The sequence below is a fragment of the Saimiri boliviensis genome, chromosome 6 (assembly GCF_048565385.1).
Source record: "Saimiri boliviensis isolate mSaiBol1 chromosome 6, mSaiBol1.pri, whole genome shotgun sequence".
NCBI lineage: Eukaryota > Metazoa > Chordata > Mammalia > Primates > Cebidae > Saimiri > Saimiri boliviensis.
The window spans coordinates 121,056,420-121,191,629 of NC_133454.1; the positions used below are offsets into that span (position 1 = coordinate 121,056,420).

The 135,210-nt window shown below is 53.2% G+C and overlaps 3 protein-coding genes and 1 long non-coding RNA gene across 9 annotated transcripts; 1 reads left to right on the top strand and 3 right to left on the bottom strand.

The window, feature by feature from the left end:
* Nucleotides 1–931: 931 nt before the first annotated feature.
* Nucleotides 932–9,177, bottom strand: LOC104650842 (uncharacterized). The gene is made up of 3 exons (XR_744440.3): nucleotides 8,867–9,177; nucleotides 3,369–3,510; nucleotides 932–1,126 (listed from the first exon to the last, which is right to left on the bottom strand). It is a non-coding gene; the product is annotated as an uncharacterized LOC104650842 (long non-coding RNA).
* Nucleotides 7,768–47,101, top strand: FADS2 (fatty acid desaturase 2). The gene is made up of 12 exons (XM_003920207.4): nucleotides 7,768–8,266; nucleotides 17,734–17,844; nucleotides 20,921–21,118; nucleotides 21,211–21,312; nucleotides 30,089–30,214; nucleotides 36,339–36,399; nucleotides 36,781–36,857; nucleotides 43,995–44,092; nucleotides 44,321–44,417; nucleotides 44,756–44,835; nucleotides 46,149–46,274; nucleotides 46,602–47,101. The coding sequence occupies exons 1-12, from the start codon at nucleotides 8,060–8,062 to the stop codon at nucleotides 46,651–46,653; spliced, it is 1,335 nt and encodes a 444-aa protein (XP_003920256.1). The 5' UTR covers nucleotides 7,768–8,059; the 3' UTR covers nucleotides 46,654–47,101.
* An 8,469-nt stretch (nucleotides 47,102–55,570) lies between these two features.
* On the bottom strand, nucleotides 55,571–76,626 carry FADS3 (fatty acid desaturase 3). Its single transcript, XM_003920214.4, has 12 exons — nucleotides 76,235–76,626; nucleotides 62,932–63,042; nucleotides 62,206–62,403; nucleotides 61,298–61,399; nucleotides 61,051–61,173; nucleotides 60,503–60,563; nucleotides 59,851–59,927; nucleotides 59,239–59,336; nucleotides 58,720–58,816; nucleotides 58,462–58,541; nucleotides 58,214–58,339; nucleotides 55,571–55,909 (listed from the first exon to the last, which is right to left on the bottom strand). The coding sequence occupies exons 1-12, from the start codon at nucleotides 76,445–76,447 to the stop codon at nucleotides 55,858–55,860; spliced, it is 1,338 nt and encodes a 445-aa protein (XP_003920263.1). The 5' UTR covers nucleotides 76,448–76,626; the 3' UTR covers nucleotides 55,571–55,857.
* A 5,398-nt stretch (nucleotides 76,627–82,024) lies between these two features.
* On the bottom strand, nucleotides 82,025–105,518 carry RAB3IL1 (RAB3A interacting protein like 1). 6 transcript variants are annotated; one of them, XM_074401587.1, is made up of 11 exons: nucleotides 105,318–105,518; nucleotides 92,091–92,343; nucleotides 91,607–91,702; nucleotides 91,435–91,512; nucleotides 90,526–90,744; nucleotides 89,440–89,583; nucleotides 88,494–88,622; nucleotides 88,285–88,397; nucleotides 86,225–86,324; nucleotides 84,007–84,073; nucleotides 82,851–82,933 (listed from the first exon to the last, which is right to left on the bottom strand). In XM_074401587.1, exons 1-11 carry the CDS (start codon nucleotides 105,467–105,469, stop codon nucleotides 82,929–82,931), a joined length of 1,356 nt encoding a protein of 451 aa, XP_074257688.1. In that variant the 5' UTR covers nucleotides 105,470–105,518; the 3' UTR covers nucleotides 82,851–82,928. The 6 variants fall into 6 exon arrangements, with proteins under 6 accessions (XP_039326874.1, XP_074257688.1, XP_074257687.1 ...); XM_074401586.1 differs by having other exon boundaries at nucleotides 82,905–83,070; XM_074401585.1 differs by having other exon boundaries at nucleotides 82,905–83,073; nucleotides 105,318–105,517.
* Between the last annotated feature and the right edge of the window lie 29,692 nt (nucleotides 105,519–135,210).

The following is a 135,210-nucleotide window of genomic DNA, read 5'->3' on the forward strand; positions in this document are numbered from 1 at the left end:
CCCTGTCTCTACCAAAAATACAAAAATTAGCCTGGCATGGTGGTGTGTACCTGTAATCCCAGCTGCTTAGGAGGCTGAGGCAGAAGAATTGCTTGAACCCAGGAGGTGGAGGTTGCAGTGAACCGAGGTCACACCACGGCACTGCAGCCTGGGCAACAGAATGAGACTCCATCTCAAAAAAAAAAGTGTTTTGACTTGGCCACAGTGGAGGCCAATCACCAGCTGGATCTTAAGGTGGAGTAGGAGTTGCAGGCAGCCAAGGTGGGGAAGGGCACTCCGGCCAGGAGATGAGCATGGACCAAGAGCCAGGAGGACTGGCAGACCATGGCCATGCGTGGGAAACAGTGAGCCACCCTGCATGGCCGGAGGGAAGGATGACTGGAGGAAAGAAAGAGCCAGGAAAGTGAGGTAGGTGCCAGACCACCAAGGTTCTTCAATTCTGGGTGCAGAACTCTGGCAGGAACATGCAGCTGGTTGGACCTGGGCAGTGCCTAGGGCTGGCGGGGGGAAATACACTTCGAGACAATTAGCGGGAGGAGTTGACCTGGCAGATCTGGGAATCTTTTTGAGGGTGTGAGAGTTGTAGGTTTGACACTGAGGGCTTAGAGCAAAGGCAGAGATGGATAAGGAGGACCCTCCCTGCACCACACCTGGGGTCAGGGCCAGGGACAGGAGGTGAGGAGAGATGAGACCAGAAGCGTCTTTTACTCTGGGACAGAATACTGCAGGCAGGAAGCTCTCTAGTGTTTGCCAGTCTGCCGGTACCCGTCCAGACAGCATTCCCAGATGACTCAGAGACCTCCGGACTGCAGGAGGTTCCTTCCAGAAGCCAGCACTGGAGCGCACACTGACTGCCTAAGCCTTGAGCTTGAAGCAACCTACCACCCTTGGAGAAAGCAGAATCACAGATGAGAGAGGAATTAAGAGGCTATCTACTCAAAACCATTTTATTTACAAGAAAGAAAAGAGCCAAGGGGGCAAACGAGGGCAGTGAACTTGAGCCTACCCCGTCCCCACGCGGCGACCTTCTTACTTCAGTGTGCTGTCATCTGGGTGCCCCTGCTCCATTTGGCCTTCAGATGGAGATGACATTAAGTGGTGGTGTTAGGGTAGGGTGTCATCGCCCCTGGGGACAAGACCCAAAGGTGAGGGATACTGCTCATTAGCACAGGGACAGGTCAACCAAATCTGATAAACCTTTGCACAGATGAAGCAATTCATGACTGCTGCATTTCAGTGATGCTTTATATATTTTATTGAGGATTTTTATGTGTTTTCGGTGAGAGGGTGGATCCAGATGCTTAGATCATCCTAGTCTTAGAAATCGGAAACCTCTCAGATTTCCCACTGTGTGACTTTGGATAAGCCAATCTCTGGGCTTCAGTTTCCTTGACTTAAGGTCAAGTCAGAGAGTTTCCAGGCTGCTCTCTGCCCCGAGGTAGAGCACTCCTACCTTGTGGCCTCCTGGCCCGTGCCTCCGACTGTGTATTTCTGAGGGCTTCTGCCCGGCCAGCACCTCGACCATACTCCTCCTCTGCTTCAGTGCTGCCCCCGTGGCTGCCACAGGCTCTCTTACCTCGGTAGTGCCTCCTCTGGCCCTCCCCAGCCTCTTAAAGTTGGCCATACGCCGACTTGACTCCGAAAACACCTGTCCTCTCTCAGAGCTGAGGTCAGTGCCTTAGTGATAACAGCCAAGACAAATATGCACGATAAGACCTGATCCAACACCACAAGCAAATTTGAGCATTTGAGGGGAGGCTTACTGGGTCAAAGAGCTCCAAAGGGTCTCAAAGTCCAGATCCTGGGGGATCCCGCTGTGATCCCCCTTTGCTGTATCTGGGTCCCTTCCTCTCACCTTAGTGTTTTTCGAGAGACACAGCATCAGGTGGCCGTGATTTGCTTGAGGTAGTGTTGAGAGTCCCTCTTGGGTTGAGGGTCTCAGGTTGAGAGGCCCTCTCAGGGTCTTAGCAAGGTAGCATCCAGCCCCCACCTCCCAGCCTTTGATTTGCGGCACGGCTGACTCACTGCTGGTGCCCAAACGTGGTGTGACCCAAAGGAGGCAACACAGGAGAAGTAGGCACTACTTGATGAGCCTCATCTTATATCGGGGAAATTGAAGCTCTGCAAAGTTAAGTCATTGGAGTTTGACTTTTTAGGTCTGATTCCAAAGTATACTCTGTTCTCTAACTAAGGTTACTTCCGGCTACTCATTTAACCTGTTCGATGCTCAGTTTCCCCATTTGTAAAAAAGCGATACATACACATCCTGCTTGCCTCAAAGGGCTGTTGTGACAATCATTTGAAATAACTGATAGAAAAAGCACTTTTAAAATTGGTATGATGCAAGTTAAATGATGCCCATACCTATCTATACATACGACATCTGCACATATTTATGATGTTGGAGCTGGCCGCAACTTAGCATCTAATCTAATCATCTGATTTGACCGGACACGAAACTGATTTCAAAGCTGGGTGGCTGCAGAGCCAGGACTAGAGTTTATGTCTTTGGGTTTCTATTCCAGGGCTCTTTCCCCAAGGGGCCTTTAGGAGCCAGCAGGGAGGGGCAGAAATGGTGCCGCTGCTTCCTCGGCTCTCCTCCACTGCGTTTTCCTTCCTCCCCCATCCCGAGTGAGTCTCTAGGCCACAAGGAACCAATGAAAATTTGGGGGCAGTGAGCTCTGGCCTCAGTAAGATGACCCTGTAGCTGTGGGTGCAATCACTGGCTGTCAGGGAGCCTCTGCCAGCGCAGGTGGCAGCAGAGGCAGAAGAAAACACCATTGGGGGTACAATCTGCTGAACATGACAATGTTTTTTCAAGGGTGGGAGGCGGGAGGTAAGAAGCAGCAAAAGACATTCTGGAATTCTGAGACCAAGTCACAGGAGGAACAGTGGTACTGGGAATAGAAATGAAGGAGTTAAAAGGAAGGGCTGATTTTTGGAAGGGATGATGATGATGTCAGTTTGGGGCCAGAAACAGTGAGGGTTAGACCTGGATAGGTCCAAGGGCACATCTGGTGTGACCGCTCCCTTGCCCCGAGACGCTGTGTTGTCTTCGAGCTGCTAGCAGGAGGCTCAGTTTTGCATGTGCAAGAGCTGACTGGAAATGTACTCTGGCTCTGGGAAAGGGCTGTGGATGTCCACTTGAGCTGCATCATCCCAGATGCAGTCATCTCCCCTAAGGGCCCAGAGCATTTGGAGGGGAGGAGGCAGAGGAAAAGAACCAAGTGGAGGAGGCAGGAAGAGGGTGGCCCAGCAGCAGACTGGGCACTGTGCATTGTCAGAGAATCCGAAAGCATGGCATTTCAGGACGTCAGGTGGGTGGATGCCTTGAAGAGGTCTGAGAAGGCACAGCTGGACTTGCTGACCTTTCAGAGAGGGTTCCAGGAGGCTTGATGGGAGCAGGCCAAGAGGGCTGCCTTCAGGGTCTGGGGTTTGCATTCCAAGACTCAATCCATGATGGGCAGATGGAGGGGCCAGACTTATCTCCACGAGTGCCAGTGTCTTCATCTGGAAAGACAGAGTAATAATACCTACCTTATGCCTTGCCATGAGGATGAGGCTAAGAGGAAGAAGAATAAGAATCACCACCGGCAGCCGGGCGCGGTGGCTCAAGCCTGTAATCCCAGCACTTTGGGAGGCTGAGGCGGGTGGATCACGAGGTCAAGAGATGGAGACCATCCTGGTCAACATAGTGAAACCCCATCTCTATTAAAAGTACAAAAAATTAGCTGGGCATGGTGGCGCGTGCCTGTAATCCCAGCTACTCAGGAGGCTGAGGCAGGAGAATTGCCTGAACCCAGGAGGCGGAGGTGGCGGTGAGCCGAGATTGCCCCATTGCACTCTAGCCTGGGTAACAAGAGCGAAACTCCGTCTCAAAAAAAAAAAAAAAGAATCACCACCGGCCGGGCGTGGTGGGTCATGCCTGTAATCCAAGCACTTTGGAGGCCAAGGTGGGCACATCACCTGAAGTCAGGAGTTCAAGACCATCCTGACCAACATGGTGAAACACCATCTTAAAAATAAAAAGATTAAAAAAAAAAAAAAAGAAAAAAAAAAAGAATCACCACCTACTGAATGCTTCCTCAGCCACAGATAGCATGCAAATACTTTTGTCCATTATTTGAAAGTCCTTCACACACCTAGATTGATAAGCCAGTCAGAAGGACCATCATCTTTACTATTAGCATCAGAGAAGATTGCAATGATCTGTTAAATGGTTGAGACAGAAAGTAGGCCCAGAGGCCAGGCACAGTGGATCACACCTGTAATCCCAACACTTTGGGAGGCCAAGGTTGAAGGCTTGAGTCCGGAAGTTCAATTCCAGCCTGGGCAACATAGTGAGACCCCCATCTCTACAAAAACGTAGAAAATTAGCCAGGTATGATGGTGCATGCCTGTAGTCCCAGCTACTAGGGAAGCTGAGGTGGGAGGATGGCTTGAGCCTGGGGAGTTGAGGCTACAGTGAACCGTGATTGTGCTACTGCACTCACCCTGGGTGACAGAGCAAGATCCTGCCTTGAAAAGGAAGGGAGGGAGGAAGGAAGGAAGGAAGGAAGGAAGGAAGGAAGGAAGGAAGGAAGGAAAAAAAATGGACCCAGAGAGAGAAATTTTCACAAAATTTGACAATGAATGGACCGTGAAAACTAGGGATGATGGCTGGAGAAAGACGCAACTTAGATGTTTTAAAGATTGGTTGATAGGCTGGGTGCGGTGGCTCACGCCTATAATCCTAGCACTTTGGGAGGCTGAGGTGGGTGGATCACCTGAGGTCAGGAGGTCAAGACCAGCCTGCCCATCAGGGTGAAACCCCATCTTTATTTAAAAAAAAAAAAAAAATTAAAAAGAAAAAAAAAGATTGGTTGATAAAGATTACTTATCAACCAAGGAAAGGAAGAGATGGAAGAGGCCAGGAGAGGCATTCTGTTGGTCCTTTGCCTGCCAGGTGCTCCTGTCAGTGTCGCAGGCCCGGCTGGCTGCTGGATGGCTGAAGGATGCCTTTCACTTTCACTCTCCCTCTGATTAGCCAGTCTCTGCTCCGAAGACCCTGCGAGTCTTCCAGCAGACCTCAGACTCCTTGTGAGGACAAGATGGAAAGCCTCCCTCACTCATTCAGTGGGGATTGGGCTGAATGGGTGGCATGGGTTCCAGCCCTCCAGGCCCCGTCTTCCAAAGCACCTCTCCACCCGGCCCAGCCTTTTACCCACTTGGCTGCCTGAGAGTCTGGGCTCCAAGCCACCCAGGCCGGTCTCTTTTGTCCCTGATCAAGTACAGTACAATGATCACAACAAGGTCCTGGCAAAGGTCCCCAGGAAGCTGCAGTCCTTGGTGCTGCTTTTGGGGGATTCTGTGGGGCAGGAGGAAGCCATGGGAAACTTGTTCCCCCCTGAGATCACCCTTTTCCTAAGTGGCTTTGGGGTGGATGGACACGATAGGGTTTTCTCCAGGAAAACAGTCTCATCAGTCTCTCCAAGTAGAGAGAGCAAGAGATAAGACAGAAGCAGGAGCTCAAGACCAGCTTGGGCAGTAGAGCCAGACGCCGTATGTACAAAAAATTTAAAACTTAGAGGGCAGGGAGGCACACGGCAGTGCCCAGTGTGGGGTCAGCCCCCTAAAGTTCTCTCTTAATTCAGGCCTCCCCTCCCTTCTCCTCAAGCACTGCCCTCATCTTTGAACTCATTGCAGTTCCCCAGATTCCTCCCCTGCATCCCAGCCCCGGCCTCCGGAGTTCTTTCTACACCATGGATCTGATCATAGCACACCTGCTTTACAGATGTCCGAGCCTCCATCACAGTCAAGTCCTCCATTCTCCCCGCTTACAGAGGCAGCTCGGGCTTTTCTCAAATCGAGCCCCGTCTACTGCTGGCCTCACTGGAGTCCTTCCTTGAAGTGCATTCATCCATTTGTGTCTTCAACACATGTTTTTATGTTTTTTTCAGGACCTACCCTGGCTAGTGCTCTGCTGGGACCCGCTGGGGACCCCATGCCCTGGCCAGTCCACACTTCTCAGCCACCCCACACAGGCCAACCATACATGCTGCCTTTTAGGGCCTGAACCTTCAAAGGCTCCCTTCTGAGATACTCCCTGGTTCTCCCTTTCAGATATCACTCGCTGCTCTGAGCTCCATGCCTTTTACAAGTGTTCATTAAAGTTATCTGTATGGTGTGTTCATTCATCTTTGAAAAAAATAATGCTCTTGGTTTTATTTGAGTCAACCTTTGACAGGCATCAAGGTCATCGTACTCTCCGGGGGTCTTGCTTCATTCTCTCTTATCTTGTACGGGAGGCTTCTGTTTGGGATGTATGTTTCCACTCAAAGGCAGAGAGGCCCTGCTGTCTTTCTGTCTGCAGTTTGTGGAGTGAATGAAGGATGCTGAGGGCTGACACCAGCAGGAATGGCTGTGGGGGAGGTTGGGGACTGTGGGAATGTCGGGAAAGTGACCCCATCTGGCCCCCCGGTACAACCCCACCAGTTGGCCAGAGTGATCTCCCCACCACCCCTGCCTCCATGTGATGTCTGGAGGGGGCCCGTTTGACCACCTCTTAATCTCAGCCTCTCCGTTTTCAAGTGAGATGTAATAAAACGGGTCCCATTTGCCTCCCAGCCTGTGGTGAGAATCTAGTGATTAGGATATGCTAGCACACACTGTCCTGTAAATCCCATTGAAATCCCAGGGCCCTATAACTCCTCTAATGACTCCCAAGCTCCGGCACCCCACCCGCTCTGTTCATCCTTACTTCCCACGTGTCCCGTCAGCCCTCCGGTTGCAGCCACGCCTATTTCCCCAGGGCGCCGGCCACTAAGTCGCCCCATCCAGCTGGGGTCTGGGGGGGCCTGCCTCACGCCACGCCTAAAAAACCTAACCTTCCCCCATCCCTTTGATACTGCAATCTTCATTTCCTGGAGTCTGTACAACATTACTGCCCAATGGTGTGTCTGCTTCCACGTCTCCCACCGAGACTGAGCTTACTGAGACCAGGGCAAGGACTGCGCCAGTTCCTTGTCGCCCCCTTCCTTTTTTTTTTTTTTTTTACCCTCCCTTCCCCCTCACCGAAGCCATGGCGCCCAGCCCAGAAAGCGGAGCAGAGGTTCCGCAATTCTTTTCTAAGATTGTTTGATTAGAAGGTTCAAAGCCCGCTAACCGAAGGCTAGCTCGTGTCTCCAGGGAGGTTGCCGGAGGGCGCCAGAATGTGGATGGCGCCGACAATGTGGGATACTGGAGTCTCGACTGGCGCGCGCCAAGGAAGGGCGTCACCTAGCCAAGCTGGTCCTGGAGTTGTGTGTCTGGACCCGAAGCTCGCGTCCCCCAGCCCGCCCGGCCGCTTGCTGGCACCGGGGTGACCGCGCCCGCTTTGTGTGGGCATCAGGTGCAAACCCCCAGAGCGCCGGGCGTGCGCGCACGCGCCCGGGGGCTCGCGGAGCCCAATCGCCGCCCCCACCCGGCTCTCCTTTGGGATCTCCTCTGGCGCCCGGGGCCGGAGCGTGGGGGAGGGAGGAGGTCCGACACGTAGCCGGTCTCGCAGCAGGGCTCGACTCCACGCGGGAGGGCGGGGGAGCCGGGGACCCGCCGCTCCAGCCCGCTGGCCTTCGAAAGATCCTCCTGGGCCAATGGCAGGCGGGGCGACGCGACCCGATTGGTGCAGGCGCTCTGCTGATCACTGTGGAAACCCGGGCAGCGGGGAACGCGGGAGGATGAGGAACCCGGGGCGGGGGGAGCCGGAGGGGAGGGCGGAGGAGGTGTCGAAGCCCTGAGCTCCCGGGGAGTTTTTACTGGAGGCAAAAGTCCACAGCGGGCGGGCTGAGGGAGGGGCGGAGGAAGGGGACCGCTTGGGGGCACTGGGAAGCCAGGGATCCTCCGCCGACAAGGCAGGGACTCTCCCAGGCACGGGCGAGGAGGCTGGGGGAGGGGGCGCGGTGGGAGGAGGAGTAGCAGAAGACAAAAGCCGAAAGCGAAGAGGGCCTGGGCTGCACACAGCGGCCGGGAGACAGCTGTCTGTGCTGCGAGCAGCCGGCGCGGGGAGGCCGCAGGGCGCGGGGCGTCACGATCCTCAGGCAGCATGGGGAAGGGGGGGAACCAGGGCGAGGGGGTCGCCGAGCGCGAGGCGACGATGCCCACCTTCAGCTGGGAGGAGATTCAGAAGCATAACCTGCGCACCGACAAGTGGCTGGTCATTGACCGCAAGGTTTACAACATCACCGAATGGTCCCACCGGCACCCGGGGGGCCAAAGGGTCATCGGGCACTACGCTGGAGAAGATGCAACGGTAAGGGTCTGAGGGCGCCCCAGCCGCCCTTCTCTGCTGCAGGCGGAGTCAGGAGCCCTGGCTCCCCGGCCGCCAAACAGACCTCCGGCGCTGAATGGAGCTTGGGACGTCCTGTAGGGAAGGAAAGTGCATCTATTGCACTGGTACCCCCGCCCCAATCCTCCTCCTCCTCCTCTAGGCCAACTGGGGTGGAGACCGGATCTGGGACCCCGGGAGGCAGCGCTGCGGTGAAGGTCCCAGCAGTGGAGAACTAGGCAGCGTCTACCGCGCGCGCCGGGACCCACGCGTCCGCCCCTCCCGCGGGGTTCGCCCGGAGCCAGGGACTCCCCGAGGGGGGCGCTCGGGCCTGATGGCTTTGGCGCCCCCAGTGTGGAAGATGGCCGCCCCTGAGGGCCGCAGAAAGGAGCGGGAGCGCAGGCAGCCCGGTGTGGGACTCGGTGCTTGTCTCCCGCTCTCCATCCAGACTAGGTGGCAGAGAAGGAAAGCCCAGCTGGGACTCGCTCCTGCTGGGACTCTTGTCTAAGAAGGCCCGCAATGGCCACCTGGGAAAAACCGCCCGGTAGCTCGGGTTCCCACGCTCCAGGGATTATCTAGACTCACCCTAAGCTCGGGTCGGCCTTCTTGGAGACCAGCGTCGGGGATTGGTGGAAGGAGAACGGGCTGGAGTTTGCAAAGCCCAGGTCGAGTAAGGCCTTGAGCCGGTGGATTTAGCAGCACTAGGCGGGCTGGGCAACAGGTCCATCTGCACTGAGGTTACTCTCGGGCGTTCAACTCAATGGCCCTCTGTTTTTAAATCCTGCCAAGAACGCCCTTTCCTCATCTCGCACTCCTAAAGGTAATGGGCCTCTCTGAAGCCAGGGCCGCTCACCTTACCCACCCCAAATGCGTGGCTCAGTCATTACACCGCACGCCTACCCGCACCCTGCCCCCCTGTCCGAAATCCATGCGTTTCTTCAAAGGTTCAGCTGGTACCCCATGGATTCGAATGGGCTAGAGGGAAAAGAACAGAGTCAAGGAGGGAAGAAAGGGTGGCTCTTGGTGGTAGTGAATTGGATGAGTAGTAAAAAGGTCTGTTGGGATCGAGACATTGGGGAAGGTGAAATTGGGAAGGGAGAGGCTAAAAGGAGGGATAGACTGGGCATAGATCGTCCCACCCGACGTCTAGGATGCGGGTCTGTTTGTGGGCGTTTGCCTCCAAGCTGTGTAGGCCCCGGACCTTGACTTCCCGGCCTCTTGCTTCTCATGGAGACCGGTCTAGGGGGAGGCCAGACCAGGCCTCCATAACCCAAGCTGGTCAGTGGACAGGTGGCGTGTCGGAGCAGGACCAGAGATTATTTAAGATTGGGAAAGCCAGCTTTCAGTCCCATCCTGTTTTACCGGCTTGTGGACATTGCTTAAGCGGGGGGCGGGGGGGGGGGAGTGGGGGGGTAGGGGGGGGGCGGTGGGTGGGTTCGTGATGCTATTTAGAACTTAGGTGGGTATGTTTCACATACCTTCAGCGCTATCTCACCTGGACCTTTCCACAACCCAGTGAGGAGGTTGGGTAAAGGTAATTCCTAAGTAAAAGACCTTCTGGATCCTGGGGCGGGGAGGGGTCTTCCCACTATATGTTGCTGGATTTGGGCTGGTTTGTTTCTGATTTCACAGGTAAATTGTAGAAGGTTTCTGCCCTGTCCAGGCCCCCGCCAAAAAGTTTCCCAGAAGGAGAGGTCAAATCTGATGGATTTGATCTGATTATTCCATCTTGTTAAACATATTTTCTTACGTGAACGCTCAGTCTGACGATTGCTGCAACCTTTTCGGCTTAATTACCATATCAGATTGATATTTCATCCTTGTTCTGGATGTTTCTCGGTGCTTACCTGACCTTAACACTTGAATTCCCTCCAAAAATCAGTGCTCACATCTCTCCCGGCAGAGAACTAGGATGCCTTACTCTTCCCTGATCTCGGCTCTGTCTCATAAAAATGTAACAGTCTCTTCATTTCTGGCCTAGCTCCAGCATTTCTGTATCACTCTCATGGACTATACATCTGGCATCTTGGATGTTGGTTGCTTTGTTACTCTCAGAAGCTAGGGTGGGAGCCAACCTAGGCTGCAAACAGACCTGAAATTGAAGAAAGAAGATGTCATTACTGGGCTCATCCACTGAGTGTTGTCACTTGACTGAGCCCCCTCTCCTCATCTATAAGGTACACCTGTACCTGTTTCAACCAGACCAATTTGTGGCAAGGCACTGAAGCAACCGTAAGCACTAGATGAATTCAGTGGGGTGTTATCAGGCAAACGGGAATAAGAACGAGGATTATGAAACCGCTAGAATGGAAAGTATGCAAAGAGGAATTTGGAAGAAAAAATTTAAATCTATGCTAGCTTTATTTGGTGTTGCAAGATGTAAAAACAATCCCGGTCGCCGGGCGCGGTGGCTCAAGCCTGTAATCCCAGCACTTTGGGAGGCTGAGGTGGGTGGATCACGAGGTCAAGAGATCGAGACCATCCAGGTCAACATGGTGAAACCCCATCTCTACTAAAAATACAAAAAATTAGCTGGGCATGGTGGCACGTGCCTGTAATCCCAGCTACTCAGGAGGCTGAGGCAGGAGAATTGCCTGAACCCAGGAGGCGGAGGTTGCAGTGAGCCGAGACCGCGCCATTGCACTCCAGCCTGGGTAACAAGAGCGAAAACTTCATCTCAAAAAAAAAAACCAAAAAAACCAATCCCGGTCCCCAAAGCTTCCTGTCTTCTAAAGTTTGGGGCATGAAATACACGAACTGGAGATACAGTTGAATGATGGTGGAGTGAGCAGCTGGGTTCTCTTTTTTTTTCTTTTTTTTTTTTTTTTTTTTTTTTTTTGAGACGGAGTTTCACTCTTTTCACCCAGGCTGGAGTGCAATGGCGCGATCTCGGCTCACCGCAACCTCCGCCTCCTGGGGTCAGGCAATTCTCCTGCCTCAGCCTCCTGAATAGCTGGGATTACAGGCACGCGCCACCATGCCCAGCTAATGTTTTGTATTTTTAGTAGAGACAGGGTTTCACCATGTTGACCAGGATGGTCTCGATCTCTTGACCTCGTGATCCACCCGCCTCAGCCTCCCAAAGTGCTGGGATTACAGGCTTGAGCCACCGCGCCCCTTGTTTGTTTGTTTTTTTTAAGTGTCCAGGACCAGGTTGGAAAAAGGCCTTGAGCGGCATGGGGTGGGTGGGGCGTGTGGGAAGAGGACCTAAAGAGACAGGCAGGAACAGGCTACTGGAATCCAGTGACATTTGCCTAGGTTATTGAGCAAGGGGCTTTGCTTTGCCCTTTGGGGAGACAGTTTCTCCCCAAGAGCATGGGGAGTGAGAACTTATGGACCAGGCACAGTCTGGAGAGAGACTGATCCAAAGACAGAGGCTGGATTCCCTGGAACATTCTCAGGCAATGTTCTAAGCCCGTCACTGCAGTCTCCCAAACGCAAGGCTAAAAACAGGTTGAAAGTCAAGGAAGCCATTCTTGGGACTATCAGGTGTCTTTCTTTTTTTAATTTTTATTAAAATTATAAAAAATTTTAAAAACTTAATGCTTTTTCTATTTTCTTTTTTAAAGACGGGGGTTTCACCATGTTGATGAGGCTGGTCTTGAACTCCCGACCTCAGGTGATCCGTCCTCCTTGGCCTCCAAAGTGCTTGGATTACAGGCGTGAGCCACCACACCTGGCCTATCAGGCGTCTTAATAGGGCATTTTCTTTTTTCTGAGGAGGAAAATACCCAGGTAGTCAGGACCTGCATCCCCAGAAGAATGGGGCAACTGTTATGTGGTCTTTCCACAGAAGTTGAACCCTGGCCTTACCTCTAATAATAAAAGTTGCTTGATTTTTGCAGCTCACAAAGCACCTTCATATGTATCACTTCACTTCGTGCTTGGATCAGCCCCGTCGGCTTCGCTCATTGCTCTGACGCATCAAGCTGGCTCAAGGGCAGCACTCAGACCTAAACTCAGGATCTGACCTCGTGCCCTCCCAGCTCACCTTCCTTCTCTTCCTGTTTCCACCTCTGATCTCTTCCCTTTGGTCCTGCGGTGCTTCTCTCGTCTTTTCCTTGCTGTGGGCAAAAGGAACCCTCACCCATGCCCTAAAAGTGTGTCTGCTCTTTTTACAGCAGTCCCATCCCTGTGGAACTGCTCCTCTTCAGCAACAATTCATCAAACATTCATTGAGTGTCTCCATGGCTCTGAGCTGCTCTGGGTCACAACGATGAATTATTCACAGACAGAGACCTGAAGCTGCAGGAGGTGCTCCCCTCACTCTCTCTCCAGCTGGGGCTTGGATCTGGACCCTCTGCCTCTAGACATCAGCACCCCAACCCCAGCCCTTGTCTCAGCAACTGCTGCTGCCCGTTCTGCCTTAGTGACCTCTCAGAATCAAGGGAAAGTGAGAAGAGACCAGAGGTTTGTTCCACCTTTCAACCTGCTCCTATGTTGTTCTTGTGAAAAGGCAACAGATCAAAAGTGGAACTCTGGCCTCCTTTGGACAGGGCAGGAGGGTCGTGGTATTTAGAGGCAGGGGACCTGGGTTCCAGCCCCAGCTTTATGAATTCCCAGGCCTGGAAGGCAGCTCCATCTCCCCAGCTGAGATCTGGGTGGGAGCCGTGCAATTCCTGTGGCTGCAGCCTCAGCATCCCCAGTTCTGAGATGAAAGTGGCGACTGGTATTGATTCCTTCATGCCCAGGTTGCCTTTGCAGGGGCCTATCTCCTGTGCAGCACCACCTTTCCACCTTTAGGGGAGTGTATGGACCCTGTGTTATGGGGGAGGCTCTCACTGCGGGGCTCTTTGGCCACGGAGCACTGCCCCACCAGCCTCCATTGCTTCTTTCCTTGGAGGGGATATAGCATAGGGGCTTCTCGCCCTGCCTGCCTCTCCCTGCTGCAGAAAGGAAGTCAGCATCCCTGTTTTGCTCTTCACTTCCACTGGAGAACGCCAGAGTCCTGCCCATGTATCTCCGCACTCTCAGAGCGCTTGTTTCATAGAGTTCTGATTCCTGGGGCTGCTGCCTGCCGCACTGTATGCCCTGAGCTTGCCCGTCCTGCACTTCCCAAGTCTTGGGTGAAGTGCTGGGTTGTGCAACATTCAATTAGAGATTAGCCTTGCTCTGCAGAGGACATGGGCACAGCCATAAACACATTCTGGCACCAGGTGCTCAGTGCATGGCGAGCCATTGTGAGTTGTACCTGGAGTGGGACAGGGGCAGGGAAAATGTCCCTGTGGAGAAGTCGACTGGCATCAGAGCTGGGCAATGACAGAAGCAGGAACTGGCAAAGAGCGAAATGTGACATGCGCTTTGGAATCTGGGTGTTCTGAGCTCCCCACCCCCCACACACCTGCCCTGCTAGCGCGGGTGCAGCCCTGCTTTCTCCACCTGTTGGCCTCTCTTTTCTCTTCCCCATGTCCCAGGTCCTCTTCCTGGAAAGTCTCTGGCTTCTCGCCTGTTAGGCAAGGAGAGAGCCTGGTTCCAATTCTTGTTCCAAAGACAGTGTTTGGGTTGGCCCTGCCTTGCCTTGAATCCTGGTCTGCCTGCTACCTGCCAGACATTTCTGTAACCCGGCAGAGGCTGGGAAGCTTCTGCCAGTGTGTGAGACACATTTATGGCAAGACATACACAAAAATGATCAATTCCCAAGGAGGAGGACGCTCATGTTGAAGGAAGCCTTTGCATGAACAGCGGGCAATGCTCAAGGTAGCCACGCGTGACTCAAACTTTCATCCCCGAGTGTGATGGTGGGCAGGTGGCTCTGCCAACCTACGCCTTGTTTCTCATCTCTAAAAAAGGACCTGCCTCACCAAGTTTGGTAAAGATCCATGGCTGATATATGCAAACCATTCCTGTGGCTATGTGGCATGTTTATGTCACCTCAGCAGGTGGCAGCTGTAGCAGCCACTGGCGTGGGGATACTGGAGAAGGCTTTTGGTGTTCCAGAGGCAGAAGTCAAGTTGTGTGAAATGTGGAAGAGGCCAAGTGTCTGATCATGACCGCACAGTGGAAAAGGATGAGCTCAGAGTGTGTGCAGCTGTGGGGTCCTGGGTCCCTTCGTTCCCTTGTGAGCCACCTTAATTGGTCCCGTTGCCGGTACTGGGGTTATTGCAGCGAACAGGACAGGTATAGGCCTTCCCAAGGGGGCTTATGTTTCAGTGGGGGACACAGGCCATAAACAAGTGGGTATGTCACTCGGTCTGATGATGAACCTTCATGACTGCCATGAAGAAAATCTAACAGGGCAATGACCCAGGGAAGACCCAGGGCTGGCAGAGCTCTTTCAGATGTGATGTTGGGAAAAGCCTCTGGGAGGTGATGTTGAGGCTGAGTTGTGAATGGAGGTGGCCCTGGAGTGGAATGGAGTGTGGCATGTTCAAGGGTGGTCCATACCAGGCCTGCCTGGAGATCTGCCAGATTGACCGCAGACGAGGAGCCAATCCAGCAGAATGCTTGTTTTTCTGAAACGGCAGGAAGCGTGTGACACATGAGAAAGAAGTCGCTAGAGGCAGATGGGCCTGGATTTGATCCTGGCTCTGCCACTTGGAGCCCAAGACTTTGCTTCCTGCGCTCCCCCGTCTTCCTCTCAAAAGCTAGGCTTTGAGGCTTAAGGGAGTAACATGAATAACACTCCTGGTTCCCTGCCTGGTGCATGGGGGTTACCCTTGGCCTCAGGGAGGTGAGGCTGCCTGAGGGCCCTCTGGAAATGGCTGAGGAGCAAGGAAGGGCTCTGTCATCCATCTGCTCCCCTTGGAGCCGGAACCTGGACCGCAGGGGTTGCGGCGTGAGGCAGCAGTAGCAGAGATGAATGCATTTGCAAGCCACTGAACCTTACCTCTCAATGAAACAAGAGGAATCCATTAGTTATCAGCCACTGCAGCTGCTTCTCAGGAAACTGCTTTACCAGGGACTTCCTGTTCATTTCTCAAAGGCTGTGGCGTGATGTGAGGAGGACCAATGAAGGGGCTTTTTCAGGCCCAGCCCTGAGCCCTGACTTTGGCAGCTCCTCTGGCCTCTCCCAGGGACTTGTTCATTTTGCAGAGGCGGCCTGAGGCTCTGGTGGGGATGGCTTACCCCACCCAGAGAAGGCAAAGCTGGTCACCACTGCAACCCAGGCCTCCTCCCTGCCTGCCCCCAGGGCCTCCTCCCTGCCTGCACCCAAGGGCCTGAAACAGCACATCTCTTTTCCCTGAAAATACACTTGACCTGATCCTCTGCTACCATTCCTTTTCTGTCTGCTAGTGGGGTGCAGACATTTTTTTTTAAAAAAATCGTGGGCCCAGCTTTCTCCTGCACGAAGTGTTGCTTTGTCAGTCTGTTCTAGACACAAATAGAACAAAGACCAAGCAAAGAACCTGGTGCCAGGGATGCCCGTGAGGAGACGATGGGAGACTGGGAGTTACCCTTGGGAGATCTTTAAGTGTGGGGGTGAAGAGATATCCATGAGTGGTCAGTGCTTTCTCTACCTCCTCCCTTTTTTGACTTTGAAATTTTCCCAACATCCAGAAACGTGGGAAGAATAAGCAAACACCTGAGTATCCTCAGCCAAGATTCACCAGTTGTAACGTTTTGCCACTTTTGCATTTTTCATCTTTATACACGGGCAGTTTTGCTTTTGAAAAGAAGTTTCATGATTATGTGATCGCATTCCCTAAAGTCTTCATTATTTCATAAGAAAAAGAGGTGCTCTGACATAATCACAGTACTTTTGTCACATTTCAGAAAATTAATGGTAATTCCTTGATATAATCGCATATCTGGTCCATGTTCACTTTTTCTCATTCATCCCCCTTGTGTAACTCATTTTTTCCCCCCCTTTAAGTGAGAGCTTTTCAGATTAAAGAATTGCAGGGTGCTTTTTGTTTGTTTTTTGAGACAGAGTCTTACTCTGTGGCCCAGGCTGGAGCGCAGTGGCACAATCTTGGCTCACTGCAACCTCCGCCTCCTGGTGTCAAGGGATTCTCGTGCCTCAGACTCCTGAGTAGCTGGGACTACAGGTGTGCACCACCGTACCTGCCTAATTTTTGTATTTTTATTAAAGACGGGATTTCACCATGTTGCCCAGGCTGATCTGAAACTCCTAACCTCAGGCGATCCCCCTGCCTCGGCCTCCCAAAGTATTGGGATTACAGGTGTGAGCCACTGTGCCCAGCCTGTTTGTTTTTTGAGACAGGGTCTCACTCTGTTGCTCAGGCTGAAGTGCAGTGGTGTCATCAAGGCTTACTGTATCTTCCTGCCTCAGCCTCCCGAGTAACCAGGGTTATTGGTGCAGGACACCACACCTGGCTAATTTTGTTTATTTTTAGTAGAGACAGGGGTTTCGCTATGTTACTCAGGCTGGTCTTAAACTCCTGGCCTCAAGTGATCCTCCTGCCTCAGCCTCCCAAAGTGCTGGGATTACAGGCATGAGCCACTGCAACCGGTCAAGAGTTGTAGTTTTTATATCATTTTAGACTCTTTTAATCTAGACCATCTTTCCTTACTTTTTTTTTTTTCCTTCACAAACCCGTATTTTTCTCCCCAGCTCCGCTGATTTTTCTGATTGTTTCTCATGGTGCAGCTTGACTGGTTCCTCAACCCTGCCAATGTCAGGGAGCTTGATTTGATGCAGATTTAAAAAGCATTCACCACCGGGACATTCTATTGCATGGTGCCGGCTCATCTCTAATAGAAATGCCAGATTTTTTATGAGATAATTCATGTAATATGCATCATATGTATAGAAAAAAGCTGGAAGGAAAAGTGCTGAATATTAGTAATAGTGATCACTTTCTGGGTGATATTTATTTTCCTCTTCATTCTGCTGTGCTTTTTCTAACTTTGCCAAAACTCAGCACGTTTTTACTTTATAATTGGGAAAAAAGATGAAAATGCGCGTCGTTATAGCAGTGTTAAGAGTTTGGAAGGCAACGAAAATAAAGCAAGGTATAATCCAACTACCTTAACATGGATCATAATGGTCTAGCTCCTCCCAGGCTTTTTCAGGAATGCTTTTGACATAATTCTGTGTTTAGTTTTTGTCTGTGTGATCTCCTCAGCACCTTTCCAATGCCGTGGTAGCATTTGGTCTTGTTCTTTTCACTGATAACCCTGGACATGTGTGTGAGGAACTGACAAGAGATGGGGGATGGCGCGGTTTGTGCAGCCTGGTGCGCCTTCCTGGAGGGGCATCATTCCCCGACTTGCCCAAAGGCAGCCTGTGCATCTACCCACAACCCCTGGGAGAGTTTAGCGTGCCTACGCCAGCACAGAAGCCCAGGTGGTGATTGCCACTGACGTTGGACACTGAGGGCTCTGTCCTGGAAAAATGCCGGAGACAGCATTTGGGGTCAGATCACAGGAGATGCCTTTCAGTGTCTGGTTGCACAGACAGAGCTGCTGCTGGAGCGCACTGTCCTCCCTGGGGCCTGAGAGCAGACAGAGGTCCGGTCTCAGGCTCACCACCGCCTTCTGCTCTCTAGGATGTCTTCCATGCCTTCCACCCTAACCTGAAATTCGTGCGCAAGTTCTTGAAACCCCTGCTTATTGGCGAGCTGGCCCCGGAGGAGCCCAGCCAGGACCGTGGCAAGAACGTGAGTGGGGCTTGCAACCTGCTTGGGGGTGGAGACAAGGCTGGGGGTGGCTGGGAGTCCGAGAGAGGGTCCCCTCACCCCAGGACCAGTAACTGGGGAGGAGGCAGGGGTGCCTTTGTCCTGGAGGAGCCACTGTGGATCACTTGCGGTCAGGGAGCATCTCAAAGCCTCCCAGGGAGCTGGGGTTTGACAACAGCGAGTGGTGTCTCCTGTCTCCTGGCCAGTTTTATTTTCCTTCTCCTCTATCCCTTTCCAGAAAGTTGCCAGATGACAATCTAGGGGAAAGACAGGACAGCCAGACATGGTGGCTCAAGCCTGTAATCCCAGCACTGTGGGGGAGGCTGAGGCGGGTGGATCACCTGAGGTCAGGAGTTCGAGACCAACCTGACCAACACGGAGAAACCCCGTCTCTATCAAAAACACAAAATAGCTGGGCATGGTGGCACACACCTGTAATCCCAGCTACTCGGGAGGCTGAGACAGGAGAATCACTTGAACCCAGGAGGCGGAGGTTGTGGTGAGCCAAGATCATGCCATCGCACCTGGGCAAAAAGAGTGAAAAAAAAAAAAAAAAAAGACAGGACAGAAACACTGAAAAAGAGAATATCATTTGATACAGCGTGGCTTTGGGGTGTGTGGTCTGGGAGCACCTCTTTGAGAAAGAATGACCTTTCCCAGGTCGTTGGTTCATCACCTGCAGGCAGAGGCCCCACTTGGTGAGGGGCTTCCAGGACAGCAGTGTGTGAAAATAGCAACCTCTGCGGTCTCATGGCTGTTTTATTCAACAGTGAAGTCCCCATGTAAATGGTGGAGCACTGCACAGTGTCAGAGGGCCTCCAATATTCCCCTTGCTGTCCCTCTCCCCTCTTCCCTTCATCCCAACCTTCCCCTGCCCAAGTCTCCTTCCTGGGAAGTTGCTGGTTCTACCCTGGTCCTTTGTGGGGCCGAGGGCACCCATACCTGTTCCCTCCCCGCACCCATCTGGGCCAGCCTTGTCCCGGGCAGGGTGGACAATTCGCTCCTGTGCTTACCAGCATCTGACTGATGTAAGTCTGTGCTAGGCTCTGGCTAGGCCCGCTGTGACCCCAGGGTTGAGGCTGGCACTTTGGAAATTCTTCCCTGTCACCACCAGGCAGGACCCTGGACGCCATGTGGGGGCCTTGGTGCCAGCGAGGTGGCTGGGTCAGTTACTCACTCTGTTCTCGGGCCACGGTGGCTCCTGCTTGCCCCATGGGATGGCTCCTTCTGAGCTTCCTCCGATCTCCTGTTCAGAGCGGAGACTGGACTGAACTGGAGAAGTACCACCCTGGTGCCAGTCAGCCCTTCCTCCTCTTGTTTCCAGCCTGAGCTAGACCCCTCTGCTGAGCGGAGCCAGTCCAGGACCAGGCTCTCTCCTGGCCTGGACTCTTGGCCGGTCCCTTACCTCCCTCATTGCCCCTGGCTTTCCTGATGAGCTGCAGGCCACCCTGTGGGTCCTCTAGAGGCCAATATTCCTCCTCTCACCTGTCCCTCCAGGGCATACAAGACCGCCTGCCCTGAGCCCACCCCAACCCATGCTTGTTCCCTCTTGCCTACTTTGAAAGTGGGTCCATCTCCCCCCGGCAGCCCCAGCGCCTCCTGGCCTGCAGCTTTCCCAGCTCTGCTGGTCCTGTCCTGTAGCTGCCTCCTCCCTGGCCTTGCTCCTCGCCTGTCCACCACCCTCCCTTTCCGCTGCAGATCCTGCACCACTTAGAACCCAGCCTCCCAGATCTGGCTTCCTCCCACCAGGTGCCACCAAAACCACCCTTCGTAGCACCCTGGTCATGCCCTGTGGGTACCGCTCCCCCTCCTGGTAACTACCCTCCCTCACCTCTTTCCCGGCCCCTGCCTCCTGTCCCAAGTTCCTTCTTCCTTGCAATGCCATTGTGTTCCCAGGGCCCTCCTTGACTCCACCTCGCCTCCCTGGCTCCACGTGCCTGGGACTCACAGCCTCCTTCCTGCCTCAGCTCTCCCTCCTGCACTAGTCTGAGTCTCCCCTACCTCACCCCTCAAGACCCAACAGTGTGCACAGAGCAAGTGGAGCTCTGCTGAGTGCTGGAAAGTGCAAGTTTTCTTTCTTTCTTTCTTTCTTTTTTTTTTTTTTGAGATGGAGTCTCCCTCTTGTTGCCCAGGCGGGAGTGCAGTGACACAATCTCGGCTCACTGCAACCTCTGCCTCTCGGGTTCAAGTGATTCTCCTGTCTCAGCCTCCCAGGTAGCTGGGGTTATATGCGCCCATCACCACGCCTGGCTAATTTTTGTATTTTTAGTAGAGACAGGGTTTCACCATGTTGGCCAGGCTGGTTTTGAACTCCTGACCTCAGGTGATCTACCTGCCTTGGCCACCCAAAGTGCTGGGATTAAAGTTTTCTTTTTTTAAAAAAGTGTGGTTAATCATTTTAATCATTTGACGTGTACAGTTCAGTGACATTAAATAAGCACATTTACATTGTGATGAAACCATCACCTCCACCCGGTTTACATCTTTCCCAAACTGAAACTGCACACCCATTAAACACTCACTCCTCATTCTTCCATCCCTCAGCCCTGGCTGCCACGCTTCTAATTTCTGTCTCTGAATTTGACCTCTCCCAGGACCTCCTGTGTATGGAATCACACAATATTTGTCCTTTGGTGACTGGCCTGTTTCCCTTAGCATGATGTCTTCAAAGTTCGCCTATGTTGTAACATGTGTCAGAATTTCCTCCCTTTTCAAGGCTGAGTAATATTCCATTGCATGGATAGACCATGTGTCGTTGATCCCTTCATCTGTCATGAGATCTTCGGGTGGTTTCTACCTTTTTCCTGTTGTGAATAGTGCTGCTATGAACACAGGGTGTACAAAATGCAAACTTTTGAGTCAAAGCCTTTCTCTGTCACTCTTACCTAGCTGTGACAAATACGTAGGCTTCAGGGCTGTGCGGGGCGTTGGGTAACAGCAGCCATTGCAGGGTCTCCTGCAGGGCCGAGGCTCATGGCTTGGTCCCCTCTTGCCACAGCTTTTCTGGGTTGTGGGTTGGCTGGTGGCTGACTCCTTTCCCTGTGCTCTTGGTCAACAGTCTCAGATCACCGAGGACTTCCGGGTCCTGAGGAAGACGGCTGAGGAGATGAACCTGTTCAAGACCAACCACATGTTCTTCTTCCTCCACCTGGCCCACATCGTTGCCTTGGAGAGCATTGGGTGGTTCACCATCTTTTACTTTGGCAATGGCTGGATTCCTACCCTCATCACAGCCTTTGTCCTTGCTACCTCTCAGGTGAGGCGTGACACCCTCACCCTCCCTAGCTGGCAGAGACTTGGTGCCTGTTAGCTGAGGCTGTGACAGCATGTGTGACCTTCTCTCCCCAGGCCCAAGCTGGATGGCTGCAACATGATTATGGCCACCTGTCTGTCTACAGGAAACCCATGTGGAACCACATTGCCCACAAATTCGTCATTGGCCACTTAAAGGTAAACGTCAGCAGCCTTGAGCATCTGTCCTGTTTGATAGCAGTTGAGACAAAGAGACCAGGACTCCTCTCTGCTCAGTGCTCCGAGGCTACAGGGTGACAAGGCAGCTGTGCCTATGGGTGCCTTATGCCATGGGCCATGGCAACCCTCCATTCTGCTGCCTTCTTGAGCCCTGTCCCTGGATCGGTTCCGACCCTCAAAGCCACAGTGTATTACTCATTACGAAGACAGGCACACTCCATTTTTTTCTGTTGGCCCAGTGGATTTTTTTTTGAGACAGAGTTTTGCTCTTGTTACCCAGGCTGGAGCGCAATGGTGCGATCTCGGCTCACCACAACCTCTGCCTCCTGGGTTCAGGCAATTCTCCTGCCTCAGCCTCCTGAGTAGCTGAGATTACAGGCATGCGCCACCATGCCCAGCTAATTTTTTTGGATTTTTAGTAGAGACGGTGTTTCACCATGTTGACCAGGATGGTCTCGATCTCTTGACCTCGTGATCCACCCGCCTCGGCCTCCCAAAGTGCTGGGATTACAGGCTTGAGCCACCACGCCTGGCCTGGCCCAGTGGATTTTATTGTTTGATGTTCCTTAGCTAAGGGCACATCTAACAAATCCGTTTTCATTTGGGTACAGTGAAGAGTAAAGTAGCAGTATTTTTTTTTTTTTTTAGACGGAGTCTTGCTCTTGTCGCCCAGGCTGGAGTGCCATGGCACAATCTCAGCTCACTGCAACCTCTGCCTCCTGGGTTCAAGCGATTCTCCTGCCTCAGCTTCTTGAGTAGCTGGGATTACAGGCATGTACCACCACGTTCAGCTAATTTTTGTATTTTTAGTAGAGATTGGATTTTGCCCTTTTGGCCAGGCTAGTCTCGAGCTTCTGACCTGTGATCTGCCCTCCATGGCCTCCCAAAGTGCTAGGATTACAGGCATGAGTCACTGGGCCTGGCCAGTAGCAGTATCTTTTGATGAACTGGTATGCTTCCTTTCACCCGGGATGTGAATTCTTAAATACATTGTGCTGGGCGTGGTGGTGCACAGCTGTCATCCTAGCCATTAGGGAGGCTGAGGCAGGAGAATTGCTTGAGCCCAGGAATTTGAGACTAGCCTAGGCAACACAGTGAGACCCTACCTCTTAAAAAAAAAAAAAGAAAAGAAATACATTATGTTCCTCTCTTCCCCTCAGGAGCCAAGCAGCACAAAGCAGCATTGGAAACAGCTACTGGCTTTAGTCTGTGTTTTTGGTGTACGCATTCTCTCCTTCTTCATGGCGTGCAAGCTTTGATCTTTATTTTAGCCTTCTGTTCTATGTGAGTGCTTTATCTTAAGCCACTTTAAATACTCTTTAGAAATAGGTGGGGTACAAAAAGTAAATGTCATCCTATGAGGCCTCAGGTAGTGGACATCAAACTACGGAACGAACAGCTGGGCCAAAGGACTGTTGTGGTTAGCAGGGAAGGAGTTAAGGAAGTTCTGCCCTCACCTCCACCCGGAGGAGGAAGCAGACCAGAGGCTCAGCAGGTTTGTAGAAAGAGAAGCTGGGATTACCGACAGCCTTGTTTTGATCTGATAGGTCTTATCTCCTCAGTTCTGGAATGAGTCTTTGCCAACTTCCTCTCTGAAATAGATGTCCCCATCTCAGCCTGACGCAATAGTACTTGCTTCCTGGGAAAAGCTGGGTCTTAAAGACTCCATCCCTCCACACCCTGGTGAGGGAGGAGTTACCTGTCGGGTATAGCTTATCCCCTCTCCCACCCAGACCGCAGTGGGACCCTTGGCTTGCCAGCTGCAGGTCCCATCAGCGGCCAACCACCCCTGAGCTGGTCACCAGTTTCGCAGCGAGCAGCTTGCCTGGCGCTGAGCCTGCAGCAGCCTGAGAACCTGGTCTCTGTCCAGAATCTCAGGGGCAAAGGGAGAGCGCGCACATAGTGGAGCGCTTTGTTTCATTTTATACTCTCCTCTGTTGGATCAAACCCTCCTCAGTATGGCAGAGTAACATTTAACTCCTGACCCATGGGAGCCCCCACGCACTTAACAAAGATGGGCTGTGTCCTGCTTCTGGATTCTGGTCAGGGGCCGGGCAGGGGGGACCTTTCCTGTCCAATGGCCCTCAGTCCTTGAAGGGCCGCAGAGCACGGCTCTTGCATCAGGCGGGAGACGAGGCCAGGACAGAGGAGGACTGGTCTCCATGTAGAACGTGGATGACGGCAAACAAGGTCCTTGGGCTTGGGCATGTGGGCTCCATTCATGGCCGGCCAGCCCCTCTTGGCTGTGTCCTTGGTGCTGCGTCACAGAGCCAGGCCAAGGACATGGGCATGCTGCTCACTCAGGGGCCCCAGAGCAAGGAGGTCGCAGCTTGCCTGAAAGTGGCTCCAGCACTCGGCAGGTGCACAGCCATGCAGGCAAATCTTGGAGATCTGTGTCTCTTCCCATCACTGGGGAAAAGGGGACTGGCTACAGGGAGGTCCACCAGGGCCTTGCCAACTCAGGTATCTTAGCACAAGCTGGAGGGATCTGTGAGAAGGTTACCAGGGGCTATGAGAGGCTGGGACCCCTTCCTTACTGTTGGCTGCACTGCTAATAGGATTTCTTTTTCTTTTTTTTTTTGAGATGGAGTCTTGCTCTGTCCCCAGGCTGGAGTGCAATGGCATGATCTTGGCTCACTTCAACCTCTGCCTCCCAGATTCAAGTGATTCTCCTGCCTCAGCTTCCAGAGTAGCTGGGATTACAGGCACAGGCCACCACGCCCACCCAATTTTTGTATTTTTGGTAGAGAAGGGTTTCACCATATTGGTCAGGCAGGTCTTGAACTCCTGACCTCATGATCTTCTGCCCACCTCAGCCTCCCACAGTACTGGGATTATAGACATTAGCCCAGCTGCTAATGGGATTTCATGGGAGTTTTCCACATCCTGACCTTCTGTTTGCCTTCAGCCCATGTCATGCCCAGTGAACATTTTTTCCAGAGCATGATCTTTTACAAAGATAATTTTGAGGGTAAAACTCTTGTAGTTCAGTATTGTGCTTAGGATAAAATCGGCCAGGTGCCAGTGGCTCACACCTATAACCTCTGCGCTTTGGGAGGTCAAGGCAGGAGGATCGCTTGAGGCCAAGAGTTTGAGACCAGTCTGGGCCATATAGCAAGACCCTGTCTCTACTAAAAATAAAAAAATTAGCCGGGAGTGGTGATGTATGCCTGTGGTCCCAGCTACTGGGGAGGCTGAGGCAGGAGGATGACTCGAGCCTGGGATTTCAAGGCTGCAGTGATCTGTGATGGCACCACTGCACTCCAGCATGGGTGACAGAATGAGACACTGTCTCTAAATAAATAAATGCAAGCTGGAAGGCCCAGTGCCATCTGGGTGCTCCATCTGGAGATGGACATCACCAGCCTTTCTGCAGCCTCAACTCAGGCCACCAGGGCCCAGACTGGGGTGAAGGAAGTGAGGCACTTGCCTACGGTGTAAAATCTACGGGGACACCAGACAAATTCAGTCCTCAAGAGAAATAATGTTTTAATGCAATATGGTTTTGTTTTTTGAGATGGAGTTTCACTCTTGTTGCCCAGGCCAAGAGTGATGTGATGACATGATCTCAGCTCACTGCAACCTCTGCCTCCTGGGTTCAAACGATCCTCCTGCCTCAGCCTCTCGAGTAGCTGGGATTATAGTTGTGTGCCACCATGCCCAGCTAATTTTTTTGTGTTTTTAGTAGAGACAGGGTTTCACCATGTTGGTAAGGCTGGTCTTGAACTCCTGACCTCAGGTGATCCACCTGCCTCAGCCTCCCAAAGTGCTGGGATTACAAGCGTGAACCACCACGCCTGGCTTGCAATATGTTTTTTAAAAAATCAAAATTGATGCAAAAAAATCCATGATGAGCAAAATATCAAAATTTTAAATAACAATCAGGACAACTGAGGCAAATGGAAAAACACGCACCCCTCTATACGTGTTTGTGTGTCATTTTTTTAATGGCTAATTTTTTTCCCAGAGCATTAAAGTAGTTGAAAAAATATTTAACAATTTAGAAGCTGGTGTATTGGAAGTCATAACATTCTAAGTGCAAATGCCAAAACAGTACTTATACTTTTACTAAAATTGAATGTAATTAAAAATTAGTTAAGGCTGGACAAGTTTGCTTGGCTGGGTGTGATGGCTCATGCCTGTAATCCCAGCACTTTGGGAGGCTGAGGCAGGTGCATCACTTAAGGTTAGGAGTTTGAGACCAGCCTGGGCAACATGGTGAAACCCTGTCTCTACTAAAAATACAAAAATTAGCTGGGCGAGGTGGTGCGCCTGTAATCCCAGCTGCTTGGGAGGCTGAGACAGGAGAATCGCTTGAGGCGGAGGTTGCAGTGAGCCGAGATCGTGCCACTGCACTTCAGCCTGGGTGACTGAATGAGACTCCAACTCAAAAAATTAAAAATAAAAATAAAAATTATTTAAGCTCTTCACTTGATTGACAAATCATCAAACTCAGCAATTCTTTTTGCTGAAAACAAGATGAGGCAAAAAGCGGACTTTGAAAATATTATCGATGAATTTGCTACCATTAAAACCAAGAGTACACTTTTTTTTTTTTTTTTTTTTTTTGCCTCAGGCGCTGATATGGCTCCGCCCAGCATTGCTGGTTACAGTTATACCAAAGAGCTTTCCTCTGGCTTCTGGAACATTCCACACTCCCCCTTCCCCTCCCAGGGCCTCCCCTAGGCTCTTCCCTCTGCTAGGAAGGCAGCCCTTACTCTGCCTGGCCACTTTCTCTAGTGGGGTGGATGCTTAGCTTTCCTGGCCCTAGCTCAGTTCGAGTTTGGTGTGATGATGCCAGACCCTCCCTCGCAGCTCCGTAAGAACAAGGGTTTGGTCTCTTTGTCACTCTAACCTTCACAGGGTTATTTAGTGACACTTGTAGCAAGTATCACTCTTGGTTATTTAGAGACATCTCACTCTGTCACACATGCTGCAGTGCGGTGGTGCCATTACAGGTCACTGTGCCGGGGCAGAGCACAGCGGCCGGCTTAGGGTAAGCGACATCTGACCACATTCTGGGAAAATGAGACTGGCCACTGGTCCGGGGCAGGACGGGCTTCTAGGTGCCCAGAAGGACAAGCAGGGCCTCACCTTGCAAAGAAGAATGGAAGAGAATCACAGCAGAGCAGTAGCATGAACAAAAACTGCTTTCATTTCATCTCATCCTGCGTCCAGGGAGAGCCGGGACTGCCCCACCTCACTGGCTCCTTGTTCTCAGCCCATCTTGCTTTCCTCCATTTATTCACTCAACAAACGTCTCCGAGCTGGGATCTTCCAAACATCATGCTTACTTGTTTCACGCCTTGCTCCTTCAGTTTGTGCCAGAGATTTTTCCATTTGATTTTTCCCAGGAATTTTGTTCCTTTTTTTTTTTTTGAGATGGAGTTTCACTCTTGTTGCCCAGACTAGAGTGCAGTGGCGTGATCTTGGCTCACCACAACCTCCACCTCTCGGGTTCAAGCGATTCTCCTGCCTCAGCCTCCTGAGTAGTTGGGATTACAGGTATGTGCCACCATGCCTGGTTAATTTTATATTTTTAGTAGCGAGGGGGTTTCTCCATGTTGGTCAGGCTGGTCTCGAACTCCCAACTTCAGGTGATCCACCTGCCTCAACCTCCCAAAGTGCTGGGATTACAGGCGTGAGCCACTGTGCCCGGTCTTTGTTCTTTTCGACAAACAGACACAAATGTGTCATTTGATTCCTCAAGCCTCTAAGCATTTTTTTTTTTTTTGAGACGCAGTTTTGCTTTGTTGCCCAGGCTAAAGTGCAGTGGTGAAATCTCAGCTCGCTGCAGCCTCTGCTTCGCAGATTCACAGAATTTTCCTGTCTCAGACTCCTGAGTAGCTGAGATTACAGGTGCCTGACACCATCCTCAGATAATTTTTGTAGTTTTAGTAGAGACAAGGTTTCCTCATGTTGACCAGGCTGGTCTTGAACTCCTGACCTCTAGTGATCCATCTGCCTCGGCCTCCCAAAGTGAAGGCTCTAAGCTTTCACTCTCTGACTTTTTTTCTATCTCTCGTGGGTTTTGAGGCCTGCCTGTTTCCAGGGGCCTGCGATCACGGCAAAGGTCATAGCTGTCCATTGCTGTTCCCACCCATGGCTGTTAGTGTCCATAGACCGTACTTGTGCCAAAAGCATCTTCCAAGTAAAATGTTTGTTTAGCAGATTGGACTTTTTTTTTTTTTTTTTTTGAGACAGAGTCTCATTCTGTCTTCAGGCTGGAGTGCAGCAGCGCCATCTCAGCTCACTGCAACCTCTGACTCCCTTCTTCAAGCAATTCTCCTACCTCAGCCTCCCGAGTAACTGGGATTACAGGCACGCACCACCATACCCAGCTAATTTTTGTATTTTCAGTAGAGACGGGGTTTCCCATGTTGGCCAGGATGGTCTCAATCTCCTGACCTCATGATCCACTGCCTCAGCCTCCCAAAGTGCTGGGATTACAGGCGTGAGCCACCAGGTCCAGCCAGCAGAGTGGTCTTTTTTGCAGACCCTTAGTCAAAGCACTGATCCAGCAACAGTTCACTAGGATAGTTGTGATGCTGAAGGGTCAGGAAAGTATGTTTTCTTTCTTCTGTCGCTGGGCAACTTTGTTGAGGGCTGTGCCTCTCAAGAGCTTGAGCTGAGGGGACGGAAATATGTGGCCTCAAAAGAAACACCCATGTTACGCGTCATGTCTCATGGAATCCTGTTTAAGTGTTAGAAGCAGGAAAGCTCTTCTGGTTCATGTTAGCGGTTGTTTGTTAAGGCCCCCCTCCCGCCTTCGGGGTGTGACATGAATCTCAGGACCCACCCTCAGCATAGTAGCACAACTGTGCTCTCCAAGAGCAGGGGCCACTTGTAATCTCCTTTATTATTATTATTATTTTATTTATTTATTTTTTTTTTTTTGAGACGGAGTTTTGCCCTTGTTACCCAGACTGGAGTGCAATGGCGCGATCTCGGCTCACCGCAACCTCCGCCTCCTGGGGTCAGGCAATTCTCCTGCCTCAGCCTCCTGAGTGGCTGGGATTACAGGCACGCGCCACCATGCCCAGCTAATGTTTTGTATTTTTAGTAGAGACGGGGTTTCACCTTGTTGACCAGGATGGTCTTGATCTCTCGACCTCGTGATCCACCCGCCTCGGCCTCCCAAAGTGCTGGGATTACAGGCTTGAGCCACCGCGCCCGGCTCTCCTTTATTTTTGTTATTGTTAAAAATGCTCTGGTCGAGTGCAGTGGCTCACACCTGTAATCCCAGCACTTTGGGAGGAGGCCAAGGTGGGCTGATCACGGAGTCAGGAGATTGAGAGCATCCTGGCTAACACGGTGAAACTTCGTCTCTTCTAAAAATATAAAAAATTAGCTGGGCATGGTGGCACGCGCCTGTAGTCCCATCTACTGGGGAGTCTGAGGCAGGAGAATCGCTTGAACCCAGGAGGTGGAGGTTGCAGTGAGCGGAGATCGTGCCACTGCACTCCAGCCTGGGCAACAGAGCGAGACTCTGTCTCAGAAAAGAAAAAGCTTTATTGAGACACAGTTCTCCCCGCTACCTTTTTTTTTTTTTCAATAGAGTTTTGCTCTGTCACTCAGGCTGGAGTGCCGTGGTATGATCTTGGCTCACGGTGACCTCCACCTCCCAGGTTCAAGTGATTCTCCTGCCTCAGACTCTGGAGTAGCTGAGATTATAGGCACCTGCCACTAAGCCCAGCTAACTTTTATATTTTTAGTAGAGATGGGGTTTTACCATGTTGCCCAGGCTGGTCTCAAACTCCTGACCTTCAGTGATCCACCCACTCTGCCTCCCAAAGTGCTGGGATTACAGGGGCGAGCCACCGTGCCCAGCCAGTTTTCCCATTTCAAGTAGACAAATCAGTGATTTTTAGTACATTCACAGATGTATGCAACCATCATCATAGTCAATTTTCGAGCATCGTCATTAGGCTCAAAAGAAACCCCACATCTCTTAGCCATCACACCCCAGCCCCCTCACGCCCTCCCCCACCCCAGTCCTAGCCCCATACAACCGCTGATCTTTCTGTCTCTATAGATTTCCCTACTCTGAATGTTTCATGTCGCTGGAATCATGCAATATGTGGTCTTTTGTGGCTGCTGCTTTCTCTTTGCACGTTTGCAGGCTCACCCGTGTTGTAGCAGGTGTCAGTGATTCGTTCTGCTTATGGCACAGCCAAACAAGAGTCTGTTGTGTGGAGAATCCGCGTTTCATTCATCCCTCATCTGCCGATGGACACTTGGTGCTGCTTTTGCTTTTTCGGCTCCTTTGAAGCATGCTCATATGAACACTCCTCTATGAATTTGTGTGTGGACATGTTTTCATTTCTCTAGGATATACACTCCGGAGGGAGATTTCTGGGTCACATGGTAGAGACCACTTCTCGCTGTCTCTGAAACCCAGGCTTTACCTTGCACAGCCCTGGCTTCACACCTGGGGGCGGAGAGGCAGAGACCAGCTCCCACACCTGCTGGAGCACTCACCACGTGGTCCCACAGCAACACACCTCGCCCGCCATCATTGTCTTATGATTGGGGAAACTGAAGCCTAGAGAGAGAACGTGACTTGACTCCATCTGGGGCTGGCCTATGCTCTGAGCTCAGTCGTGGCAGGGCTGGATTCTGACTTTATGGGGGTCCGAGTTGCTGTCCCCAAGGGCTGAAGGTGCAGGGAACTGGTCCCAAGCAGGGCCTGTCACAGACAAGCTCAGTTCCCTGGTGGCCCGCATGGCTCATCCCAAGCCCTCTGTCCCCACAGGGTGCCTCCGCCAACTGGTGGAATCATCGCCACTTCCAGCACCACGCCAAGCCTAACGTCTTCCAGAAGGATCCCGACGTGAACATGCTGCACACGTTCGTCCTGGGCAGATGGCAGCCCATCGAGGTACGACAAAGGGGATGGTGTTGACCTAGGAAGTGTTTGGCCTGAGCAGGGAGCGAGGAAAGAAGCCTGGAGGGCTGACGGTCAGCCAGGCAGGTCCACGTCTCCTGCGCACTGATACCTTTCCCAGGCACCCTGAATAGTTCCGGCTGGAATATATCTTTCCCAGGCACCTTGAACTGTTCCAGCTGGAATATATGTGGAATGGTCTCACCTGTAAATACTGGAGGCAACTCTTTATTAGAATGGTAGATGCCTCCCTCCCACCCATAGGCCAGGAAAGTCATTTTCTAGCTTGTTTCTTCCCAGGTAGAGGGAAATCTTGTTCCAGTTCAGCAGGAAGACAGGATTTCAGGGCTCAAGCTTGGACACCACCTGACTAGCTCATGTTGAGGAAGCCTTACTCAGGGAACCATCATCCTGTGCATTGGAAGGAGCCTCATCATGGCTTGGTGCAACCTGCTTCACCAGTAGATGAGAAATAGAAGGTCAGCAAGAGGATGGGACACTTTCAGGGTCACATAATTTTTTTTTTTTCTCTGAAACAGAGTCTTACTCTGTTGCCCAGAGCTGGAGTGCAATGGCATGATCTCAGCTCACTGCAACCTCTGCCTCCTGGGTTCAAGCAATCTCAGCCTCCTGAGTAGCTGGAATTATGGCGTGTGCCGCCACTTCGGGCTAATTTTTGTATTTTTAGTAGAGACAGGGATTCACCATGTTGACCAGGCTAATCTTGAACTCATGACCCTGTGATCTGCCTGCCTTTAGAGTAAAGCCTCTATGTCAGGGTGAAATTTCCAAGAAAAAAATACGCATGCGCTGCTTTTTGGAAATACATTAATGATGAAAATGAAAGTTCAGAAGATGCTTGTTGCTTTTATGCAGATCTTAGGAGCCACAAAACCATGGATAGAGTAGGGTTCAATCAGCATTTGCCAAGTGAGGCCAATTTTCCCTCACTAAAGCATGGTGTCATGCATGAGTGAAGTGGTATTCCCGACAGCGCCTAAGGCTTGGAACAAGGCAAGGAGACAGCCTGGTTCCCTTGTTTGTACTCCCCGTTCTGATTTCATTCCCACCTGTGAGAATATCTGAGCAGAAACGTGGATTTTCTGTGACATGGCCAATTCGCAGCAAATTAGCCATGGTTCTGTACTTTGGAAGCCTCTCTGGGCTGCCAGGGATTCTATTTTCTGCCAAAGTGCATGCCATTGTTATTCTTCTAGGAAACAGTTTGGCAGCTGTGATCAGAGGTGTCTAGATAATGGAACTGATGAACTTGGGGCCTTCTGATAAGCGGGAACAAAGGCTTCGCTTTCTCGGGGATGCTTTGTGGTGTGAAGCCGTCAGCTGTCATGACAGCTGTTCTCTGTGTCTCTAACAAAGAAAGTCCAGTCCCACCGGCCGCACTGGCAAGAAAGGCATCTTTCCTGTGCGTGGTGGCCAGCAAGTCTCTCCTTTCCCACACCTTCTCACCCCCGACACTTCTGCAATGCTGGCTTTGGGGCAGGACGCAGGGGTGGGAGGGTATGGGGATCTGGTGGTCCAGTTACCAGTGGCATTTGGAAGTCCGCGGCGAGTACTCGGTGTTCCGTGGAAATCCCCCTCTCACTCACAGGGAAAGGGTCGGTGCTTCCCGGGTTCCTGGCTGACCTGTGCTCTGGTTCTCATGGGACCCGGCTGCCCTGGAAGGAACTCTTGTCTCTTGATTGAAATGACAGTGGTTCTGATGGAACTTGTCACATGCCAGTCCCACGTGCCACAGCAGGACCAGGTGGGGGTGGCCAGGCCTCAGGGTCTCAAGCCACCGTAACAGTCTCCAGAGCCAGGGCTCCTATCTCTAGGCACAGATAAGCAAAGCTGCCCAGCCAGGTGGCTCCCAGAACGCAGAACTGTGAACAGCGTGGGCTAGGCAGTAAAGCCCTTTTCCTTGTTTTCTGCCTTTTGGTGTTTTTTTTTTAGACGGAGTCTCGCACTGCCGCCCGGGCTGGAGTGCACTGGTGTGATCTCTGCTCATTGCAACCTCTGCCTCCTGGGTTCAAGCGATTCTCCTGCCTTAGCCTCCCAAGTAGGTGGGATTACAGGCACACACTGCCACACCGAATCCTTGTATTTTTAGTAGAGACGGGTTTCACCATGTTGGCCAGGCTGGTGTCCAACTCCTGACCTCAAGCGACCCGCCTGCCTCAGCCTCCCGAAGTGCTGGGGTTACAGTCGTGAACCACTGCGCCTGGCAAGGTCTGTATTTCTATATATGTCTTATGGATGTTTCTTTTAAAACACAATCCTTTTACATTTTGTATTTTTGTCATCATGATTGCAGGTTCTGCAGTACTCAGGAAAGCAGTTGATATTCGGGTAGTCATGTTAGTTTTCTTTTTGTTTTTTGTTTGCATGGCCTTCCAGTGAATGGGGTCGTTCTCTTTTGTCCCGCTAGTGTCCCCTTATGTCTCTTCATGATTCTAGTTGTGTTTCAGTTGATTCTTTTGAGTTTCCTGGGTAGATGATCATATTCTAGAAAATAATGAAAACATAGTCTCTCCTTTCTTTCTTTCTTTTTCTTTCTTTCCTTCCTTCCTTCCTTTCTCTCTCTCTCTCTTTCTTTCATTTCTTCTTTCCCTCCTTCCCTCCCTCCCTCCCTCCCTTCCTTTCTTCTTTCCTCCTCCCCCCTCCCTCGTTCCCTCCTGCCACCTCTGTGGCTCTGCTTGTCCGAAGCTAAGCCCTGGCCTTCCTGCTTCAGGCGAACTTCATGAACAGGCCAAAGCCAACCGTCCTGCCTTGGGACACACATGCCACCCTCGCAGGGCCCTTAGACGGGGACCTTGCCATTCTGCTCCGGCTGGGGAGGCCGTGCCGCCTGCTTCTCTCCGTCTGTGAGTTTGTAGGTTCCCAGAGGCAGAGACTGGGCTTTGGGACAGCTCCCCTCCCTCCACCCTCTATGGACAAGGAAGTCCCTTGTCATTCCTCAGACATTTTGTTCCAAAGCTGAAAGGTCCCCTCCACATGGCCTGGCGTCCCCTGGGCCCTCATCCAAGCCTGGCCTTGTGGTGCACGGAGAGGCCGAGGACAGGAGAGTCAGCCCTGCCACCGGGGGCTGGCCGCCCTCCCTCCCTTGCCCCAGCCACCCTCCCCCGCTTGCCCCTAGCCTGCATCTCTGGCTACCAGCCGCAGCCTGGGAACCCGCTGTCCCTGGTCACAGGGAGGTCCGTGTGTGCCACCATCTCCTTCTTGGGGTCTGGCCACACGCCACCCACACCTTGCCCGCAGCCCAGCCAGATGAAAGTCGTGTATGTCTTCCTTGCCTCCTGGGCTTTCTCTGTGTGTGTGACAGACATTCCTCAGGAAGAGGAGAGGTATGGGGTCCTTCACTCCCCACATCTGGGGCTCTGAGCCCCCAGTTGGGAAGAAGCGTGACTCTGGTTGAGTGAGTCTATGGGCTGGGCACCTCCATGAGCATTACTTAGTCCTTGCTTAACTCGTGAGGCGGGAGCTATCATTGACCCCTTTCATGGATGGAACAACTAAGGCCAAGAGACATGAAGTGACTTGTTCGGGGTAACAGCCAGGAAGAGGTCACACCACTGTCCAAACCTAAACTGTTTAGCTGCAAGTCACAGCTTCAGAGTCCTGGGGGCCCTTGGGGAATGCTTTAGTTGGGCAGCCCAGCTTTCTGATAAATGAAAGAGCCAGGCACTCACCCCCTAGCTTGGTACATTCTGAAATACTTCTCCCTCCCTTCCCTGCTCCCAAGACTCAAATGACAAAGCGCTGGGAAAGAACCGAGTGTGGGAAAGATGAGAGCCAAGAGTTAGCCACAGGGCAGGGCTTCATATCCCAAGCCCACAGTTGTACTTTCTGCTTTCGGAGGGGAGTACTGGTCATCCCAGCAGACCCACTGCAGCTGAGGCCATCGAGATGGGTACAGATGTGGGGTGGTATGTCACCACGCACACATACACACACATGCGTGACTGTGATGAGTATTCTGCTTAGCATCACTCAGGCCTGCTGCTGCCTGGCAAGCAGGGCCTCCTGGGTCCCGAGGGTTATTCTGGGGCATCGAAGGGGCTCACACCAGAGCCAGCAGTGCTTAACCAGCAGAGGCGGCCCCTGTACCCTCTGTCATCCCCCCAAAGACCACCATCTCCCATGAGAACTGGGCGCCTGGTGTGCACGTGCAGCTCCAGACAGACTCTCCAGGTGCCTCCCAGGCTCCCACAGCAACGTGGCCAGCCCACGGTCCCTCTGTGGGGTGCCCTGGCCCCTGCTGACCTGCCTGGGCTGCCTTCTGTGCTCACTTCCGAGTCCAGCCGGCCCGGCCCGAGAGGACGGGTGCCCTGTGGGACAGAGATGTGGTGGGAGGCGTTCTTGGCCAGAGTTGGAGGCACAGCACACCAAGGCTGGGCTGTAAGCCTGCTCCCTGGCTTCTCCCAGAGAAGCTTCCAGTGGGACCCAGGGGCCTGTTCTGTGGGCCACTGCAGGCCCCCGAGACTGGCACCTTGGGGGCACTGTCCCCAGTGCTGGCTCCTCCAGCGCCTCTGTCCACTGGAGACCCATGAAAGGCTCCTCCAAGGCGCCCCTGGCTCGGGCCTCACCACAGCCAGCCTCAGCCCTGGCCCTAATGATAGTCCTCCTGCAAGTGGCCGTGCTTTCTGGGAATGAGGGAGCTCCTGGCCAAGGCTAAGGAGGCCACACAGAACAAAGGGACTCACCGCTTCTGGGGTTCTTCGTCTGGGTGTGCTGTGACCATGGCCATTGGTGCCAAGATGCAAACCTTGGGGCAGGATGGACCTGGGTCCCAACCACAGCCTTTTCCCTCAGGAGTCCATGCTTTCCCTGTGATTTGGACAATCACTTCCCTCTGTGTTCGCACCTGGATGACGAGGCACTGGCCTGGGCACCATCCTCTGTAACTCACTTTGACCTCCTGACTGCAAAAAGCAGAACCGGAGACTATTGGAGGAGGCAACTCTGGCCTTTGGATCCAGGGGTATGGGGAGGGTGATGGGCGGTGTCCTGGGGTCAGCTCTTGGCACTTATGCCCACGCTCTCATCGGCTCCTCTTACCAACTACTGATTTGGATGCCAGACAAGACTCGGCAAGGCTAAGGGACTCAGTCTCAGCACAGGTCAGAGGCTGAGTCAGATCATGCGCATCTGCTGGCTCCAAGCTCAGCCTCCCCGCATTGCAAGCAAGAGGAGCAGGTGCCACTCAGTGAGCGGCTTCTTATGGTTTCAGTCCCAAAAGAGCAGCGTGGGTTGGTTTCTAGGGGCTGGACAGTGGAACTAAGGGCTCCAGAGATCCCCCGGAGCCATGGTTCCAATGCCTGGCTCACACGGACCGAGTGGTCTGAGCGACTTTGGACAATGACAACGCCCAGGACCCAGGCCAGCCCTCCTCCATCATAGCCACTGGGCATCAGGCTGCCCAAGGCGCAGGCTTTGATGGGGAAGGAACCAGTGCCCTCGTGGGGACCTCAGGTAGCCAGATGTGACCTGAGGAGCCTGTGCCGTGGCCCACTCTGCTCTGTCCTCGAGGTTAGGCTCCAGCTGGGGGGAGTGATTCACTTTTGGAAATTACATGGAGGCTCCAGGGAGGTAGATGCTCCCAGCCTTATGACCAGCAGCAATTCTGGGGCCGTTACCTAGCTTCTCCCTGCCACTGTGGGCTCCGGGAGCTCTCCATGGCGACCTAGGAGCTCCCCTGGGTGCTCATGCCCCACTGAGAGTTGCTCTGTTGCATATTCATTCAACAAACATTTATTTAGTGCCTGTCACATGGGCTCAGAGTCAGCTCTTTTGGTTCTGATTCCAGCCAGGGCTACTTCCTGTGGCCTTGGGCCGTGGCTTAACGCTGAGCCTCAGCCTCAGAAGCGCCGGCCTTGTGGAGGATTGATGCTACTGGGCCAGCACTCAGCTAGGGCTGAGGAAGCGTTGGCGGCTGCTGGCTGCAGCCTGGGGAGCCCAGAGGGCTGGAGGGGCTCCAGGCTTGGTGGGCCCAGGGTGCAGATTGACAGGGATGGTGGCCAAGCAGAGAGAAGGGATGGTGGCTGCAGGGCGGGTCAGGGAGCATGGGAGGCTGGGAGCCAAGGCTTCTGGGTGCTCATGATCTCTCCTCTCTCCTCAGTACGGCAAAAAGAAGCTGAAATACCTGCCCTACAATCACCAGCACGAATACTTCTTCCTGAGTGAGTGCTCAGTGCCCGGAAACCACTCCCGAACCCTTCCCTCCCCCCAGAGTGGCATCTTTCTCCCTCTTACCTGCCACCCTTTGCAGATCCAGAAAGGGACACTAAACTTGTTAGAAGTGGGGGCCATAGCAGCCTTCCCCTGCAGACCCCCTGAGCCCATGTTACAGGCCAGGCGGGGACACAGAAGCTCTGAGAGTCCCAGGAGTGGTGCACAGGAGCCTCAGGGGCTCCCAGCCTTCTCTGCAGTCCCTGGGGCCCCTGGCCGCTTCTGCCCATGTCTGCAGGGCTGGCCCTACGCTCAGTGCTGGGCCCAGGTTCCCCCTTCTGGCACAGGCAGGGCAGGATGGGTCCCTCTAAGCTCCTGTCTCTCTCCTGCAGTTGGGCCGCCGCTGCTAATCCCTGTGTATTTCCAGTACCAGATCTTCATGACCATGATCTCCCGCAAGGACTGGGTGGTGAGTCGGGGGCACAGCTGGCTTGGCGTTGGGAGGGGGTGACTGGCACAGGTGGACCAGGGGTCCTATGCTGTCTCCCTGTGTGCCTCGGTGGAGCCTGCAGGGCCCGAGGCATCTCCTCCCTGGGGTAGCGGTCTTGTCGCTCTCAGGAAAGGACTCCCTCTGGGGCCACCAGGGGCCAGTCCTAAAGATCTCTACTCTCAGCCAGGCGTAGTGGCTCATGCCTGTAATCCCAGCACTTTGGGAGACCAAAGTGGGTGGATCACAAGGTCAGGAGTTGGAGACCAACCTGACCAACATGGAGAAACCCGTCTCCACTAAAATACAAGAATTAGCCGGGCATGGTGGCACACGCCTGTAACCCAAGCTACTTGGGAGGCTGAGTTAGGAGAATAGCTTGAACCTGGGAGGTGGAGGTTGCAATGAGCCGAGATCATGCAACTGCACTCCAGCTTGGGCGACAAAACAGACACTGTCTCAAAAAAAAAAAGACCTCTACTCTCCCTTAGACACAGGGAGTCCACCAGGGCAGCTCCTGCTTTTGCAGAGCCTCCCAGAAAGTTCTCAAAGGCAGCGTGATGAGAGGCAAACGTAGCCATCCCCCTTCCCCGCTCCCTGTGGGCCCTGAGGCCCACGAACCGGGTCGCCGCACACCATGGTTGGAAAACAGGGAGCAGCTGGGCGTTGGCTGAGATGACAGGTGTGTTCATTTGCAAAGACTGTGTGACAAAGTACCATGAACTAAGTGATGTAAGCAGCAGCGATGTGTTTTCTCCTAGTTCTGGAGACTGGACGTCCAAAACTGAGGTGTTAGCGGGGTGGATTCTTTAGGGCTCTGGAAGACTCTGTTCTGGGCTCTCTTTGGCTGGTTGATGGCTTTCATCCTCCTGCTCTGTACATCATCTCTCTGCATATCTGTATCTGTGCCCAAATTTCCCTCTTTAAAAAAAATTATTTTGTCGTTTATTTATTTATAGGCTGGGTGCAGTGGCTCAGTCTATAAATAAATAATCACTTGACTCGGGAGGTGGAGTGCTGAGGGAGGCTGAGGCGGGTGAATCACAAGGTCAGAAGTTCAAGACCAGTCTGGCCAACGTAGTGAAACTCGGTCTCTACTAAAAATACAAAAAATTAGTTGGGCATGGTGGCGCATGCCAGTTGTCCCAGCTACTCGGGAGGCTGAGGCAGGAGAATCGCTTGAATCCGGGAGGTGGAGGTTGCTGTGAGCCGAGATCTCACCGCTGCACTCCAGCTTGGGTAACAGAGTGAGACTTCATCTCAAAAACAAGCAAACAAACAAACAAAACAAAAAACTGTCTGTATTTATTTATTTATTGAGACAGAGTCTCGCTGTGCCACCCAGGCTAGAGTGCAGTGGTGTGATCTTGGTCACTGTAGACTCCACCTCCCGGGTTCAAGCGATTCTGTGCCTCAGCCTCCCAAGGACCTGGGATTGCAGGCGTCGGCCGCCACGCCCAGCTAATTTTTGTATTTGTAGTAGAGATGGGGTTTTTCCATGTTGGCCAGGCTGGTCTCGAACTCCTGACCTCAAGTGATCTGCCCACCTCAGCCTCCCAAGTGCTGGAATTACAGGCATGAGCCACCATGCCCGGCCTATTTTCTAATTTTCTTTTCTCTTCACCCAAAGCAGATACTTGAAAATTTTCCTTTTTTAAAATAGGGACATCCGTCATACCGCTTTGGGGGCCATTGTAATGACATCATCTTTACTAGTTATATCTTCAATGACCCTATTTCCAAATAAGGTCATATTCTGAGGTAGTGGGGCTGAGGACTCCAACATGTGAATTTTGTAGGGGACACAGTTCAACTCGAAACAACAGGCTTACAGAGTCTCCCGATTTTCTTTCTCCTGAGAGAGAAAGGCCCTGGCAGCAGGACTGACCAGCGTGGTGCAGGAAGTGGGCCCTTGGCTTTCTGTAGATGTACAGTCCCAATTCTGTGTAAGACCATAATATGCCCACGACGGAGCTGTCACCACAGTCAGAGTGGCGTTCATAGTGACAGGGGTTTGGTGCCTCCCCTTGGGAGAAAATAGATGAGGGCATAGTTGCTCAGTACGTATTGCTGGTGGGTTTTTTTGTTTGTCTTTGAGATGGAGTCTTGCTCTGTTGCCCAGGCTAGAGTACAGTGGCACGATCTCGGCTCACTGCAACCTCCACCTCCTGGGTCAAGTGATTCTCCTACCTCAGCCTCCTGAGTAGCTGGGACTGCAGATGCCCGCTACCACGACCAGCTCATTTTTGTATTTTTAGTAGAGGCAAGGTTTCACCATTTTGGCCAGACTGGTCTTGCACTCCTGACCTCAGGTGATATGCCTGCCTTGGCCTCTCAAAGTGCTGGGATTACAGGCGTGAGACACCACGTCCGGCCAGTTTCACACGTGAAGATATTGTGCCTTGCCGAAGGTGACACCCACGAGAGGGGTGGCCTCCTGATGCTGGGTCCTGTTCTCTCCCCCACAGCCCAGCCCGTTCTATCTCCTTCACATAACAATACCTCATATTTGTAGATCATTTTAAAGGCTTCAAAGTGCCTGTTCTTAACATTGTCTCATTGAAATTACCGGCAAAGGGGTCGCGTCTACGATCCTGCCAGGAGGGCCCAGGCTGGGGCTGGAGCGGATGGGGGTGGTGGGGGAAGAGGAGGGACTCTGGAAGCCTCTGCCAGCCTTGTCCTGGTAGAGCCTGTACATTTGTACATGCTCGATTCCAGGATGTGCTAGTTCCTCAAAAGCCAGCATTTCATCCGTTTTTTCCATGTTCCAGGAACAGGGAGTCTGCCACCTGATGTCATTTAACCCTGTTTCACTAACGAGGTCTGTGAGCACTAAAGGGTCAGAGAGACCCACCCAAAGTTTCTGGATCCGCTCTGAGGCCAGAATGTGAACTGAACGCGCGTCTCCCCACCTGCCGCAGCTGCCCTTTCCGTGGGGCTCCCCTGGCTCCCTCGGAAGAGTCACCGGAGCCCTGCTGTGCTGGGCAGGGCCACTGCGGGGGGTGTTTCTCATCAGCTTTTATGGCAGGTGTATGTAAATAAATATAACTTTTTTGTTGGTTTTTTACCTGTGCTTGTTCCGTAAGGAACAAAGCATTAAACAGGAAAAGAAATCACACTCTGTTCCTAAAACGGCATGGCAGAGCGGACAGATGATGAGCCCCCGGGGCTTTGAGGGCCAGGATCGCACCTATGACCAGCAGGACTGGTTCTCAGCAGAGCTGTTCTGCCCTTTGGCAGTATCTAGAGACACTTTTTCTTTCTTTTTTTTTTTTTTCCGAGACGGAATCTCTGTTGCCAGGCTGGAGTGCAGTGGCCCGATCTCCACTCGCTGCAACCTCTGCCTCCTGGGTTCAAGCAATTCTCCTGCCTCAGCCTCCTAAGTATCTGGGACTATAGGTACCCACCACCATGGCCAGCTAATTTTTGCATTTTTAGTAGAGACGAGTTTTCACCATGTTAGCCAGGCTGGTCTCAATCTTTTGAACTTGTGATCCACCCCGCCTCGGCCTCCTAAAGTGCTGGGAGATTATAGGCGTGGAGATACTTTTGATTGTCGCAACAGATGCCAGAAGGAGGGTGCCCCTGGCATCTGGTGAGCTTCTAGCCAGGATAGTACCAAGCACCCTGCCATGCCCTGTAGAACCTCCCAGGACAACAAGCAGCCTGTCCCAGGTGCCAATAGTGTGGAGTTGGGGGACCCTGGCTTAGAGGAAAGAGGTGATAAACCCTCAGAACTTTGAAGAAGGCTTCCTGGCGTGGAGGGGGTGGGGGTATGGGGGCGTTTACACTCTCTGGCAAATTCCCTGGAACTCGGGATTCTTCCAGGACTCACCCTCCGGGAACTTTGCTGTACCCCACACCAATGGCCACACCCTCTTGTAGTTCTTTCTGTTGGCTTCCAGGTCCCCACCTCTGCTGGCTTCCCCCAACCCCCTCGCTCTGCCCCTCTAGCTGCTCCTGCATCCGTTGAGCTCCCTGCCCCTGAAACTGGCAGTCTCTGAGTAGTATTTCTCTCTACATTCAAAAAAAGTCCAGGCCCAGCATCACCTGTGATCTCAGAGAGTACTTTTGGAGGCTGAGGTGGGCGGGATTACTTGAAGCCAGGAGTCTGGGACCAGCCTGAACAACATGGCAAAACCCTGTCTCTGCAAAAAGCTGGGCATGGTGATGGGTGCCTGTAGTCCAGCTACTTGGGAGGCTGAGGAAGGAGGATGGCTTGAGCCCAGGAGTTTGAGGCTGTAGTGACCTGTTATCACACTACTGCACTCAAGCCTGGACAACAGAGTGAGACCCTGTCTCTTTTTTTTTTTTTTTTTTTTTTTTTTGAGACGGAGTTTCGCTCTTGTTACCCAGGCTGGAGTGCAATGGCGCAATCTCGGCTCACTGCAACCTCCGCCTCCTGGGTTCAGGCAATTCTCCTGCCTCAGCCTCCTGAGTAGCTGGGATTACAGGCACACGCCACCATGCCCAGCTAATTTTTTTGTATTTTTAGTAGAGACGAGGTTTCACCATGTTGACCAGGATGGTCTCGATCTCTTGACCTCGTGATCCACCCGCCTCGGCCTCCCAAAGTGCTGGGATTACAGACTTGAGCCACCGCGCCTGGCGACCCTGTCTCTTAAAAATAAAAGCCAGGTGCGGTGGCTCACGCCTGTAATCCCAGCACTTTGGGAGGCCGAGGCAGGTGAATCACGAGGTCAGGAGTTTGAGACCAGCCTGGCCAACGTGATGAAACCCCATCTCTATTAAAAATACAAAAAATTGGCCGGGCGCGGTGGCTCAAGCCTGTAATCCCAGCACTTTGGGAGGCCGAGGCGGGTGGATCACGAGGTCGAGAGATCGAGACCATCCTGGTCAACATGTGAAACCCCGTCTCTACTAAAAATACAAAAAAACTAGCTGGGCGTGGTGGCGTGTGCCTGTAATCCCAGCTACTTAGGAGGCTGAGGCAGGAGAATTGCCTGAGCCCAGGAGGCGGAGGTTGCGGTGAGCCGAGATCGCGCCATTGCACTCCAGCCTGGGTAACAAGAGCGAAACTCCGTCTCAAAAAAAAAAAAAAAAAATACAAAAAATTAACCAGGCATGGTGGCAGGCCCCTGTAATCACAGCTACTCAGGAGGCTGAGCCAGGAGAATCACTTGAGCCCAGGAGGTGGAGGTTGCAGTGAACTGAGACCGCACCACAGCACTCCAGCCTGGGCAACAGAGCAAGACTCCATCTCAAAAATAATAATAAAAAAAAAAAAAAGTAAAAATTGGGCTGGGGGTGGTGATTCACACCTGTAATCCTAGAACTTTGGGAGGCCAAGGCTGGAAGATCACTTGAGCACAGGTGTTCCAGACTAGCCTGGGCAGCTAAGTGAGACCCCATCTCTTCTTTTTTTTTTTTTTTTAATATAAAGAAAATATAAACTTTTTTTTTTTTTTTTTTTAAGAGATGGGGGTTTCTCCGTGTTGGTCAGGCTGGTCTCGAACTCCCAACCTCAGGTGATCCACATGCCTTGGCCTCCCAAAGTGCTGAGATTACAGGCGTGAGCCACCACACCCAGTGTGAGACCCCCATCTCTGTTAAAAAAAAAAAAAAAAATTAAACAGGTGTGGTGGTCCCAGCTACTCAGGAGGCTAAAGTGGAGGGATCGCTTGAGCCCGGGAGAGAGTCATGATTGCACCACTGTACGCTAGCCTGGGCAATAAAGCAAGACCCCGTCTCAAAAAAAAAATAATAATCCATAAGCACATCCTCATTCTGTTTCCATACATGTGTAGATATACTGCACACTACTGCGGCACACACAGAATGGAAGAATGTGATGGAAAGTGGGAGCAGCACTGGCTACATCTGCCTCCCTGGCCCCGAAGCCATCTCCAGCCCCTCCTGAGCGCTACCCCTCCTTTCCTATTCAGCTGCTGGCACCCGATCCCTGATCATGCAGGACCAGCCTAGATTCCCCACAGCGAAGCAGCCAGCTTCGCCTCTGACAGTTCTGGAATCTGTCACCTCCTTGTCAGCGCCATGGGTCCTGGTGTAGGCCTCTGTCATTTCACGTCTGAGCCACTGGACTAAGCTCCTAGTATCCCCTTCTCCAGTGGGTGAGGATTTATTTTAAGACCCCAATGTGACCTTGTTCTTCAGTCATTCGAAGTGAGACAGGGCAGTCCCTTGGCCTCACCTTCCACCTTGGACACCTGCGCTGAGCCTGTGGCACGTGTCACTGTAACTAAACTCACAGCAGGATGAGTGCCCTGGCAGAGGGAACAGGCCGTGCAGAAGCCCCAGGGGAGAGAGGGACTGTCCAGGACAATAAGGCAGCTGCTGGGTCAGAGGGCTGAGTACAGACAGGTTCTCCACCCCATGAGGCTCCGTGGATGACTGGGTGGGATGGGGGCTTTAGCAGGGGAGAGATGAGATCTGCTTGGAGCAAAGGCCACTCTGGTTGCCACAGCCATGAGGACTAGCAGGGGACCGTGGGAGGCTGCTGCTGTGGTCCAGTTGAGACAGGACATGGATGGCAGAAAGGCAGTGGACAGGGACAGAGCCATGGCATCACCCTCCCAGTATGTGAGAGAGGACGTCCAAGCTGAGCCCTTGATACCACTCCATCCAGGGGCAGGGAGGAGAGCGGAGTGGAAGGGCACAGGATGGCAACGGGGTGTGGGGAGGCCAGCCTCTCTGCTGCAAGAGCCCTGAGCCAGGGACGATGGTGCCTGACCTTTCCCGCAAGCCCTCTGTCCTGCTGGAAGGAGAGGCCAGGAGGAGACCCAGGTGCTGAGGAGCAGAGACAGGACTGGGGATGGTTGGAGACCTGACCCAGGGTTGGGGGTGTGCCTTCAGAATCGCCCCTGCCCCACTCGAGGGCTGCTGACTCCCACCCTGACCTCTCAGCAGGAGAGCATAGTCCACTTCCTGATGCTAAAACACTCAGCATTTCCCTAGAAACAAAGGCAGCCACGCAAACCCAGAGCAAACAGGTGGTGTGTCGTTGCCCATTGCGTTTCAATGGACTGGGGTCCAGCTTCTAGAGGCCTGAGTGTGAGGCGTGTGCACATCTGGGGCGGGTTATGTGGGGCAGGGGCTGGGGAGAGGGCAGGCTGCTCCTAACCTCGTCCTTTCCCGCAGGACCTGGTCTGGGCCATCAGCTACTACACCCGGTTCTTCGTCACCTACATCCCTTTCTACGGCATCCTGGGAGCTCTCCTTTTCCTCAACTTCGTCAGGTGCCTGGGCTTGGCTGGTTCATCCATGGGCCCTCCGCTGGCACCAAGGGGGCTTTGGCACGAGAAGAGGCTCCGACCGCTCTGCTTTCCCCAGGGACCTCCTGTCCTGGCCCCTCGGCAGGGGCTGTCCTGGACCAGTTGGGAGGGTGGATCTGTTCCCGCTGTGGCGAGCGTCCCCTCCCACCCCTGACCCCGGCAGCCCCCGCGCTGAGCTGTGCTCTCTTGCAGGTTCCTGGAGAGCCACTGGTTTGTGTGGGTCACACAGATGAACCACATCGTCATGGAGATTGACCAAGAGCCCTACCGTGACTGGTTCAGTAGCCAGGTAAGGGAGGCAGGGCTGGTCACCAGAGCTGTGCGAAGCCTGGTCCCCATGTCCATGTCCTGGCCCCAGATGCACCACACCAGCTGCCCCAGGGCTGTGCTGGGCCTCCCGGGGCTGCCTGTGTCCTTCTGCTGGGCACTTCAGGGCTAAGCACGAAAGGGTAGCAGGAGTCCCGGAGGGACAGGTGGGGCATTTGGGTGGGCTGAGGCTGCCAGGCAGGACGGTATGATGTGGAGGGGTGGCCTGGAGACCCTGGGTAAGGCTGGGCCCCCAAGGAATAAGGCCAGGCCCTGGAGCTTTCCATGGGTGTCCCTGACACTCTTCCCCTCCCCTGACAGCTGTCAGCCACCTGCAATGTGGAGCAGTCCTTCTTCAACGACTGGTTCAGCGGACACCTTAACTTCCAGATTGAGCACCAGTGAGCGAGGGGCTTTGGGGGAGGCGGGGAGGTCTATGCCGGGAGGAAACTGGCCATTACTCCCATCTGGGCAGAGCGCAGTATGTGGGGACCACCTCTTTGTCCCCCTGGCAAGGTCCCTACTCCATCTAGAGCAAGCCTCCCCCACCGGCCCTGCTGAGGTCAGGAGAGGGGATTCCCTGCGCCATCTCTCCGAGGGGCATCCTGTGCCCCTCGTCCTGTGCCACTTGGTCATAGTGATAACCACCTCCCTCCACGTGGGACTGGGCTTTGTAGTTCCAGAGCCTGAATGCGCACCTTGTGACCCTGTGAGGCTAGCAGGGCAGGGCTACGTAGCCGGTCTAGAACATCGGCCAAGGGACTGCCCCTGCTGCCCCTTGGTATCACCCTGTTTCCTGGGCTGGAGTGCAGTGGTACCTTTTTAGCTCGCCACAGCCTCGAACACCTGGGCTAAAGCCATCCTCCCACCTCAGCCGCCTGAGTAGCTGGGACTACAGGTGGACGCCACCATGCCCAGCTAATTTTTTTACATCTTTCCACTTTTTTTATGCATTTATTTTTGAGACAGAGCCTCTCTCTGTTCCCCAGGCTGGAGTGCGGTGCCACCATCTTGGCTCACTGCAGCCTCTACTTCCCGGGTACAAGCAATTCTCTCACCTCAGCCTCCCATGTAACTGGGATTACAGGCATGCACCACCACGCTTGGCTAATTTTTATGTTTTTAGTAGAGATGGGATTTCGCCATGTTGGCCAGGCTGGTCTCAAACTCCTGGCCTCAGCTGGGCGTGGTGGCTTACACCTGTAATCCAAGCACTTTGGAGGCCAAGGCAGGTGGATCACCTGAGGTCAGGAGTTCAAGACCAGCCTGACCAACATGGTGAAACCCCATCTTTATATATATATATATATACACATATATAACAAATCAAACTCCTGGCTTCAAGTGATCCACTCACCTTGGCCTCCCAAAGTGCTGGAATTATAGGCGTGGGCCACCGCCCCCTGCCTCACTGTCTCTTTTCCTAGCATTCCCTGGCTATTTCATTTCTTTTCTGAAAAACGTGACACTTGGGCCACCCAATATCTTCTTCCCCACTCCATAGAGCACAAACACCCTCCTGCTCACAGAAGGCTGCACATGCCCTCCACACACGGGGCATCCCAGTGGGCACACGGGGGGAGCCACACTTCAAGCCTGATCCTGGCTGTGGACAGGATCTCCGAGGGCCCCAGCCAGCGTCTGCCTGGGTGGTGGGAGGAGGCCGGAGCAGCACCCACCTCTGGGGTCCTCACTCTCTGCCCGCACTCCTCAGCCTCTTCCCCACCATGCCCCGGCACAATCTCCACAAGGTCGCCCCACTGGTGAAGTCTCTGTGTGCCAAGCATGGCATCGACTACCAGGAGAAGCCGCTGCTGAGGGCCCTGCTGGACATCATCAGGTGAGGGGGTGGCAGTCCACGGCGCTGGGCCCTGGGATCACCTGTGGTGCACAAGAGGGGCTGGGTCTTCCTGGCACAGTCCCCCACCAGGGCACTTGCCTGACTCCAGAGGCTGGGTCAGGATTTACGGGCTTTTCTCCCTGGGCTGCAGGAAGACCGTCTCTTTCTGCATGGGATTCCTGCTGGGCTTTGGGCTGGCAGCCCTCCAGGCCCAGTGGTGGTGTGGTTAGGTCTGGGGGGAAGTACCTGCCCCCCCCTCAGCTCTAGTGCTTCCTGGGGCTGGCCCCTGTCCTGGTCCCTGACCCTAGTCCATCCCCCTCTTTGCAGGTCCCTAAAGAAGTCCGGGGAGCTGTGGCTGGACGCCTACCTCCACAAATGAAGCCACAGCCCTCAGGACACCACAGGGAAGGGCGCAGGTGGAGTGATGGCCAAAGGAAGGGTGGGCTTTTGTTCTGAGGGGGGTCCAAGAGGCTGACTACATGCCGCTCACAGACCCCAATTGGGTCTTTCTCCCTTTCTCCTCACCTTTTTCCCTTCAAGTCTCCCCACAGCATCCCACACCCCTGGGGCCTGCCAACCATCAGCCGGGGTCCTCCCAGTGCCTCCCGGTCCCTTCCTCCAAGGAGCAGAGAGAGAGGCGGCCACAGCGGGTGGCTCTGTCCCACCTCCACTCTGCTCCTGAAGGTGGGAGGAGACCAGCGGCCCATGAGTCTGGTCTGTGAGCCCCCCTGCAGCCTGGTCACTAGGCTGCACCCTCCCCACTTTGGTTCTTCAGACGCTCTTGGGGCTCGTGGGGGCAGGTCCTAGTCGGCCAGGGCCCCTGACCCTCCGGGCACCACTTCCCTCTCCCTGATGGCCACCATTGGTCTGCCCTTTTGTAGAGAGGCCTGCTTTGTGCTTGGTCTCCCTCCCACAGCCGGGATCAGTACCCGGGGCCTCTCTTCCTTTCTTTCTTTCTTTCTTTTTTTTTTTTTTTTTTTTTTTTTTTTTTTGAGACGGAGTTTCGCTCTTGTTACCCAGGCTGGAGTGCAATGGCGCGATCTCGGCTCACCGCAACCTCCGCCTCCTGGGTTCAGGCAATTCTCCTGCCTCAGCCTCTGGAGTAGCTGGGATTACAGGCACACGCCACCATGCTCAGCTAATTTTTTGCACCATTAGTAGAGACGGGGTTTCACCATGTTGACGAGGATGGTCTCGATCTCTTGACCTCGTGATCCACCCGCCTCGGCCTCCCAAAGTGCTGGGATTACAGGCTTGAGCCACCGCGCCTGGCTCTTTCTTTCTTTTTTTTGACGTCACCACATCGATCGGAAGAATGGGGCCTCTCTTAAGATGTCCAGGGCCCTGGGTCTCTGGGCACAGCCAGCCCAGACCTTGGGCCCTGGAAGAGTCCTCCACCCCATCACTAGAGCACTCTGAGCCTGGGCTTTCACGGGCCAGTTCCACTGTCTCCCCAGCTTGAGCTTGTGACCTTGGGACAAAGCAGGAGTCCCTTGTCCCTTGTGGCTCAGCAGAGGCAGTGACCAGGTTATGGGAGGGGCCAGCTGGCCTGGAGGCTCAGCCCGACCCCCCAGCTTGTCCTGGAGGATTCTGGAGCAATCCGACCAGCTGGGCAGTGCCAGCCAATCCTTGACCATTTGGCCCCAGGGGATGTGGGCCCTGCAGGCTTCGAGAGGGCGCTGGAGCTGGGGGGGGTCTCGTCCTAGCCCCTCCCCTTCTCGGGGCTGCTGTGTGGATGGCACTCTCTCAGGACCCTCCTATGTGTACCTGCCTTTACTGTGTTTAACCTTTTGCTCCAGGATGCATTCTGATGGGAGGGGTGGCAGGGCCGGGCCTTGTGACAATCTGCCTTTCACCACATGGCCTGGCCTTGGTGACCCTGACAGGGAGGGCCTGGAAGGCAGAGCGGGAGGGAGTCTCAGGTGGAGGCTGCCCTGATGGGCTGGGGAGGGGGGTACCTCGTGAGGACCAGGCTGGAGCGGAGAAGAGGAGGAGCTGATGGCTGGAGGAGCTGGTAGCTGAGGGAACGGGCAAGTGAGAGGGGAGGGGGGAAGTCCTGGGGGGTCCTGAGCTGCTGTTACAGTCTAACCCACTAATCAGTTCTTAGATTCAGGGGAGGGAAGGGCACCAACAACTCAGAATGGGGGCCTTTGGGAGGGCACCTAGTGCCCCCAGCTCTAACCAGCCAGCAGGACTAACATCTAAGCCTCTGGGTTGCCATGTGATGGCCTGCACCCAGCTATTATATGCCCCACCCCCCGCAGAGGCAGGATGAACCCGTAGGGAACTGATCGTAATGTTTATCATGTTGCTTCCCCACCCCTACATTTTTTGAAATAAAATAAGTAATTTTATTCTCATTTCCTGTTTCCTGCATGCGAATGCCAGGCCATGGTATTGGGTGGTAGAGGGGGCTCTCCTAGCTGGGCCTGGGCACCAGGAGGGGTCTCCACGATTGTGTCGCTCCGTATCCCCTCCCTCTCCTGCCCCATCCTGCCCGCCTCTCCCTGTTGCCTCTGATGTGCATTCTGGGACCCGGAACTCAGTGGAAATGACCCAAAAACATTGATCACCAAGTCAGGAGGTGGAGACCAGCCTGATCAACTTGTGAAACCCCGTTTCTACTAAAAATACAGAAAAAAAAATAGCCGGGTGTGGTGGCACATGCCTGTAATCCCAGTTACTCAGGAGGCTGAGACAGGAGAATCACTTGAACCTGGGAAGCGGAGGTTGCAGCGAGCTGAGGTCATGCCACTGCACTCCAGCCTGGATTTCTAAGCAAGACTCGGTCTCAAAAACAAAACAAAACAAGCAAAAAAAAAAAACATTGGCTCACCTTGCTCTCAGCAGCTGACCCCATCCAATTCTAAAACAGCACTGGGAGCCACCGACCCCCACTCAGTTCTAAAATAGCACTGGGAGCCACCTCTTAGCAGCTGACCCCCACTCAAGGAGGGCGGCATGGAGGGGCTTGCAGAGACCATCTTCCTCACATCCTCCCTCCCCAGCTTTCCCCAAGGGCAGTCTGCCCTCCCACTCCTGTGCCAGCCAGCCATCACAGTGCCAGGGCAAACAGAATTCCTGGCCGCCTTAGAAGGGGCTGAAGAAGGCCAGGTGCGGTGGCTCACGCCTGTAATCCCAGCACTTTGGAAGGCTGAGGCAGGCAGATCACGAGGTCAGGAGATTGAGACCATCCTGGCCAACGTGGTGACACCCCACCTCTACTAAAAATACAAAAATTAGCTGGGCATGGTTGCACACGCCTGTAGTCCCAGCTACTCAAGGGGTTGAGGCAGGAGAATTGCTTGAACCCGGGAAGCAGAGGTTGCAGTGAGCCGAGATCCTGCCACGGCACTCCAGCCTGGTGACAGAATGAGATTCTGCCTCCAAAAAAAAAAGGTTGCGGATGGGGGACTAAAGAAGGCTCTGGAGGCTGATTCTGTCTTGTGGCGACAGCGCACATATGTGCAGTGGCTCATTCAGACCCACAGGCTGTGGGGAGGCTGATACCACCCTTGCCCAGGGTCACCAGTTCACAGGGACAGAGATTGGGTCCTGGGTGTGTCTGACCCCAGAGCCTGGGAAGCGTCCAAAGGAACATGCCGGGGGCACTTGTCCAGTCGGCCTCCCACAGGCCCCCATGCTGCTCTGTCGTCTCTGGGCTGGCCCTCCTGGCAGGGCTGAGCCTGGGAAGGTGTGCCAAGGAAGGACCAAGAGGCACTGGCTAGTCAACACCTCAGGGCCTCGCTTTAGCTTTGTAGCTGCTCCCAGCACGGTTGGGGAGGGCTCGCAAATAGACCTCACCCCTGCTTCCCCAACCCCCACTTTGCCTGGCTGAAATCTAGCCAGGTAGGGACACCCAGCAGACTGGGTGGGGTACGTGTGGCTCCCTAGTGGCCATGGGCTGTCCTGAGTAAGGCCTGGCATTATAGAAGCCCTGAGTGAGGAGGCAGACATGCCCCGGATTCACCAAGCAGCCCTGGGGAGTCCTTTGCCCTCCCCGGCCCTGTGGGCCACAGTCCACGGGGGTAGGCTAGAGGCTAGAGGGGGCCCAAGGATGCCGGTATCTCAACACTCGCTTACCCTAGGCCTTGCCTCCTAGTGGACCCACTAGTGTCATCCTTCAAGGTTGCAAGACCCTGGCAAGAATGCCTCCCGCCCTCTGCCCAGGGCCTGTGCCCCGCCTCCAGGATGGCAACATGCCTAGGCCCCCCAACCCTGCCAGGTGGAAATCCTGGGTCCATCACCCGTAACAACCTTGGGGCTCAGGGTTGGGGAGACTGAATTCCAGATAGACGCTGGGGCTATGAGCGAACCAGGTAAATCTTGGCCCAGCCTCACCAGGCACTTCAGAGCTTCTCTGTGGCTTCCCCAGCCCCGTGCAGCCCTGCCTTGCCTTTGAGCACTTCCCTGGGTCAAGAAGCTGGGGACATTCATATCTGCTCTCTGCTTAACCACGCCCTCCGGTCTCTGGACTCAGCTGACCCCCTTGCCAACACCGCCAGAACTGTGTTTCTAATCCCTATCGCCTGCCAAAGTCATGGTGCCCGAATATTCAAGGCCCTGAGTGATCAAACCCCAACGTCTCCATCACAGGCCATGAGGCTGAGCCCAGAGAGAGGAAAGGACTGGTCTGAGGCCACACACACAGCGGCAGGATCCTGCCTCTAAGCCGCAGGCTCCTGGTCACCTCTCCTGCACTGAAAGGGCTGGTTCCCAGGCCGATGCACCCTGCCCCCATCCCATCAAATGTCAGACAGCTCCCAGGAAGCCCCAGCCAGTGGCTGGCAGGAGGGGTGGCAGCAGTGGAGGGCAGTTGGTCTCTGTGGAAGAGATAAGAGTGGGGTGGCTCCGCAGATAAAAGGGTATCAGCTTTGTGGGTGGTGGGGGGCATCTGCCGGGCCCCAGGCCTAGGCCGTGTGTGTGTGTGTGTGTGTGGCTATGGCACCAGAGGCAGATCCTCCTTGGGTGTCTGGCTGGATACTCCAAAGCCCTCTGAACCCAGTGAGAGGGGAGAGGAAGTCTACCAAGTTGGCCAGGGCAGGGCTGGCAGCCACCGCGGCTGGGCTTGGGCTGATGTCAGGAGCGGCCTGCCCCTACTTGTGTGACACACTGCCTTGGGGACATCAGGACTCCTCAGCTGACCTGGCTGCACCATCCCCCAAGAGATATGCCCCTCTGGATAAGAAGCTGTCTCTCAAAGAGTCCCTGTTCAAACATCTGAGAGGGAAATGGGGCACTGTGGAGAAGGCTTGCCCCAGGCTGAAATGCCAGTGCCCATGAAACTATTTTAGAAATTTTTTTTTTTTTTTTTTTTTTTTTTTTTTTTTTTTTTTTTGCTTGAGATGGAGTCTTGCTCTGTTGCCAGGCTGGAATGTAGTGGCAGGATCTCGGTTCACTGCAACCTCTGCCTCCTAGGTTCAAACGATTCTCCTGCCTCAGCCTCCTGAATAGCTGGGATTACGGGTGCCCACGACCATGCCCAGCTAATTTTTGTATTTTCAGTAGAGATGGAGTTTCACCATGTTGACCAGGATGGTCTTGATCTCCTGACCTCGTGATCCACCCGCCTCAGCCTCCCAAAGTGCTGGGATTACAGGCGTGAGCCACCGCGCCCGGCCTCGTTTTCCTTCTCTAACCAGACTGGCTTCATACACAGAACAAGCAGCCACCCAGCGCACTAAGATTTCAGGATCACGTCCCCATTGTCTTCCACCATCACAAATGCTTTGCTTTGTATTTTAAAGGCATTCAGGTCTTTTCTTCTACATCATCCCACTCAAGAGCAAATGTCCAAGAGAAAGAGTGACAGTAGCCAGGAGATTGGAACAGGCCAAGCAGTAGTGCTGGCTCATTGCCCCAGGACGTAGTGTGTGTGTGGGGACCCTTGAGAAACCCACTGCCTGTTCTGTCACAAAGGAGTTAGTTGACCCCCTGTCCTCCCCTACCCCCCAGCCACTCCCTACATGCCAGGCAGGGGCTGGCTCCTGGGCATCATCACTTCCAACATCTGCCTGGGCTGGGAGACCCATAGTAGCAAATGCTGGTGATTGAAGGAACAAAGCAACGCTGTGGTCTCGGCTTCCCTCGGGAGCTATTTTTCCTCTGGGCCCAGGTCTTTCATGCAGACAATAAAAAAGGAACACTGGCCAGGTGAGGTGGCTTAAGCCTGTAATCCCAGCACTTTGGAAGGCTGAGGCGGGCGGATCACGAGGTCAAGAGATAGAGACCAGCCTGGCCAACGTGGTGAAACCCCATCTCTACTAACAATACAAAAAATTAGCCAGGTGTGGTGGTGCACACCTGTAGTCCCAGCTACTCGGGAGGCTGAGGCAGAAGAATCGCTTGAACCAAACTGGGAGGCGGAGGTTGCAGAGAGCCAAGATGGCGCCACTGCACTCCAGCCTGGGTGACAGCAGAAGACTGTGTCTCAGAAAAAAAAAAAAGAACATGGTTTTTCAGAGGTTTCACCAAAGCCTCTTTTTTTTTTTTTTTTTTTTTTTTGAGACAGAGTTTCGCTCTTGTTACCCAGGCTGGAGTGCAATGGTGCGATCTCGGCTCACCACAACCTCTGCCTCCTGGGTTCAGGCAATTCTCTTGCCTCAGCCTCCCTAGTGGCTGGGACTACAGGCGTGCGCCACCATGCCCAGCTAATTTTTTTGTATTTTTAGTAGAGACGGGGTTTCACCATGTTGACCAGGATGGTCTCGATCTCTTGACCTCGTGATCCACCCGCCTTGGCCTCCCAAAGTGCTGGGATTACAGGCGTGAGCCACCATGCCCGGCCGAAAGCATCTTTCTTTTTACAAACCCGGTCTCTGTGCCCTAAGCCTTTGTTCTGAGACGAAGAGACCAACAGTTGGAGAAGGGGGAGCTCAGCTCAGGACTGAGAGGGTGACCTGTTCCCAGGGGCTCTAGCATGGGGGACATTGGGACAAAGCAAAGATTTACCCAACAGTGATGGATCCCAGGCGGTCCGAGAAACCTAGGAGTGGCAGCTGAGGGCGGGGACTCCCAGGGGTCTTCGAAGCAAGTTACCAGGTAACTGCCCTCGGCCACCACCAGGGGCAGCAAGGAGCACGCCCCGCCCCATACTGGCATAGACGCTCCGGGCGCCCCTGGGTGGCGCTGCAGGCTCTGCTGTCATGGGTCCTCGGTGTTAGCATCTCCCTGGCGAGCTCCTCGGAGCCAGCGCGCAGCGATCCCTACCTGGAGCCCTGCCAGGCCAGGGATGGAGGGAATGCCATTCGGAGCCTGCCCTGGCTCAGGGTGCCCGCGTGGCACCAGGAGAGAGTAGGATTAAGTGGGACAGGAAGGGGGTGTCCCCTCAGAGGGAACAGCCTGTGCAGAAACCATGAATGCAAGCCACACCCTGGGCGTGCCTTTGAGACAGGAAGTACCTTTGAAGGAGCATCCAGTCTTACCCTCAGTTGAAAACTGAGGCTCAGAGAAGGCAAAGAACTTGTCCCAGGTGACAGAGCAAATGGTAACCCCTGGGCATTGGGTTATGTGCATAAAATTTGTGAATAAACTTCTGCGCCTGCTGCTCTGCCCTTTGCCAAGAGCCTTTCTTCCATCACTCTAGGTGCCACTGCTCAGAGGGGTCAAGGAACTCCCCCGAGGTCACACAGCCGTGTCCTGGCAGAGACAGGACTTACCCCTACCCCACTCCCAAGTCTGTCTGACTTGAGTGGATCAGGGTGGGGCTGGGTGACACCCGGAGTAGAGCAGGTACCTCACTCATAACCAAGCTGAAGGGGCTGCCACCCTCTGCTTCCCTCACCTTCCAGGAGGTCTCTGCTGGCACTACCCTTGGCTGGGAGGCCATGGGGAGCTTTGGGCTGTCTGCTCCTGGGCCTGGGAGATGATGTGGACCTCCCCCAGTGCTCCCCTGCCTCAGAAGTCAGGGTGAAGGAAGCAGGACCCAGACATCCCGTCTGTCATCCTCAGAAAACACACACCAAGGTCTCCTGGGCCAGCTCTGGGCTGCCACCAGCCTCCAGCATCGAATGAGGTCAGTATTCCAGGTGCTGTCACGGAGACCCTGGCCACAGGCTGGGCAGGGCAGGGAAGGAGCCCTGTGGGTCCAAGAGAACATCCTAGAAGGGGAGCCCCTTGGAAGAACGGCAAGAGCTCATGGGAACGTGCAGACGGCCCAGCCCGCAGAGAGGAAGCAGGTGCGAGACTGTGGTGATCAGCTTTGGCCCTGAGAGCAGCTTTCTAGCTGTCTTGGAAGAGAAGACATTCATGAGCAGCCACACTCAGGGCCAGCTTGTGTGTGTGTGGAGTGGGGGCGGGTTGATGAGGCAGTGCAGGCTTCCCCTCCAGCTCCATCCCATGGAGGATGGTCCTGGGAAGGGCTGAACAGGAACTGGCAGAATTCGCACCTTTTCCATCTCCCAAAGAGAACCCAGTCCAGACCAACGGAAGCCCAGACAACGTCGGGGGCAATCCCTGCAGCTCGTGGGGCGACCCGGGCTCCCACTCCAGAAAGGCCTCACAGACATCCTCGCTCAGCTTGATTTTTCAAGCTGCCGACCATCAGATGAAAACCCTCAGCTCGGCTTGGAGCTGCTGGGGTGTGTGGGTGCTGGGGACTGAGTGATCCAGCCAGATCTTCCCAATTCTGAGTGCCCCAAGAAGCAACTCAAAGCCCTCCACAGAACTGTCCAAAACACACAGGCACAGTCCAGCCATTACCAGACGAGCCCGAGACCTGACTTCAGGGACTCGGGGACAGGAATGGCCACACCGCGGGCATCCAGCTTCTTCACTGCAGTAACTACGGGTAAGCACCTGGTCCCAGGTGGACTTCAGGGAGATCAACGTTGCCTTCTTGGGACACTGGGCAAAGGCTGTACCACCTCCGCTGGTGCGATGTCAGGTGTGGTGCTGAGATCAGCAGGTGGCCCACTGCGTGGGGCCCTTTGATGCTCCCATCATAGAGGGCTGTGGGAGGCCAGTGCAGGTCCAGAGACACAACCATCTTCCCCAACCTGTGTCCAGAGGTGTCTACAGACACGGTCCCCAGGCCTGGGTCCTCACCTGCTGGGCCTGCTCATCCCATCATGCAGAAGGGTCAAGTGACTTGAAGCCCAGCAGGCACAGGAAGTGAATAGGCCCTGGGGCAGGTCTGAGTCCAGGCAACCGTGGGCATCTAGAGCTGAAGGGAGCTCCTTAGCGTTCCCCGCCCCCGCCCCAACAACACACACAGGGCCGAGAGCCTGAACACTGTTGGGACATCTGGGCAGACGCCAGCTTCAAAACTCATGCAAATTCACCACTCCACTCCATAATACATCTGGATGTATTTTAATATTAAAAATAACAGCTTTCCCCTGATTCTTGCTTTAGGAAAATGTGCTATGCTCACCTTCCCTCTACCCCATCCCATCAGGCCCACAGCCAAGGCCTAGGGCTGCTGAACACACATGTGAGGGGGCCAAGGGGAAGATAACAGTACCAGGAGGGCAGGCAGGGCACCCCCAGGCTGGCCAGTGGAGGGGCAGGGGTGTCGATCCCGCCAGGGGCTGGCTTGGCTGCTGGTGCCCTGAGCCCTTCTGTGCCCGAGGGGGTGCTGCCTTCACTGATGGAGGTAGGTGTCCAGCCAGATGTCACCAGACTTCTTCAGGGACCTGGGAGGTTGGTGTGGGTGTCAGGAGCTCAGTTGCAAGACGCTAACACTCTCTATCCCCCATGGTAAGTGTCAGTGGAAATATCCCATTCCCTGTGGGTTCCCTTCCCTGGGGGCAGGCAGTGATGTGGGACCCAGAGGCTGGGTTGTGAGAACAGCTGAGTGCTCATTCTCTCTAGATCAGGTGAGTGGTGTGGGGTAGGGGAGCTGGATGGTAGCCAAGGCCAAGTTCAGGCATAAGCCTCAGGGGAGCTGTCCCTCCCGCACCCAGTTCTCCATTGCCTCCTCCTGCTGGGCACTGCAACCCAGAGACAGAACCTGCCCACCCAATGTTGGGCCCAATATTGAGCAGAGGAGCCAGAAATGTCAAAAACTTGCTAGGAAGCCCCATGCCAGGGGCTCTAAAGGGGCTGTGCCAAATGCCAGGGGCTCAGAGCATCAGGCTGGGAGGGGTCATGGAGGAGAAGTGGGCGTCTGAATACCAGCACAGGAAGGAAGGGCATCCAAGTAAGGGGAACAGCGTGTGCAAAGGCACAGAGGTGTGAGACTTAGAATCTGGCCTCTGTTCTCCATCTCCAAGGTGGCCACAGGGCTGAGTGGCCTCCACTCTACTCTTTCCACTTCAACTCCTGCCCACCAGTCATTCCCAGTAGGGGCGGCTTTCCAAGATGCAAGCTCAGTGTGTCCCTCCTCTGAGCGCCTGCATGCCTGCCTCCGTTATCTATGCCATGAGCTTGGCATTTAGGGTCAAGTGCCCTCTGCCTGAACGTTCTTCACCAGATGTCCCCCGGGCGAGGCCTCTCCCCTCCTCCCTGTCCCTGCTCACATGCCAGCCTGTCAATACTGCCCATCCTACCACCTTATTAAAAATGCAGGTCCAGCTGGGTGTGGTGGTTCATGCCTGTAATCTTAGCGCTTTGGGAGGCCGAGGCTAGGAGATCAGGAGGTCAGGAGATTGAGACCAGCCTGGCCAACATGGTGAAACTCTGTTGCTACTTAAAAAAAATAAATAAATAAACTACAAAAATTAGCTGGGCATGGTGGCGGGCACCTATAATCCCAGCTACTTGGGAGGCTGAAGCAGGAGAATCACTTGAATCCTCGAGACAGAGGTTGCAGTGAGCTGAGATCCCGCCACTGCAGTCCAGCCTGGGCGACAGAGCGAGACTCTGTCTCAAAAACAAAAAAAAAAAAAACAAAAAATCATGTCTCAGGCAGCCAAGAGATGGTAGATCCCCTCACATGCCCTCCAGAAAGTACCCTCTGTACAGCAAGCTTGCAGGGTGAACTTCATGCAGGTGGTCCTTATGAACCTGCCGACCACTAGAGATTGATAAACGTCTATAGGAGGGGGTTCTCTGTGCCATGAGCTTGGCATTTAGGGTCAAGCATCAGTTATCAGACAGTTTTGCTTGAAGATGTATTGCCCTTGCCATCCAACAGGCTGTGTTCCTAGAATCGGAGATCAAAACAGGCTCCAGGGAGCTTCTTGCCTTCTTGGAGCTCAGCAAACAGCAAGCAGTTAAAATAACAAATAAATTACAGAAAATGGGAGACGTGCTTTGGCAAAACAATAAAAGCCCCTCAGGGTGGGGAGAGGTGAGGGGAGCAGGTGATGACCAGGCAGGGGCTGCATTTTTTTTTTTTTTTTTTTTTTTGAGAGAGTCTTGCTCTGTCTCCCAGACTGGAGTGCAGTGGCGCGATCTCGGCTCACTGCAACCTCTGCCTCCCAGGTTCAATCAATTCTCTTGCCTCAGCCTCCCGAGTAGCTGGGACTACAGGTGCATGTCACCACGCTCAGCTAGTTTTTGTATTATTTTAGTAGAAATGGGGTTTCACCGTGTTGCCCAGGCTGGTCTCGAACTCCTGACCTCAACTGATCCGCCTGCCTCAGCCTTCCCAAGTGCTGGGATTACAAGCATGAGCCACTGCTCCCAGCCCTGTGACATGGCTTCTGTTCATAAGTCCCTATTAAGTGTTTCTTTCCGAGAAACTGGATCTGTCAGCTTCTTTCCTTCAGCCTTTGGGGGTAGGTTTGCATAGACCTGCTCACCACAGGCACCGCTGTGTTTGTGGGACAGCCCGAGTCTGCGGTAGGTGCTCCAGAAATTCTTGCTGTGTGCATGAAGGCTGGGGAAGCGGGGAAGGGCATGGGATGAGGACAGAAAGGTCTGAATGGCAGCTCTTGGGGAGGGGCCCGTAAGGCTCAGAGGCCCCAGGGGGGCAGAAGGAGGCTGACCTGGACAAGAGCAGGCATAGACCCTGGGGAAGCCACTGGAGCAAAGGGTTCAGGCTGCAGCCTCACCTGACAATGTCCACCAGCGCAGTAAGGAAGGGCTTCACCTCATAGCTAAGGCCGTGCTTGGCACACAGCGACTTGACCAGCGGGGCTACCCGGCTGTAGTTGTGTCTTGGCATCCTGGGAAAGAGGCTGGGGGTGGGGAGCGTGTGCTGGCACCTGAACTGGGAGGTTTCCAGCGAGAGGCCCTGCCCACTGGTCTCCTCCCACAACCCACTCCCCACTTCCCACAGGCCCCCAGCACCCGCACTCACTGGTGCTCGATCTGGAAGTCGAGGTGCCCGCTGAACCAGTCGATGAAAAGCGAGGGCTCCACGTTGCAGGTGGCTACCAGCTGCCGGAAGCCGGTGGAGCACAGGTGAGGAGCCGTCCAGATCCCTGATCCCATGGCCCTGTCCCCCACCTGGCAGCCCCACCAGGGCCTCATGCCTCCTTTGCCAGCTGGATCCTAGCTGGGATACTCCCCGCCCCACCCAGGATGGGCCCCACCCAGCCCCCCTACTGCTGCCCACCTGAGAGCTGACCCAGTCCCGGTGCTTCTCATGGCCGATCTCCTTGGGGATGTGGTTTATCTGTGTGATCCACACAAACCAGTGGCTCTCCAGGACCCTGTGGAGGAGGCTTGGGCACTGCCCTAGGTCCAGCTCACCACTTAGGCACCCTGAGTGCAGGCTGGAGGGTAGCTGTCCCTGGGTGGCCTCGGCTTCCTTATCTGTACAATAGGATTGTGGTAATCGCCCCCTTGCCAGTGTTTAAAGAACCTGAGTGGAGCAGTGTCCACTGTGAGGCTGAGCCCAGAGCAGCCCTGCTCTCAAAGGAGGACACCCATGGGGCCACTTACAAGCCACGCCATGCTCCCTAAACCCGCCGACCCTGGGCTCCTCTCACACTTGTGTTTATGTGATTCTGCCAGCGAGCCAGGAAGGCAGTAACACCGGGCTCATTCTGCAGACGGGGAAAGGGAGGCTCTGGTGGGGGGTGCAGTGGAGTCACCTGTCACCTGTGTGTGACCTCACCACTCCCTGCCATACCTGACAGCAACAAAGAAGAGCAGCACCCCAGGGACGCCGTAGAAGGGGAGGTAGGATAAGAAGAAGCGGGCATAGAAGCTGGCGGCCCAGAGCAAGTCCTGCAGAGGAGGGCAGAGGCGACACCGAGGGGTCACCAGGCGCCCGGGGATCTGGAGGCCTGGCAGGGGGGAGGGGGACCTCAGGTTCCAACCCTTCTGTCTGATTTGCCTCAGAGCCCAGGACAGGCCACCACCCCCTCTGGTTTTCTCAGTTGAGTAAAGGAACAGGGTCCTTGCCTTGCCAGCTCACAGGGCTGACCTTAGAGATGAAGGTGTCATGCAGGGTGTGTTGGGGAAGGTCCTGCCAGGGACACAGAGGCCTGGCAGAGGTGGCCCAGCAATTCCTCCCAAGAAGACACCCTCACCGAGAGAGATCCCCACACCTTCCATCCCTCAACCCCCGCATGCACGCAGTCACCGGTACACTCGTTCTCCTGCTGCGCGCACACGTGCAAACCGCACCTCGGCACGCACATGTGCACCCAGTGTGCCTTCACGGGCAGGTACTGTCCCCCGAGACACTACCTCCTGCCACAGCAGCCGGATGCCCGGGGTTCTGGGCAACCCCACTCACCGCCCACTGCATGCACACCAGCATGTATGCCAGATTCTCCACTTCAAAGTTCACCAGGATGAGCATCGGTGGGCCAACTGCAAGAAGGGGCACGAGTGCGCTCAGGAGGGGGCCGGGCTGCCGAGGCAGGTGGGCAGCAGAGTGAGGGGCTGTTACCCCAGGAGTGCTCCTGGGACCTCCTGCACCCAGTTCTGGTCACATCCATCTGGTAGTGCTGGTCACATCCGTCTGGGATGACCCCACATTGCCCCTGACCCTGTGTCCAAGCCTCCCCAGGCTGCCCTCACCCCACAACTTCCCGCCTCCCTTCTGCCTCAGGTCAGGGCCAGCCTTGAGTGCTCGCTCTGTCCACCCCAACAATGGCCCAAAGTGTCTAGGGCCCTAGACCGCTCTAGCGTGAGGGCAGGAAGAAATTCTAAGTGCGGCTTGAGGAAGCTCCCAGCAGGGATGTGATGGCCTGTGGCTGCCAAGTGTCCCAGGCAGAGCAAACAGCTGGGGAAAGTCATGGTGCTGGGACAGTATGTACAGGCTGCAGAGGCTGGGTGGATGCCGTGACAAGGAAGCGGAGGTGGTTGGGAGTGGTCCAGGACAGCGGGGAGGACAGTGCAGGCCCAGGCACACCCCCACCCCAGGAGGACAGAGGGACACTCACTCAGGAAGAAGTACAGGTGCTGGTGGTTGTAGGGTAGGTACCTGCGTTTCTTCTTGCCGTACTGTGGAGACAGGCAGTGGCTGGAGACAGCAGCTCTCCAGGCCACCTCCTTCTCCCAGGCAAGATCACAGGGCTGGCTGGGGCCAAGGGTCAAAGGCAACTCTAGATTCTAGCAACCAGGTTGGTTGTCCCCAGCAGGTTGGGAGGTGGGAAGGAAAGACACGGGAGCGGGGCTCAGCCCAGCTAGAGTGAAGGCGAGATCAGGAAAGAAGTCAGGGGCTAGGTCAAGGGTTAGATCAGGAACTACATCAGGGGCTAGGTCAGGGGCTAGATCAGGAACTAGATCAGGGGCTAGGTCAGGGGCTAGGTCAGGGGCTAGATCAGAGGCTAGGTCAGGGGCTAGGTCAGGGGCTAGATCAGGGGCTAGATCAGGGGCTAGGTCAGGGGACAGATCAGGGGCTAGGTCAGAGTCAGAGCGGGGACTCATTTCATTAGTTCCCCTGAGCTGCAGGCCCAGCCAGAGGGTGTCCACATCCCTCCCCACCCACCTCGATGGATGACTCTCCCAGGAGGAAGAAAGGTGCCACCGTGACGTCTGGGTCTTTGTGGAAGATGTTGGGCTTGGCGTGGTGCTGGAAGTGACGGAAGTTCCACCAGTGGGCGGAGAAGCCCTGTGGGGTAGGAGAGGGCTCTCAGGGGCAGGCTGTGCTTCCCACTCTGTGCCCACACACTTGGGTAGACCCAGCGCCTCTCCCCCAGCTCAGCACCCGGCTGCCAACTCACCCCCACCCTCACCTTTAGCTGCCCCATCACGAACTTCTGGGCCACGTGGTTCCACTGGGATTTCTTGAAGACGGAGGCATGGCCCAGGTCATGCTGCAGACACCAGGACTGAGCCTGGGGACACAGGCAGGGTCAGAAGCTGTTGGGAAGGATGGAGCCCCAGCAAACTCTTTCAGCTTGCCAGGTATCCCTGCGTGAATGCTCCATTTCAAGACCCTGTGGGCCAGCGTCCTCTTTTTACAGATGAGAATTGAGTCCCAGGGAGGTGGAGGGGCTTGTGTCATGAAGGCGCAGGGCAGCAGCCTAAGGCTCCATGGCCCTGTGCTTGATCGGGAATTTTTTTTTTTTTTTTTTTAAGAGACAGGGTCTCACTATGTTGTCCAGGCTGGAGTGCAGTGGCTATTCACAGGCGCGATCCCACTACTGATCAGCACAGGCATTTTGACCTGCTCTGTTTCCTACCTGGGCCGGTTCACCCCTCTTTCCATTCCTCAACCCCCGCACCCACACACAGTCCCTGGCACACTTGCTCTCCTGGTGGTTCCCTGCTCCCGAGGTCACCATATTGATGCCGAACGTAGTGGGGACACCCAATCGGCATAGCTCACTACAGCCCAGAACTCCTGGGCTCAAGCGATTCTCCAGCCTCAGCCTCCCAAGTAACTGGGACTACATGCACGTGCCACTGCGCTCGGCAGGATTTGTTAAGTAAGGGACTTCCTGGATCATCTGGAATGCAGCTTGACCCACACACACACCTGATTGGACTTCAGGCTGTTCACTCATTCATCTGTTCATTCGCCCATTCATCCATTCAAGGCCCATTCATTCATTTAGCAAATATGTTCCCAATGCCCAGGTGCACAGGGGCCTACGTCTGTTGGGCAGTTAGGGCGGCTGCAATACAGAGCTGGGGTCACCTGGGAGATGGCCAGGATGAAGGCGGCCAGGGTGCTGGGCACCCAGCCAGGACCCAGGAGGTAGATGAGGAGCCAGGCCAGCACCTCCATGGCCAGGATGTGGCCCAGCAGGAAAGCAAAGAAGGTGGGACTGGCATCAAACAGCTTCATGTCCTCGGCTGCCTGGTGCAGGGCTCGGAAGTCCTCGACCAGCTGCGCCTACCATAGCAGAGGAGCCGGTCAGCCAGGGAAGCAATTCCTCCCCACCCCCATTCTCCTGGAGCCCCAGCCACTCCTCCCAGCACCAGGCCCAGGGGTGTGTGCAAAGGGGAATGAAGTGACAAGAACATCCAGCCCAGGATGTAAGCTGGGGCACTGGCTGGTGGCGAAGCCTCCTTTCCCTCCCAAAAGGTATGGTAAGAGGCTGCAGTCAGGAGAGAAATTAGCTCATCAAAACCCTCCTGGTAGATGAGGATGCTGAACGACAACCGGGAAGGAGCTGGCCTCGGGATCTGAATGAGTGCCTGGCTGAACCAGGTCTGGAGCCCTGGGCTTCTCAGGGCATCCCTACAGCTTCACTTTCAACTTCCTGCCCCCTGGGAGGGGAGGGCAGGCCCAGCCCTGGCCCTGCATCCCCTTGGGCAAATGCTGATGGAACTGCTCCAGGCCACCTCTCGATGTCTCCCTCCCAGCCCTCCAGCCATCCCACTTCCTCAGGGGCCGAGCCTCCCTCAGGGCCCTGCTCACATTCAGGGGTCCATCCTGGCTGGGTTCCTCTGGGGCCAGCTCTCCAATCAGCAGGGGCTGCAGGAACTTACGCACAAAATTGAGATCTTGATGGAAGACACGGAAGGCATCCTGAAGGAGAGCAGACAGTCAGGCGGACGGACAGACAGACACAGCTGAGTAGCACAGTAGCAGCCAGCAGAGACAGGCAGAAGAACTACGGATGGATGGGCAGAGCAGACCACAGACGGACAGAAAGTCAGTCGGCTGATGAACAGTCAAAGGCATGGGGCCAAGTGGGTCCGCCTTGCCCATGAGCCCTCCCTGGTCCTCCCAGGGCCCCAGGTTGTTCTGCTTTTCGCCCATCACCTGCTGTGCCCCATTCACTTCACCCAGCACAAGAGCCCTTCTCTGAACACGGTCAAACATCTACAGCTCTGGATTTACAGAAAGACCTCCCCGGAAGACTGATTTCTCCCCTGCCCCCGAGACAGAGTCTCACTCTGTTGCCTGGAGTGCAGTAGCGTAATCTCGGCTCACTGCAACCTCCAACTCCCGGGTTCAAGCAATTCTCCTGCCTCAGCCTCCTGAGTTAGCTGGGTCTACAGGCTTGAGCCACCACGCCCAGCTAATTACTGTATTTTTAGAGATGGGGTTTCACCACGTTGGCCAGGATGGTCTCAATCTCTTGACCTCATGATCCATCCGCCTCAGCCTCCCAAAGTGCTGGGATTGCAGGTGTGAGCCACTGTGCCCAGCCCAATAAAGATACTGCCTGACTTATAAGGGTCCCAAAGTTTTTTGCTTTTGTTTTTGAGACATACTCTTGCTCTGTTGCCTAGGCTAGAGTGCCATCGTGTGATTTTGGCTCACTGCAACCTCTGCCTTCCAGGTTCAAGCAATTCTCTGCCTCAGCGTCCCGAGTAGCTGGGATTACAGGTACCTGCTACCACGCCTGACTAATTTTTGTACTTTTAGTAGAGGTGATGTTTCACCATCTTGGCCAGGCTGGTCTCGAACTCCTGACCTTGTGATCCACCTGCCTCAGCCTCACGAAGTGGTGGGTTACAGGCATGAGCCACCATGCCCGGCCATTTCTTGAACCACAAAAAAAGGTTTTGCTTTTCCAAAGAGCTTTCTGTAAGTCATACATGTTTCCACTGCATGTAGAATAAAATCTGGGTCACAAACATTTGATTTACCCCATTTTTACAAACATAGGCAGTGGGTGAAGGGTAGGTGGGAAAACTTATAACAGGACCACTGGGTCATGGGGTGGGGGCGGATCAGTCAAGGGCCACACACATTGAGTTCTTGGGGGTTTGTGAGGAAGACACTTGAACAGTTAAACCCATTTGACTTACAAAACAAGAAGCAGGAGCAGAAAATATAATTTTTCTTTTTGAGACAGAGTCTTGCTCTGTTGCCCAGTTTGGAGTGCAGTAGCACAATCTCAGCTCACTGCAAACTCCATGGCCTGGGTTCAAGCGATTATTTTGTCTCAGTGATTATCTACTCACCTGAGTAGCTGGGATTACAGGCGCGTGCCACCACGCCTGGCTAATTTTTGTGTTTTTAGTAGAGACAGGGTTTTGCCATGTTGACCAGGTTAGGGTGACCCACCATGCCTGGCCTAATGTTTTTTATTTTTATTATTATTATTTTTAAAGTAAATAAAGTGGGCCAGGCACTGTGGCTCATGTTTGTAATCCCAACATTTTGTGGAGGCCGAGGCACAAGGATTGCTTGAGGCCAGGAGTTCAAGACCAGCCTGGGCCACATAGTGAGACCCTGTCTCTATTTTTTTCTTTTAAGACAGAGTTTCATTCTTATTGCCCAGGCTAGAGTGCAAAGGCACGATCTCAGCTCATTGCAATCTCCACCTTCCGGGTTCAAGTGATTCTCCTGCCTCAGCCTCCTGAGTAGCTGGGAACACAGGCATGCCCCACCGCACCCAGCTAATTTTGTATTTTAAGTAGAGACGGGATTTCTCCATGTTGGTCAGACTGGTCTCGAACGCCTGACCTCAGGTAATCCACCTGCCTCAGCCTCCCAAAGTGCCGGGATTACATGCATGAGCCACCTCATCCAGCTGCCCTTGTCTCTATTTTTACAAAAAAAGAAAAAAAAGTAAATAAAATGAATAATCTAACATTCTTACAATTCTCTGTAATAGCTGGAGTTGGGGTGGGGTACAATGCAGAAGGAAGGAGGAGGATGGAAAGAGGGTGAGAGTTGATAATCAACATGTTGTAAGAAAAAAAAAAAAAAAAAAAAAGGAAGAGGTTGAGAGGAAAAGACAGACTGGGAAAAAGATAAATCCAGGGAGAGAGACCAGCCAGGAAGTGGCTCCAGAAGTGAAGCAAACTTGAACTTCACAGCGAGGCTCACTTAGCATTCCGGATCTGCCCGCCGTCTTAGTATTGCAATCGGCTCATTAATTGTTCACAGCTCGTCGACTGCTTTTTTTCCTTGTACTTTCAGAGGGTCTCTCAGAATGGGCTAGCCTGAACCGTAGCAGCAGGAGCTGGGTGGTGGTGTCCCCACGGGTCTGGAGAAGGTGACTGAGAGGCCTCCCAGTGGCTAAAGGAAACACCTTTGAAGAAAGCTGATGGAGAACAGGCGCCTCCTATTGTCCTCTTACTAATGAGCCTACCAGCTGGTGTATCTTAAAACAGAAGTGACAGCCAGCGGTCCCTGAAGTCACTGCCAGGACATTCTCCTACAACCCTGGGGCAAAAAGCACTTCAGGCCCCTCCAGCACCCACTAAGAGGTAAAACCTACATGGTCTACTAGGGGTCCCCTTTCCTGCTCTTACAGGCCCAGAGCGGCCTGGGGACTGGGGAGCTGGTAGGGTGTGCCCCTTCTAGAATAACCCAGGCTGGCTTGGCTCCATCATGACAGAAGAGGGGACTGTGTAAGTGCAGATCTCACTTCTCTGAGATGAATCTTGAAGGAGGGGCAGCAAAATTGGGAGAGAAAGGGGCAGAGGCAAGGCTGGGGATCCCCAGGAAGCTGTCTGGGTTCCCGGCTGCCAGCAGAGTTAGGGCTGGTGTCGACAGGGGAACCAGGAGGGAAGACTGGTAGGGCTCTACTGAGTCACCACTGGGTGACTTTGTTTCTTTTTTTAGAGATAGAGTCTTGCTATGTTACCCAAGGTCAGCCTCAAACTCCTGGGCAAACCAAGGCAACAAGACTTCAGGGTCTTTCTGGGTCTGGAATGCTGAGCATTAACTCTTAAAATATACTTTTTTTTTTCAGACAGGGTCTTGCTGTGTCGCCCAGGCTGGAGTGCAGTGGCGCAATCACTGCTCACTGCAGCCTCAACCTCCCAGGCTCAGGTGATCCTCCCATCTTAGCCTCACCTGGAGTTGTTAGTACAGGTGTGTGCCACCACACCAGGCTAATTTTTTTTTTTTTTTTTTTTTTTTGGTAGAGATGGGGTTTGTTTACCACGTTGCCCAGCTGGACTTAAACTCCTGGTCTTAAACTCAAGCAATCCACCCCCCTCAGCCTCCCAAAGTACTGGAATGACAGGAATGAGCCACCACGCCCAACCCAAAAAAACACTTAAAATTTTTTTTGAGACAGGGCCTCGCTCTGTCACCAAGCTGGAGGGCAGTGGTGTAATCATGGCTCACTGCAGCCTTGAAATCCTGGTCATAAGTGATCCTCCCATCTCAATCTCCACTGCAGCTGGGACTACAGGCACAAGCCACCATGTCTCATTAACTTTTGAACTTTTTTGTAGAGTCAGGATCTCACTATGTTGCTTAGGCACGTCTTAAACGCCTGACCTCAAGTGATCCTCCCACCTCAGCCGCCCAAAGTGTTGGGATTACAGGCATGAAACACACCTGGTCTCCAATTCTTAAATTTATTTATTATTTTTTTGAGACAGAGTCTCGCTCTGTCGCCCAGACTGGGGTGCAGTGGCGCGATCTCTGCTCACTGCAACCTCCGCCCTCCAGGTTCAGGAGATTCTTGTGCCTTAGCCTACTGAGTAGGTGGGATTACAGGAGCGAGCCACCACACTGGGCTAATTTTTGCATACTTTGTAGAGTCGGAGTTTCACCATGTTGCCCAGGCTGGCCTCAAACTCCTGAGCTCAAGCCATCCTCCCACCTCAGCCTCCCAAAGCGCTGGGATTACAGGCGTGAGCCACCACGCCCAGCCAATTTTTAAAAAATCATAGCAAAATATACATGAAATTTACCATGTTAGGCGTTTTCAGGTGTGCAGCTCAGTGGCATCCACAGTGTTGTCCCACCATCACTACCATCCAGCTCCGGAACTTTCCATCTTCCCCAACTGAAACTCTGTCCCCATTAAATACAAATTCTCCATTCCCTCCTTCCCCTGCCCCCAGCAACCACGACGTTACCACGCTACCTCTGTCCGAACAGACCTCCTCCTCCAGGAACCTCATCTGGGAGAAGTTACATTTTGTCCCTTTGCGTCTGGCTTGTTGTCACTCAGCCCAGTGTCCTTAAGGTTCATCCAGGTTGCAGCACCAGGTGGCAGCACGTCAGGATGTCGGTTTTTTTGACAGAGTCTCACTCTGTCGACCAGGCTGGATTGCAGTGGCTCGATCTCGGCTCCCTACAACCTCCACCCATCAGGTTCTGGCAATTTTCCTGGCTCAGCCTCCCAAGGAGCTAGGATTACAGGTGCCTGCCACCTCACCTGGCTAATTTTTGTATTTTTAGTAAAGACAGGGTTTCACCATCCTGGCCAGGGTGGTCTTGAACTCTTGACTTTGTGACCCATCCGCCTAACCCTCTCAAAGTGCTGGGATTACAGGCATGAGCCACTGTGCCCGGCCGATGTCCTCCCTTTTCAAGGCTAAGCCAGTGTGATGCCGGTTTCCTCTCTCTCCTTTGAAACTCCCCAGACACACACACACACACACACACACACACACACACACACACACTCACGCAGACACACCTCAGCAGGCATCACTCAGCAGGCATCACACACCTCAACAGCCCACCTCGGTAGGCATCACTCAGATGCTCAGAAACATGCCCACGATCACAGCCCACATGAACACTCAGCCAAACACAGCCTTGCACACACAGTACGCAAAGACCCACCAGGCATGCACAGATGCACCCGGCACAACACGCAAGCTGTGGCTGCGGCCCCAGAATCTCCTCCCTCTCAGCCTTTCCCTCTTTCATCCCCTGTTGGTTCTGGGGCCACCTCCTTGAGCTGAGGATCTCGGGTGCAGATTGGTCTCCTCGCCTCCTTTCCCGTTGGTCCTGATTCACCTGGGCCAGGCCTGTCGAGGCACTGACAGGGGAGGGCAGAGCCAAGCCCACCCAAAGGTCTTCAAATCAGGTCTACCCTTTGTGAGGAAAAGGGAAAGTGTGAGCCCCTCAGGGCTGTGTCAGAGAACCCCAGAACCATGGACAGGGCTCCAGCCGGGGAAGGGACAGGTGGGGCTGTGCCAGTTCCCTGAGAAGCAGGCTAGGCTCTCGGGGCTGGGTGGGCACTCCGGGAGCTGTGCTTCTCATGCTGCCAGGGAGCACCAGCAGGGCAGGGTGCTCAGGCTGAAACCTGATAGACCAGCAAACAGCCTTTTCTGGAACCCTGGCTGAGGTCATGTGACCCAGTCGCCTCTGGGCCTCTCCTTAAGGACCTGGTGGCCAGGCAGAAGCTAAGACTCAGAGAGAGAGGTTAAGCTATTTCTTCAAGGTCACACAGTTTGGTTTGACTGAGGTTAGATCAGAACCCAGGTCTGCTCTCACTCATAAGTGGGAGTTGAAGGATGAGAACATGTGGACACAGGGAAGGGAACATCACACACCCTGTCGGGGGGTGAGGGGGAAGGGGAGGGAGAGCATTAAGACAAATACCTAATGCATTCAGAGCTTAAACCCTAGATGATGGGTTGATGGGTACAACAAACCACCATGGCACATAGATACCCGTGTAACAAACCTGCACGTCCTGCGCATGTACCCCGGAACTTAAAGTAAAAACAAAAACGGCCGGGCGCGGTGGCTCAAGCCTGTAATCCCAGCACTTTGGGAGGCCGAGGCGGGTGGATCACAAGGTCAAGAGATCGAGACCATCCCGGTCAACATGGTGAAACCCCGTCTCTACTAAAAATACTAAAAATTAGCTGGGCATGGTGGCGTGTGCCTGTAATCCCAGCTACTCAGGAGGCTGAGGCAGGAGAATTGCCTGAACCCAGGAGGCGGAGGTTGCGGTGAGCCGAGATCGTGCCATTGCACTCCAGCCTGGGTAACAAGAGCAAAACTCTGTCTAAAAAATAAAAAAAAAATTTAAATAAAAAAAAAGGTTAAAAACAAAAACAAAAAACAGTGCTGTGGCCACTTCTGGACCAGAGAGGAGGCAGCTAGTCTCCCAGGTGGGGTGCGAGGGTCCTTGCCACAAGGCCAGTCACTATCTCAAGAAGCCAAGGGTCTGGCTGCTAGAAGCCTGGGCTGCGGGAGCAGGAGGGTGGTTCTTGGGTCTCATCAGTGGAGTCTCAGGGAACCTCGGGAGGCCCCACTCTCACCCACCGTAAGCACACCCAGAAATGTCCACCCAGGGGTATGTGCATCAAGCCCCGTGACCCTCCCCCACCCACACCCAAGCGAGTGGAAAGCAGCACTCGAGATTTCTCGTTGGGCACCTGAGCAGTGGAATCAAACGGCACCCCCAAGCACAGGCTCCTGGAGGCAGCGACAGGCCCTGCGCACAGCGGCCCCCTGAGAGGTAGGCAGAGAGCAGCTGCTCAACAGCAGGTGGGCGAGAGCCGACCCTCCACAGCCCGCAAGGCAGGGGCACGAACCATTTTGCCGGTGAGGAAATGAAGGCTCAGCAGGAAGGGATACATGCCAGGTCACAGTTTTGTTTTGTTTTTTTTTTTTTTTGAGACGGAGTCTCACTTTGTCGCCCAGGCTAGAGTACAGAGGCATGATCTCGGCTCACTGAAACCTCCGCCTCCCAGGTTTAAGTGATTCTCCTGCCTCAGCCTCCCCAGTAGCTGGGATTACAGGCGTGTGCCACCACACCCAGCTAATTTTTGTATTTTTAGTAGAGACGGGGTTTCACCATGTTTGCCAGGCTGGTCTAGAATTCCTGATCTCACGATTTGCCTGCCTCAGCCTCTCAAAGTGCTGGGATTATAGGGGTGAGCCACGGTGCCTAACCAGGTCACAGTTAATAGTGGCAGAGCTGGGATTCGAACCCAGGCCTGTCTTCCATGATGTTCATGCTCCCTTAGGATACAGAGACAGCTCAGCCTGGCCTTGGTCCCTGGAAGCCTAGAGTGGCTCAGTTGGCCATAGAAGCCCATGCCCTGCCCCAGCCCCACCATTAAGTCCGCACAGCGGCTAGACAGAGTAGGTGGCCCAGAGCCAGCCTGCCCAGGATGGAACCTGAGCTGCTACCCAGGAGCCAGGGAGACCCAGATGAGAACGCATCCCTCTCTGATCAGTATTTTCTCATCTGTAAACTGGGAACCACAAATGCGCATCTCACAAGGCTGCTGGGAGGATGGAGTCAGTGGCGGTAAAGCACTTAGAAGGGGCCTGGTAGCTGGCAAGAGCTCCACAGCCCAGCTCTTATCTGAGCCTGGCAGCCCTGATGCGCCTTCTCCTGAGAGTCCACTTAGAGGTAAGTGCCTGTGGGAGGAGCCTGCAGGTGTAGGGGAAGAGAGTGGAGATGCTGCTTTTCCGCCTGCCTGTTAAGTCCTGGCCAAGCCTGAGGCTGAGAGGAGGAGCGGGCAGCTTTCTAGAAGAATTGAGAACATTCTAGATCAGTCAGGAAAGAGGAGGAGGGAGCAGGGAGTGTGGCAGGGCTGCTGAGGGCTCAGGTGGTCGGGGTCTGTCCTCGCTGCCTCCTCAGGCCTTTGCAGGAGGTTGGGGTGACAGGGCTATACCTCAAACAACACCCCCATGACGTTCCTGCTTCTCTCCTCTCCCAGGTAGGTGGGTAGAGCAGGAGCATGCCCAGCACACCATGCTCCATCCCATCCTCTCCCTGGCGCGCCTCAGAGGAGGCCAGTGGGGAAGCACTATCAGCATCCATTTTACGGATGAGGAAACTGAGGCCCAAAGAGATCCAAAAGACACACAACTCTAAACATGGCACATCCAAATTTGGCCTGTGTAGCAGAGCCCAAGTCGAAGGCAGACACCCCCAAGAAGCCACCCCTGTCCCCCTCAGTGTCCTGGTGAAGGGTGGGCATACATGTGAGGGCTCCTGCAGCCAGCATCTTGGCCTCACAGGTGTCGCTGTGGCCACGACAGCCCCAAGGCAGCTACAGGCTCTGGCCCGTGGTCCTCTCTCCACCACTGACCTCTGGCTTCACTACTGGATCCCACTTGTTTCATCAGAAACCCGCAGGAAGAAAGGGGGAGGGATGCCCAGGGGCGGTATCCTGCTGACGCCACCAGACAATCCCGATTCCTCCCACAGGGAAGGGACAGGGCACGGCAGCCCTTCTGGGGAAGGGGCCTGGATGGGCAGTGGCCTTGCAGAAAATGACTGCCGGGGGGCCCAGGGCAGTCACATTTCATGGGAGTGGCCATTAGGGGGACTTTCTCAACAGGCTGGAATGCAGTGGCGTGATCTCGGCTCACTGCAACCGCCGCCTCTTGGGTTCAAGGGATTCTCCTGTCTCAGCCTCCTGAGTAGCTGGGATTACAGGCGCCCCCCCCCCCCCACCACGCATGGCTAATTCTTTGTATTTTCAGTAGAGATGGGGTTTCACCACATTAGCCAAGATGGTCTCGATCTCCTGACCTCGGGATCCACCTGCCTCAGCCTCCCAAAGTGCTGGGATTACAGGTGTGAGCCATGGTGCCTGGCCATTTGGGGACTTTCAAGGCAGTCAGTGTGGTAGGAGGGAGCAGAGTAGCTCCAGAGCCACTGCCCCCCTCTGGTGGCCTCAGATCTACCCCTCCCCAGCTCCCACCCAAACGCAAACCCCACCCTTGTGGCCCAAGTACAAAGGCCCCACCCTTTAAGGGTCCCAAGAAGGTTCCATTACACTACCCAGTTTTAAATTCAGTCTCCTCATCTGCAAAATGAGTAACAACAGGACTCGCCTCACAAAGTTGTTAGGTGAATTCAGTTACCACATCTAAACCCCTCAGAACAGTACATAGTCAACAACTGTTGGCTGCAATTACTATGATTCAACCTCTGGTGCAGCACTGGCCAGCCCAGACCAGGCTTAGAGAACCACTCAAAAGGAAGGTGCTAAGGCAGAGGGCTCAGAGGGTTTGCTGGAACTTGGATTTTCCCATAGTTGTGAGGGCTTCAGCCCAAAGGGCAGCAGGGCTGCTGGGAAACCCCTCATCCACCCTGAGGAGCTGTGGGCAATGCGTTCATCATACCCATGAATAGAGCTTTGTTGCCCATGGTAACCAGGCACCCAGATGTCTAGTACCATCCTCACAGTGTGCCCAGTACAAAAGCATTCTTATCCTCATCACATTAATGGGGAAACCGAGACCCAGAAGTGAAAGGATGTGTCCAAGGTCACAGAGTGAGGCCAGGCTGGCTCCCTCTCTAAAGACTACAGGAAGCTAAATCTAGTGGCTCACACTGGACCAGTGTGCCTGTGTCCACAGCCTCTCTTACTCTCCGCCCTGGCCACACTCTGCCTCTTCTGAGTGGCCTCCCCTGGGGAAGGCAGGTCCCCATCCTCCCTTCTCTTACCCTCTACTCTTCTAGGAGGCTCTGCCTTCACTCTCTCCATTAAGGATGCTTTCAAATGTCCATCAGACTGCTCTGCTCTCTGGGGCTCCCCATCCTCTTTAGAATAAAGCCAAAGTCCTTCCGAGGACATAAACATCCAGCATGAACCAGCCCAGCCGCCTCTAGACCTCACTTGCCAGACCCTCTCCCCACCGCTCTCTGCTGCAACCACGCTGTATTACTGAAACACAGGACACACAGTCCCACCAGCCGATCCCTCTGCTGGGAACTCACTGCCTGCAGAAGTTTTGCTCACAGCCACATCTTCAGAGCTGAGAACCGTGCATGACATAGAGAAGGTGCTCATTGATGGACTGAATGAGTAATCATTGAAGAATGAATGAGTGGTGGAAATAAACAGGCTAGACAGCAGCATAGCATGTACTTGAGAACATAACTGTGGATTCAAATCCCACACCAGTCACTGAATTTCAAGTCACTTTGCCTTTCTGAGCCTCTGTTTTCTCATCTGTCAAGTGGCAATAACAATAAATGGTGCCCAGACACCTTGAGAATTAAAAAGAGAGTTTCAATAAATCAAGCACTGAATTCAAAACCTGGCACATAGTAGGTGCTTAGCACATGGCACTTGTATACTATGGCCAGCAGCGGCTGGGCCTCATCCCTCCCTGGCTGGCTCTGTTAGTATCAGGCTGCCTATGACTCTTAGACAAACCTGGCCAACGGCCCAGAGCATTCTCCCCAGGCACCCGGCTTTGTGTCCTAGGATGGCTACAGGCTGACTTCATGGCACAGAAACTCTGGGAATTTCCTGGCAGGAAGGCTTCGCTGCCTGGACATGAGAACAGCTGATGGGCAGCCGGGGCTGGTGAGAGGTGGCAGCCGGAAACCAGCCCTGGCAACTGGCTGGCCCAACTCCACCTGAGGCCACCGCCTGGGATGAGATGGCTGGGGTCTGGGCTCAACTACACGGGACATGAGGCTGGCCCAACCCCTGGTCTGCCCTGTGGGCTCATCATGGACAAAGACGGATCGCTCCACCCCAGCAACCCTTTGGCCTAAATGGACCAGGTGTTTCTTGCAACTCTGGTCCAGGGTGTGGGCCTTGAGGGAGCTAAGAGACAGCCTAAAGTGGCTCCTTCCTACTACAGATAGGGCCGTAATCAGATAAGGTCACCCAGCGAAGGGGTAGCCGTGCAGGGCTGTCCCACTCTACGCTGCAGTGAGCAGGACACACTCATACTTAGGGACCAGCAGCATTGACTGAACACAAACTACTACCTGGCAGGCCTGTGCCATGGGCTTGAGAAGACACAGGCCTGCCCTCAGCCGGCTCACCATCTGCCCCAGCTCTCCCCACTTTACAGATTAGTAAACTGAGGCACAGAGGAGTGATATGCCTGCTTCAAGGTCACTCAGTGCCTCCAATAGCAGAGCTGGGACCCTGCCGCAGGGAGCAGAGAGATGTTTTTAAAACAGATCGTATTAGCTATGAATCAATGAGAAAACTGTGTGATGGAGGTCTCAGCAACCCAAGCTCTAAATGTTCAGTCAGGAATTCCAGTTGAGGGAAACCTCAGCAAAGGCCTGGCACCAGGCAGGAAGAGTGATGAAATAAAAGCTTTCTGTATCCCGGCTGGGCATGGTGACTCACGCCTGTAATCCCAGCACTTTGGAAGGCCAAGGTGGGTGGATCATGAGGTCAGGAGTTTGAGACCAGCCTGGCCAACATGGTACAACTCTATCTCTACTAAAAATACAAAGCTGGGTGTGGTGGCATATACCTATAATCCCAGCTACTCGAGAGGCTGAGGCAGGAGAATTGCTTGGACCTGGGAGGCAGAGGTTGCAGTGAGCCAAGATGGCGCCACTGTACTCCAGCCTGGGTGGCAGGGCGAGACTCCATCTTGGGCCGGAGTGTGTGGGGGGTGTGGGGAGTGGGGGAGGAAAGCTTTCTGTATCCATACAGAAAGATCAGAGCAGGCTGGGTGTGGTGGCTCATGCCTGTAATCTCAGAACCTTGGGAGGCTGAGGCAGGAGGAATGCTTGAACCCAGGATTTTGAGACCAGCCTGAGTAACAAAGAAAGACTCTGTTTCTATTTTTAAACAAATAAAAATAATTAATAATAAATAAAATAAATACATTTTTTTAAAAGATCAGGGCAGGCATCTGCAAGACCCCTTGAAGGGAGGCCAGTGCTCAGCCAGGCTAAGGGGGAGAGACTGTGCCCCTTATCTCGCCATGCCCTGGCAGAAAGGCAGGCATGTACACCCACACTCACCCAGCCATGCAAACACCTGCACACTGAGATACTGCCCCCGGCTGCTTCAACCCACGGCTGTGCTCTCCCCTCAGGCCAGTACCTGGCCCTTGAGCAGCCACAGACAAGTTTCTCTTTTATTTTTAGAATTTCAGGAGGATTCTTATCCTCACTCCTCAGCTTCCTGGGATGGGAAGGGAAAAGAGGGGCTTTCTTCCTCAAAGAGTCAGGTGAAGATTGTCTAACACAGGCGTCCCCAAACTGCGGCCCCCTGAGGCCATTTATCCGGCCCCCCGCCGCACTTCAGGAAGGGACACCTCTTTCATTGGTGGTCAGTGATAGGAGCACAGTATGTGGCAGCCCTCCAACGCTCTGAGGGACAGTGAACTGGCCCCCTGTGTAAAAAGTTTGCGGACGCCTGGTCTAACACGTGGGAGATGGCCATCAGCAGAGAGCAGGTGGCCCTGGCAAGAGTGATAGTCCTGGGACAGGACAGAATCTCCTCTGCTGCCCACAGCACTAAATACTTAAAGAACTGAGGGCAGCACTCAGGATTCATGTCCTTGGGTCTTGAAGACCTTCCTGGTACCCAGTGTGGCAATTTAGAAATTTGGAGGGTCAAGGACAGGGCGTCGTGGCCCCAACTCTTGTTCTCGAAGGCAGGGTGGGGGGACTGAGGAAAAGGGGCTGGTGTGGCTGCTCCACCACTGGACCCCAGCCAGACAGTCCCCAGGCGCCAGACTACATTCCCTCCCTGTCTAGACAGGGGCTGGGAATGGGAAGTTGGGGTCCCCAGAGTCCAGCCTGTTCCTGGGGTGACTGTGCTTCCCGGAGAGGCCCACCTCCCCTGGCTGGCAAAGCCCTCCCATATGCAGCTGCTAGCCCGGAGAGGTGACTCACTGTCCCTTAGCTCTTTACAGCAGCTCTTGGGAAAGCCACAGACCTCAGGCTGGCCCAGCCCCCAGCCTCTAATGGCATAGCCTTACTGGCCCCTGGGGACCCTGCCCTGCCCCACCCCTAGCCCTCAGCACGCACTCAGCATGGGAACCCAGACTGAAACAGGGACCTGGGAGCAACAGGGCAGCCCGTCGCCTAGGGCAGTCTCTGCAGCACGACACACCCACCTCTGAGGCCCCCTCCTCCCCCGCAGACCTGCTCCCTGGACAGCGATGGGTCCTCCACGCAGGGAAGCGGCCTCCGTACCCCATATTTGACCCTGGCTCGTCCATCCCAACTCTGGGTCCCGGCGTGGAGGTCAAAGGTCAGCGAAGGGAGGGAGGATGCTAAGGCCCCACAGGTGGAGGGGGACATCGAGCCCAAGGCCGAGCTCCAGGCTCCACTCGCCGATGGGTGGCTTCCCTACGGCTTACTTACTGTAGCGTCCTCAGCGCCGTGGTGGCCGATGAGGCGGCTGCCCCCAGGGTGCCGCTGTTCCCAGCGGCTGATGTCGTAGACGCGGCGCTCGATGACCAGCCACTTGTCGCCAGGCTGGTCGTGCGCGCGGATCTGCTCCCAGCAGAAGATGGGCAGCGGCGCCCCCGGCTGCGCGGGTCCCTCCCGCGGTCCAGGTTCTCCGACTCCGCCCATGCTGCACGCTCGAGTCTTGGAGGTTCACCCAGGCGGTGACCGAGATCCGAGCGAGACCCCGACGAAGCGAGGCGCGCTCCCGGGTGCCGTCTCCGCCGCCGCCCGCTGCTCCGGCCCCGCCCCGCCGCCGCGGCCGCCGTACGAACAAGCGTGCGCCTCCCGGCCCGCGGCGCAGGGAGCTCCCCGCCTTATAACTGCGCGGACGGTGCCCGCCTCGCCGGACCCCGCCCCCGGCCCCGGCCCCGGCCCCGGGAGCCGGCTGACCCCCCGCGTCCGCTCCAATCCCCGCGCCGGACCTCGGCCTCCATTGGTCGCTGGGGAGGGCGGCGTCGAGGCGGCCCGCCCCGCCCGGGAGGACGGCGGCCGCCCCCTAGCCCTGCCCCGGGCACCGTCCCGTCCCCTCTCCCCGGCCTGCGGGCGCCCAGGTTCTCGACTCCGCCCGGGTCGCGGGGCGTGGGGACACAACGCGCACCTGTTGGGCGTCCTGCGGCGCATCGCCGCGCCCTCGGGGACCCGAGGCGGAGTCCCGGTCTGCGAGTCACGGGGCCTAGGGGAGTTTCCAGGCGTGAGTCCTGGAACGCCAAATCCATTGCGCCCAGAGTGGGGACGCTGTCTCGGGGTGACTGTGAACAGCCTTCAAATCATGGGCCCCAACGTCTGCGTGGCCCCCACCGCCGCTGCAGCTCTCGCGGAGCCCTCTGTTGGGGGCGGGTAGCCTCCCCGCCGCCGTCATCGCTGCAGGGCTGGGGACGCCCAGGCGGCGACGGGGCGTGGGGGGCAGGGGGGTAAGGGAGCCGAAGGGCACTGGCGCCTGGAGACGGGTGCCGCCACCCACGTGCTGAGGAGACCTATGCTTGTTACTGCTTTCCTACCCCTTTTTGGTTTTTGTGTCGCGACGGGGGTCTCACTGTCACCAGGCTGCTGTGTAGTGGCAGGATCTCAGCTCACTGCATTCAGTCTCGAATTCCTGGACTCAAGCGACCCTCTCGCCCGGGCCTCTCAAATGCTGGGACTACAGGCATCAGCCACTGCACCTGCCCTCCACCCCCTTTTTAAATTTAAATAAAGTCAAGTCCTTTTGAAAGTGTAGATAGCTCCCCTAATTGCTTCGGATTTCTTTGCGATAAAGATACCTGTTCCTGGCCGGGCGCGGTGGCTCACTCCTGTAATCCCAGCACTTTGGGAGGCTGAGGCGGGCAGATCACAAGGTCAGGAGTTCGAGAACAGCCTGGTCAATATGGTGAACCCCTATCTCTGCTAAAAACACAAAAATTAGCTGGGTGTGATGGCGGCCACCTGGAGTCCCAGTTACTCACGAGGCTAAGGCAGGAGAATCGCTTGAACCCAGAAAGCGGAGGTTGCAGTGAGCCAAGATCGCACGACTGCACTCCAGCCTGGCAAAAGAGCGAGACTCAGTCTCAATCAATCAGATAATCAATAAGACACCTGTTTCTAAAAGTTAGGCGTTCACACCAACAAGGAATTCAAATCAGGCGAAGGTTGCTTCCAGACCACTGGTCGTCAAACTTGTCAAAGCTCTATCAGAACCACCTGGAAAGCCAGAACCACCCAGGAGGGTCATTCAGTGGGGCTGGTGTGGAGGCACAGACTTACGTTGGCCAGCTCACAGGTGATGCTGACTGGCTGGTTGGGGAAATGCACTTAGAAAACCCTAAGTATACTTCTCTGATATGCTAATATCTTGTCTTATTCTAAAGAGGACCAGGATCCCCTGAAGGACAGAGGCCCCTGATACCAGGAGCTCCTGCCTTTGCTCGTCGGGACATGCAGCAAGGCCCATTATGTCATCAGGCACCGGGGCCACCTGGGCCCTTTCCACTGAGGCACCCACTGACCATATCCTGGAACCCCAACCTGGCACATGTGTGTGGGGGTGCATGGCCCTAGCCCAAGAGGGCTGCAGGCACCCGTGCCCCCCACCATGTGCACACAGCACAGGAGCAGAGAAGGCAGACTCGTGGAGGAACACATCCCCTGCACCAAAACCCAGCGCTTCCACTGGGGCCGTGGCCCTGCCGCCACCTTCAGCAGCCCTGGGTGGTCAGATGTGGCCACCCCGAGGCTCCTTCCTCGGGGCCAGCCCTGGCCTGGTCTCAGCCCCTGTGTGTGAGGTGGCTGGAGGCTGTGATAGGTTAGGACGTCCACCTTTCCCAGCTGCCCCCAGAAGCGATGGGGAAGATGAAGTGAGGGGGACCACAGAAGCAAGCAAGAGCTGTGAGTGAGGGCAGGGACCGAGGCCCTATTGGCCAAGTCCTCCTTGAAGGCATCACTGGGGAGGCTGCGCGGAGCTCCCCAGAATACCCCTCAGGAAATAGGGGGTGCACACAAATGGCAACACCCACACGAAAAGGCACTCAGCACGCTAATCATCAGAAAACTGCAGATCAAACCACAATGAGATCCCATCTCACACGTGTCAGGAGGGCTCCTACAAAGAAGAAAAAGGCCTGGAATACCAGTGCTTTGCGAGGCCAAAGCAGGGGGTCACTTGAGCTCAGGAGTTCAAGACCAGCCTGGGCAAATGACAAAAATCCACCCCCCCCTTTTTTTTTTGAGACAGAGTTTCACTAGGGTTGCCCAGGCTGGAGTGCAATGGTGCAATCTTGGCTCACTGCAACCTCTGCCTCCCGTATTCAAGCAATTCTGTCACAGCCTCCTGAGTAGCTGGAATGACAGGCATGTGCCACCACGTCAGGCTAACTTTATAGTTTTAGTAGAGATGGGGTTTCTCCATGTTGGTCAGGCTGGTCTCAAACTCCCAACCTCAGGTGATCCGCCCGCCTTGGCTTCCCAAAGTGCTGGGATTACAGGCGTGAGCAACCGCACCCAGCCAACAAAACCCCATTTCTACAAAAATAAACAAAAACTAGCAGGGTATGGTAATGTGGGCGCCTGCAGTCCCAGCTACTTGGGAGGCTGAGGTAGGAGGATCGCTTAAGCCTGAGAAGCAGAGGTTGCAGTGAGCCAAGATCATGCCACTGTGCTCCAGCCTGGGCAACAGAGGGTGACCTGGTCTCAAAAAATAAAGAAAATCACGAGCGTTGGCAACGATGGGGAACCCTTGTGCACTGTTGGTGGGAATGTGAAATGCTGCAGCCAACTACAGAAAAGAGTATAAAATGCCTTTAAAAAATAAAGATAAAACTACCATATGATTCAGCAATTCCACTTCTGGGCATATACCCAAAAGAACCGAAAGCAGAGTCTTGAGGAGAGATTTGCACATCTTGTTCCTAGTAGCACTGTTCGCCAACGGCCAAGAGGTAGAGGCAGCACACTGTCCATCCACAGATGCTGGATAAAGCAAACGTGGTCTATGCGTACAGTGGAATACCATTCAGTCTCAAAAAGAAAGGAAATCCCATCATATGCTACGACACAGATGAACACTGAGGACGTTATGCTAAGTGAAATAAGCCAGTCATGAAAGGACAAATACGACATGATCCACTTAAATGACATCCCTAGTACAGTGAAATTCATAGGAAGTAGAATGGGGGTTGCCTGGGGGTAGGAGGAGGTGGAAAAGGGGGGTTAATTAATGGGTACAGAGTCTCAGTTTTGTGAAATGAAAACGTTCTGGAGATGTTTTACAACACTGTAAATGGACTTAACAGTACTGAACTATACACTTAAAAATGGTTGGCAGGGGGTGGTGGGAGGGCTGAGCATGGTGGCTCACACCGGTAATCCCAGCACTTTGGGAGGCTGAGGTGGGTGGATCACAAGGTCAGGAGATCGAGACTATCCTGGCTAACATGGTGAAACCCCATCTCTACTAAAAATACAAAAAATTAGGCATGGTGGCATGCACCTGTAGTCCCAGCCACTTGGAAGGCTGAGGCAGAATTGCTTGAACCCGGGAGGCAGAGGTTGCAGTGAGCCGAGATCGCGTCACTGCACTCCAGCCTGGGTGACAGAGACTCTGTCTCAAAAAAAGTGTTCGCATGCACCAGGGGCACTCAGAGAGGCCCAAGTGGGTTATCTAGAAAACCCATGCAAGGAACCCTGGTGGCTGGTGTCAGCTAACCCTCCCCAGCCACCTCCAAGCACCCTGCAGCTGTTCAGGAAAGGGATCTAGGATGCTGGTTTCTGCTGTGGGCTCTAGGGCTGGGCTCGTGATCCACCCTGGAGCCACCATTTCCTCTGTGTCACTTCTGTGTGCCTCACTCTACTCATCTGCAAAATGGGAGAACAGTACTTTATAAGGTGCTGTGAGGATGAAATGAATTAGATCTGAAGGGTTTATTTAGAATCACGCCTGGCAGTCAGTGCTGCTGTTAGCTCTGGGTGGGAGATAATGAGGTGAGCATGTGCATCCTGCAGGAGTTTCAGTTCTCTGTTTATCACCTCCCCCCGGGGGGCTGACAGCAGGCGATGCTATTGAGAGGCAGGCAGAGCAGGTCTGAGGTGTGGGACCCTCTGGGAGGTCTCTGGAGTGTGGCCTGTTGTCTCCTAGGTCTTGGGGGTGGCTGGGCCAGGAGCACGGAAGCTGGGGGACGATGGACGGCTCCAGGGCCCAGGCCGCCAACTTCCTTTGGCCCCCAGCTGACCCAGGCCTGCCACACAGGAGTTGGGATCACAGCAGGAAACACGGCCTGTCGTGCCTTTTTCTGACCCCCTCCTTCGCCTGCCTGCTTTCCTCTCCTCCATCGGACAGCCTGCGCGTGTTCCTGGTATGTGTTTTGATTGCGAGTCTCCCTGATGGACATTCTCAGCTCAAACACAGGAGTCCCTAGCATGGGTGGAGGGCTTCCTGCGGTCCTGGCCAGTCCACAGCTGGTCTGACCTACCAGCAGTGTGGCACCGAAGCCTCAGGCCAATAGGGAAGTCCCCGCAGATGCCACCAGCCCAGCAGACACTGACCTGACTCAGAAGCTGCTGTGCTCCCTGCCACCCCAGGAAAGCAACCACTGGGCCGGGCCCACAACCCTCCAGATGGGGAGGGGCTCAGCCACCACAAGACGCCTTCCCAGCCCCACTCTGGGTCCTCAGAGGTCCTGGCCACCCCCACCTCTTCCACCTGCGACTGCTGCCCCTTGCCGAGAGCCTGAAGACCTGGGCTGGAAAAGCCAGAGCTTCCACGGTCCCCACCTGCGCTTCCAGCAGACCTCACCAATCAACCCTGCCACTGTCATGCTGAGCAGCAGGCAGCCTGGATGCCTTGCCTCTGAGCTGCAGGCTTCTACAAGCCTGGAGTGGGCCACTGCTGGGGGCAAGGGACCCAGAGGAGGACCTGCCTAAGATGCCACAGTGAGGCAGTGGCACAGCCAACCTTGGTGCCATTCTTCCCAACAGCAGGCCACCAGTCACAGGGAGAGGGAGGCCTGGCGCACCCCCCAGGAACCCACAGCCCTCTGCACACCAAGGGAGGACTCAACAGTCCTCTCCACAGCAAGTCAGGGGTGATGGCAGAGGTGGGGTGGCTTCAGGATTTGGGTTTAATCCCAAGCACGAGGGCTGGCAGGGAAAGGATTTGGTTTCATTCCTTCAGATGCCCAAGCCTTGGCTGGAGCCCCAGGGTGCAGGAGTGAGGGCGTGTGGCCACCCAGCCTGTACCAACAAAGCCTTCCTTTATTAAATAGAGATCGAATTACATTCCATCCGAAGAGCGAAATCCGGACGTGGTGAGGGATGTGTCCAGGTGGGAGCCCCTAACCCTGGTCTGGTCCCGAGTGGGCTCTGATGGGTGGGAGGGCCCAGGTCCTGCTGCCCACCCAGGCCCCACAAGCCAGGGCGAGTGTCTGCAGGGCCACCCACAGCGGAAAACAGGCGCGGGCGATCTGAAGCCCTGTGTGTGTTCTACTGTGGGAGACAGTGCCCCAATCCTTCCAGCGGTTTTGGGAGCAGGGCCTCCAGGAGCACAGGGCTGAGTTGGGTGGGAGCGGAGGTGACAAGGGAGGCCTTTATGAAGGTGGGGGGCGGGGGGAAGGAGGGAGGAAGGGAGGGGGAGGGGCCCTGATTCATCTTAACAAGGCTTCGGGACAGTTCTGTGCTGTGGAGGCCCCGCCAGCTCCTCCTAGCAGTCCAATAGGGAAGCCACCGAGAACAAGGCACGGGACGGCCACAAGGGGGCGCTGCTGGCCCAGGGCTTGGCAGCTGGGGCGGAGGGTACCCCAGAGATCCAGCCACCCAGACAGTCCCTTTCTGAAGACATGCTGGCAACAAGGCACCTGCAGGCGGTTCTGGGGACTGGGGAGGGGGATCCTGGCTGCCTCAGGTGTCCCCTCCCAAGGGCTGAGGACCCCCGAGTATGGATCCGAGCTCCCTGGTCTTTGGTGCTTTCTTGAAATCCTCCTGGTGGTGGCAGAACCCAGTTGGGAAATGAGAGAGGTCTTCCCGTGAAGTCCAGGCCTGTCCGTCCCTCTGTCTGTCCCAGGATGGACATGTGGTGCTGGCTCAGGGCTGCCTCCGCGGCCTGTCTGTCCATCGTTCTGCCTCTGGCTCCCTGCGTGTCTGCTCATTCTGGGGGAGGGGGGTGTTCGCTCCATCTCAGAGCTCCCTCCAAGCCTGGGCTGTGCCCTAAGCCTCCTGGGGGAAGAAGCCGAGCTTGGCCAGTGACATCTCCTTCCGCAGCCTCATGATCTCCCAGAACATGGGCTCTGCTGCAGGCAGAGAGAGGGCGAACAGGTCGGGGACAGCTCAGGGTCACCCTGGGCAGACGGCCTGGTCCCCTCCCATGGCTTTGGACAGGGCAGCTGGCACAGCACTCTAGGGCCCCTGGCCCCCAAAACAGATGACCTCGCCAAGTGGCGAGGAGCCTCTCTGAGGCTCCACTCTTGAGCCTTGGAAACCGCTGAGCACTGACCACCTATGGGGGACCTGTCTGCACCACCCTGACAGTCACCCCACAGCCCCACGCAGACATGCAGGCACGCACTGCCACACACAACAGCAGTGGCCCAGACCTGGAAACTGCATTAGACAAGGCACAGATGCCTCCCTGGGGTCTCACAAGGACCCTGCACATTGAGTGGGGTCCACAGGGGACCTGGAAGGCGTCAACACCCAGCATGCCTTGGCCTTGGCCTCCAAGGGGACTTGACCCTCAGGACAGGGAGGGGACGGCTCCTGACTCAGAGGGTCAGGCCAGACTGGTTCAGGAGAAGACTCAGCAGGGAACAAAGGTTGGTGGAGGAGCAGGGAGCCAGGCCTTGCAGAATAGGCTGTGGGGAGAGGGGTGGAGGGAGGACCTGTCCAGCATGGAGTAAGTGGGAGCAAAGGCTGGAGGTGGGTGAGCCTGTGTTCAGCTGACCAGGAGGAGGTGGCCACACAAAGGCCAGGAGAGGTTCACAGAGGTGGTCCCCTGTGAATCTTGAGAGATTTGGGGCCAGGAGAAAGACCAGCCGGACAGACCCAGGTACAGAGCTCAGCACCCTGGGGGCCTGTGACCCCTTTAATAACCCACAACCCTCCCCGCTCCCCGGCCTCCTAGCTGAGTCTTGCCTCCAGCAGGGGCAGGTGGGCCCAGAGGGAGCTTCCCCGCCCAGCCCCACTCCCATGTACCATCCCTGCACTGGCCACCAGGGGGCGCTCACCGTCCTGCCGGACCAGGCCTTGCTGGATGTAGCGGATGTAGGTGAAGAAGTTGCACACTGCGGTGATCTGCAGGCAGAGGCGGGGATGGTGTCACCGGCCAGCCCCATGCTCGGAGTCCCCTGACAAGCGGATCTCAGTCCAGAGCAGGAGGCCCCAGGTCCCCGCAGAGCCAGGTAGTGCTCTCTGACTCAGTTGGGACTGGGCTTTCAAGCGGTAATCAACAACGGGCTGACTAGAGCTGCTCCTAACAGCAGCAGCAGCAGCAGCAGCCATTTAATCAAGCGCCTGCAGCGAATGCAGATGCACTTAGTATTGCACCCTGCACGGGGGAACGCGGGGCCACCCAGGAGGAAGCCGCTGGCGTCCATCACGGGGATGGCGGGGCTGATGAACCAGCCTGCAGCAGAGCTGCGGGACGAACCGGGCAGCCTGTCCCGGAGTCTACGCTGCCTTCTCATGGGCCTGCCTGCTGCAGGTGCCGAGGTCTGGGCCATCCAGGCCTCAGTCCAGTGCTACTCATAAGGTCAGGAAAGGCACAGGGTCAGAAGCCGCTCACCCGGACTGCCCAGGCCCTGGGGCCTCAGGCCTGCTCCATGCCAGGCTCCTGGGGACCCTGTGCTGGCTCAGACATTGCTATGAGGATTCACACCACAGAGAAGGCACTGTTGGTGCCTGGCCCAGGGCCCCTTCCCAGGCCCGGGCCCCATCTCCCAGCTGCTGAGAGTGGGAACGCTAATGGCTCAGAGGTGCCCCGCCATCCCCCAACTACCGCCTCCCCTGCAGACTTCATCCAATGACTGACTTGTGTGGCGACAGAAAGGCCAGTCCCCTTTCCTCAGAGTGGAACCAATTCTACTAAGAGCCCGGTGGGTGGGGCTGAAGCTGGGTGGCAGCTGAGGCCACATCCTGGCTGGACTCCTCCCTCCCTCCCCTCATTCCCCTGAGATGGGCACACAATCTCCAGGTGAGGCCGTGCTTCTAGGGAACCCAGGCTAAGACAAGGTACAAGGTGGCCGGCAGCTGTGCCCGCCCGCAACAGCCCCTACTGAGCATCCAGCACTCCTGGGGAGGGACATCAAGTGACAGGGGCACCCACAGGCTGGGGAGCAGAGAAGTTTCGGGGAGAGGCAGGACAGCGGTGGCCTGGCAAAGACAGGGAGGTTCGAGAGAGCGGAGCGAGGTCAGGCCAACACAAGGCTCGTGTACCAGATGCACCTCTGGAACCTTCTCCAAAGCCCCGGCCAGCACCTGAGCCTGGGAGTCAGGAACCCCACGCTCTAACCAGAACTCTAGCCCCACTCCTGGATTAGGTGACATCGAATGACAGAGGGGCGATGCCATCCCCTGACCACATTTCATCCATAAAGCTGCATCTGAGCCGACTGGAGAGAGGCCCTCCCGATGGCTCCAAAGTCAGCTACCCTGGGCGACGAGGCCCTGTGGCAGGGGACTGTGAGTGTCCTCTAGAGGCTCACGGTGTCCCTGCCATCAGCCAGCAAGAAAGCAGGGACCTCACTCCTTCAACCACGAGGATCTGAATGCTGCCAACAGCCGTGTGAGTTTGGAAGAGGACCCTAACGTCCAGAAAAGAACACAGCCGGCTGACAGCTTACTGCGACCTTGCGAGTCCCTGAGTAGAGAATCCAGTAAGCAGCTCCCCTGACACGGGGAACTGCGAGCTGTATTAAGCTACCAGGTTGACAGTAACTTGTTACACAGCAACCGCAAGCCACTGCCCTTGGCCTGGCTGTGTGGCCCGAGTCAGTCTCTGCCTCTCTGAGCCTGTACTGTACCCTGCTCTGTAAATCAAGGTGTAGGGCTGGGTGCGGTGGCTCACACCTGTAATCCCAGTTCTTTGGGAGGCCACAGTGGTCGGATCACTTGAAGCCAGGGGTTCGAGACCATCCTGGCCAACATGGTGAAACCCTATCTCTACCTCAAAAACAAAAATTAGCCAGACGTGGTGGCACATGCCCATAGTCCCAGCTACTTGGGAGGCTGAGGTAGGAGAATTGCTTAACCTGGGAGGTGGAGGTTGCACTGAGCCGAGATTGTGCCATGGCATTCCAGCCTGGGTGAGAGTGAGACTCTGTCTCAAAAAAAATAAATAAATAAAAATAAATAACTCCAGGTGTAGTGCTATTTGTACTCCCAGGCCCAGGGCCCAGAGTCCCAGCACCCAAAGGAGCCAAGTAACCCTTGCAGAGGACGACTCACCCTGGCCCGGGAAGATGGTGAGATGTAGTAGTGGCTTTTGGAGTCCCCAAGCCGGATTCGGTGGCGGCAGGTGCGGGTCAGCCCACTCAGGGCACACGTGCTGGGAGAAAGCAAAACGGGTCATGGGGGCTGGCTGGGCCTCACCCCCGATACCAGCCCCCCACCTGTGCATGCAGGGAAGACGCAGCAGCTGAGACGATACATGAGGGAGGGGCAGGCTGCCCTTCCCCCAACCAGCTTTCAAAGGAGCCCAGGGCCTGGCAGAAGAGGGCGCTGGCCCCAGCCGTCCCTGGGACAGACCTGAAACTCAGCTGAGCTCCACCCCTAGGACCCTTGTTTTGCCCCTACTGGTCAGGAGAGCTTGGTGAACCTCATGCCAGGGGTACAAAGCCCCACCCTCTGCGGGCTCTGCAAATGCCTCTCCCTCCACTTCTGGGGACTCAGACCAGGCGCTCCTCCCCCAGCTAGGCCAGTGTTGAGGTCTGGCTGCCTCCCGCTTCCCAACACCCAGCAGCTCCCCTGCACCCAGGCCCTCTGACCCCACTAACCCCCACGTTCTCAGCCTCATGCCAACCAACCCCGTCTAACAGCCTTCTCTCATGCCCTCCTCTCTCCTCCCCCAAGTCCTGCATGATCTCAGCATCTTCAGCCACCCACATGCAGAGTCTCTGCAGGCCCTGAGCAACCCCCCTCTGGGCCCCACTCCCCAAACCTGCTCCACCCTGGCCACTGTCTGCTCAGCTCTCTCCTCCTCACCCTCCGCTTGGTCACCAAATCCCCAGGCCAGGGCACGGTGGCAGGGCTTCTGGCCTGCATCCATCCGCTCGGCTCCTTCTGGCCAGCTGCCTGCCTCCTCTCTCTTCTCCACATCACAGCCAGCAGCTCCTCCAAAAACCAAGTCTAACCCATCATCTTCCCCTCTTGCTTTCCTAATTCCCAGGAAATAGGGAGAATCCCAAATAAAAGAAGGTTTAAAAAGCTCCTTGGCTGTAGGACTTATCAGAGCATTGGTTGCCTCCTGGTTTGCTGTGATTCTCTGATGGACCAGAGAGCTTCTTTTCAGGTGGCAGCTACTGACGACTTTTGTTTTTTTTTTGAGACAGGGCCTCACTCTGTCACCCAGACTGGAGTACAGTGGTACGATCTCAGCTCTTTGCAACCTCCGTCTCCCAGGCTGAAACAATTCTCCTGACTCAGCCTCCTGAGTAGCTGGGATTACAGGCACCCACCACCACACCTGGCTACCTTTCGTATTTTTGGTAGAGACAGGGTTTTCTTCGTGTTGGCCAGGCTGGTCTCAAACTCCTGACCCTCAAGTGATCTACCGGCCTCAGCCTCCCAGAGTGCTGGGATTACAGGCATGACGCACTGCGCCTGCTGGCTAGTGGGTTAAAGCCCAAACCTGTGAAGTCTCTTTATACTCTGGCCTTAACAGCCTCTGCAGCCTCAGCCCCGATTCCCTGTCTCCCCACTGCTTAGCCAGATGCCCAGTGGTGCTTCTGTTAATACCCCAGCTTCTCATACCTTTGCACACTCTGTTCCCTCTGCCTGAAATGCCCTTCCCTGCTTGGCAAACTTCTATTCATCCTTCAAAACCTGGCTCAAATACTCCCTCTCCATGACGAGCCTCCCACCAGGGCATTGGCCCTCCCCAGCCAGCTCTTGGCTGCTAAGGCAAAATCCTCCCCAATTTCTGCCCCTTGCTCCACCTGGCTATTTCGTTCTGCTGCTCCCCTGCTCAATGCCAGCTGAGTATCGGGAGGACAAATGCCAGGGCTACTGCGTTATTTATTGGCAGGGGCAGAGCCAGCAACTGACGCTCGTGGTTAAAGAAGAGGAGGGGAGGGCTCAGGGCAGGCCAGTCAGGAAGAGGCAGACCCCAGCTCCCGGGCTCTGTAGAGAGCCTGGGGGTCCCCAGGAAACCTGCCAAATTGCCTCCTTGCCCTGCGGGGGGCAGCCACTGTCCCTGTCCCGTCAGGCGCTGCTGTATCCCTGACCACCCCTCGGGCTTGGCGGGGCTTTCCCGCAAGTGCAGGGAGGAGCTGAGGCGCTCAGCTTACTTGGTGCTGCCGCAATCCACCTCGGCCGCCTTCACCGCGGGCAGCGTCTGCGAAGCCACCGGCTCGATGGTGAGCGTGTTGTCCTCCACGGCGGCCCGTACCAGCCCCGAGAGCTACGGCAGACCGGGGCGGCAGGCAGGGTGGTAAGGGGCTGGGCCCTGGGAGAGGGGCAGGGCCCCCGCAGCTGGCCCCCCTCTGCCACGACTCACCTCCTGCATTGTGAAGTCCAGGCAGGGACCCACGTCCTCCCGGTACACCCTTTCCAGGAAGGGGCAGGTCTTGTCCAGGGTGGGTGATTCCCTCCAGGTCTGGAACTCTGCAAACAGGATTGTGTCCACCTGCAGGGTGGGGGTGAGCGGGGTGGGGGCAGTCAGCGCGCTGGGGCCAGCATGGAAGATGCAGGCTGAGCTGAAGGGGAAGGAGGGAAGACGTGGGGCGGGCCCAGCAAGCCAGCAGGTCGGTCCCCAGCAGCCGGGCAGGGAAGCCAAGTCCGGCAGCAGCAGAACTCCCTTCTGCCCTTTGCACCAAAGAATTTAGAACTAAAAGGTTTTTTTTTTTTTTGAGACAGAGTCTCGCTCTGTAGCCCAGCCTGGAGTGCAATGGTGCAATCTGGACTCACTGCAACCTCCACCTTCTGGGTTCAAGCAATTCTCCTGCCTCAGCCTCCCGAGTAGTTGGGTTTAAAGGCACCTGCCACCACACCCAGATAATTTTTGTATTTTTAGTAGAAACGGGGTTTCACCAGGTTGGTCAGGTTGGTCTCAAACTCCTGACCTCAGATGATCCGCCCACCTCAGTCTCCCAAAGTGCTGGGATTACAGGCGTGAGCCACTGCACCCGGCCTAGAACTGAAAGCTTTGTTTCCAGGCGGGCATTAAGTTTCTGGGCACCACAGGTTTTTAGAGTGGGGTGCAGGGGTTGATCCTGAAGACCCTCACTGCCTCCTCGAGGAGGAAAAGTCAAAGAGCAACTGGCAGGAGGCCTCGGGCACCAGCGGGTCCACAAGCACACATGGGCACGGAGGCACAGGAGGGGACACACACAGGCTGCCCTGGGCCCTCGCTTCGGAGGCAACTGCTGGCCTGCCCCAGGCCGCATGCAGAGGGAGGGAGGCTGGGAGCGGGCAGTGGGAGACCCCTCTCTGGAGCCATTTACCTGTCGGGAAAAGGAGGGAGAGGGAATGCAGGCGGGGGCCGGGGGCTCCCCAGGTGGGAGCGACCAGGCTGGCTCGTAGGTGAGGTGAACTGCTTTGCTGGGGACCACGCAGAGGAGCAGGGAGAGCAGCGGGGGCAGCCCGGGCTGGGCGGGAGAGACAGACAGACAGACAGACAGTGCACAGAGACAGGAGGAAGGAGGAGAGGTTAATGTTCATTCAGAAGCTCAGAGCTCAGGAGGTGGACGAGGGCCTGCACGTCTTTCCTGGAGGCCCTGGAGACAGAGACGGAGGCCAGGACGGAGCTGGGTGGGCAGAGGCCAGGATGGAGCTGGGTGGGCTGGCGCCAGGGACCCAGGAAGCCGCAGGCACCACCACGGCCCTCTGGGGCACTCCCTGGTCACAGCCCCAAATTCAGCCCTTGATGTCCCTGTCTCTTTGGTTCCTCTGGCAGCCCCGGAGGCCCCATTCGTCAGGTGAGGAAGCTGAGGTGCTGACAGGTGGCCTCATTTGCCTACAGACCTGTGACCATGAGTGTCAGCCCAGCCTGGACCAAGCACCCAGTGTGGTTGGCTAAGGCAGAACAGAGACACCCCTCCAAACACCACGCTTGTCTCAGTCCCACCGTCAGAGGCCGCCAGAAACCCCTCCAGCACGGGCTGTCACCAGGTGGTCCCAGGCCTCAAGGCTGTAGCCACACAGGGTCCAGGCAGCCTGTCCCTGGAGGCCCAGGGCCCCTGTTTGGCCACTGCTTGACCAAGGGAGTGTGTGTCTCAGCAGAGGCCCCAGACCCTCAGGCCCAAAGCCAGTCTCAGGTGCAGAGACCACTACCTACTGCTTGGAGTCAGCAGGGCAGGGAGGGGACATCAGGCCCCAAGAGGGCACACCCTGGAGGCTGCGGGCCAATGCCTCGTATCACAGGAGGTTGGGGAGAAAGGACCGCCCAGCCCTCACATCCCAGAGAGCTGCAGGACAGCCTCCAGCTCACAAAGCAGCATGGGGCACGCTGGTCCTCACTGGGCTGTGACCCTGCTGGCTGCAGGCACTGCCACCCTTCCCTGTGCCCAGAGCCCGCCTCCTGCCCTCACCTCCTTGCCCTCTCTGTCTGGGGTGAGGGTGTGTCCCGCAGCAGGGCACACGGCGGGGCAGAGAGTGCTGCTGGTGCTCTTGTGGCGAGAGTGGCCCTTTCGGGGCCCGGCCTTGGTGGGGCTCAGCAGCTGGGGATGAAGCTCGCGGTTGGGAGAGGCTGGTGTGGACGTGATGACCAGCGTCTTCAAGGCTGTCACCTCTGCCTGCAGCATGTCGATCTGCAAGGGATGGGACACCCGTCAACCCTAACTGAGGCTGCATGCCACCCTGGCTGCCACCGCCTATCAGCCCAACTCAGGACGACACACTCCTGCAGCAATGAGCACCTGGTCCCCCCTGACACCCCCAGAACAGCCTTCAAGGGAGAGACCCAGACACTTATTTTACAAATAGGGAAACTGAGCGGCCACGGCCTGCCCAAGGTCACGCTGTGAGCAGGATTCTGTTAGGAGCAAGTGTCTGGGAGCTGGCTGGGCCTCCCACTGAGTGTTCTGGGGGCCCCCAGGAGCCAGGAAAGGCCCAGGGCTCACACTTTGCAGATGGGGAACCAGGCTTGGAGAGAGAAAGTGACTTCCCCAGGCTCACACAGCCACACTGAGTGGGATTTCTGCTTTGTAAGGTGGGGCTAGGAGGAGAGGGAAGAGAGTGCAAAAGCCACAGGGTTGTCCCAGCCCCAGCATGTCCCCAGAAAAGGCTGTGTCGTGCAGCAGTCATTGATAGGGTCCCGGGGCGCTGGGCCACGTGATCTCAAACACCCTACCCTCCCTTCCCTCCCTGGGCCTGGGATCACCCAGTCCTGCTGGCCCCACTGAACCAGGCGAGTGTCCCCCTTGGGTGGAGGAGCTCTCGCTGAGCCAGGAGGCAGGGTGGGTGCCCGGCTGGCCTGGGCAGGCAGGGACGGGCCTCACCTTGCCCCGAGCTTCCTTCAGCTGCTTTTCTGATGCCGCCTGCTTCATGTTGGCTTCTCGAACCATCTTGTGAGCTTCCTAGGAAGAAGCAATCCCTGGGTGAGCGGCAAGGAGCCGATGGGTGCCCAGGTGACCCACTCCCCAAGTGGTTCCTGGCGCCTGGCAGGTGTACCTCAAACAGGCTAGCCGTCAGCTCCTCCAGCTCCTGTTCTAGCTGCTCCCGCACCTTGGACAGCCGCTCACATTCCTCGTCCTTTAGCTTCAGCTCCTGGAGGAAAAGAGGCAGGCACCCGAGCCCCTCAGCAACCCCAGGCCTGGCACAGGAGGGACCAGGTCCACCTGACCAGGCTCCATCCCCCGTCACCTCATATGGGGCCCAGAGCTTATTTCCTCCGGTGTCTGACAGTTCATGAGGCCTTTTCCATTTAGCCACAGCATGAAGCTGAAGCCCTACCTGCCAGTCCATTAGGGCTCGGGGCAGGTTTGCAGTCAAGATGGGTGTGCCCGCCGGTATGCCCAACACAGGCCTGGCCTGCAGTTGGTGAGTGTACATCCCTCTTCCTCGGGCACATCTCTGGGCACCTGATGAGAGTCCACAGCTCTTCCCAGCCGACTTCTCCCTACCAAAGCCCCTCCCGCCTGCCGCAGGCACCCACCTTCTGCGCTCTGTGCAGCTCCTCCTTGAGGAACTCGGAGCCCTTCTCTCGGATCTCCATGGAAGAGCTTCGCAGGCGCAACACGTCCAGCTGGGCGGCCGCGGGGCCCTCTTGGCCTTGGGCCTCCTCCTCTGCGGAGGTCTCCACCAGGGCTCCTGGGGACTCCCTGTGGCCTTGGCAGGGGCCCGCGCTCTTCCAGGAGACAGGGACAGCTGCGAGGGACGGTGGGAGGCCCTGGTCTGGCTGGGGCGGGCTGGAGACAAACAAGGGTATCATCAGCAGGTTCAAGGTGGGGTCCTGAGGCCTGGAGAGCTGAGCCCAGAAACCACCCCTGGGCAATGTGCCTGCCACCGGAGCCTCAGCCTTTCCATCTGAAAACTGGGACACTACCAGCTACAGTCAGCGTTGTTATGTGGGCGAACGTCCAAGCACAAGGTCTCTTGGGGCAAGAGGCTCATTCCTCTTTGTCAGTCACTCTCTCCAGCCCAGGGCTGCGGGCTGTGTTTGGCACACAGAGTAGGTGCTCAGCACACAGTAGGTGGTCAGCGTGTTTGTCTAACAGATGACTGTAAATGCATCAGGGTTGAGAACAGGAGTCCTGCTAGTCTGAAGTGAAGCCATTTCAATGGCCCTACCTCAAAGGTCACTGAGTGATCAGAGGAGATGTGGGTAAAACCTTGGTACCCGGGACGCACTCAAGCAGGAGCTGCCTCACTGATACGGTTAATGAGAATTCTGCCCCCTTTGGGGTGAACCAGAGAGGAAGGATGAGGCCAGGGCAGGCAGGGCTGAGGCACGAAGATTCTGCAAACAGCCTGGGCAAGACAGACCCACTTCCTGTCCCCCTGGACTTGGTGGGGAGCAGTCCCAGCTCTCCCCCGACTTGCCTTGTGACCTCAGGCAAATGCCCCTTCCCTGGGCCTCAAGACCCTCCCTTCCCTGAAGCAGAAGACCCTGGAGGTGGTGTGGGGCCCCATTCCCCCCATCTCCACTCCCCACTCCAAAGTGGACCCTGGAGAGGGAAGGGAGGGCCAGGGCCCGGCCAGTGGTGTTTTGTGCCAAGACAGCACCTCTGGACTTGCTCAGTCAGCAAAAGCTGGAGGCTCCTGAGCCAGCAGCTTCTGAGCAGCAGCAGCCAGGGCTGGGGATGGGGGGCTGGGCCAGCCGCTGATAACAGTGGGGAAGTTGGGGGGAGGGGCCAGGGAGGCTGCACCAGAGTGGGAAGGCAAGGCCAAGGAGAATGTGGGACTCAGGACAGCTGAGGGAGGCAGAGGGAGGAGTGAGAGGCAGGTCTGTGGACCAGCCTCCCCTCCGTGTCCTCAGGACCTTGGGAAGGCTGCCAAGCAGCCCCTGAGCCTCAGTTTCTCCCTTGGTTAACACATAGAAAATGGGCCCCCAGAGACCTCAGCAAGGAGCCCACTTCCAGCAATGAGTCCCTTCACTCAGCCCCAGCCAGCTGCCCAGCCCCACCTGCCCTCTACTCTGGAACCCACCCATAGTGTGGCCTCAAGGCTCCTCAGGCTGGGTCCTGCCTGGCAGAGACGTGGGCCTTGAGGATTAAGGTGGGGACACATATCCATCACTCTGTCAACGGTGCCTATGCCAGACAGGGCTCTCTCCTAATACCCTTGTTTGGGGAAGTCTTGTTAGCAAGGTCCCCGAGGCTTGAGAGCTATGGCAGCCACTCCCCAGCCCACTGTGCCATGGCAGTGCCCTGGGCTGGAGTCTGGGCCCTGGAGAATCACACTGCCAGACTCTACACAGGTCTTTGGCCACACTATCTCCTTTAAAACTCTCTCAACACCCTACAGGAGTGGGCTGGGCACAGTAGCTCATGCCCGTAATCCCAGCACTTTGAGGGGCCGAGGCAGGTGGATCACCTGAGGTCAGGAGTTTGAGACCAGCCTGGCCAACATGGTGAAACCCTGTCTCTACTAAAAATACAAAAATTAGCCGGGCGTGGTGGCACATGCCTGTAATCCCAGCTACAAGAGAGGCTGAGGCAGGAGAATCACTTGAACACAGGAGGCGGAGGATGCAGTGAGCCGAGATCGTGCCACTGAACTCCAGCCTGGGTGACAAAGCAAAACTTCATCTTAATATAAACAAGCAAGCAAACAAAAACTCAACAGCGCTCGTGGTATTGTCCCATTCTATAGATGAGGAGACGGAGGCTCACGAAGTGAAGGGACTTGCCGGGCGTCACGTAGCTGGTCAGCGACAGTGCTGGGATGGGTGTCCAGGTCTTCAGCCCAGGCCCAAAGCTGCCCCGCTGCAGGGGAAGGGCAGGTGGGGTGAGAAGTATGAGTGCTGGAATCGGCACATCTGCTTTGAGATAAAGGGCTGTCGGGCCCAGGGGGACTCGGAGGCTCCTCTTTGGCTATAGCTTGGAAATCTGACCTAATTCTGGCCGGAACTGGCTTCTCAGATTTTGTGCATGCCCAGAAACCCAGTTTCCAGGAGGGGGGCCGGGGCAGGGCGAGCTGTGGCAGAGAGAAGTGGCCAGATCAGGCAAGCCTGGGGTCCATGTCAGCCTCTGACCTGGGGTACACAGGAGCCCCTGGGAATGTTACTGAAATTCTCTAATCCTGCTTCCACATTTGAGGGATAGGAGCTGAAATCCTGCAGGAGATGCTCTAAGAATTAAGAGTTCTAATTCTGTTCCGACCTGGTGCTGGGTGAATCCTGTTCAGTCCACAGCCTTGTTTGGCTGAGACACCCATGAAGCCTGCCTGGGCTCTGGGTCCTGCAGCTTAAACTGGGGGCCTGGGGACCCTTACCAGCAAGACACCCCCAAACAAGGGTATTAGGAGAGAGCTCTGTCTGGCGTAGACACTACTGATGGAGTGATGGGGATGTGTCCCCACCTTAATCATCATGGCCAAGTTCTTCAGATACCACACACCCACCTCAAGCACTTTCTCCTAAGCCAGCCTCCTCCCCCAGGGTACAATGCCAAGGAGGCTCTCAGGCCAGCCCGCAAGCCCACAGTCACTCAGGCTGGGCTGCAGGCTGCTCACTGCAGGCTGGGGTTGAGAAGTGACAGGGCAGGACAGAGGACCCTTGCCACCGCCTACGCCCTGGCCGAGGAGAACCAGGCTGCCCATGGGGGCCGAGCCTCATCTACCAGTGTGGCCCGGGCCTCTGGCCACAGTGAAAGACTTACTCTCTCTCCTGCTGGTCCCAAGCACATGTGCTGGAGGTGTGGCTCACAGTCCTCACCAATTTCCCAATAGGCTCTCACTTTTGACTTGCGGGAATGTGGGGTGGTGGGGCAGGGGGCGGGGGACAGGGGACAGGGCTCAATATTGCAGCCACAGGAAACAGTGGTCCAGGAGGCCTGAAACAGTCTGTGACACCCTTCCCATCCCCCCCAGTAGAAAAGCCCAAAGCCAAATCCTAACGGCAGGAAGTGTGAGAAAATGGGAACCGCAGGACCACCCGGTAGCTACCAACTCCCAGTGCCAAAGGTGTCAGGAGCAGGAGGGGAAGGGGGCCTGCCCTGCACTTTGGGGGTAGCTGGAATCTGCAGACCCTCCTCCCCTCACTTGCAGGCTGCAAGGCCCACTCTTGAGACTCAGAAATTTCAAAGAGACCCTGGGCTCCTTGGATCCAGCCCAAGCCAGAATCTCCGATCTCACCCACATTTCAGCCTCTCAGGCCACAGGCCTAAGATCCTGGCTGTGAACACCCAAGTCAGCGGGGAATGCAGTCCTCCGGCGAGCAGGGACCACCTAAGGCTCTGCTGCCCGACTCCCTACCCTCCTCAGTCCGGATCCACTACTCCTTATGCAAACCTCTTCAGTCCCTTTTCCCTGCAGACACAGCCCAGCATCTGAGATGAGCCGCAGATGCCTCTGGAGAGGAGCCTGCTCAGAGGGTAAGAGTCAAGGTCAGACGTAGATGGGGCAGCCAACATCCCCCATCCCAAAGCCGGCTCCCACTGCCGAGTTCTGGCTGGTTCGTACAGGAAAGGCCCCATGGGTCACTTCCCCAGGAAACACACGAGAGAAAAGGCAGCACCACAATCCTCACCCCCCCAGCCCTGCCCTCGCAGGGTCAGCAGGGCTTTTGCCCCGACCCACAAAATAGGGAGGAGACCTAGACTCCATGGCCTTAGGTCTCTGAGTATCCCCCTGAGCCCGCATGGCCTGACCCAGACCACTGGTGAAGCATATCCCTTCACCAGTGGCCAAGATGACCCTGTCCAGGCACCTCCTGGAGTTAAAGACCCACTGTGCTTATGCGCACAATGGATTCATTAAATAAGCAGGGGAGGGGACAGCCAGGGCAGCTCTGAAACTGGGTGAAGGAGACGGCTGGGAGGGCACCCTGGGACCACTCCGTGGGCTGCCAGGGCCACAGGCCTCTGGGGAGGCTGCAGAAACCCCAACCCAAGGCCTGGCTCCCAGGGGCAGTACCAGGGCACAGGGGCTGCTTCAGACTCACGCTCAGCCTGTGTAGTAAGGCTCTGAGGGGCCAGGTGAGGTGGCTCATGCCTGTAATCCCAGCATTTTGGGAGGCTAAGGCAGCTGGATCACCTGAGGTCAGGAGTTCAAGACCAGCCTGACCAACATGGAGAAACACCATCTCTACTAAAAATACAAAAAATTAGCCAGGCATGGTGGTACGTGCCTGTAATCCCAGCTGCTCAGGAGACTGAGGCAGGAGAATCACTTGAACCTGGGAGGCAGAGGTTGCAGTGAGCCCAGATCATGCTATTGCACTCCAGCCTGGGCAACAAGAGCTAAACTCCGTCTCAAAAAATAAAATAAAATAAAATAAAAAAATAAAGCTCTAAGGGAACAGAGGCTGACAGCCATGTGACTCATCCAGGGACCAAGGAGGTCCTACGAAAGGGTTTGTGTGCTAGCTCTCAGGCCAGCCTGCAAGCCCAGGAAAGCTCGGCTCCCCCAGAGAGCGGCCAGGTCTTTAGCCCCAAACCCACAAACATGTCAGGTCCCCAAGCTCTTGGCCACATCCATGCCAGCCCACCACTCCACACGTGTCATGTACTGGAGGCTCAGGACAATGTTGCAGGCATGCGCTCCTCCATCTGGGTTCCAGGTGAGGTTCAGAGAGGGATGGTGACCTGGCCAGAATACACAGCAAGGAAGTGGCAGGGTGGAAACAGAACACAGAGTGCAGGCAAAGCACATCACGTGGCCTGTCACCCAGAGGAAAGGGGATGAATGGCGGTTTTGGAGAAGCAAGGCAGGAGGCAGACGGGGTTTGAGGAAGTCTGAGACAGTGCCCAAGTGCTGGGGGTGCCACCCAAGACCACGGTACAGCCAGGCAGTACCAGGGTTAGGAAAGGATAGCAGAGAGACGCACAGAAACAGAAGATGGGAAGGGGAACTGTGGGAGGACCAGGGGCTGGATGGGGGGGCAGGAAAAAGCAATAAGAGTAATGAATGAAGACAATTCCAAACTAAGGGAAAGCTGATGCTGAGGACCGCAGCGGCCAGGCCAGGAAAGAGGAACTGGGAGGGGGTCTTTCAGAGACGGGAAAGTGGGTGGCTGAGGCATTTGGGAAGTGGCACGTACTGTAGGCCGCTGAAGGGGGACAGGCAGGATGGGGTGACGCTGTCGAGGGGCACTGGCTTGGGAGAGCAGCCACAGCCTGAGCCTGGATGAGGGGCTATCAGAGAGGGCAAAGGCCAGAAGAACAGATAAGCGCCTCGGACACCGGAGCCGAAGAGTGTCTGGGACCCAGGGATGAAAGAGGTCGTCTTGAGTCTCACTTGAGTTAGGCCAGGATCCAATGAGCTCAAGGCAAGGAGGGGACAAGAGGGTAGGTGGGGAACAGGGTGGGCCTGGGCCACTCGAGGAAGTGGGAGCCGGAGTAGGGAGAAGGGCAGAGCAGCAGGTCCTAGTAGGAGACTATGGAGGAGGAGGTAGGGGGGAGGGGGAGGGGGAGGTGGGGGGAGGGGGAGGTGGGGGGAGAGGCGGTGGGGGGAGGGGTGGTGGGGGGAGGGGGCAGTGGGGGGAGGGGGAGGTGGGCGGGGAAGACCCTCAGGAACAGCTGGGGATGGGAAGCAGAAGAGAACACCTGAAGCACGTGGCCCAGGCCACACCTCCGCCTGCCACAGCCCCAGGCAACCAGCCCAGCCTAGCCCTGGTGAGGGAATCCATCCCTGTCTCTCCATGGGAGCCAACACAGGGCCTAGGAGGGTCGCATCTCACTGTCCTTCTGCTACGGGGCTGGGCATGCAGTACAACCTCAAATTTGCCTGTGGAGACCCTGCCCATTCAGTCCAAGAATTAATACCCAAGACCTCCAATAGCTAACAGGTATACTGAGACCCTATTATGTGCCAGGCACCCCACCAGCCATGATCATCCAATCTGTGTGAACAGGCGGCCCCCTTCTTACCATATTCTTACCATATTCTATTTGGTTTGCATCTCCCGCCCCCTGCCTCATTTCCCAAGACCCGTTGGGCATAAATCCTGTGCAGAGGCTGGGCAGGTCTAGGACAAGCAGGATTCTGTTGTTTTGTTTTGTTTTTTGAAACAAGAGTTTTGCTCTTGTTGCCCAAGCTAGAGTGCAATGGCACGATCTCGGCTCACCACAACCTCCGTCTCCCGTGTTCAAGCGATTTTCCTGCCTCAGCCTCCTGAGTAGCTGGGATTGCAAGCATGCGCCACCACACCTGGCCAATTTTGTATTTTTGTAGCGATGGGAGTTCGGGAGTTGGGAGGCTCAGGCGGGCGGATCACTACCTGAGATCAGAAGGACCAGGGGCTGGATAGGGGGGCAGGAAAAAGTAAAAATAGTAATGAATTAAGATTATTTGAAACTAAGGAAAAGGTGATGCTTTTCCAGGCTGGTCCTGAACTCCCAACCTCAGGCGATCGGCCTGCCTCGGCCTCCCAAAGTGCTGGGATTACAAGTGTGAGCCATCGCGGCTGGCGGACGAGTAGGATTCTAATGAGGATGTCTGCCCCCTATACCCAAGTTCTGATGGAAGAACAGCAGGAAAGAACTCCACCTGTTGAGGGATAGGGTAAGCAGATCACAGAGGGCTTCCAGGAAACACCAACAGTGAGGGTTATACAGCCCCTTCCCAATGAAGAGGGCTTGGTGCCTGACCCTGGAGCCCTCAGGCCATACTTTAGACTCTCTCATAGCCTCTAGTCCCCTGCAACTTAGGCCTTACAGGCAGGAGCTCACATATCCATGCCCTTAGAATAGCCAAGGCCCAGGGCAGTGAAGTGACTTGGTTAAGATCACACAGCCAGCTGATGGCCCTGGAGCCCTGGAGCTCCCCAGAATCTTCTTGCTGCAAAAACATGGTCCCCAACCCCTGGGAGGTTGGAGTGGTCTCATCTCATTCCTGGGCCATCCATCAAATCCCGGCCCTCACTAGTGATAGGTTTGATAAGCCCCATCTCTGGGGAAACTGAGACCGGGGTGGGGTGGGGAGGGGGGAGATGCTGCAACATCTGGCTTCTGCTGACCAAGTCCCAAGAGGCCAGCACTGTGTCAGATACAAAAGTCCTCAAGACGTTGTCCTCACCTCATCACCTTGGAGCAGGCTTGGCACCAAAACTATGAATGTGTGAAACTGTGGGGGATTGGAACGGGGCAGTCCAGTTTGGAGGGCACCTTGAAGCTGCCTCTGGGTTTGGAGTTCAGGGCCTACCCTCAGGAGCTCCAAGGAAGAGGCCCCACCCAGGCTGCCGCAGCGTCCAGCCACCGCCACCCACCCCAGGAGAGCAGCCCAGGGCTGGGGCCATGACCAGGACCTGTCCGTTAACAAAGTCCAGCCACCAAGAGAAAGATCGCAGTTCATTTCACAGGCAAGGAAACCAAGCCCAGAAACACCACTGGCCCCACCAGGGCCACCGACTCCTGATCCCAGCTCCTCCTATGCTAGAATCAACAATCCCAAACATACACCTGTCAGAGCTGCCATCAGCTTGTTCAGAGTCACCTTGCAAGTATGACTCTGAGCAGAACCCCTCCCAACTGCTGCAGGGTCTAGGTGAGCTCTTAGGACACCAGGCACCCAGTGGGTGCTGGCAGCTTGGCCCTTGACTCTAAATCCCTGTCTCTGCATCCAAATGGGGAGGTGGGGTGAAGGGGGCATAAAAATACAGAGCTCAAGGTAACCCCCAAACTCTGCCTCTCACCCCTGCCCCTGGCTCCTCAGCCCCTCATCCTTTCCTTCCGCATTTATGAAGCACCTACTATGATGCAAGCTCAGCACCCAGCTAGGCCCCAGGGAATGCATGCAGGAAGTAAGCCACATTGAGGATTCTGCGGGGGTGAGACTGGCAGTTGGCTCATCCAGAAGGGTGCTGGGAATATATCGGGGGCAGGGGGGCTGGACGGTTGGGGAGGGGTCCTTGCCCAGGACTTAAGCCTCTCTGGCTCTCCATCCATCTACTGGAGGCTCTCAGCTGTGTCTGGCCCCGGCCTGGATGCCTCTAGGGAAGGACATTCTCTGACTTGAGATCACTCCAACTCCAAAAACAAAAACCACTGATTTTATCTAGAGGCCCAGAGAAGGAAGTCCACACTCTCAAGGTCACACAGCAACTAACTCAGCAGCTGTTTTGCCTCGGCTCACCCAGCATAAGACACAGGCTTCCTGCAGACAAGGCTGCTCCTCAGACACAATTCACCCCAGGCAGGACTGCCCCAACCTCTCCAGGTACCACATACCCACCTCAAGCACTTTCTCCTAAGCCAGCCTCCTTCCTGCTGCGGTACAATGCCAACAAATACATTGGTTGCCTTCAACTCTCTCCCTTTAAGAGTCTCAAGCAAGCCGGGCGCAGTGGCTCATGCCGGTAATCCCAGGGCTTTGGGAGGCTGAGGCAGGTGGATCACCTGAGGTCAAGAGTTCCAGACCAGCCTGACCAACATGGTGAAATCTCATCTCTGCTAAAAATACACACATACACACACACACACACACACACACACACACACACACACACAAATTAGCTGGGCATGATGGTGTGCGCCTGTAGTCCTAGCTACTTGGGGAAGCTGAGGCAGGACAATCACTTGAACCCAGGAGGCGGAGGTTGCAGTGAGCCAAGATAGTGCCACTGCACTCCAGCCTGGGTGACAGAGGGAGACTCCATCTTAAAAAAAAAGAAGAAGAAGAAGAAAAAAAAAAAATCTCAAGCCTTAGGGCAGGGCATGGTGATGTTAAACCTGCAATCCCAGCACTTTGGGAGGCTTAGGTGGGAGGCTCACTCAAGCCCAAGAGTTTGAGAACAGCCTGGGCAACATAGAGAGACCCCACCTCTACTAAAAAAAAAAAAAAAAGTCTCAAGCCTCTCCACACCTCACCCCTACCAGGAGCCCACTCTCTTTGCAGCCCCTGCTGGGGATGAAAGGCTATCCCTCCCCTAGCACCGCAGCTCAGCCTTTGCTAGGTGCCATGGAATGAAGCGGATCCTGTCTGCCTGCTTACCTTTCCAGAGGGGCTTCCCTCACTCTCCAGCTCTAGATGGGGCGTAGCTCTCTCCCGCGACCACTCATCTGGCCCACGGTGCACAGGAATACAACCTGCCCCCATTCTGGCCACATTTCCTCCAGGACCTGGTCTTTCCAGGCCACTGAGAAGAGGAAGTGTTTGCCCAACTCCACAAAAACACCACAACCTTTCCGCACATACAGGGCAGGGGTCCCACATCACATGGGCCAGGAACTGCAACTCCCCCTGAGAACCAATGGCTGAACAGACACAGCCACTGGGGCCACTAATCCAGGACAAGGAGCCTGCTGCCCCACTCCAGGCTGCAGGAGGGTCCCACTTCACAACTCTGAGCGCCTCCAGACTTCGGGAGCCCCACAAGGAGGTTCTGCCCTCAACTTGGGAGCCACCCTGGCAGAGACCCAGCCCCTCTTTCCCAGTTGCACTGCTTTCCAAGACTTCATCCAGCCGAGGGGACTGAGGGACGGGTTGGGAGGGTGGGCTGGGGGGTCCCGCCTCTAGGTGCATGCCCCAGAGTCGTGCACACTCTTCCCATAACCTGACACGTGCGTTCCTGATGAACTAGGAGGAGTTGACGCTGTCACCCCGAGTAGGTCGGCTGCCCACCCTCCGCACCCTGCACTCGGAGAGAGACGCCCGACCCCTCCCCGGAGTGTCCTTTCATCTCCCGGCTGCGAGTCGGCTCGCCTGCAGGCAGGGAGGGGGCGCACAGCACCTCTCCCGGTGGCGGCGCAGACCCGGCGGGGACACCCCCAACATCCTCACGACCCGGGAGGCGGCCGCGGCCCAGACCCGGCGCGGGACCGCGAGCGCGCGCGGACCTACCCGCTCCACATCCCGGCGCCTGGGGCGCCCGGGCGTCCGTTCCCCGCGCCGCTGCCGCGTCCTCCCGCGCCGCGTCCCCGCCCGCCGCCGACTCCGCCCGGGGCCGAGCCGCCCCAATGCCTGTCAGCTCTGCCCCCCGCCGACCAGTCAGTCTGTGCCACCCGGGCTCGCGGCCCCCAGCCCTGCTCAGACCCTGCCCTGGGCGGGTCACGTGGCCGAGGGGGCGGCCCGAGGACACGTGCCCGGCCCCGCCCCTCCCCCCGGCCCGACGCTGGGATCCGGCGCGCGCTCCCAGGGCCCGGCCCCACCCGGCCCGCAGCGCCGGGACAGGGAGACCGCGGCGCGGGGAAGGAACCCGCCCCCAACATCCCGGAGTCCGCGCCGCGCTCGAACTCTCTAGCTGACTCTTCCTCTCCAGTCGCCCTCTGCACCACCCACTTTGGGCCACCCCTGCTCAAGAACCTACAATGGCTCCCGGGCTCTCAGCTCTCCTATTTTCACACGGATTGTCACTTAAGGCCAGCAGACACCCTCCGCCCTCCTCACTCGGCACTCCTTTCCTAGGCTTTCAGCTTAGTGCCTGTCCCTATGCGACATCCTGCCTGCTGGGAAGAGGAGGGCACAGACCCAAAACAAGTTTTCTGAGTCTTGCTCTCTGAGTTTGATTCCCTAGGGAGTTTCCACCTCTGATCCAACTCTCCTACCCGGCAGCCTGCCTCCTAACACACTCTGCCCATCCTGCCTTTACCCACCATCTGCCCTCTGGATGGTATTCCCCTCCCCCCAACACACACCAGTACACACATACACACACCTGTCTGGTCCCACATCCTCTGTGAAACATTTCCCTGAACCCCAGACCACCGGTCCTGTCCCTCAGTTCCTCTGTTCCACCCATTCTGAGCCCTGATCATTGGCCTCAACTTCAGCCTGGGATTGGACCAGTGAGAGCAGAACCCTTCTTCTCCCCTACCAGGAACCATGGCTCCCACCATCTCTGTGTGGGAGGAGGTACTTCCCCTTCTAGGTGCTACCAGAGGTCTGGGTGCTGCCCCTCCAGGTCCACCAACTCAGGCCCCAGGCTCGAGTGAGTTAGATCCTCATTTGAGGACACGTGTTATTCATTCACTCAGCTCATTCCTATATTCAGCCACTCCATCTGAGCGTAGACTATGGGCCATGCAAGGGCTGCAGACCCAGCAGGAAACTGTAAAGACACAGGCTTTGCCCTCCTGGGACTCCACGATGGTAGAAGGATGGAGGATGGGGGACATATTCTCTAGGACTCCGCATCCGGGGCACAAATAGACAACAAGGCTCCTTCCTCACTGGGCATAGTGCGCATCAAGGTACGGACCCTGGAGAGTGGAGGCCAGGCTGGATTCTATACTTTGCTTGCTCGCTTGGCCGGCGCTTTGTGCAGTGAACAACCTAGACAGCTCTCCATGCCATCCCTTCCAACTTGCTAGAATCATTCAGCCCCGGTGTCCCATAGCCATCACTGCGGGGCAGTTGTTTCCGTGGCCATGGCTTCCAGAGGGCAGGGATTCTCACTTTCTTGGAGCTGTGTTCCCCCCCCCACCCCCAGCCCAGCTCAGGGCCTGGCCCACCCAAAGCAGATGTCCACATGTGTGTGCTGGCTTGAATCCCTCCTCAGTAGGTCCTGAGCAACTGCTGTCTTCCTGGCCCTTGTTCTGCTCACCATGGAGAGGAGGAGGAGGAAGTGACACAAAAGGAGCCCAGCGCAGGGCCCTTGCCCTCCAAGTCTTCACAAGCCCTGGCAGGAGATAAGTCATGGCAGCCAGAGCACAGGGAGATAAAGGGTGGAGGAGGTGGCAGCTCAGGGCCCTGTCCCTGGAGGAAGAGTCCTCAACCTGGGAGGGCCAGTGGACAGGGGAGACTCTTGAGCGAGGTCTCGAAGGACAAGTGTGTGGTCACCACTCTGGAAGCATCAACACTCAATTTCTAACCAAAAATAGCCTGTCATCCGTACTTTGCTACCATGGACTCTCAGGCCTCACTGCCTCCCCCATAGGGAGGACTCTACTGTTCAGCTGAACTTGCTCCTCAGCTGAAAAGGATGAGCTCAGAGAAGTTAAGGAACCTGCCTGATATCACAGAGCCAGGGGCAGTGGGGCTAAATCCTCTTACACCAGTTTTCCAAAAAGACCACCCAGAAACTCGAGGCTCGCTTGTAGCTGCAGCTGTGTGCAGCCAGGCAGTAAGATGTTCCTGAGCACATGGCCAGTAGCAAGGAAGGGAGAAACACAAGTTGTGTTCTCACCCGGTGAGTGGCTTACACCTGTAATCCCAGCACTTTGGGAGGCCAAGGCAGGCAGATCATGAGGTCAGGAGTTCGAGACCAGCCTGTCTCTACTAAAAAAAAAAAAAAATACAAAAATTAGCCAGGCGTGGTGGCGCACACCTGTAGTCCCAGCTACTCGGGAGGCTGAGGCAGGAGGATCACTTGAACCTGGGAGGTGGAGATTGTAGTGAGCCAAGATCATGCCACTGTTCTCCTGCCTGGATGACAAAGCAAGACTCTGTCTCAAAAAGAAAAAAAAATAAGTTGTGTCCTCTGCCCACAAGCCACTGCACTCCTCAGCCTCCCTCCCTCCATCCCCTCCTGCCTGCTCCATCCTGAGCCTGGCAGTCTTGACCACAGATCCTTGGCTGAAGGCAGCCGAGCAGCAGGAGATAGTCAGCCTGGATGACCCAGGCCCTGATTCTGGACTTCCAGGTCTGTCCTCAGCTCACTGTGTGACCTAGGACAAGCATCTTGCCCTCTCTGAGCTTCAGTCTCCACCTCTGAACAGCCATCAAATTGAGCAAGATAATCCGAGCCATTCCCTGGGACTCTCTGAGCCCAGCTTCTCACACAGGCTGCCCCGCAGCTTGCCAAGATTCCCCTTCCCTTCCAAGCCCCAGGTCCGGAGCTCACCTGTGTGTGCCCCAGGGCTCCTCTCTCAAGTTCCCCTCAAGGGCAGGGCACAGGCCTGATGGGGCATAGAGGACGGTCCCTGCACTCATGGCCAGGAACACAGGGCATGTCCCTCGGGCGGGGCAGCCAGCGGGCTCCTCAGTAGAGTCCATGCTTGGAGGGCCAAACTGAGGGTCCCTGTGGAGGGTGCCCGGCAGGGAGGTAGCAGGAACCTTCTTCCCGCATGCAGGCTGAGCCTCACACTAACCTTTGCTATCTCCCCAGAGCAGCAGCCTGGGAGGGAGGCGCCACCTCCCAGGACAGCCGCTATCTCCTTCAACCCCGTAATTTTTTTTTTTTTTTTTTTTTTTGAGACGGAGTTTCGCTCTTGTTACCCAGGCTGGAGTGCAATGGCGCCATCTCGGCTCACCGCAACCTCCGCCTCCTGGGTTCAGGCAATTCTCCTGCCTCAGCCTCCTGAGTAGCTGGGATTACAGGCACGTGCCACCATGCCCAGCTAATTTTTTGTATCTTTAGTAGAGACGGGGTTTCACCAGGTTGACCAGGATGGTCTCGATCTCTTGACCTCGTGATCCACCCGCCTCGGCCTCCCAAAGTGCTGGGATTACAGGCTTGAGCCACCGCGCCCGGCCAACCCCGTAATTATTAACTCATGTGGCTCCTCCGGCAGCAGAAGTCACTGGGCCCTCCTTCTTGGCTCGGGGCCAGGGGAGGTGAGACACCTCGAGGGGAGGCCCCGTGTTTCAGCCAGGCTCCCAGATAAGGCTTGCCCCCTCTCCATGCAGCCTGGGGCACTGGAAAGAGCTGGTCCAGTCTTGACCCTGTCATAGCTGGCTGCGTGACCCTAGACAGGCCCTTCTGCCTGTGACCACAGGCCTGAATATCCCCTTAAAACTCTGTTTTTTTTTTTTTCCTTTATTTTTAAATTCTGTTTCTTAGATTTGAGATTCCCTCGTTTTATTTTTTATTTTTTTATTTATTTGTTTGTTTGTTTGTTTATTTATTTTGAGACGGAGTTTCGCTCTTGTTACCCAGGCTGGAGTGCAATAGTGCGATCTTGGCTCACTGCAACCTCCGCCTCCTGGGTTCAGGCAATTCTCCTGCCTCAGCCTCCTGAGTAGCTGGGGTTACAGGCACGCGCCACCATGCCCAGCTAATTTTCTGTATTTTTAGTAGAGACGGGGTTTCGCCATGTTGACCAGGATGGTCTCGATCTCTTGACCTCGTGATCCACCCACCTCAGCCTTCCAAAGTGCTGGGATTACAGGCTTGAGCCACCGTGCCCGGCTCCCTTAGAACTTTTAACCACCACCACCCTGTAACAACTCCGTGTAGCAGCTGGGAACACAGGCCTGGGGTCACACAGGCTGGATTCAACCTCAATGTCAGATGGTGTGCCTTTGAGCACATGTCAGCCTCTCTGTGCCTCAGTTTCTCCAACTATGAAATGGATTCTCACCCTCCAAAGTGCACCAGGCCAGTTGCCACTGCCCAGATGTGCTCATTCCTCTTCTTTCCACCCATAGTCCCCTCTGCAATCTCCACTGCATCCCACCTCTGCTGGTAAGTTTCTCTTTCGTTCATCCCCGCTCCTTTAGAAAGCCCTCCCCTGTGGGTTACCTTTTTCCTCTGTGGGCACCAGAGCCCTCAGATACATGGTTAGCCCTGTGTCATGACAAACACCCCATAGTACTGTTGGATACTCCCACAACAACTGAGCCCAGCCTCTGCCCATCCTCATCACCCTTCTCAGTGTCCCCTTGCCTGGTACACAGTCAGACTCCATCCACCTGTGGGATGGTATGAATGTGCTGCCCTGTCTTCATCTGGTCTGAATTTTCATCCTAGTTCTGCCCATTCCCTGGCTGTGTGGCCTTGGGCAAGTCACTTAACCTCTCTGGGACTCAGTTTCCTCATGTATATAAAATGGGAACAGTTCTCCCCTGTGAAGTAGTGAGTATTAAACAGATAACGTTTGCAGCAAGGTGCAAGGGCTGACGCCTGTAATCCCAGCACTTTGGGAGGCCAAAGTGGGAGGATCACTTGAGCCTGGGAGTTCAAGACCAGCCTAGGCTACAAAGCAAGACCTCATCTTTGTTACTTAAAAAAAAAACAACAAACAATTTTTTTTTTTTTAAAAAGGGGCGGGGTATGGTGGCCCATGCCTGTAATCCCAGTACTTTGGAGGCCAAGGCAGGTGGATCATGAGGTCAGGAGTTCAAAACCAGCCTGGCCAAGATGGTGAAACCCCGGCTCTACTAAAAATACAAAAATTAGCTGGGCATGACGGTGGATGCCTGTAATCCGACCTACTTGGGAGGCTGAGGCAGGGAACTGCTTGAATCCAGGAGGCAGAGGTTGCAGTGAGCTGAGATCTCACCACTGCACTCCAGCCTGGTGACAGAGCTGGACTCCATCTCAAAAAAAAAAAAAAAAAAAAAAAAAAAAAAAAAAAGAAGGTAACATTTGCGAAGTGTCTGCCACAGTATAGCCTGAAAGAAATGTTTCCTAGTCCTTTCCCCCCGAACTTCCCTCTTCTTTCTGGGCAGCCTCTGAGTCCCTGCTGGGGAGAAGCTGCCAGCTCCTCACACCCCGCCCCACCCCGCCCAGCGGATAACAATATCTCCCACTTGGGTTTTGGGCTTCGAAGTTCTCTGGGCCTAATGCAAACCAGATGCTGGCCTCCCTTTCCTGGCAATGAATTTTCCATGGCCTGCTCCCACCCCCTTCCTGTTTCTGCTCCTCTCTGACCCCCCTGCTCAATTCTCCTGTGCCCCCACCTTCCTCTGCTGGGCAACCTCTTGGCCCACCTGGAAACGATTAATGGAAAACAGGATGTGTGAATGGGGGGGTCTCCCCATCACCCCAACATGGCAGGAGGAGAAGGGGCTTGGCCGCGCTGGTGGCAATGTATGTGGGAGTTGGTCCCTCCCTGCCAAGACCCCACCAGCCTCCCAGGGGGGAAACTGAGCCAGAGTTGCTAGAGACCGTGTAGAAAAACCTGTTATGTTTCTGTACATTCAGACACAGCATGGACTGGATGGGAAGCTGTGAAAATCTTGTCTTTGGCTGTAACTTCTTAGGAAAAAGGCAGGCCTGACCCTCTCTTCTTGTGGATGAGGAAACCGAGGCTCAGAGACTCATCCAGGGTCAATGGTGAGTCACAGCAAGAGGCAGCCAGGTCTGGGACATCTTGTCAGTAAAAGCCGCTGCCCGAAGTCACCTTCCCTGCTTGCTGTCTCAGCGTCATTCCTGCCTGCCCTTCCCTGCCTCTGTTTAGTGCTCCGTCACGAGGGGAGGCTCACAAGGCCACCACCCACCTGCCTGTGGCGCAGCCACCTCCCCGCTGGCAGGCGTGAGGCAGCCACGCACACCTGGCTGGGCAGACTGAGGCAACTGGATTTTCTGCTGCAGGGCTGGGCGCTCAGCAGAGGGGCCCTAGGGAAACTCCAGGAGCATGTGTGCAGATGGGGCGCCCTCAGGTCAGCCAGTGCTGGTCCTGATTGAGGGCTCCCCCATTTCCATGAAAACAACAGCCCCAGGGCTCCTGAAAGCCTGTTCTGGCTGCCCCTCCCTCCGCCAGCTGTGCAGGGTGTTTGGACAGCGGGATGGAATGTTTTGCAGCCAGAGTCCTCCTGGATCCCTGAGCTCGGATTTCAAGCAGGAGGGAAAGAGGACGCTGGCCCTGGCTCCAGGGAGAGGGAAAGTGAAATAAAAGGTCAAACTCGGGCCTGGAGGCTCCCTGCTCTCCCACCAGTCCTGACCAAGGCCAGGCCCAGACCGACCCCTCAGGGGAGGGCAGGACAGAGGGTGTGGAGGTGGCCGAATGGGGTCACAGCTTTGGTCAGGCCAACTTGGTGAACCAGGCCCCAGGGACGGTCTGGGCTCAGAGAGGGGCTTAGCCCAGGACAGCACTTTGAGAGCACTAAGGTTCACAAGAGACCTCTCCTTCCACCATCATCTCCATTTTATAGGGAAGGCAGCTGGGGTCCAGAGGGGACAGGCACTTGTTCCAGCTGATACAGCACACTGGGTACACAGCTGGCCTAGCAGCCAGGCCTCCTGAGGCTAAACTTGCCCTTTTCACTGTCCAGGAAATACCCATCCTCGCTCTCAGCCTTCGATGTGCAGCCCCAACCAGTGAGTCGTCATCCCTGCTCCTTCCCCAAATGACGCAGGCAAAAGAATCTACACACGGTGTCAGCTCACAAAGCAAGCGCAGACACTGAGCTCCAGGCCGGCCTCTGAGAGACTGGCATTAACCTAGTTGAGGGCAAGGCTGAGGCCCTGAGAGAGGATTCCTGGCCCATCTCCTGCTCTGGGGCCAGAGCTTCTCCAGTTCCCCACCACAGCTGCCTGGGCCCCTCAGGCCCCCCTGAATGAATCCCGTCTCTGGCTGCAAAGACCAACAAGTTCTAGACACAGATATAGGAAAGCTAGTTTGAGCCTCAGTTTACCCACCTTAAACCTGGGAGGCTTATCTTTGTTCCACTTGACTCATCATCATATTGTGGGGTGCTCATGGCAAGGGGCGAGAGGTGCTGGTGAACCCCTTTGGAAACGTCACCGTTTCCCCGTAATGCAACTGACCTCAAATGAAGAAGAAAGGAAGGAGGGGATTCCTTTGGGCCCAGATGGTGTGGGAGTCCCACCAAGGTGCCTGCGGCCTGAGCTGAATTCCTAGAGGTGAAACCTGTTTGCCCGCGCTCAAATCCTCTGAAGGAAAACTCAGCCACCTCATGGCATTATTAGAGAACAGAGAATCCATCAGAAACCTCTGGGGGAAGACATGACTAGTGGAGAAAGGTATGACCCCCAGAGAGCTGGCGACTCCCTTCCAAGGTGGCGGAATGTGGGGTGAGCTGGGGACTGTGCTAGGAGCTTTACATGCAATCTCACACTCTATCCTCACAGCGGCCCGATGGTCCCTGGTGGTCCTTCCTTGCTTTCTGTTCCCTATTTATTTATTGAGACAGAGTCTCACTCTCTCGCCCTGGCTGGAGTGCAGTGGCATGATCTCAGCTCACCACAACCTCCACCTCCTGGGTTTAAGCGATTCTCCTGCGTCAGCCTCCTGAGTAGCTGGGATGACAAGCGCGTGCCACCACCCTCAGCTTTTTTTCTTTTTTTTTTTTTTAATATATATTTTTAGTAGAGACGGGGTTTCACCATGTTGGTCAGGTTGGTCTTGAACTCCTGACCTCGTGATCCACCCACCTCGGCCTCCCAAAGTGCTGAGATCACAGGAGTGAGCCACCACACTCAGCCTCTGTTCCCATTTTAAAGACAAGGAAACTGAGATTTGGAAAGGCTAAAGGATTTGGTCAGTGGCTAACAAGTAAAGGAACTTGGATTTTAATCCAGGTTTGTCTGACTCCAAAGCTTATTTTCCTATCTCCCTACCACTCACTCTCTAAGGAGGAAGGGTAAGGTTAGGCTTTTTAAATAAAGTAGGGATTGAAGACGATTTAAATATCCGTATAGCGTGGGATGCAGTGGCTCACACCTGTAATCCTCAGCACTTCGGGAAGCGGATCACTTGAGGCCAGGAGTTCAAGACCAGCCTGGCCAACATGGTAAAACTCTATTTCTATTAAAAATACAAAAATTAGCTGGGCATGGTGGTGCATGCCTGTAGTCCCAGCTACTCAGGAGGCTGAGGCAAGAGAATCACTTGAACCCAGGAGGTGGAGGCTGCAGTGAGCTGAGATTACGCCACTGCACTCCAACCTGGGCTACAGAGCAAGACTATGTCTCAAAAAAAAAAAAACCAAAAAACCAAAAAAACAAAAAAAGGTCCATGTAGAAATGAAGGATGGGCATTCCCTGCAGAGGGACCAACAGATACAAAGGTCTGCAAGTGGGAGGGGCAGAACACAGACAGACAGAAGTGAACCGTTCACTTTGCCAGGAGCTCAGGCTAATTTGAGGGGCAGGAAAAAAAAGTCTAGGGCCGGGCACGGTGGCTCATGCCTGTAATCCCAGAACTTTGGGAGGCTGAAGCAGGCAGATCATGAGGTCAAGAGTTTGAAACCAGCCTGGCCAACATGGTGAAACTCCATCTCTACTAAGAATACAAAAATTAGCCAAGCGTGGTGGCATGCACCTGTCATCCCAGCTGCTGGGGTAGGGGTACTGAGGCAGGAGAATTGCTTAAACCCGGGAGACATAGGTTGCAGTGTGCAGAGATCACGCCACCACACTCCAGCCTGGGTGACAGAGCGATCCTCTGTCTCAGGAAAGAAAAAAAAAAAAAATGTCTGGAAAGACAGCCTCAAGTTAAATCCTGAAAAGCCTTGGAGGTGAGTTAAAGAATTTGGACTTTGTTCCAAAGCCTCCAAGGAGATGGTTAAACATTTTTGAGTAGAGGAAAGAAATGATCAGAGCCCCGCTTTGGAAAGATTAAACAGATAGCTGTGTGCATAAAAAATAGAAATGAACACTTATTAAACAAGTAGCCAGGGGAAGACTTTCTAAACTTAGAAATATTTTGAAGAGATCTTAACAGAAAAGGATCAATAGATCTGCTCGCGCTCAAATGTAAACAGTCTTTATGCTCCTCCCTGCCAAAAAAGGAAAAAAAAAAAGCCGAAATGAAAAGGCAAATAACTTGGGGAAAATATTCCCAGGCAATGGCAGTTTGTTAACATCTTTAACATGTAAAGAATTTGCAAAAATCAATAAGAAAAACAGAGAGCTCAGTGGAGGTTCATTCATCAGATACTTAAGAACACAGGTGCCAAGGGCTGATGGCATATTAGTGAACCAGACAGACAATGTTTCTGCGCTCATGAAGTATACAGTTTAGAGGGGGATTATGTGTAGGGGGAATTCAGACATCTAATTACAGCATGCTATGATTTGGGTATTTGTCCCCCAATGTAGGAGGTGGGCCTTGTGGGAGCTGTTTGGGTCATGGGGGCTTGGTTCCCTCGTGAATGACTTGGTCCCCTCCCTGTGGTATGAGTTACTGCAGGATCTGTTTATTTTTTTAAGATGAAGTTTCACTCTTTGCCCAGGCTGGAGTGCAGCGGCGTGATCTCCATCCACTTGCTGCAACCTCCACCTTCCTGGTTCAAGTGATTCTCCTGCCTCAGCCTCCCAAGTAGCTGGGATTACAGGTGCATGCCATCACACCTGGCTAATTTTTGTATTTTTAGTAGAGATAGGGTTTTACCATGTTGGCCAGGCCAGTCTTGAACTCCTGACCTCAAGTGATCCTCCCACCTCAGTCTCCCAAAGTGCTGGGATTGTAGACATGAGTTACACCTGGTTTCGATACAGAAAGCTTTTATTTCATCACTCTTTCCTGCCTGGTGCCAGGCCCATGCAATGGCACAATCTCAGCTCACTGCAACCTCAACCTCCTGGGTCCAAGCAATTCTCCTGCCTCAGGCTCTTGAGTAGCTGGGATGATAGCCACACACTACCATGCCCAGCTAATTTTTGTATTTTTAGTAGAGACAGAGTTTCAGCATGTTGACAAGGCTACTCTCAAACTCCTGACCTCAGGTGATCCACCTGCCTCTGCCTCCCAAAGTGCTAGGATTACAGGCATGGGCCACCACACCCGGCCAGATCTGACTCTTAAAAAAAAGGGTCTGGGACCTCCCCTCATCTCTCTCTCACCATGTGCCATATCTGCTCTCCCTTAACCTTCGGCCATGATTGAAAGTGTCCTGAGGCCCTCACCAGAAGCAGATGCTGGGGCCATGCTTCATGTACAGTCTGCAGAACTGTAGGCCAAAGAAACCTCTTTTCTATGTAAATTACCCAGTCTCAGGTATTCCTTATAGCAACGCAAACAGACTAACACACAGGACCACAGGTCAGGTACAAGGATAGGGGAAGTACAAAGTGGTCTGGGAGCACATCCAGGAACTCCTAACCTAGGCAGGGTTAAAGGTCTGGAAAAATTTCCTGAGACAAGAGTTTGGGAGTGGAAAGGGAGACCACCGAAAGAGCTGGGGCTGGCAAGAGAGTCGGGGGCTAGATCGTGTGGGGTATGGTTTGGCTCTGCATCCCCACCCAAATCTCATGTCGAATTGTAATTTCCAGCATTGAACCAGAGGCCAGGTGGGAGGTGATTGGATCATGGGAGCAGATTTCCCTCTTGCTGTTCTTGTGATAGTGAGTTCTCACAAGATCTGGTTGTTTAAAAGTACGTAGCACCAGCCGAGCACGGTGGCTCATGCATGTAATCTCAGCACTTTGGGAAGCTGAGGTGGGCAGATCATGAGGTCAGGAATTCGAGATCGGCCTGAGCAACATGGTGAAACCCCATCTCTAGTAAAAATACAAAAATTAGCTGGGCATGGTGGTGTGTGCCTGTAATCCCAGCGACTTGGGAGGCTGAGGCAGGAGAATTGCTTGAACCCAGGAAGCAGAGGTTGCAGTGAGCCGAGATCACGCCACTGCACTCCAGCCCGGCCAACAGAGCCGAGACTCCATCTTAAAAAAAAAAAAAAAAAGTGTGTAGCACTTCCTCCTGCTCCAGCCATGCAAGGAGTGCCTGCTTCCCTTTCACCTTCTGCCCTGACTGTAAGTTTCCTGAGGCCTCCCCAGCTGTGCTTCCTGTACAGCTGCAGAACTGTGAGCCAATGAAACCTCTTTTCTTTATAAATTACCAAGCTTCGAGTAGTTCTTACAGCAGTGCGAGAATGGACTCACACAGTATACTATGTAAAGAGTTCAAACTTCACACTTAAGGACAAAGAGGAGTCACTGAAGGATTTATGCAGGAGTGTGTTGTGAATGGATTTGCATATCAAAAAGATGGCGTCTATGGATGAGTGTGGAATGGGTTGGAGAATTTCTGCTCCTAGTGATGTGGTGAACTTGGAGCAGAGCAGAAGCTTCCTCTTAAAGAAAAAAAAAAATCCTAGAAAAAGAGGCTACAATTCTCTGAGGACTTGTTGTCTATCAAGCTCTAGGCCTTGTCTGCCAAAGCCACTTCCTAACCCATATAGGAAAATGGAGCCAAGCTGGGAGCTTGGCCAGGATGGAGGTTGGGCAGCTGAATGTTGGGCATCTACATGGCGCTGGGACCCTCAGAATACATGGATCTGGGACCCTCAGAATACATGGAGCTGGGACCCTGAAAGTTCATGGAGCTAGGACCCTCAGAGAGGGCTGAAGTGTTCCGTGTTGGTGACACCCCTGGCTCCAGGCAGAAGCAAATTCAAATCCTTGCTGGAGGAATGTATCCAAAGTTAGATATGAAAGATTTCCATTGCTCAATATCAAGCAATACGCTCACAATCAGAGATCACCAGCACGTAAACATGCTAGTGACTATGAGTAAGACTCAACAGAAACAACACACAGGCCGGGTGTGGTGGCTCACGCCTGTAATCCCAGCACTTTCGGAGGCCAAGGTGGGCGGATCACCTGAGGTCAGGAGTTCGAGACCAGCCTGACCAACATGGTGAAACCCCATCTCCAAAAAAAAAAAAAGAAACAACACACAACAGATTTAGATGCTACAGGACTCCAGAGAGTGGTCTCCTAGATATGATGTTGAAACGTTAACGTATGAATTTTTAGAACCAATTTTTAAAGAAAAAGGACACATAAAAAATTTACAAAACAAAAAACAAAAAAAATTATTTTTAATTTTTATGGCTATGTTATACTTGTACATATTTGTGAGGTATATGTGACCTTTTGAAACAAGCATACAATGTATAATGATGAAATCTGGGTAACTGGGATATTCATCACCTCAAACAATTATCATTTCTTTGTGTTGGGAACATTGCAAATCATCTCTTTTAGCTATTTTGAAATATATGATAAGTTATTATTAATATATACATATGGGCAGGCATGGTAGCTCCCAGCACTTTGGGCGGCTGACGGAGGAGGATCGCTTGAGCCCAAGAGTTTGACACCAGTCTGGGCAAAATGGTGAAACCCTGTCTCTCCCAAAACACAAAAATCAGCTGGGCGTGGTGGCACATGCCTGTTGTCCCACCTACTCGGGAAGCTGAGGCACAAGAATCCATTGAGCAGAGGTGCAGTGAGCTGCCGAGATTGCACCACTGCACTCCAGCCTGGAAGACAGAGTGAGACTTGGTCTCAAAAATTTTAAAGACAATTTTTAAAAAATATGTATGAATTCAAGACGAAAAAAACAACAAGAGATTATCAAGGAGAACCAAGCAGTTTTTTGTTTGTTTTTTTAAGACAAGGTCTCGCTCTGCCTTGCCTAGGCTGGAGTGCAGTGGTGCAATCTGGGCTCACTGCAACCTCCACCTCCCGGGTTCAAGAGATTCTCATGCCTTAGCCTCCTGAGTAGCTGGGATTACAGGCACACACCACCATGCCCGGCTAATCTTTGTGTTTTTAGTGGAGACAGGGTTTTGCCATGTTGGCCAGGCTGGTCTCGAACTCCTAGAATAAAGCTATTCACTCGCCTCAGCCTCCCAAAATGCTGGGATTACAGGCGTGAGCCACTGCACCCTAAGCAGATTTTAAAAATGATTAAATAAGTAAATAAATATCTAAAAGAACAAGTTAAACAGCGGCTAAAGAGATAATTAGAGCTATGTAAGATATATCTAAAGAATTAGGTGACTCACTCTCTCGAGTATGCCACATTCCCTGTGTACTTTTTGCTTAGCATACATCTCTATACTTTCACTATGTTCTGACTCATCCCTTGAATTCCCTCTCGTGATGGTGTCAAGAGCCTGAACACCGACTGGGGTTGAGGTCCCACTGGCATTTGGGGACCTCCCCTAGTGCACCAGTATCTTCAAACCTAAAGAATAATAACAACCCATATTTTAACACAAACAAACAAAAAAGAATCAAAAGGCAGCACAGAAACACACATACAAAGATGGAAGATATGAAAAAGAAGTTAAAAACAGATGTAGGCCGGGCACGGTGGCTCAAGCCTGTAATCCCAGCACTTTGGGAGGCCGAGGTGGGTGGATCACGAGGTCAAGAGATCGAGACCATCCTGGTCAACATGGTGAAACCCCGTCTCTACTAAAAATACAAAACATTAGCTGGGCATGGCGGCGCGTGTAATCCCAGCTACTCAGGAGGCTGAGGCAGGAGAATTGCCTGAACCCAGGAGGCAGAGGTTGCAGTGAGCCGAGATCGTGCCATTGCACTCCAGCCTGGGTAACAAGACCGAAACTCCATCTCAAAAAAAAAAAAAAAAAAGATGTAAAGCATAGACTTATTTATTTATTTGAGATGGAGTCTCTCTTATTGCCCAAGCTGGAGTGCAGTGGCGTGATCTCCGCTCACTGCAATCCTAGAAAAAGTGGCTACAATATTTCAGGTTCAAGCGATTCTCCCAGGTTCAAGTGATTCTCCTGCCTCAGCCTCCCAAGTAGCTGGTATTACCGATGCCCAGCTACTTTTTTTGTACTTTTAGTAGAGATGGGTTTCGCCATGTTGGTCAGGCTGGTCTCGAACCCCTGACCTCGGGTGATCCGCCCACCTTGGCCTTCCAAAGTGCTGGGATTACATGCATGAGCCACCACTCCAAGCCAAGCATAGACTCATAAGGTCTATGAAATCAAGAACAGGAAACAGAGAATGGAGGGGAGATGATATTTGTTTAATGGGCATGGAGTTTCATTTGGGAAGACAAAAACGGTTCTAGATATGGATGATGGTTGCACAACAATGGGAATGTAATTAATGCCGCTGAACTGTACTCTTAAAAATGTTCAAAATATTTTTTAAAAAGGCATATCTGACACACCTAAGCAGAAGGATATGGAAAGGATGAGCTTGAAAAAGTTACACCAAAAGCAAGGTGGTATTTCTGCCTTGATAACCAAACTTTATGATGAATCATGCGCTGGGCATGGTGGCTCCTGTCTGTAATCCCAGCACTTTAGGAGGCCGAGGTGAGTGGATCATGAGGTCAGGAGTTAGAGACCAGCCTGGCCAAGACAGTGAAACCCCGTCTCTACTAAAATACAAAAATTAGTCAGATGCGGTGGCAGGCGTCTATAATCCCAGCTACTCGGGAGTCTGAGGCAGGAGAATCTCTTGAACCTGGGAGACAGGTTGCAATGAGCCAAGATCGCCCCACTTGACACCAGCCTGGGCAACAGAGCAAGACTCCATCTGAAAAAAAAAAAAGAAAAATACGAATCGTGGTGAATCATGTGTGTAATCCCAGCACTCTGGGAGGCTGAGGAGTTTGAGACCAGCCTGGGAAACATGGGGAAAACTCATTTTTACAAAAAATAAAAAATTAGCCAGGTGTGGTGGTGCAAGCCTGTAGTTCCAGCTCTTGGGAGGCTGAGGCAGGAGGAACACTGCAGCCTGGGAGGTCAAGGCTGCAGTGAGTTGTGATCATGCCATTGCATTCAGTCTGAGCAACACAGCAAGATCTTGTTTCAAAAAAAATCAAATTAATAGAAAACTTTAAGATGAAAAACATTAGGGTAGAGGTGGTCACTATGCAGTAATAATAAAATGATGACACTTTTTAAAAAAAATTCAGCAGATAGATAGAACCGTCTAAATTAATATGTGCCTAATAAAATAGCCTAAAAATATTTAAAGCAAAAATAATTAAAGCTACAGGGGAAAAGAGACACATCATTATGGTGTGAGATATCAACAAGTCTCTCCGAATTACAGCTACATCAAGGCAACGGAACCTCAGGAACTGGTGGCAGCAGAGGCCACTGGCATTGGTAGCAGAAGCTGAAGTATAGAGCACGAGATCAAAGCAAACTGAGAGCGATTCAATCCCTAGATCCCCTACTGTACTCCACGCCACTGGCCAACTGCCCCTTTCTGAGTCTAGCATAACCCTGAAGATTTATTCTCTGGAAATGGCAAAACAGAGGGTCTTTGGGCCACTAGCCGATTAAGAGGGTTAAGTAATTTTACACACACTGAAATCTGAGACCTCCAACCCTCTTCTCTCACTTGTCAGCCAAAATGGCAACTCAGTCACCAGGAGGGTAACGCCAGACCTTTACCCTCCAGACAGCCCCTCTGTGGGACTCTGGCCAACCCAGGAAGAGAGATCTAAGATGAATGTTACCCAATAAAATATCCAGCCAGCTCAAAGTCAACATGCTTGCCATCAGTTTTTAAGATCTTGTTCTTAATAATGAGCAATCAAGGATTATTAAACACCTGAGGAGAAACCTCTCTACCTTAAGAGAGACCAAACCCAGTAAGCAGAAAAAAAAAACAACTTGCAGGAAATGGACTCTGTAGAAAAAAGGAGAAGAGGAGGAGAAGGAGGGCGAGGAGGAGGAGGAAGAAGAGGTATTAATAACGTGAGAGTGAGAAAAGAAAGTATTGCATTCATGAAAAAAGAAACTGATTCTATGAAAGTACACATTCAGAGAACAGCAAAACCTATTGGAAAATAATATATTTTTTAAAAGCATGATGGCAGAAATGAAAACAGTAAGGCTGGAAGACACAGTTGAGGGAGTGTCCCCAAAAAGAAAGAAATGGAAACTAGAGAAAAGATTAGAAAAGTAGAAAATCAACTTAGGGCGTTCCGTGTCTGAATAAAGAAAGAACAGAAGAAAATGAACGGGGTAAAGCATCAGATAAATAACTCAAAATGGCCAGGCGCGGTGGCTCATGCCTGTAATCCCAGCACTTTGGGAGGCTGAGGAAGGAGGATCACTTGAGCTCAGGAGTTTGAGACCAGCCTGAGCTACATAGTGAGACCCCATCTCAACAAAACATCAAAAAATTAGCTGGGTGTGATGGTGCCTGCCTTGTAGTCCCAGCTGAAGTGGGAAGATAGCTTACGCCCAGGAGGCTGGGGCTGCAGTGAACCGTGATCATACTACTGCACTCCTGCCTGGGTGACAGGGTGAGATCCTGTGTCATAAAAAAAAAAAAAGAAAAAGTTCACCTTGTGCCTAGCAGAGGCAATGAAAACACTAAGACTCATCAGGGTACAATTTCAGAAAATTGGGACAAAGCGATCTTACAAGCTTCCCCAGGAATAGTCACAACAAAGGGTCTGGAATCAGAATGATTTGGACTTCTCAACAGCGACACAGATGCAGGAAGAAAATGGAACAATGCCTTCAAAAATCTGGAAAAAAATTATTTCCAACCTAGAATTCTTTGCTAACCAAATTATCACTCAAGTATGAGTGTAGATAGAATAAAAACTTTTGTTTTTTTTACATATTTATGGTGTCAAAAAACTTAATCATCCCATGATCGTTTCTCAGAAGCTGCTAAAAGATGCTGCTAGGTCTGAATGTGTCCTCCAAGATTCATATGTTGAAACTTCATTGCTAATGTGATGGTATTAAAATGTGGGGCCCTTTAGAAGGTGATTAAGTCATGAGGGCAGAGCCCTTATGAATGGGATTAGCTACCTTACAAAAAGAGGTTGAAGGGAGCACCCTAGTCCCTTTTCACCCATCTGCCATGTGAGGATACAGCGTTCGTTACTTCCTCCATGTGAGGATGCAGCAAGACGGTGCCATCTTGGATGCAGAGAGGAAGTTCCTACCAGATAGTAAATCTGCTGGCGCCTTGATCTTGGACTTTCCAGCAGCCAGAACTGTAAGAAATATATTTCTATTATTTATGAATTACCCCGTCTAAGGTTTTTTGCTATAGCTGCAGAAATGAACTAAGACAGATGGACTCCAGCACAATGAAGGGGTAGCCAAGAAAGAAGAACGAACAGGCAGAAGACAGGAAAGTCAACCCAGGATCAAAGGGAAGAGAATCTTCAGGATGGTAGTGATGGCATATCCTGGGGTCCCACGTAGGCAAAGAGGGCAATCAGTCTAAATTAGAAAGCAGGAGATCAAGAGGCTGGGATGCTGAGCACAGTCATCACCCTACATCACTCTACCGCTCATGAATGATTACAGGATGTGTTCCAGCAAAACAGAGGAGAAAACCATAAGAAAGAAAGACATACAGGAGATCTAGCAGAGCAGGGAACTCAGGAGAATGAGAAAGGTTATCGCAAGGATGACAGCGAAGTCCCAGGTCAGTGACTGTGTAGCAGCATGAAAAGCAACCAGCCCAGATAGAGGAGAAAGGTGGTTACTTGGAATGATAGTGCCACAGGAACTCACTGAGACTGATAGGTCAACTAATGTGACTGAAGACATTGGAAGGTATGAGAGAAATTAGCAAAAGGTACAAAGAAAGCTGAGCAATTTTTAAACAGATAATTACTAACTTTAGGGAAAATTAAAAGTAAAAAATATAATCATATAATCAAAGTGCTCAGCTATGAATAATATTGAGTAAGCAAAAAAAATGTAAATGTCAAATATTCACTTAACCACTATTATTTTAATTCATAGTGATGGAAGAAAATTAAATTCTCATCTGCCAAATAAGAATTCAATAGATAATTTCTGAAATTGAGTAATAAAAAACTATCAGTAGACACATTATTTAGAAATATGAAGATGTATAAATCCCAGAAGAAACAGCTAGAGGGGGAGGGAGGAGTGAAGTGGAAAATTGCTGTATTTTATCATAAGCCTTTTTGACTGATTTTTTAAATTATATCCACATGTGACTGGTAAAAATCAAAATTTTAAAAAGAAATAGAGAGGAGGCTGGGTGCAGTGGCTCATGTCTGTAATGCCAGCACTTTGGGAGGTCAAGACAAGCAGATCACTTGCAGTCAGGAGTTCAAGACCAACATGGCCAAGATGGTGAAACCCTGTCTCTACTAAAAATAAACACATTAGCCAGGCGTGGTGGCCTTCACCTGTAATTCAAGCTACTCAGGTGGTTGTGGCAGGAGAATTGTTTGAACTTCAGAGGCAGAGGTTGCAATGAGCTGAGATTGTGCCACCATACTCCAGCCTGGGTGACAGAGCAAGATTCCAGTGTGGGCAACAGAGGGAGACTCTATCTCAAGAAAAAAAAAAAAAAAAAAAAGAGAGAGAACTTCATTAACCTGACAGAGTATCCACCAAAACCCCATGGAAAACATTCTTACTGGTTAAATGCTACAAACATTCTTTTAAAATCAGAAATGGGACAAGTGTGGCTGCTTTCTAATTGCTTCTATTTAACATTGTACTGATTGCAGCCAGTGCAATAAGACAAGAAAAAGAAATTTAAGACATAAATATTGGGAAATTAAAACTAGAACTGTCATTATTCATAGATGATATCATTGTATACATATCAAATCTAAAGTACTCCAGAGGCAAATCATTATCATAAGAAAATTTGGCCAAAAGTTTGACTTATATTAATTTAAAATTATTTGCAGCTCTATACTAGCAACAGGTGGAAAACAGAAACATTTTTTGAGACAGGGTTTTTTGCCTAAGCTGGAGTGCAGTGGCATGATCATGGCTCAATGCAGCCTCAACCTGTTGGGCTCAAGCAATCCTCCTGCTTCAGCCTCTTGAGTAGCTGAGACTACAGGTATGCCCCACCACTCCCCACTAATTAATTTTTTTTTTTTTTTGTAGAGACAGGGATCTCACTGTGTTACTCAGGCTGTTGTCAAACTTCTGGGCTCAGCCATCATCCCACCTTGGCTTCCTAAAGTGCTGGGATTACATGCATAAGCACCAAGCTCAGCCAGACAATAGAATTTTAAAAATATATTATTACTATAGCGATACAGGATAAGCATCTACAATAAATCTGACAAAAGATGTGCAAGACTTATTATGAAGAATATTTTAAGTCTGAATGCTAATCATAAAATTATAGTCATTCTAATATAAATTATTATATAATCTAAATTATAAATGTTGAATGCAAACTGGATACAAACTATAAAACTGAGTATTTCACAAAGATGCTGATTTTCTCCAATTTGATCTTCAGATTTAATGCAGTTGCAATAAAAATTCCAACAGAGATTTTCTTGAAATCTGATATGCTAAATTTAACATTTAGAAGAGTAAGAGTCAAGAATATCCATGACACCCTTGAAGGAGAAGAAAGAAGTGAGGTGCTTTCCCTCCAGCTATCAGAACGAATTATAAAACTCTAGCAATAAAAATAGTTGGGCTAGATAGAATGGACAAATGGATTAATGAAATCAAATGAGAAATACAAACAGATGTATATATTTGGAGCTTTGGGATGGCCTTGCTGATAGATGGAGAAATGTGGGCGAATGACATACAATTGGTATAGGAAAAATTGGTCATTTCTGTGTGAATAAAAAAATTGGAACTACCTCATATTATACAGAAAAAAAAAATCCAGACCAATTAACAATTTAAATGTGGGAAGCGAAACTCCTTTATTTATTTATTTATTTTTTTGAGACAGGGTCTCACTCTGTCATCCAGGCAGAAGTGCAGTGGTGCAATCGAGGCTCCCTGCAGCCTCAACCTTCAGGCAATCCTCCTGCCTCAGCCTCCTGAGTAGCTGGAACCACAGGCACCAGCCACCATACCAGGCTTTTTTATTAGTTCAGAGACAGGGTCTCACTATATTGCCCAGGCTGGTCTTGAACTCCTGGCCTCAAGCAATCCTCCTGCCTTGGCCTTCCAAATTGCTACGATTACAGGCATGAGCCATTGTGCCTGGCCCAAAACTCTTAAGACATTATAGGAGAGTATTGTTTTTACTTCAGGGAAGGGGTAAAAGGCATACAAAATGCTAACCGTGAAAGAAAAGATTGATAAATTCAACGACATTAATAAGATCAAGAACTTTTTATCAACCGAGACCATAATGTAAGTAAAAAGATAATCCATAAAAAATAAAGTTTTTGTGTATATAAGAAGAACTACTAGAAGTCAATAAAAGGATAGAAAATGATTTATTAGAAAAATGGGCAAAATAGGCTGGGCATGGTGGCTCATGCATGTAATCCAAGCACTTTGGAGGCCAAGGTGGGTGGATTACCTGAGGTTGGGAGTTCAAGACCAGCCTGACCAACATGGTGAAACCCCATCTTTAAGGAAAAAAAAAAAAAAAGAAAAAAAGAAAAATGGGCAAAAGACATGAACATGCATTTCACAGAAGAGGAATTACAAATAGCCAATATGAGTTTAAAGGTATGCTCAAGTTTCACCACAATGGTAATGAGGGAAATGCATACATAGTTACAATAAGACACCATTTTACACTCACTAATATTGGCAAAAATCAAGAAATCTGACAATACCAAGTGATGACAAGATGTGGATCAGCAGAAGCTACAGAGCTGATAGGAGTATAAATTGGTGCAGCCACTTTGGTAAACAATCTGGTATTATGTTGTAGAACTGAGTATCTGCATGTGCTATCACCAAGCAGTTCCACTCCCATGTATAGAAACTCGTGCATTTGCACTGGGTGACATGTGCAAGACTTTTCATAACAGCAATCTCTGTGTCCAACAAGCAAAGAATGGATAAATGCATTGTGTTATTGCATTCATTTCCTATGACAATTGTAGCAAATTACCGCAAACTGGGTGGCCTAAAGCAATGAAATGTATTCTCTCACCATTCTGGAGGCCAGAAGTTCAAAATCCGCATCACTAGGCCAAAATCAGAATTTTGGTAGCTTTGTGCTTCTTCTGGAGGCTCCAGGTGAGAATCCATTCCTTGTCTCTTCCAACTTCTGGTGGCTGCCGGCATTTCTTGGCTTTTGGCCACATCACTCCTCCATCTTCACAGCGCCTTTTCATCTTTTGTGTGTGTTAGATCTCTTTTGCCTCCCCCTTATAAGGATACATGGGATTGCATTTAGGATCTGCCGCAATAATTCAGGATAATATTCCAATTTCAAGATCCTTAATTATATCTACCAAAGACCATTTCCATATAATGTCACACTTCCAGGTTCCAGGAATTAGGATCTGACACGTTGGGGTAGGGGCATTTTGTGGCCTTCCAGAACCTTCCCTTCAGCCCCAAAAGATTCTCCTCCATTCCACACACAAAATATACTTTCTCATCCCAACATCTTCAAAAGTCTCAAAGTCATTACAAAATCAACTCAAGTCCAAAATCTCATCTACGTATAATCAGCTCAAAACCCCAAATCTCATTTTCTAAATCATGCATGAGTGAGACCCTGGGCGTAATCCATTCTGGGGACAAATTCCTCTATATCTCTGAAATTGTGAAACTAGAAAACAAGTTCTCTGTTCCCAAAATACAACAGTGGGATAGGCATAGCATAATAGTTATAGTCATCCCCATTCCAAAAGGGAGACAATGGCAGGGAGAAAGGGTCACCAGTCCCAAGCAATTTCATAACCTATTATGATAGCGCAGATTTCAGTACATTTCCAGGCCTGAGGTCAATCCTCTGTGATCCACAGTTCCAGCCTCTGCACCCACTGCTCTGGCCTCTGTGCCTCAGTTTCTGCCCTGTAAGCCTGAGGCTCTTCCCTTTGAGTCATTCTTCCTTTTTCTTTTCTTTTTCCTTTTTTTTTTTTTTTTCGAGACAGAGTTTCACTCTTGTTGCCCAGGCTGGAGTGCAATGGCACGATCTTGGCTCATTGCAACATCCGCCTCCTAGTTTCAAGCAATTCTCCTGCCTCAGCCTCCCAAGTAGCTGGGATTACAAGCATCCATCACCACACCCAGCTAATTTTTGTATCATTAGTAGAGATGGGGTTTCACTATGTTGGCCATGTCGGTCTCGAACTCCTGACCTCAGGTGTTCTGCCTTGCCTTGGCTTCCCAAAGTGCTAGGATTACAGGTGTGAGCCACTATACCAGGTCCCATTCTTCCTTTTTCTTCAAGGGTAATACATGCTTGAAGCCAAGCAGTTTTATAAGCTTGTTTTCTTCCTGTAGAATTTTGGGAGTCCAACGGCCTCCCTTCATGTCATTCTGTCTCTGTGCCCTGCTTTCAGTCTGAGCTGGCCGTGTTTCTGCTGACATAACATTCTTGAAAACTGTGATTTTCCTGTGCATCATGGGGACCCACATCTTAAAAAAGAGGGTCCTCCGCAGATCTTTCCTGGGTAATCCCATTTCTATTCCTGGCTTCTGCTGAGATGGTTGAGTCACCCATCTAATATTCTCAACACTAGCAAAAGCTTTCCAGCCATACTCATGGCCTTCTTTTCAGAGCACACTTTCCTAATAGTGAGTTGCCTAATTTTAGCCTTGTGTGTGTGTGCGCGCACAATCTGGATAGGCTGAGAATTTCCAAAGTCATCAAATGCTGGTCTCCTTTTGCTTAGCAGTTCTTTCCTGAATATGTGTTTTACCTCTCACATTTTGCTACCATCAACAAGAAGAAAAACAGGAACTTCCCCTTTTGCTTGGAAATCATCTCAGCTAAATTTTCAAGTGCATCACTCACAAATTCTGCTTTCATGCAACTGTAGGACAAAATATAGTACTTCTATATAACAGGAATCTCTTCCCCTTCAGTTTCTAGTAACGTTTCCTTCATTTTGTTCTCACTCCTCACTGGGAAAGCCTGAATACCTTTCTTTCTTTCCTTCTTTCTCTTTTTCTTTCTTTCTTTCTTTTTCTTTCTTCTTTCTTTCTCTTTTTCTCTCTTTCTTTCTCTCTTTTTTCTTTTTTTTTTTTCTGACAGAGTTTTGCTCTGTGGCCCAGGGTAGAATGTAGTGGTGCAATCTCAGTTCACTGCTGCCTCCACCTCCTGGGTTCAAGTGATTCTCCTGCCTCAGCCTCCCGAGTAGCTGGGACTACAGATGTGCACCACTGTGCTCAACTAATTTTTGTATTTTTAGTAGAGACAGGGTTTCTCTGTGTTGGCCAGGCTGGTGTCAAACTCCTGCCCTCAGGTGATCCATCTGCCTAGGGCCTAGGCCTCCCAAAATGCTAGAATTTCAGGTGTGAGCCACTGTGCCTGGCCTGAGTAAGCATATATATATATATATAAATAAATTCTATGACTGAAGAAAAGGATCAGATGTCAGTGCAAATGGTGTCCTAGAAAATTTCAAAAGTCCCTAAGGGCTTTGAAAAGCTCCTAGATAGTCTGGGGAATAGACGTGCACATGCATACCTAGGGCTCGGTGCATGCTCAGAAAATACCTGAAAAGGTCCTAAACTCCCACCTCTGCCTGCTCTTCAGGCTCTCTGTAAGCAGAAGACAAAGGCTAAGACACAGTTGTAAATTGCTTGGCTTAGAGTTGAACATAATGTGCACAGAGCCCTCTGCAAAGACAGGAAGGTTTTTGTTACCATTGCTGTAGGTATTTAAGAAAATCTCTGTCAAGCCATTAGCTGCTGATCACTAAACTAATGAAACAAAGACTTTAGTGGATACACACAAGAAAAAATACAGACTTTACAAAATTAGTTCAGAAAAATCACCAAAAAAACAAAAAACAGCCGGGCGTGGTGGCTCACGCCTGTAATCCCAGCACTTTGGGAGGCCGAGGCGGGTGGATCACGAGGTCAAGAGATTGAGACCATCCCGGTCAACATGGTGAAACCCCGCCTCTACTAAAAATACAAAACATTAGATGGGCATGGTGGCGCGTGCCTGTAATCCCAGCTACTCAGGAGGCTGAGGCAGGAGAATTGCCTGAACCCAGGAGGCGGAGGTTGCGGTGAGCCAAGATCGCGCCATTGCACTCCAGCCTGGATAACAAGAGAGAAACTCCATCTCAAAAAAAAAAAAAAAAAAAAAAAAAAAAAAAATCCCAACAACCCAACAAATGACTACAAGCCTCAATAACAAACTCTGGGGTGCTGGGAAATCTGATTTCCAGAGTTGCTACCCTTAAATATTAAAAATATCCTGTTCCAAACAAAGAAAATGAGACATTCAAAGAAACAAGAGAGCATAGTTTGTGTGTGTGTGTGGGGAAATTTAATAGAAACTGTTTCTGAGGAAGCATGAACATTAGATTTTATAGACAGACTTTAAATCAACTATTTTAATTAATGAATTTTCTTTTGAGATGGAGTCTCATTTTGTCACCCAGGCTGCAGTGCAAAGGCACTATCTCGGCTCACTGCAACCCCTCCTCCCAGGTTCAAGTGATTCTACTGCCTCAGCCTCCTGAGTAGCTGAGATTACAGATGCCTATCACCACGCCCAGCTAATTTTTGTATTTTTAGTAGAAATGGAGTTTCACTATGTTGGCAAGGCTGGTCTCAAACTCCTGGCCTCAAGTGATCCACCTATCTCTGCCTCCCAAAGTGCTGGGATTACAGGTGTGAGCCCCCGCACCTGGCCTAAATCAACTATTTTAAATGTGTTCAAAGACCTAAAGGAAACCATGAGAACTATGTTTCACTAAATATAGAATATCAATAAAGATAAATGATTTTTTTTTAAATTGAAACCCTGGAGTTTTAGGTATGATCTGAGAAGAATATTAAAAGAAAAGAAAAAGAAAAAGAAAAAGTAAGGAAATTCTGGACTTGAAGAGTATAATAACTGAAATAAAAATTCACTAGAGGAGCTCAGTAGTAGATTAGAGCAGGCACAAGAAAGAATCAGCACACTTGAAGATAAATTGATTGAGATTAACAATCTGAGGAGCAAGGATGGAGAAAAGCAAACGAAGTTTAAGAGACCCATGGAACACCATCAAGCATAACAACATATGCATGATGAAAAGTCCCAGATGGAGAGAAGGCAGAGAAAGAAGACAGAATATTTGGAGAAATAATGTCCCGCACTTCCAAAATCTAATGGGAGACTCAGTCTTCACATTCAATAAGCCTAATGAATCCCAACTAGGATAAACACAAAGAGTCAAAACCCAAACACATTATAATCAAACTATTGAAAGACAAAGACAAAAAGATAACCTTGATTTTTTGTTGTTATTGTTTTGAGATAGAGTTTCAGCTCTGTTGCTTAGGCTGGAGTGCAGTGGCACAATCTCTGTTCACTGTCCTCTGCCTCCTCCATGCCTGGCTAATTTTGTATTTTTAGTGGAGACAGGGTTTTACCATGTTGGCCAAGCTGGTCTCAAACTCCTGACCTTAAGTGATCCAACTTAATACTAACTTAGTTTCAATAGCATACAAAAACTTTGCACCTCTACAGCTTCATCCCTTACCTTTCATGTTTTTATTGCCAGAAATTACATTTTTATACCTTGTATGCCCATTGACATAGATTTATGGTTATCGTAGATGTATTTTAAATTATATAAGGGAAAAAGGAGTTTAAACTAAAAATACATTAATACGAACTTTTATATTTATCTATGTATTTTATCTATGTTTTCACTTCTACTGGTATTCTTTTTTTTTTTTTTTTTTTTTTTTTGGCCAGCAGCCTAGCTTTCCAGGCTGAAGGCTACTGGTGTACTTTATTGGCCTCCCAAGTGCAGGAATCACAGGCATGAGTCACTGCTTCCAGCCGGAAAAGACTGAGAGGCATATAAACTAATCTCAATAAGATTTACAGTTTATTTCTCATCAGAAACCATGGGGGCCAGAGAGAGGGGTGATATATTCAGAAAATGCTAAAATAAACAATCAAAAGAGGTCAACTAAGATTTCTATACCTGGCAAAACTATCCTTCAGGAAAAAAAGAAGAAATCAAGATATTCCTAGATAACAAAAATTGAGAGACTTTGTCACTAGTAGACCTGCCCTATAAGAAATGCCAAGCTGGGCGTGGTGGCTCATGCCTGTAATGCCAGCACTTTGGGAGGCTGAGGCAGGTGGATCACCTGAGGTCAGGAGTTAGAGACCAGACTGGCCAACATAGTGAAACCCTGTCTCTACTGAAAATACAAAAAATTAGCTGAGTGTGGTGGTGGGAGCCTATAATCCCAGCATCTAGGGTGGTTGAGGCAGAAGAATCACTTGAACCCAGGAGGCGGAGGTTCAGTGAGCTGAGATCATGCCATTGCACTCCAGCCTGGGCAATGAGAGCAAAACTCCATCTCAAAAAAAAAAAAAAAAAAAAAAAGCTAAAGGGAGCCATTCAGGTTCCTGTTAAAGGACACTAGATAGTAACTCAAAACCACATGAAGAAATAAAGAACACCTACAAGCTCTGAGACAAAAAATTAAAAAAAAAAAGAACACTAGTAAAAATAAATACATTGAAAAAGTAGAATAAACTAAACCCAAAGCAAGCAAAAGGAAGGAAAGAATAAAAATTAGAGTGGAGATAACTGAAACAGAAAAGAGAAAAACAACAGAAAGAATCAATGAAAACAGAAGTTGATTATCCAAAAAGATCAAGAAAATTGATGAAACTTCAGGCTGACCAAGAAAAAGAAAAGAAGGCTCAAATTACTAAAGTTAGGAATAAGGCTAGGTATGGTGGCACACGCCTGTAATCTGAGCACTTGTGGAGGCCAAGGCGAGAGAATTGCTTGAGCTCAGGAGTTCAAGACTAGCTTGGGAAACATAGGGAAACCTTGTCTCTACTAAAAATGTTTTAAAAATTAACCAGGTGTGGTGGCACATATCTGTAGTCCCAGTTGTTTGAGAGGCTGGGATAATTTTTTTTATTTTTAGTAGAGACAAAGTATCTCTATGTTGCCCAAGCTGGTCTTAAACACCTGAGCTCCAACAATCCTCCTGCCTGAGCCTCCCCAAATGCTGGGATGACACGTACGAAGCACTGCACCTGGCAAATGACAGCATGATCTTATATGTAGTAAGCCCTAAAGAATCCACACAAAAGCTATTACAGCTAGTAAATAAATTCAGCAAAGTTGCAGAACACAAGATTAATATACAAAAATCAGCTGTATTTCTATACATTAGAAATAAACGATCTGAAAATAAAATTAAGAAAATAATTCCATTTACAAAATGGAACTTTAGGCTTAGCAAAAAGAATAAAAGACTTAGAAATATTTTTAACCAAGGAGATGGAAGACTTGTACACTGAAGACCCTATAACAGTGGTGAATGAAGCTTAAGAAGACCTAAATAAATGAAAAAACATCCTATGTTCATGGATTGGAAGACATGATATTGTAAAGATGACTAAGTGATCTGCAGACTCAATGTAATCTACATCAAAATTCCAACTGTGTTTTTTGCAGAAATGAGCAAAGTGATCCTAAAATTCACATGGAATGACAAGGGACCCCAAATAGCTAAAACTGTCTTGAAAAAGAACAAAGTTGGAGAACTCACACTTCTCTGGTTTTGAAATTTCTGTCTTAGCTACATAATTAATACCGTGCAATATTGAAGTGCCATATAGCTCAACAGAACAGAATTGACAGTCCAGAATAAACCCATATATGTATTATCAATTGATTTTCAACATGTATGCCAAAACCAGTCAATAGGAAAGAAGAAGCTTTTCAACAAATATAGATGAACAACTGGATAGCTACATGCAAAAGAAGGAAGTTGGGCCTTTACCTCAAATTATATATAAAAATTAACTCAAAATAGGTCAAATTCCTAAATGTAAGAGCTAGAAGAAAACATAGGAGTAAATCTTCATGACTTCGGATTTGACAGGGTCAAAATTTATAAAAATTTAAATTAATTTTTTTTTTTTTTGAGACGGAGTCTCGCTCTGTTGCCCAGGCTTGAGTACAGTGGTGTGATCTTGGCTCACCGCAACCTCCGCCTCCCAGGTTCAAGCAATTCTCCTGCTTCAGCCTCCTGAGTAGCTGGGATTACAGGTGCCCACCACCATGCCCAGCTAATTTTTTATATTTTTAGTAGAGACGGGGTTTCACCATGTTAGCCAGGTTGGTCTCAAACTCCTGACCTCGTGACCCGCCCGCCTCAGCTTCCCAAAGTGCTGGGATTACAGGTGTGAGCCACCGCGCCTGGCCTGTGCTGTAGTTTTATTTGCTAAGTCTGGTAGCCCCAGCATGGGTGGAGAAGGCCGGCGCTGTGGGAGCCCAGCCAGCCTGCATCTAAGGCAGGGTAAGGCAGCTAAGGCAGCCTGCTGTCAGCCCACTGACCTGACAGACAGTGGCCAACGTGGCTTATTCCTCATCCCACCGGCCCTGGTGCAGTCCTCCCCCACATCCATCCACTGCAACAGATAGACGACCCTTCTTCCCAGGGGTTGTTTGGATGATTAGATGTCATTTCTCAAGAGCGCTTAATGCACTGCCTGACGCTTGGTAAGTGGTCAAGATGGGGAGAAATGATTGTTCCTACTATTCTTTCCCTTCCACAGTGGCCACCGCAGTGCTAAGCACGGTGGGCGTTCAGTGCTGCCGGTGGAGGCGGACCGCAGGAGCATCCTGGAGCAGCGGGGAGACACTGCGCTCACCTGTGACTCGGGCAAGTCACTTCCCTCCTCTATGCCTCAGTTTCTTTGTCTGAAAAATGAGCAGCTGGGGCTGGGCGCAGTGGCTCACACCTGTAATCCCAGCACTTTGGCAGACTGAGGTGGGTGGATCACCTGAGGTCAGGAGTTCAATCGAGACCATCCTGGCCAACATGGTGAAACCCCATCTCTACTAAAAATACAAAAATTAGCCAGACATGGTGGCAGGCACCTGTAATCCCAGCTAACTTGGGAGGCCGAGGCAGGAGAATCACTTGAACCCAGGAGGCGGAGGTTGCCGTGAGCTGAGATCGCACCATTGCACTCCAGCTTGGCAGACAAGAGTGAGACTGAGTCTTAAAAAAAAAAAAATGAGGCTGGGGCAGTGGCTCACGTCTGTAATCCCAGCACTCTGGAAGGCCGAGGTGGGCAGATCACCTGAGGTCAGGAGTTCAAGACCAGCCCGACCAACACGGAGAAACCCTGTCTCTACTAAAATTACAAAATTATCAGGAGTGGTGGCATGCGCCTGTAATCCCAGCTACTCAGGAAGCTGAGGCAGGAGAATTGCTTGGACCTGGGAGGCGGAGGCTTCAGTGAGCCGAGATCTCACCATTGCACGGGGCAACAAGAGCAAAACTCTTGACTCAAAGAAAAAAAAAGGAGCAGCTGGGTGAGAAACTGTTCAGATTCTTTCACAGCATACCAAACTCAACACACCCATTTGAGATGAAGACCCTGAAGATACTGACGAGGTGTGACCCTTTGACAGCATCCAAGTCCCACAGAGTTGTCTAGGAGAAGCCTGACCTTTCCGATACTCACCTGCCATGAGCCTCAGTTCTGAGCTGGTGGGGTAGGGGTGGGTGGAGGGTAGATAGGGTCAGTGCCTCACCTGGCTGGCGTCAGCCTAGCAGAGTCCATGCGGGGCCCGGCAGCACAGTGAATCCTCTTGCCTCGTGTCTCTAGCTGGGCCGGCTCTGGTCTATTCCATGCTATTCCGTTGTCATGGGCAGGACCGGGTTTGATGAAGTTGGACCTAGGTGTATCCCAGCCTCTCCTGCCTCCCCTGGCTCCTGTTGTCTTTCTGTGGTGCCCAGGGCTTATGTGTCCATCTCTTTGAATGTTGGGTCTACTCCACCCTGCAGGGATCAGGGCTGCCTGAGCTCAGGGTGGAGATGCTGTCGTCTGTCTGGCTTCCGGGCCCTGGACTGGCAGTATCCCTGCAACTATGCCAAGCCCCCTTCTTTTCTTTCTTGGCCTCTGCCTTGTTTGTTCTGTGATTGGCCCAAGAGATGGGTGTGGGCTGGCAGGTGTTCTGCATAGAGCCTGGAGGCAGCATTCAGGCCTGGCTGACTCACCCCACGGCCCCCTGCCCACTGTCCCCAGCCAAGCTGGGTCTTCTTCTTCCTGCCTGGCTGAGGCAGAGCCTGGAAGGGCATCATGGCAGGCCCTTTGTGATGCTCCTGTTGCCATGGTGATCCTAGGTGAGAGGGCCATAGCATTCTGTGCTTGACACCTCCACCCATCCCTCCAGCCCTGCTCTGCTGCCCCCCAGATGGCTCTCTGCTGGGGGGCTCAAGAGCATGGAATCTGCTGTAGCCAAAGTCTCTTCCATGTGGCCAGGCACAGTGGCTCATGCCTGCAATCCTAGCACTTTGGGAAGCCGAGGCGAGTGGATCACTTGAGGTCAGGAGTTCAAGACCAGCCCGGCCAACATGGCGAAACCCTGTCTCTAAATATGAAAATTAGCTGGAAATCACTTGAATCAAGGAGGCAGAAGTTGCAGTGAGCCAAGATCATCCCACTACACTCCAGCCTGGGCAACAGAGCAAGACTCCATCTCAAAAAAAAAAAAAAGTCTCTTCTATGCAGGCCCCATCCCTTGGACCTCCCTTCGACCCCAACAGAGACCACTATCCTAGCAGGTAAGACTCTATGTCTCAGAAAGTGACCTCTACTGTAGAGCTGATAGTGGGAAAGGGCCCAGGATCCAAAATGAAAAGACCTAGATTTCAGTCTCAAGCCATCTATAGCTGTGTGACCTTGGACAAGGCAGGCCTTGAACTTCAGTGTCCTCCTCAGTAACTGTGGATAAACATGCCATACAGAACCATCCTTCAGTAATACTTCTACGACTCTCCATGGGTTGTTCCCCTGATATGTAATGCTCTCCCGTTCTTCTCAGCTCCGTGAACTCCTACTCACACTTCAAGACTCAACTCAAATGCCCCCTTGTCTGTAAAGATTTCCCTGACCTCTGTGCATTTGGCACAGATCTTAGGCCTTGCCATTCTGTGTTAGAGTTATTTGTTTCCATAATTTTTTACTATGAATACGTAGAGGCGGGAATCAGATTAGGCTCAGTTCTGGAAGGAGAAATGGCTTAGCGAATGATGTCTTTGCGGAACAGAAAGTAGAAGAGGGGTGACCTTGCCTGGGTTGAGTGCCATCTCTACAGGAGTGAATCCTGGGCCCTCTGTCCATGCATGGCTTGGATCAGCCAGCACTCATGACTTTGCTGTGTGCCTGAGCCATGCCTGGCTAGGTGGGGCATTTTCATGGCTGAGACCCAGTAGGAGAGACCATGACTTGGTGCCAGGGTGTGTCCGTCTCAGCTCTGGGGCAGGGCCAGGAGCAGCTGCTCATGGGATGTCTCTGGGGACATGCTGGGGCCTCTGGGAGGGGAAGGGAGACTGGGTATGCTCTGCCGATGGTCCTGGTGGGACTTCTGGGATATTGCCGAGGGGACTGTGGTTCAGGGAACAGGGAGGAAGGGCTCCAGTGTCTCCAACTCCCTCTCATGCCTCTACGGGTGCTGGTTGGGGTCAGGGAGATGAAGGAGTGCCCGCTCCCTGGTCTACACTGATCCTGACCAGTGAACCAGGCTTCCCCAGCCAGAGCCAGCTAGTAGAGCACGCCCTCTAGTGGCCACCACGGGGAAGGCAAGAACTTGTCTCCACAAAGGTAGGATTTTCATTTATTTCTCTGTAGAGTACGGAATGAGCACCAGCGTTCCAGGCACAGTGCCAGGCACGTGTTTTAACTATAGTTAAAACATAGTTATTGGCTGAGTGTGATGGCTCACACCTGTAATCCCAGCACTTTGGCTTAGGTGGGAGGATTGTTTGAACCTAGAGTTTGAGACAGCCTGGGTAATGTAGTGAGACCTTGTCTCTGCCAAAAAAAAAAAAAAAACAAAAAAAACAAAAAAAACTAATAATAATTTCTGGGTATGATGACATGTGCCCGTAGTCCCAGTGACTTGAGAGACTGAGGTGGGAGGATTTCTTGAGCCTGGGAAGTGGAGGTTGCAATGAGCCAAAATCACACCATTGCACTTCAGCCTGGGTGACCTTGTCTCAAAAATATATACATATGTATACATATGTTTATACACATAAATATATTTGTAACATTATAGACATATATAATATATTAACATTTATTTATATGTAACATATATTTATCTATTAATCATTTTCTAAGTGGAAAGCTCTCTCTTGAGTCCCAGAATGTATTGGTGGGGAAGAGGGAATACAGGGTAGGGAATTGATCCCTTACAGCAGTGACTCAGCCCAGGCCGTAAAATTAGAATCACCTGGAGAATCTGAACAACCCCAACCTCTGGGGTCCATCCAGACCCATCCAATCGGAATTCGTAGGGGTCGGGCACAGACACCAGTGGTTCGCCACACCAAGAAAAGTTAATGGGCTGGCAGGCATGAGAGCCACTGGTTTGCAGAGTTGACGGACACATCTCATCCTTCATTCTCACTCGGCTGCCAACATAGGCACCATTGTCCCCCCG

Coding starts and splice junctions, on each gene's coding strand:
- FADS2 (XM_003920207.4), top strand. CDS start 8,060: ATGGGGAAGGGGGGGAACCAGGGCGAGGGGGTCGCCGAGCGCGAGGCG. Junction 36,400..36,780: donor GCACGAATACTTCTTCCTGA/GTGAGTGCTCAG, acceptor TCTCTCCTGCAG/TTGGGCCGCCGCTGCTAATC. Junction 44,418..44,755: donor GTGACTGGTTCAGTAGCCAG/GTAAGGGAGGCA, acceptor CTCCCCTGACAG/CTGTCAGCCACCTGCAATGT.
- RAB3IL1 (XM_074401585.1), bottom strand. CDS start 105,469: ATGGACTCTACTGAGGAGCCCGCTGGCTGCCCCGCCCGAGGGACATGC. Junction 92,344..105,317: donor GAGCCCTGGGGCACACACAG/GTGAGCTCCGGA, acceptor GTTTGTCTCCAG/CCCGCCCCAGCCAGACCAGG. Junction 89,584..90,525: donor CAGACAGAGAGGGCAAGGAG/GTGAGGGCAGGA, acceptor TCTCCCGCCCAG/CCCGGGCTGCCCCCGCTGCT.
- FADS3 (XM_003920214.4), bottom strand. CDS start 76,447: ATGGGCGGAGTCGGAGAACCTGGACCGCGGGAGGGACCCGCGCAGCCG. Junction 61,400..62,205: donor TCATCCTGGCCATCTCCCAG/GTGACCCCAGCT, acceptor CTGTGTCCCCAG/GCTCAGTCCTGGTGTCTGCA. Junction 58,340..58,461: donor GACTTCCAGATCGAGCACCA/GTGAGTGCGGGT, acceptor CCCCACCCCCAG/CCTCTTTCCCAGGATGCCAA.